The sequence below is a fragment of the Macaca nemestrina genome, chromosome 7 (assembly GCF_043159975.1).
Source record: "Macaca nemestrina isolate mMacNem1 chromosome 7, mMacNem.hap1, whole genome shotgun sequence".
Classification (NCBI taxonomy): Eukaryota; Metazoa; Chordata; class Mammalia; order Primates; family Cercopithecidae; genus Macaca; species Macaca nemestrina.
Window position 1 is genome coordinate 58,170,391 of NC_092131.1, and position 144,179 is coordinate 58,314,569.

Below are 144,179 nucleotides of genomic sequence, written 5' to 3' on the forward strand. Positions count from 1 at the left end.
GCTGGCTTGAGCCCCAAACACAAGGGGGCAAGGTAACCAGACTGGCCCGTGAGGGTTCCAGGAAGGAATGCACAGTTTCAGGAGAACAGTTTGGATCTTTATTCGAATTGTTTTGGTATAATGAAGAGAGTCAACTACAACTTGACAATAGAAATCTTCAGAAAAGGGACACAAATACGTTCGCCTCAAGGAATATTGGGTCTTCTGCGCGGCCGTAGATCTCCGCCAAGTGCGCCTGCGCGGAAGAGAAGCGGTGTCGAGTCCGGCCGGGCAGTAGAGGAAATTGCGGTAGTGACCCTCGGACCTCGCCATGAAGACCCGCTTTAGCACCATTGACCTCCGCGCCGTACTCGCGGAGCTGAACGCTAGGTACAGTCCCCTAAGTGACCAGGCTCGTGCGGGGATTGCAGGAGGCAGAGGCCGGGGTCCCGTGGCGCAAACAGACCAGCTTGATGTGTTTCCTTATTTCTTAGTGCGTCTGTGGACCTGTCTAGGCCTGAGTGGGCAGGCGTGTGGTGTATTTCCTTTGGCCCTTAGGATACCCTGGGAGTCCCAGGCACCTCGTGCCCCGTCCCCCGCGTCCTTCCAGCTCTCTGGCTTGCCCCACTAGCGCGACGTTCTTGCATTGTTGGCCTGGGTTGTCCGGGTCCGGCAGGAAACGTTTGGTAAAACGTGAGACGCCAGAGTGGTCGTTTGCTCCAGAGGTTTCCAGACTGGAGGCTTGGTTTCTTGAACACCTCCCGCCCCTCACCCAAAAGAGAGAGAACATCGCCGTTTTAGCTGGGTTGAGCAGATTTGGACTGAGATCTGGATTCTAGTCTGGATTCTATTATTCAGCCATGTGAGCTTTGTCATGTTTTCGAGGCCCTCTTATCTTTTTTTTCTCCTTTGTAATAAATTAATTGGATTATATTTCACTGTATTTCTCTCCCAAAATTGGGTCATTTGGAAGACGCAAGCTATAGTGTGGTGTTCCTAGAGCTGATAGACCACTTTTGTTTTAAAATCGTTACTCTTAAGCTTTGAGCTGAATGCCCAGATGGCTTTCAGACTCTGCTCCCCGGCTGACTCCGTATCCTTAGAGACTGAGATCCGCTCTTTGGAAGCTTTTATTAAATTATGTGTAGTTTTATGTTTCAAACAATAGTGTGGTATGTTACATGTTTCCTTTATCTTTGCAGCTTGCTAGGAATGAGAGTAAACAATGTTTATGATGTGGATAATAAGACATACCTTATTCGTCTTCAAAAGTAAGAACATTTTATAGGCTTATTTTCTCTTTGGCGATTAAGTATGAGATTACTGATTTTTTTTTTTTTTTTTTTTTTACCTACATTTTAAGTCTTGTTTCAGTTAGCTTTGGCGTATACCCTAAAGAAAAATTTGACTTTTTTCTTCTACAGGCCAGACTTTAAAGCTACACTTTTACTTGAATCTGGCATACGAATTCATACAACAGAATTTGAGTGGCCTAAGAATATGATGCCGTCTAGTTTTGCCATGAAGGTAAACTTGTTACACTTGAAGCTAAATTTTAAGATTGCTCACAGTTTTTAATTGGGGTTTCCTTCACTGTTACGAATAAAGTGCAGATGAAATGAAGGTAAAGGGAGTGGTTGACAGATAATGGGTTGAATAAAGTGAATATTTATTGGTTGACTTCTCCCCATTACCTTTCACATCCTGTTCTGCTCCAGATCTTGTTTCCACAGTCACTATTAGAGTTCAAACTTTTATCACATTCAGCCTTACAGTTCCTTAACTGTAGTCCACTTTTCCGCATCAAAACAATTCTAAATTAGACCAACGTTAATGTTTTGTTTTTGTTTGTTTGTTTTTTTGAGACGGAGTCTCGCTCTGTCACCCAGGCTGGAGTGCGGTGGCACAGTCTTGGCTCACTGCAACCTCTGCCTCCCAGGTTCAAGTGATTCTCCTGCCTCAGCCTCCTGAGTAGCTGGGATTACAGGCGCATGCCAGCAGGCCCGGCTAATTTCTGTATTTTTAGTAGAGATGGGGTTTCACCATGTTGGCCAGTCTGATCTGGAACTCCTGACCTCAGGTGATCCGCCCACCTCAGCCTCCTGAAGTGCTGGAATTACAGGCATGAGCCACCACGCCTGGCCCAACATTAATTTTTTTAAAGTATAATTTTCATTAGTTATCTCATCTTTTATGGTTTCCTAATTTCTAAATCCATATTCTATAGCCTAACATTCTTGGCTTTCTGTGTTCTTCCTCCTCCCTGCCGCACATTTTTTTCCTAGTCTTATCTTCCAGAGCTTACTTTTGTGAATCGTATTCCTCTACCCAGGGTTTTTGTTTTTTTTTTTTTTTTTGGAACACTCACTATCATTAATATGTTACTAAGTCTTTTTACTTTCCTCTTTTGTTTTTTCTATTAAAACAGATTTTTACATGTGTGGGCATGCTACCCATTCTTTTATTGATGATGTAACATATAGATTGAAAATTCATGTGGTACACAAGACTTTTGAGTCAGATATACTTAACTTTGAATTAATGGCTTTGTCAGAAAGTAATTTTATAACCTGGAAAAGTTAATTAACCTCTTGGAACTTGGTTTCTTTAAATGTAAAATGTGGATTGTAGCTCCCTCATGAAATTATTGGATTAATTGAAATGACATATAAAACACCTAAAACAGGCCGAGCACGGTGGCTCATGCCTGTAATCCCAACACTTTGGGAGGCTGAGGCAGGTGGATCACTTGAGGTCAGAAGTTCAAGGCCAGCCCAGCCAACATGTTGAAACCCTGTCTCTACTAAAAATACAACATTAGCCAGGCGTGGTGGCACACACCTGTAATTCCAGCTACTTGGGAGGCTGGGGCAGGAGAACCACTTGAACCTGGGAGGTAGAGGTTGCAGTGAGCCAAGGTCACACTGTTTCACTCCAGCCTGGGCGACAGAGTGAGACTCTGTCTCAAAAAAAAAAAAAAGACCTGAAACAATACCTGACGCATATTAGAATTCTATACTTGTTCATTTCCTTCTTGCTCTGCTCCTTACTTTGGAAATGTATCTGTTATGGCATTGAGTTATTTCATTAGAGGCTTTACAGAGAAGAGCTTTACCCCCCCAGCAATTTATAGAGTCTGTTTTGGATTACAAATTAGGTAAGTGTTCCCATATCACAAGGGCTTTCACAAAATTCTCAGATTATTAAAGTTTAATTTATTTAATAGTAACCCAAAATAGTTCTTTTGGGATCTGTCCTTAATAATAATGACAATAATAATGCTATGTGTTGTGTAGCACTTTTAAAGGCAGATGAATACTATGTATTTCATTTAAGTTGTTTAACAACTCAGTGGAATGTGAAGAACAAATACAATTTCAGTTTTGTGGTTGAGGTAACAGGCCAGTGAGATAGGACACTGGGATTGTGTAAACATCTCCAAATGAGGCTACACTAATAGGAGGTCAGTCATTTTAAAAAATATTTAGAATTCTATGGGTTAGGTGTACATGTCAATCTAAATGTATAAAAAGATTTCCTCAATGGAGCAGACAATGTTAAGCACTTTATAAATAAAACAAAGAGCTGTTACTGTTGCATGGCACAGGTAGAGTTATGTCCATTATATGGTAAATCCCAGTGGTTGTTCCAGTATTCACATTTGGGGATGACAGCTATAGCTTTGTGGCACACAGCAGAAGGTTGATTTCACCAAGCTGTTGATAGGGAAATGAAACAAGCTTTAAATATGTACTGTGTGTCCATCTGTACTCTCCATGATAAATAATCCCCTTTTTACTGTTCCTTTATGTGAACTTCTGTCCTGTCAATGATGTCTTTTATCTTTATTTTTCTTGAATAAAATTATTACTGAGGGACTCTGGAAGAACTGATTGTGATTTTCCTTTAGGGATTTAAAGATATCCCTACATGTAGGTTACTGTTTAATCAAATCAGTATAGGTCATTCTTAAAACTACTGAGTTAAGGAGGAGCAGATTGTTTATTCTAGGAAGTTATTCTGCCTAAGTATATAAGTACATAAAATGAGAATTTCAGTTAATTCTCATTTTATTGAACTATAAGGTCTGGAGAAGAACTCTTCTTAGTTATGAAAATGTTAGCATTTTAATAATGAATTTATGTGTTTCTTTTTTTTTCCCAACCTTTGTCAAAGAGTGGATTTTTCTTTTTTTTAAAGGTGGTTTTAGATTAACTTACATAAAATTTGTTTTGTAGTTAAGTCCTTTTTTCTTTTTTTCTTTTTTTTTTTTTTTTGTGATGGAGTCTTACTCAGTCGCCAGGCTGGAGTGCAGTGGCATGGTCTTGGTTCACTACAACCTCAGTCTCCTGGGTTCAAGTGATTCTCCTGCCTCAACTTCCCAAGTAGCTGAGATTACAGGCATGTGCCATCATGCCTGGCTAATTTTTGTATTTTTAGTAGAGATGGGGTTTCACCATGTTGGCCAGGCTGGTCTTGAACTCCTGGCCTCGTGATCCACCCGCCTTGGACTCCCAAAGTGCTGGAATTACAGGTGTGAGCCACCATGCCCAGACTGTATTTGAGTGTTGAAGAAAGCATTCTTTCTTACTGGTCTTGACTAAGGGGTCTTTTATATTAAAAAATTAGAAACAATTGTAAGATATTTTAGAGGCTACAGAGTAGTCTTGTTACCAGTCCATGTCATACTTAAATATTTGTACAAAAAGACGGTACATGTAATCTAAAAGAATCGGTATTGCCAAGTAAATTGTATTTGGGTTTGACATGCTGATATTATTTTAATTGTTAATAAGAAAAGAATCTTATGTCCAGGGATAGGAGGAAGGGGATTTAATAAAGAGTGAGAGTTATTACATTGGATTGAAATAGGTTAATCAAAAGCTTAGAGACGATACCAGGAAAATTCTCTTTGGGTTATATTAGTAAAGTTTGTAGGAATAAGCTGGGCACATTGGCAGGGCACTTGTAATCCTAGCTGCTTGGGAGGCTAAGGTGGGAGGATTGCTTGAGTCCAGGAGTTTGAACCCTGCCTGGGCAATAGAGCGAGACTCTGTCCTTTGTTTTTTTTTTGTTTTTTTTTTTTTTGTTTTTTTTTTTTTTTTGAGACAGAGTCTCGCTCTGTTGCACAGGCTAGAGTGCAATGGCGCCATCTCGGCTCACTGCAATCTCCGCCTCCTGAGTTCAAGCGATTCTTCTGCCTCAGCCTCCTGAGTAGCTGGGATTACAGGCATATGCCAGCATGCCCAGCTAATTTTTGTATTTTTAGTAGAAATGGGGTTTCACCATATTGGCCAGGCTAGTCTTGAACTCCTGACCTCAAGTGATCCACCCACCTCGGCCTCCCAGAGTGTTGGGATTACAGGCCTGAGCCACTGCTCCCGGCAAAGACTCTCTCTCTTAAAAAGAAAAAAGAAAAGAAAAAAAAAGGAAGAATTAGTAGGGGTAACTGGATATAAGGTAGTGGACTAATTTACAGGATACCATAAGGCATAAGCTCATGGTCCATAGTTGATATATATTGGAAGTAGAAGATTAGTGGAAACCATTATTTAATTTTGAACATAAATGAAGCACACAAAAGGGAAATTTGGCATACTTAGAAGTGTCATCAAAGAGACTTAAAAAAAGGGACCGGGCGTGGTGGCACACGCCTGTAATCCTAACAATTTGGGAGGCTGAGGCGAACAGCTTGCCTGAGCTCAGGAGTTCGAGACCAGCCTGGGCAACATGGTGAAACCCCATCTCTATTAAAATACAGAAAATTAGCCGGGTGTGGTAGTGGGTGCCTGTAGTCCCAACTACTCAGGAGGCTGAGGCAGGAGGATTGCTTGAACCCGGGAGGCAGAAGTTGCAGTGAGCCGAGATTGTGCCACTGTACTCCAGCCTGGGTGACAAAGTGAGACTCCGTCTCCAAAAATAAATAAATAAATAAAAATACATAAATAAAGGTTGGTGGGCGCAGTGGCTCACGCCTGTAATCCCAGCACTTTAGGAGGCTGAGGTGGGCAGATCACAAGGTCAGAAGTTGGAGCTTCAGCCTGAGCAACATGGTAAAACCCCGTCTTTACTGAAAATATAAAAATTAGCCAGGCGTGGTGGCACACACATGTCATTTCAGCTACTCGGGAGGCTGAGGCAGGAGAATTGTGTGAACTTGGGAGGCGGAGGTTGCAGTGAGCTGAGATTGTGCCACTGCATTCCAGCCTAGGTGACAGAGCGAGACACTGTCTCAAAATAAAATAAAATAAAGGTGGTGGCTTTGAGTGAGGTCATTAGGACAACAACAAGGGATTTAGCAGTGGTATAAAGCAACAAAACAAATTTTGCTATAGGCCTGTCATTCTCTACTTAAAAGTTGAAAATAAAGACCTGGCTCAGTGGCTTACCCTTGTAATCCCAGCACTTTGAGAGGCCGAGGCAGGAGGATTGCTTGTGCCCAGGAGTTTGAGATTAGCCTGGGCAACATAGTGAGACCCTGTCTGTGCAAATAATGAAAAAATTAGCTGGGGATAGTGGCATGTGCCTGTGGTCCCAATCCTTAGGAGGCTGATGCAGGAGGATCACCTGAGCCAGGGAAGTCAAGGCTGCAGTGAGCCATGATCACACCACTGGGTTCCAGTTTGGGTGACAGAGCAAGACCCTGTCTTAAAAAAATGCAAATAAAACATCGTTTTGGAGTTAGCAGTGTTTATAATGTTTTCCCTCTTTTGTTTGTTTTACTTTATGACTATACTATTATTTACAATGTTTTAAATATTCCTGATGATAATGAAAAGAAGCTTATTTATAAACCAATACCAAATGGTTAGGAATTTCTTTTACTAAATGAATGCCTTTTTCTTTCTCTTGCTAGTGCCGAAAACATTTGAAGAGTCGGAGATTAGTCAGTGCAAAACAGCTTGGTGTGGATAGAATTGTAGATTTTCAGTTTGGAAGTGATGAAGCTGCTTATCATTTAATCATTGAGCTCTATGATAGGGTAAGTTAAATTTGTGGGATTTGGTGAAGGAAAATTCATTATTAATCATTTTGCAATAGTGCTATATAACATGAGTGGGGAACATTTTTTTCTGTGTCAAAGGCTATTACTACTCTGGGAAATGGGTGCCACACAAATAAAATAAAATTTTCCGGTAATAACCTTCATTTTATCTGTAGGTCTGAGTTTAGGCAGACTTTAGCCATTTAGAAATAGCCTTGTGAAAATGTAGGAGATGAAGATCTGAGAAGTAAAGTATTTGGTACTTGACATTTCAGGACTAATACCATGCAACCAGAAAATAGTCAAATACAGTCATGCACTGATGCACTGTATGTATAATGATATTTCAGTCAACAACAGACTGCGTGTAAACGTTGGTCCCGTAAGATGCTAATGGATCTAATATACTCTTACTGCTTAGTGACATCTTGATCCTGACCCTGTGTAGGCCTAGGCTGGTATGTGTGTTTGTGTGTTAGTTTTTAACAAAAATATTAAAAGTAAAAACAAAACAAAATTTGAATGGAAAAAAGCTTATAGAATAAAGATATAAAGAAAGAAAATATTGTACAGCTGTACGATACGTGTTTTAAGCTAAGTGTTACCACAAGAGTCAAAAAGTTAGAAAGTTTAAAGTTTATAAAGTAAAAAAGTTCCAGTAAGCTAAGGTTAATTTATTATTGAAGAAAGAAAAACATCTTAAAAACAAATTTGGCTGAGCACAGTGGCTCAGGCCAGTCACACTGGCTCTCACTTGTAATCTAGCATTTTGGGAGGCTGAGGAGGGAGGATCACCTGAGGTCAGGAGTTCAAGACCAGCCTGGCCAACATGGCAAAACCCCGTCTCTACTGAAAAATACAAAAATTAGCCGGGCGTGGTGGCGGGTGCCTATAATCCCAGCTACTTGGGAGGCTGAGGCAGGAGAATCATTTGAACCTGGGAGGCGGAGGTTCCAGTGAGCTAAGATTGCGCCACTGTGCTCCAGCCTGGGCTACAGAGCAAGACTTCGTCTCATAAATAAATTAACTAACTAACTAACTTAATCTGGGCCAGGTGCGGTGGCTCACACCTGTAATCCCAGCACTTTGGGAGGCCGAGGCGAGTGGATCACCTGAGGTCAGGAGTTTGAGCCTAGCCTGCCCAACGTGGCAAAACCCCATCTCTACTGAAAATACAAAAATTAGCCTGGTGTGGTGGTGCGTGCCTGTAGTCCCAGCTACTCAGGAGGCTGAGGCAGGAGAATCACTTGAACCTGGGAGGCGGTGGTTGTAGTGAGCCGAGATCACGCCTTTGCACGCCAACCCAGGTGACAGAGTGAGATTCAGTCTCAAAAAACAAAAACAAAAACAATTTATATATAGAAATAAATACATAAATTTAATCTGGTCTGAAGTAAGCATAATTTTTTAAAAAATTAAAAAATTTTAAAAAAAGCAAATTTAGTGTAGCCCAAGTGTGCAGTATTTATCAAGTCTATAGTAGTATACAGTAATGTCCCAGGCCTTCATATTCACTCACCATCACTCACCCAGAGCAGTTTTCAGTCCTGCAAGCTGCATTCATGGTAAGTGCCCTGTACAGGTGTTCCATTTTTAATCTTTTATACCAGGGGTCTTCAACCCCTGTGCCGCAGACTGGAAACGGTCTGTGGAACTGGACCATGGAACCGGGCCACATGGCAGGAGGTGAGCAGTAGGCAAGTGAGCATTACTTGCCTGAGCTCTGCCTCCTGTCGGATCAGTGGTGGCATTAGATTCTTATAGGAGCGTGAACCCTATTGTGAACTGTGCATGCAAGGAATCTAGGTTGCGTGCTTCTTGTGAGAATCTGATTCCTGATGATCTGAGGTGAAACGATTTCATCCGGAAACCATACCCCTGTACCCTCCATCCATGGAAAAATCATCTTCCATGAAACTGGTCCCGGGTGCCAAAGGTTGGGGACTGCTGTTTTTGTTTGTTTGTTTGTTTTGGTTTTTTTTTTTTGAACCAGAGTCTCACTCTGTCGCCCAGGCTGCAGTGCAAGGGCGTGATCTCAGCTCACTGCAACCTCCGCCTCCTGGGTTCAAGCAATTCTTGTGCTTCTGCTTCCCGAGTAGCTGGGATTACTGACATGTACTACCATGCCCAGCTAATTTTTGTATTTTTAGTAGAGACGGGGTTTCACCATGTTGGCCAGACTGTTCTCAAACTCCTGACCTCAGGTGATCTGCTCGCCTCGGCCTCCCAAAGTGCTGGGATCACAGGTGTGAGCCACTGCGCCTGGCCTGGAACTGCTGTTGCAATACTATATTTTTACTGTACTTTTTCTGTATTTAGATATGCTTAGATACACAAATACTTGGCATTGTGTTACAATTGACTACAGTATTCAGTAACATGCTATACAGATTCCTAGCCTAGGAGCAATAGGTTATATTATATCCTTGGTGGATGTAGTAGGCTATACCGTCTAGGTTTGTGTAAGTATATTCTGTTATGTTCACACAACATGGAAGTTGCCTAAATGCATTTCTCGGAATGTATCCCCATTGTTAAGCAATGCATGACTGTACTGTTCATTTTTGGGTCTACCTTCTTTTATGCAATATTTTTTATTTTTTATTTTTTTGAGACAGAGTCTCGCTCTGTTGGCCAGGCCGGAATTCAGTGACATGATCAGGGCTTACTGCAAACTCGGCCTCCTGGGCTCAAGTGACCCTCTTGCCTTAGCCTTCCATGTAGCTGGTACCACAGATGTGCACCACCACGCCTGGCCAATTTTTTGATTTTTTGTAGAGACGGACTCTCACTTTGTTGCCCAGGCTGATCTTGGACCTCTGGCTCAAGCGATCTTCCCACCTAAACCTCCTAAAGTGTTGGGATTACGGGGGTGAGCCACCGCACCTGACTCTTTTATTCAATATATAATGTCTGTGAGATTCATTGATGTTGAGAATTCCCTTAGCTCCACATCCTTAGCAACCTTTGATAGGATCTCTTAGAGGTCGTTTATCTAATCTGATTATGAACCCTTTGCTGATTATTTGTGTTGTAAATGTCCTTTTCTACTCTGAGTTTTTACTCTTCTTTTCTTTTCTTTTTTTTTTTTTTTTTTAACTCTTTTTGAGAATAAGTCTTGCTCTGTCACCAGGCTAGAATGCAGTGGTGCGATCTCGGCTCACTGCAACCTCCGCCTCCTGGGTTCAAGTGATTCTCCTGCCTCAGCCTCCCGAGTAGCTGGGATTACAGGCGCCTGCCACCACGCCCAGCTAGTTTTTGTACTCTTAATAAGACGGTTTCACCATGTTGGCCAGGCTGGTCTTGAACTCCTGACCTCAGGTAATCTGCCCGCCTTGGCCTCCCAAAGTGCTGGGATTACAGGCGTGAGCCACTGCACCTGGCCTGGTACTATTTTTTCAACACTTAGTAATTTCTAGTTATCTATCTCTCTAATCAAGGTAAATGGTGGCTACATTTACTGAAGCCACTTATGTTGCAATCTATCATTTCAGATGAATTTGGGATTACTCCCACTGTATTCTATGACTATGTTGTAAGCAGTTGTAAGGCATTTTTGACTATTTTTGTGGATGCTTCTTTGTATTTTAATTACACCTGTAGAGTAACTCTTATCTTCACTGTCTGTAATAAATTTGGAAGGTGATATTCTTTCATTAGCTTTATTTTCATTATGTTCCCCCTTCTTTTTTATTGAAAAGGTTATCTAGCAGTATTAAATTTTAAAGTCTTTAATTCTAAATTTTTAAGAAGTAATTTCATTTTAACCTACATATGCCTTCCATTTTCTAGAATACAACTTTTTTGTGTGTCTTGCTATGTTTTACCTAACATTATTTATATTTTCCTTTTTTTTTTTTTAACATAGTTTCCATTAGGTAACCTCTTTTTACTGTTTTGTTGTGTTGATCTATCATAATTAAATTTCCCTAATTTTTACATCTAGGCTGTTTGGGTTTTTTTTTTTTTTTAAACTGTTGTAAATAAATTTCAGTGAACATCCTTAAGCATATTGCCTTTGGTTTTACTGGAGTGTTGGAGTTACTTCATTGGGCTACATTACCAAATGTGGAAATACGTGGGCAAAGGGTATATAACTAACTGTATTGCTCTTGCCACGTAACTATTACTATTAAAAGACAAATTGCAAGTGAAAGGATAATATGTTCCTTGCCTGGCTGGCTTCTGAAATTGACCACATTTTCTTTCTCAATTTTTTTTTTTTTTTTTTTTAAGACAGAGTTTCGCTCGTTTCCCAGGCTGGAGTGCAATGGCGGAATCTCAGCTCACTGCAATCCCCGCCTCCCAGGTTTAAGCGATTCTCCTGCCTCAGCCTCCTGAGTAGCTGGGATTACAGTCATGTGCCACCACACCTGGCTAATTTTGTATTTTCAGTAGAGACAGGGTTTCTCCATGTTGGTCAAGCTGGTTTTGAACTCCCAACCTCAGGTGATCCTCCCGCCTCAGCCTCCCAAAGTGCTGGGTTACAGGTGTGAGCCACCATGCCTGGCTTCTTTCTCAATTTTTAAGTAGTTTCAAAAATGATTTGATTTGTTTTTTTCTGTTTTGTTTGTTTTGTTATTTCCTTTTTTTTTTTTTTTTTTTTTTTGGAGACAGAGTTTGCTCTTGCTGCCCGAGCTGGAATGCAATGGTGCGATCTTGGCTCACTACAACCTTCATCTCCCAGGTTCAAGTGATTCTCCTGCCTCAGCCTCCCAAGTAGCTGGGATTACAGGCACCTGCCACCACACCCAGCTAACTTTTGTATTTTTAGTAGAGATGGAATTTCACCATGTTGGCCAGGCTGGTCTCAAAGTCCTGACCTCAAGTGATCTGCCCCCCCTGGCCTTCCACAGTGCTGGGGTTACAGGTGTGAGCCACCGTGCCCAGCCTCAAAAATGATTTGAAAGAGCACTAAATTATATTTTATTCTATTGCAGGGGAACATTGTTCTTACAGATTATGAGTACGTAATTTTAAATATTCTAAGGTTTCGAACTGATGAGGCAGATGATGTTAAATTTGCTGTTCGTGAACGCTATCCACTTGATCATGCTAGAGCTGCTGAACCTTTGCTTACTTTGGAAAGGTAAAGTATTTTGTTTTTAAACCCTTTTCATATTGTATTAAAATGTGCTGGGCAACATAATGAGACCCTGTCTCTTAAAAAAAAGGTAAAATGGGTCATATGTCAGAACATGAAATAAAATATTTTGTTTTACTTAGATAATGTAACTCAATTTCGACTATTTGAACTACGTAAATATGCATGTAAGCAATTAAGCCTTATTTGGGAGAGGCAAATGTATGTCTTTAGGTGCTGTTTTTTTTTTTTGAGACGGAGTCTTGCCTTGTTGCTCAGGCTGGAGTGCAGTGGCATGATCTCAGCTCACTGCAACCTCTGCATCCCAGGTTCAAGCGATTCTGCTGCCTCAGCCTCCCAAGTAGCTGGGACTACAGGTACGCGCCACCATGTGCAATTAATTTTTGTATTTTTAGTAGAGATAGGGTTTCACCATGTTAGCCAGGCTGGTCTTGATCTCCTGACCTCAGGCAATCTGCCTGCCTCGGCCTCCCAAAGTGCTGGGATTATAGGCATGAGCCACCACGCTCAGTTGTCTTTAGTTTTTTTAGAGGTGGTGTCTCACTCCTCCTTCCCTGAGACTACAGTGCAGTTGGCGTGATCATAGCTCACTGCAGTCTTGAACTCCTGGGCTCAAGCAATCCTCCTGCCTCAGCCTCCCAAGTAGGTGGGACTACAGGAGCACACCACAATGCCTGACTAATTTAAAAATGTTTTTTGTAGAGATGGGGTCTTGCTTTGTTGCCCAGACTGATCTCAAACTTGTGGCTTTAGCAATCCTTCCACTTCAGCCTTCTAAAGTGTTGGAGTTACAGGCATGAGTGATCGGGCCCAGCCAATGTCCTTCTTTTTCATTTTAATTTTTTTTAATTTTAAATTTTAAATTAAAAAATATGGAACACTTAAATTTCCTGTCATCCTTGTGCAGGGGTCGTGCTAATCTCTGTATCGTTCTAATTTTAGTATATATGCTGCTGAAGCAAGCCCAATGTGTTTTTTAGCTAAGTTTTGGGTTACTTCAAATGGTTATGATTTCTTGGTAAATTGGGGAGACTTACTAGCTACTCTGTGAGAAGACAGATGGATGTGCAGAGGACAAAGGGAGATAAATTCTGGTTTACATAAGAAAAAGGGAAGTAAGGTGAGGTAAAGTGATGATTGTACCTGTATTCATCACTTATTTTGTATTTCAGCTGTATTCCTGCTAGCTGGAAGGCCCTGCTGACTGATATTCTACAGCAGTCGTTCTTAAAGTTTAACATACATCATTTCTTTGTTCCTTCTTTACTCCCGCTGCTTCACTTAACTAGCCTACATTACATAAATAAATAAAGTTGGTCAGGCGCGGTGGCTCACGCCTGTAATCCCAGCACTTTGGGAGGCCGACGTGGGTGGATCATGAGGTCAGGAGATCGAGACCATCCTGGCTAACATGATGAAACCCCGTCTCTACTAAAAATACAAAAAATTAGCCAGGTGCCGGGCGCGGTGGCTCACGCCTGTAATCCCAGCACTTTGGGAGGCCGAGGCGGGCGGATCACAAGGTCAGGAGATCGAGACCACGGTGAAACCCCGTCTCTACTAAAAATACAAAAAATTAGCCGGGCGCGGTTGTGGGCGCCTGTAGTCCCAGCTACTCGGGAGGCTGAGGCAGGAGAATGGCGTGAACCCGGGAGGCGGAGCTTGCAGTGAGCCGAGATCGCGCCACTGCACTCCAGCCTGGGCGACAGAGCGAGACTCCGTCTCAAAAAAAAAAAAAAAAAAAAAAAAAAGCCAGGTATGGTGGTGTGCGCCTATAGTCCTAGCTACTCAGGAGGCCGATGCAGGAGAATGGCGTGAACCCGGGAGGCGGAGCTTGCAGTGAGCCGAAATCGCACCACTGCACTCCAGCCTGGGCGACAGAGGGAGACACCGTCACAAAAACAAAAACAGAAGCAAACAAAAAAGGTTATTAGATACTTAATTAGGTAAAGCCATTTTGAATATTAAGATATGGCATGAAAATTTACAAACTTTTAACTTTTATAGAAAAATGTCAGTTTTATGTCATTTATATGTGGGCACATTGCTGATGAACAATATGTCTTGGTCAAAAAAATACTGGCTGCTTTTAGAAAACTGCTGTTCAAGAACCTGGTAATCTTGGATAAATTACTTTTATGATCCATTTTCTCACAACAGAAGAACAAATTCCTGTTACATTTCAGATTATTGTAAAGATCAGGTGAACTGGTAAGATGAAAGTAGTGTGAATATGAAGATTGCTATAAGGTTTATTTAATATATGATAGTAAGAGATATGTCAATTTTGTTTCACAGGTTGACTGAAATAGTAGCCAGCGCACCTAAGGGTGAACTGCTGAAGAGAGTGCTTAACCCATTGCTTCGTGAGTATTCCTGCGAATAGCAGTGAACTGTTTGCAAGACAGTGTGGTTTTCAGGAATGTATTGAAATCTTTTATGCTTTTATTAGAAAATTTGAACAAGAAGCTTAAAGTGATTCTGGAGTAAGTAGGAGTTTATTGTCAAATAAAGAGAAGTTAAACCACATGAAGTCTGAGCTTTATCTATTAGATTTTATTTCAAAGCAACACAGATTGTGTTATCTGGTACTTCAGCGCTAATGGTAGTATTCTAAGACATCAGATTTTTTCATTGTGAGTCTTTGATTTAATAACCACTTAGCTTAGCTTTTTTTTTTTTTTTTTTTTTTAAATTGGTGGGCCTCAGGGCATCCCAGCATCTGACAGGTCCTTTTGATCCCAATAAGCATTTTTGATCCCAATATCCTTTATACTTAAGAAGATCATCACTTAGCCCTATATTAAGGAATCTAGAGAAGACATAGAGGGAGGCAGGTACCATTGATTACTGAGCACTAGAGAGTTACTCTTCCTCTCTTATGAAATTGGAATGCATTCAAAAGTTATCTTTAGAACTTTCCAACTGTTAGTATAGCATGTATAAAATTTGTGTGTTTCATTTAAGCCAATGTCTCCCTGGCAAATGCAGATTTCTTTTTTAATTTAATTTTTTTTATTTTAGAGGTAGGGTCTCATTATGTTGCCCAGGCTGGTCTCAAACTCCTGAGCTCAAGCAGTCCACCCACCTCGGCCACTCAGTTGCTGGGATTATAGGTGTGAGCCCCCACACTTGGCTTTCCCCTGGCAAATTTCTGTAATGTTTGAAATCAGATATTACAGGTTGAACATTCCTAATGTGAAAATCTTAAGCCTAAAATTATTATTTTTTTTGAGACAGAGTCTCTCTCTGTCACCAGGCTGGAGTGCAGTGGTGCAATCTCGGCTCACGGCAACCTCTGCCTCCCGGGTTCAAGCAATTCTCCTGCCTCAGCCTCCCGAGTAGCCGGGACTACAGGCGTGCGCCACTACGCTCAACTAATTTTTTTTGTATTTTTAGTAGAAACAGGGTTTCACCATGTTGGCCAGCATGGTCTCAATCTCTTGACCTCATGATCCACCCACCTTGGCCTCCCAAAGTGCTGGGATTACAGGCGTGAGCCACTGTGCCTGGCCTGAAGTCTGAAACTTTTTGAGCACAGACATGATGCCACAGGTGGAAAATTCCACACTGACCCTATGTGACAGCTATACAGAATTATTTAAAATATTGTATAAAATCACCTCCAGGCTATATTGTGTAAAGTCATAAATGAACTTTGTGTTTAGACTTGGGTTGCATCCCCAAGATACCTCATTATGTATATGCAGATATTCCAAAATGTGAAAAAATCTGAAATCTGGAACACTTCTATCCCAACACATCACATAAGGGATACTCAACTTATATGTCCTCTAACTGTTCACTGTTTTTTCAAAGGAGTTTTGGCATTTGGCATTTCAAAAGATCTTTTGCATTTCCCAAGTGTCTCACTCTGTTGCCCAGGCTGAAGTGCAGTGCCACAAACACTGCTCACTGCAGCTTCAACCTCCCAGGCTCAGGCCATCCTCCTGCCTCAGCCCCCCAAGTAGATGGGATTACAGGGATGCACTCCTGGCTAATTTTTCTATTTTTTGGTAGAGACAGAGTTTTGCCATGTTGTCCAGGTTGGTCTCGAACTCCTGAACTCAAGCAATCTGCCCGCCTCAGCCTCCCAAAGTGCTGGGATTACAGGCGTGAGCAACTGCGCCCAGCCTGCATTTCCTTATAAAATTTAGAGTTGACTTGTTACTTTCTACAAAAAAAGCCTCGTAGGATTTTGATAAGGATTACGTTATTACTATTATTTGAGACAATCTCATTCTGTTGCCCAGGCTGGAGTGCAGTGGCATGATCTCAGCTCACTGCAACCTCCACCTCCTGGGTTCAAGCGATTGTCTTGCCTCACCCTCCCATGTAGCTGGGATTACAAGTGTGTGCCACCACACCCACTAAGTTTTGTATTTTTAGTGGAGATGGGGTTTCACCTTCTTGGCCAGGCTGGTCTTAATTACAGCTGTGAGCCACTGCCTGGCCTGGTAAGGATTACACTAAGTCTGTGGATCAGTTTGGGGAGAATTGCCATTTTAACTACATTGAGTCTTCTATGAAGAAAGAATGTCTGACTGTTTATTTAGATCTTTAATTTCTCTCAGTTAGATTTATTCCTAAACATTCTATTCTTTTTGATGCTATTCTCAGTGGAATTGTTTTCTTAATTTCATTTTTGCATAGAAATACTATTGATTTCTATATATTGGTTTTTGTATCCTACAAACCTGATAAACTTGTTTATTCATTCTAGTAGGTTTTTTTTTTTGTGGGTTCCTTAGGATTTTTTAACATACAAGATCATGTCATCTGTGAATAAGGATGCTTTACTTCTTCCTTTAGAATCTGAATGCTGTTAATTAATTTGCCTTATTGTGCTAGCTATAGCCTCCAGTACAATGTTGAATAGCAGTGTGAGACTGAATATTCTTTCCTTGTTCCTGATCTTAGGGGGATAATATTCAGTCCTTCACCAATAATTATCATGTTAGGTATAGGTTTTTCATAGGTGTCCTTATAAGGTTGAGAATGCTCCTCTATTCCTAGTTTATTGAGAGTTTTTATTAGGAATTAGTGTTGAATTTTGTCAAATGCTTTTTCTGCATCTACTGAAATGATATATGGCCTTTTTCCTTTATTTATTAATATGGGATATTAACCAATTTTTGGTTGCTAAACCAACCTTGCATTCTGGGGATAAGTCCTCATTGTGGTTGAAGCCCATTAAATTCCTATAACTTGCACTGACTTTTATAAGTTAATTGTAGTCTCAAATTTCTTTAAGGACTAGAACTGTCATTTCTTTTTTTGGAGGGGGGGCGGGAGGGGCGGGGAATGGAATTTCACTCTTGTTGCCCAGGCTGCAGTGCAATGGCGTGATCTTGGCTCCCCACAACCTCCGCCTCCCAGGTTCAAACGATTCTCCTGCCTCAGCCTCCCTAGTAGCTGGGATTATAGGCATGCGCCACCACACCCGGCTAATTTATTATATTCTTAGTAGAAACGGGGTTTCTCCATGTTGGTCAGGCTGCTCTCGAGCTCCCGACCTCAGGTGATCCTCCTGCCTCAGCCTCCCAAAGTGCTGGGATTATAGGCGTGAGCCACCACACCCAGTCTGAGAACTAGAATTGTCATTACTAAATAACACTTCAAAATAAATAAACTTATTGTTGTTTTCGCCGGCTACTGTTATTGAGTGGATCATTGATATTGGGATATAAATTTGTGCTATATTTTGAATGTTAAATTTTAGGCTGGGTCATGGTGGCTCACACCTGTCATCTCAGCACTTTGGGAGGTCAGGGTGGGTGGATCACCTGAGGTTAGGAGTTTGAGACCAGCTTGGACAACATGGTGAAACCCCGTCCCTACTAAAAATACAAAAATTAGCTGGGCATGGTGGTAGGTGCCTGTGATCCCAGCTACTCGGGAGGCTGAGGCGGAAGGTGGGAGGCGGAGGTTGCAGTGAGCCAAGATTGTACCATTGCACTCCAGCCTGGGTGATGGGTAAAACTCCATCTCAAAAAACAAAAAAAGAAACAATTTATGGGAAAATACTAAAAGTAATATCCTCTGCATTTATAGCCTATGGACCAGCTCTCATTGAACACTGTCTTATAGAAAATGGATTCTCGGGTAATGTCAAAGTGGATGAAAAACTTGAAACTAAAGGTATGTCTGCATGGTACATTTTCATTTATTTCGTTTTTTTTTTAACGATTTTTTGTGGGAAAAATTTTTTATGGGAAAGTAATAAGGGAGCAGGTGGTTCTAGAATGAAAAACATTTGACCAAGCACAGTGGCTCATGCCTGCAATCCCAGCACTTTGGGAGGCTAAGACAGGAGGATCACTTAAGCCTGGGTGTTTCAGGCTGCAGTGGGTGGTCACTGCACCGCTGCACTCCAGCCTGAGCAACAGAGTGAGACCCCAATCTCAAAAAAAACCCACAAAAACAAATATCACCACCCTCAAAAAAAAAAAATTGAATGAGATTTTAGTGAATGTTTTAGTTTTGGCAGTATATGAAATCAGTGCAGCCATAAAATGACAACAGGTGCTGGTGGTGATGTTTTGTTTTTGTTTTTATAAAATGACTCTGATGTTTGTGTGGAGCAAAAGCATGTGAAAATGTTCAGGATAACTCTGGAAAATACTAGTAATGATTTCCTATTATTACTGTCTGTGTAACCCTTCACAGATTAAAATACGAAGCTATAGTAATTAAAACTGTAAGTTTTTGAAGAAGGAATGGCATAAAGAATCCAAAAATAGTTGGAAATAATTTGGGAATTTAGTTTATGAACAAAGTTCCTTTCAGGTCATGGAGGGAAGGGTGGATGATTCAATAAAAGCTGCTTGGACAATAGGCTGGTCAAAACGTAACCATATACCCACATCTACTGATTACAAACATGAAATCACTATCTCTAATTTTCTTGAACACTACATTATTTCATAAGCACTTTCCTGTTTTTCTGCATAGTTGTTTAGCCATGATTGATTGACACTTAATTGGCACTCCTTTATTCTTTTTTTCCCCCACCATTAGATATTGAAAAAGTACTTGTTTCTCTGCAGAAAGCGGAAGACTATATGAAAACAACATCCAACTTCAGTGGGAAGGTAGCACCATGTATACTTACTATATATTGTGATTTATTTGGGTTTTCAGAAATTAAATGTTCATTAAAGGATCATTATATATAAATTTTATTTTAATTTGGAAGATTGTTACCTGTAATATACTTATTCCAGGATTTGTTTTGTTTTGTTTTGTTTTGTTTTTTGAGACAGAGTCTGGCTCTGTAGCTCAGACTGGAGTGCAGTGGCCGGATCTCAGCTCACTGCAAGCTCCGCCTCCCGGGTTTACGCCATTCTCCTGCCTCAGCCTCCCGAGTAGCTGGGACTACAGGCTCCTGCCACCTCGCCTGGCTAGTTTTTTTTTGTATTTTTTTAGTAGAGACAGGGTTTCACCGTGTTAGCCAGGATGGTCTCGATCTCCTGACCTCTTGATCCGCCCGTCTCGGCCTCCCAAAGTGCTGGGATTACAGGCTTGAGCCACTGTGCCCTTGTTTTGTTTTGTTTTGAAACGGAGTCTCGCTGTGTCGCCCAGGCTGGAGTGCAGTGGCGTGATCTCGGCTCATTGCAAGCTCCGCCTCCCGGGTTCACGCCGTTTTCCTGCCTCAGCCTCCCGAGTAGCTGGGACTACAGGCGCCTGCCACCACGCCTGGCTAATTTTTTTTTTTTTGTATTTTTAGTAGAGACGGGGTTTCACCATGTTAGCCAGGATGGTCTCGATCTCCTGACCTTGTGACCCACCCACCTCAGCCTCCCAAAGTGCTAGGATTACAGGCGTGAGCCACCGCGCCCGGCCAGGATGTTTGTTTTGTTTTGTTTTGTTTTTTGAGACAGTCTTGCTCTGTTACCCAGGCTGGAGTGCAGTGGCACGATCTTGGCTCATTGCAACCTCTACCTCCCTGGTTGAAGTGATTCTCCTGTCTCAGCCTCCCGAGGAGCTGGGACTATAGGCACGTGCCACCATGCCTGGCCAGTTTTTATATTTTCAGTAGAGATGGGGTATCACCATGTTGGCCAGGCTGGTCTCGAACTCCTGACCTCAAGTGATCTGCCCACCTCAGCCTCCCAAAGTGCTGGGATCATAGACATGGGCCACTGCACCCGACCCAGGATAGTGTTTTAAAAATTTCTGTTGGTTTGTAAGTTTTTTTCTGTTCCCTTTTATAGAAAGTACAATGACAGGTTAGTATTGGCTCTTCAGAAAAGTTGAGGAATTTACAATTATTTCTTTAGTTGTTTTAGATAGAGAAGCACATTTTCATTTGTCAGCCCTTTTCAAAAATGTTGTGATTTACAGTTCCCAGCCATTAAGCATTTTCTGAATTACCTTGGAGCTTATGATTGTTTTTCTTCCCTTTTCAAAGTATAACTCTATTTATAGAAAATTAAAATTAATACCAGTCATAGAAAGTAAACCTTTGGGCTAGGTGCAAATTAATATCAGTCACAGAAACTAAATCTTTGGGCCAGGTGCAGTGGCTCACACCTGTGATCCCAGCACTTTTGGAGGCCAAGGTGGGCGGATCACTTGAGACCAAGAGTTCAAGACCACCCTGGCCATCATGGCAAAACCTGTGGCTCTACTAAAAATACAAAAATTAGCCAGGTATGGTGGTGCACACCTGTAATCCTAGCTCCTTGGGAGGCTGAGGCATGAGAATCGCTTGAACCAGGAGGCAGAGGTTGCAGTGAGCCAAGAATACACCACTGCACTCGAGCCTGGGTGACGGAGCAAGTGAGATTCTGTATTGAAAAATAAAAAGAAAGAAAGAAAGTAAATCTTTGTTAATTATGAATAGGAATGATTTTAATACTGGATTTTTGTAGGGATATATCATTCAGAAAAGAGAAATAAAACCAAGCTTGGAAGCAGATAAACCAGTTGAAGACATACTCACGTAAGCATATAGGCATGGGTCGATTTGCTTTGGATGTTTGTTAATGTTCTTGATTGTGATATAATAAATTTGTTTTACAGGTACGAGGAATTTCATCCTTTCCTGTTTTCTCAACATTCACAATGTCCATATATAGAATTTGAATCATTTGACAAGGTGGGTTTTCCATTCTGTTTCTTTACCAGTTAGTTAGCATGATATGAGCTGTTAATATCAACTTGCTTCTACTGAGGAATTGAAACTAGCTTTACATTCACTATGAATCTGGGCATTAAAGATCAGTGTAGTCACAGATACAGCTGTTGGAAATAATTGTTGCCACTTTATTTTAGGATGAAGGACCAGAGATTTGAACTTCGTTTGATTCTTTATACTGTTTAGCCAAATAATACATTTACTGGAAATCTGTTCAAGTTCTTTGAGTGGTGTTATGAAACACAATGGAATCTAAAATTCTGTGTATGCAGCTGGGCATGCTGGATCATGCCTATAATCTCAGCATTTTGGGAGGCCAAGGCAGGCAGATCACTTGAGGTCAGGAGTTCAAGACCAGACTGGCCAACACAGTGAAACCCTGTCTCAACGAAAAACTACAAAAATTAGTAGTATGTGGTGGGGTGTGCCTGTAGTCCCAGCTATTTGAGAGGCTGAGGCAGGAGAATCACTTGAACCTGGAAGGTGGAAGTTGCAGTGAGCCGAGATCGCGCCACTGCAATCCAGGCTGGGCAACAGAGCAAGACTCTGTCTCAAAAAAAAAGTAAAATAAAATTCTGTGAATGCAAGTTCAAGTAGAGATCGTGCTTTTTTTTTCAACTAGTTGTTTGTCTGTTTTTTTAATAAGGCCGTGGATGAATTTTATTCCAAGATAGAAGGCCAGAAAATTGACTTAAAAGCTTTACAACAGGTATGTATTATTAAAAACACATATTAAACCAGGTAATCTTTAGTGGTTTGATGGGTAGATGATATAGGAAAGGGTAGCCTTTCAGAAAGTGTAAGAAGTAGTACAGGAACTCTCTGACCTGCCTCTTTATTTGTGATAGAGGTTTATGAAGAAGGTCCATGGGGGATTTTATTGTTGAAAAGTATGTCCTCATTTGTTTCATGAGTATTTCAGATATTATGTAAAAAAAGGAAAATACAGTGGGAAGGTGAGGCTTGTTCTTTACACCTTAATGTGGTTTGCTCAGAACAACCCAAAGCTTCTCAAAACATTGCTGTTAAGGAGATACTGTTCTAGGGAGATTTTAAATAGGCCAGAGGAGGAGATATTGTTTATCATTATATTGTTTCTTTTTTAAATGGACTTTAAAGCTAGGTCTTAATATGTTTTCTGTGTATCATGACTCCAAAAGAAGTGACGTACAGTATTTTCCCAGCATATTTAGCCATGTTTTTAGAGCTTTGCTGCAGAACAGTTTCATAAATTGTTAATAGTCACTCTTGATTTGAAGGGGATTAGATTTTTTCAAAAGTAGTCTTAAAATATGTGTGCAAAAATTTCAAATTATTTGAGGCTGGGCGCGGTGGCGCACACCTGTAAATTCCAACACTTTGGCAGGCCGAGGCGGGCAGATCACTTGAGATCAGGAGTTCGAGAACAGCCTGGCCAACATGGTGAAACCCCATCTCTACTGGAAATACGAAAATTAGCGGGGTGTGGTATGGGTGTCTGTAGTCCAGCTACTCAGGAGCCTAAGGCATGAGAATTGTTTGACCCTGGGAGGCGGAGGTTGCAATGAGCTGAGACCGTGCTACTGCACTCCAGCCTGGGCGACAGAGTGATACTCTGTCTTAAAGAAAAAAAAAAAAAATCAAATTGTTTGAATCCCTGTACTACTTCTCCTTCAGTTTTAAAAAATTAGTTGATCATAAGCCGGGCGCGGTGGCTCACGCTTGTAATCCCAGCACTTTGGAAGGCCGGGGTGGGTGGATCACCTGAGGTTAGGAGTTAGAGACCAACTTACCAACATGCAGAAACCCCGTCTCCGCTAAAAATACAGAAAAATTGGGCAGGCATGGTGGTGCATTCCTGTAATCTCAGCTACTCGAAAGGCTGAGGCAGGAGAATTGCTTGAACCTGGGTGGCGGAGGTTGCGGTGAGCCGAGATCTCGCCATTGCACTCCAGCCTGGGCAACAAGAGCGAAACTCCGTCTCAAAAGAGAAAAAAAAAGTTAGTTAATCATAGCACAGTTTCAAAGCAGGTAGGCCAGTCAGATGAATTATATACATCATGTAATTACCACATGGTGTCAGCACTTTGGCTAGTAAACTGAACCCCATGTTTTTATGGGTGTCTTAATAGTCACCATCCTTACTATCTAAATTTTAAAAAATATTTCGTCTAGCATTTAAATACTTCATCTAGCATTTAAATACTCATTAATTGATGATTTTTTTTTTTTTTGAGACAGAGTCTTGCTCTGTCGCCCAGGCTGCAGTGCAGTGGCCGGATCTCGGCTCACTGCAAGCTCCGCCTCCCAGATTTACGCCATTCTCCTGCCTCAGCCTTCTGAGTAGCTGGGACTACAGGCACCCGCCACCTTGCCTGGCTAGTTTTTTTGTATTTTTTTTAGTAGAGACGGGGTTTCACTGTGTTAGGCAGGATGGTCTCGATCTCCTGACCTCGTGATCCGCCCATCTCGGCCTCCCAAAGTGCTGGGATTACAGGCTTTAGCCACCGCTCCTGGCCTAATTGATGATATTACTAGTGTTAGAAATTTTGCCCCCAAATTGATAACCTTGAAATGTAGATTATATGTGATAAAATGCCATATAGAAGGTCAAATAACTACCATGAGCCTTTGTCTTACTAATTTACGGGAAAAAGCTTCTGTAAAATACTGGAAATAGTTCTGAGAAAATCAAAAGCAGCAAAAAATAAAAGTTATTTAGTAGTTTATGCTCTTTAAGAATTCATTCCCTGCCAGGTGCAGTGGCTCAGGCCTGTAATCCCAGCACTCTGGGAGGCCGAGGTGGGAGGATTGAGCTCAGACGTTCAAGAGCAGCCTGGGCAACATAGCAGGACCTTGTCTCTGTTATTTAAAAAAAAATAAAGAATTTGTTCTCCAAAACTTTACTTTTGTGCCATAGGAAAAAATGTCTTGATTTCTGCCTGTTTGAATAATGCCAAGGGTATTAAGGGCATATCTTATATACACAGTAACCTGTAATCAAAGTACCTTTCTATATAGGGACTGGGAGTTAGGGAGACAGGAGAAGTAATTTTGGGGCATGGAACTCGTTGTAGTGGGATCGGCCGAGGGTGGTAGACTATGGGAACTTTAGCCAGCTAGATAACAGCATAGATGGGGTCAGGATAGTGAGTGTTGGGAAGTAAAGAGGAGTGTCATGAGGTAGGAGAAATCTAATTTTTAAAAAATCTGTTTTGCCAATAAAAGGAAAAACAAGCATTGAAGAAATTAGATAATGTTCGAAAGGATCACGAAAACAGATTGGAAGCTCTTCAGCAGGCTCAGGTATTATGTTTGGCTTTCTCAGTGCTTTTTCAAAAATGTTAACTTTAACTGACAATGTAGTAAATGTGTGTGGTTTGTTTCTTAAGGAAATAGACAAACTGAAAGGAGAGCTCATAGAAATGAACCTACAAATAGTTGACAGAGCCATTCAGGTAGTTCGAAGTGCTTTAGCTAACCAGATAGATTGGACAGAAATTGGGTTAATTGTGAAAGAAGCCCAGGCTCAAGGAGACCCTGTTGCAAGTGCAATCAAAGAATTAAAACTACAAACAAATCATGTTACAATGCTGCTAAGGTAAGTTTGACTCCTAGTCAAGCAGTTAATGCTTGTCTTTATTTTGTTAATTGTTCACTGTATTAAACATTTTTTCTTCATATTTTCAAATTCTCAGAGAAAGGGAAAAAACTAATTTAGATTAAATAATGAAACTTTCAGTACTGTAAACCATTTATAATTTTATCAGAGAAGAAAATTGAAAATAAAAAAAGTGATGTCATTGACATTAGTGAAATACTATTGAATATTTTTAATAGAAATCCATACTTGTTATCAGAGGAGGAAGATGATGATGTTGATGGTGACGTCAATGTTGAAAAAAATGAAACTGAACCACCAAAAGGAAAAAAGAAAAAACAAAAGAATAAACAGCTGCAGAAGCCTCAGAAAAATAAGCCCTTACTTGTAGATGTTGATCTCAGCTTGTCAGCATATGCCAATGCCAAAAAGTAAGTCATTTAACTTTAAATTTTAGGCCAAGTATTATCTGCAGTAAATTAAGGATGTTAAAAAAACTTTTACATTTCACCTGTATATGCATACTTTTTTTTGGGTGAAAATACTTTTTTAAACTTAGTTTTGTCAGTTATACAGTTTGTTCTGATTTGTTCTGTATAATTTGAGAATTTGTAAAGTTAGAACTAAGTAGAAAACTAAAGAATAAATATTTTACTTAAAATTTAAGAGAAATGTGCTTTTCTAGGTATTATGATCACAAGAGATATGCTGCTAAGAAGACACAAAAAACAGTTGAAGCTGCTGAGAAGGTACTGAGTATTTCTTAGAGTGAATGTTAGTTGTTTTTGCCTGCTTAATTTAATGGACAATATTGTTTCTTCTGTTTAAATGAGATTTTCTAATTCAGAAGTATATTTAAAATTTAACTTTGCTTTAAATGTATGTATTTCCAGTATTTTTCCCCCCACGCCTGCTCCTCCCCCATTCTTCATCTCAGTAAATAGCACCTTCATTTTTCTGTTCACTCAGGTTAAAAACGTTTGTGATATCCCGGACTCGTTTCCCATAAATCATGCAATCCATCAGTAGATCATTTTGGTTCTTCCTTTAAAGTATAGCCAGAATCTAGCTACTGCTCATTATTTCCACTGGTCAGTCCCCTATCATCTCTTTGTTCACATGGACTATGATAGTAGTGTCTTATTGGGTCTCTCTCCTTCTCCTCTTTTCCCACTACAATCTGTTCTCCACATAACCACCATTGTGATCCTCCCCTTTTTTTTTTGAGATGGAGTTTCACTCTTATTGCTCAGGCTGGAGTGCAATGGCTTGATCTCAGCTCACTGCAACTTCTGCCTCCCAGGTTCAAGCGATTCTCCCACCTCAGCCTCCTGAGTAGCTGGGTGCCCGCCACCACGCCCAGCTGCTTTTTGTAATTTTAGTAGAGACGGGGTTTCACCATGTTCGTCAGGCTGGTCTCAAACTGCTGGCCTCAGGTGATCTGACCGCTTCGGGCCTTGACCCTTGGTCTCCCAAAATGCTGGGATTACAGGTGTGAGCCACCACACGTAGGCCCGTTGTGATCCTTTCAACTGGATGTGATGGTTCACGCCTGTAATCCCAGCACTTTGAAAGGCCGAGGCCGGTGAATCACTTGAAGCCAGGAGTTTGAGACCATCCTGGCCAACATGGTGAGACCCCCATATGTATTGAAAATACAAAAATTAGCCCAACATGATGGCGGGTACCTGTAATCCCAGCTACTCAGGCGGCTGAGGTGGAAGAATCAAATGAACCCAGGAGGTGGAGGTTACAGTGAGCTGAGATCATGCCATTGCACTCTAGTCTGGGTGACAGAGCGAGACTCTGTCCCAAAAAATATATTAAAATAAATAAATCAAAAGTGAAGTCCTTTTTCTCTGGACAAAATCTTCCAGTTGCTCCCTGTCTTAATGCAATTCAGAGCCCTTCTCCTATCCTTCAAGGACGGGAGACCTGCTCCCCTCTGACCTCATCACCTGCATTCGTCCTCTCATATACTCTTTCTGGCTACACTGGGATCTTAGCTGTTCATAAAATAATGGCACATGCTCCACTCTCAGGGTCTTTGCCCTTGCTGTTCTCTCTACCTGGAATTTTCAGTTTGACGCCTCTCTTCATTTACATATCTACTTAAATGAAATTTAATCCGAGAATCCTTCCTTGACCACTCATTGCTAACAATAGTACCACCCTGAATCTCTGTCTTTATTTTGCCATATTTTTTTCTTGAAAAACACTCCCCCCAGCCCAACATATATTTATTTTTTCTGGATTCCCTCTAGAATATAGATTGCACGAAAGTAGAATCTTTGTGTGGTTCGTTGCTGCATCCCAATCCCTGGAATATTGCCTGGTACAGAATAGGCACTTTAATAGCTGTTAAATGAGTGGCCTTCATGACTTGGCCCTCTTTCTACTGCTTCAACCTCATTTCTTGACATCTTTCCCTTGATTACTGCTTGCTGGTCCTTTTTTTTTTTTTTTTTTTGCTTATAATACCCTTTTTCCTATTCTCTGCCTGATAACCCCATTAGTCATTGAGGATTCAGCTTAAATGTCATTTCCTCAGAGATACCTTCTTTGACCATAATCCAATATAAATCGGGTTTCCTTGTTACACTCGTATAGCATCTTTAGAAGCACTTACCATTATATGTTTATTTAAAGGATTATATGATTAATAGTTGTCTCTTCTAGACCTAGTGGGGTGGGAGTGGGGGCTTTGTCCATCTTGTTCACTCTTGTATCTCTAACGGCATCTAGCCTAGAACCTAGCACATGATAGGTACTCAGTATCTAGAAAATGGCAATGTATTTATTAATTTGTAGGTCTTGGGCAAATATTTTCATATAGTAATTCTTTGGTTTGGATTATTTTAATACTTAAGGCAAAAATATTTTCATTTATTACTTTCAAGTATGCATATTTGTGTGTGTGTGTGTATGTGTGTGTGTAGATTGTGCCATTTTGTGACATTTAAAAAATTTCTTGCCCCTTTATTTACTTTGGTGTTATTTAAATAAATTCTTAGCAAATTATTTTTAAAACTCTTTTCTATAAATAGGCATTCAAATCAGCAGAAAAGAAAACAAAGCAAACATTAAAAGAAGTTCAGACTGTTACTTCTATTCAAAAAGCAAGAAAAGTGTATTGGTAAGTGTTCTGTCTCTTTCAAATTTAGTTTTTGTTTTTATTAAAATTATCCGTGCACATTGTTTAGAAAAGTCAAACAGTTCTACAAAGCTTGTTACAAAACCAGTAGCTCTGCAATTTTTTGTTGGTTTGTTTGAGACAGGGTCTCTGTCACCCAGGGTGGAATACAGTGGCGTGAACATGGCTCACTGTAGCTTTGACCTCCTGGGCTCAAGCAGTTCTCCCACCTCAGCCTCCCAAGTAGCTGAGACTACAGGCACATGGCACCGTGCCCAGCTAATGTTTAAATTTTCTGTAGAGGCAGGGTCTCAGTTTGTTGCCCAGGCTGGTCTCACACTTCTAAGCTCAAGAGATTCTCCTGTCTCAGCCTCAGTGCTGGATTACAGGCATACGTTTCTGTACTCAGCTAGCTCTCTAGTTCCTCACCTTTACTCCTATTGCCTGCTCTCTGAAGGAAACTACTTTTAGCTCTTTTAGTTGATTGTTTTGATATTTGCCTTTATTTATCTTAGTAGTGTGCTTATATTGCTGCTTCTTAATTTTTCTGTTTTACACTCTTACTAACTTCCCGCTGGGAAAGATGAGGATTTCCCTCTTTCCACTTGTGTTCCATTACATACACACACAGTTACAGCATAGTTTTGTCAAGATTAATAGCATTGGCATCATTATAAATATTTAAATTAGTCATATAATTTATATGTTATAGCTGACCCACATAGAATTGTTTTCTTTTTCCTTCCTTGCTCAGTTTTAAAAATCTTCCCTGAAGTTACTAATTGTCATTTCATTTGCTCTTTATTTTTGTTCTTATCACTAATTTATCTAAATATTATCTTCCAAGTGTGTTCAGACACATTGGAATTCAATCAGTATTATCTTGCAGAGGTCAGAAGTCTCTCCTGTAGCTTTTTGACTTACTTAATTTTAGATTGGTTCTCTCTAAGCATCATACAATTTCCTTTTATTGTTATCTTAGAAGTTATCTTTACCTTCTCTGTTTTGGAAACTCTTTTCTGGATCTGTTTCTTGGTTGAAAGAGTGTGTGTTCCAGAAGCTTCACAAGAAATGGTGTATAGAAAGCAAAGTTTTTGAGGTCTCCAATGTATAAAACATTTTACTCTTATAGTTTGACTGGGCTGGGCATGGTGGCCCATTCCTGTAATGTCAGCACTCTGAGAGGCTGAGGTGAGTGGATCTCTTGACCTCTGGAGTTCGAGACTAGCCTGTGCAACATGCCAAACCCCATCTCTTAAAAAAAAAAAAAATTAAATATAGAATTCTACTATAAAAATACGTTTTCCTCAGACATTTTTTTTTTTTTTGAGATAGAGTTTCACTTTTATTGCGCAGGCTGGAGTACAGTGGCGCAGTCTTGGCTCCCTGCAACCTCTGCCTTCTGGTTTCAAGTGATTCTCATGCCTCAGCCTCCCAAGTAGCTGGGATTATAGGCACCCACCACCACACCCGGCTAATTTTTGTATTTTTAGTAGAGATGGGGTTTCACCTTACTGGCCAACCCTGGTCTCGAACTCCTGACCTCGTGATCCACCCGGCTCGGCCTCCCAAAGTGTTGGGATTATAGGCGTGAGCCACCACACCCTGCCTCCTCAGACTTTTAAAGGTATTGCTTCATTATAGTAACTTGAGAAATCTGGTATTATTTTGATAGTTGATATTTTATTTTATTTTTTATTTTGTTTTTTTGAGACAGAGTCTCACTTTGTTGCCCAGGCTGGAGTGCAGTGGCATGATCTTGGCTCACTGCAACCTCCGCCTCCCAGGTTCACGTGATTCTCCTGTCTCAACCTCCTGAGTAGCTGGGATTACAGGTGCCCGCCACCATGCCCAACTAATTTTTGTATGTTTAGTAGAGAAAGGTTTCTGCCATGTTGCCCAGGCTTGTCTCTAACTCCTGGCCTCAAGTGATCTGCCCGCCTCAGCCTCCCAAAGTGCTGGGATTACAGGCATGAGCCACCACACCTGGCTGATAGTTGATATTTTACATGAAACTTGTTTTTGCCTTTCTACAAGCTTGTTGATTTTCTCCCCTCCCAATTTTTTCTCCAAATTTTTCGAAATTTTACAATTGGGGTTGGTGGTGATGTTTTAATCCATTATGTTGGATACTTTGTGGGCTATTTTAATTCAGAAACTTTCAGTTCTGAGACATTTTCTGGAAATAGTTCTTGAAAAACTGCCTGACCTCTGCTTTCTTTTTTCTTTTCCTTCTGGAAATCTTGTTTTTAAGATATGGGACCCCCTAGACCAGTCCTCCAATTTTGTTGTATTTTCTCTTATCAAATCTATCATTTTGCTCTACATCCTGGGAGTTTCCTCAGCTTTATCTTTCACCAAATCCTTCCCCTGAATTTTTTATTACTTCCTATCATGTTTTTAATTTTAAGAACTCTCTCCTCAACATAGTGTTCCTGGCAAAAAAAGAGAGGACTTTTTTTGGTTCTTGGAATATACCTTTTTAAAAAAATAAATACGTTTCTGCTTTAGTTTCTTTTAGCTCTCTGAGAATAGTTTTGATGTATTAAATTTTTTTAGTATTCTTTTTTGCAAGTCTCTGTCTTCTCTAAGTTGTTTCTTTTTAAATTTTATTTAATTATATATATTTAGGCTGGGTGCGGTGGTGCTTATGCATGTAATCCTAGCACTTTGGGAGACCAAGACAGGTAGATCACTGGAGGTTAGGAGTTCGAGACCAACCTGGCCAACATGGTGAAAACCCATCTCTACTAAAAAAATTACAAAAAACATTAGCTGAGTGTGGTGGCGGATGCCTGTAATCCAAGCTACTAGGGAGGCTGAGGAATGAGAATCACTTGAACTTGGGAGGCAGAACTTCAGTAAGCCGAGATCCAGGCACTCTAGCCTGGGTGACAGAGCAAGACTCTGTCTCAAAAAAAAAAAAAAATTATCTAAGGGGACTCCAATAATGTAGACCTCTGAAAAACAAAAAGTTAAAGTCATGCAGTCCCCCTACCCCACCACACATACTGATTGGAGACCAGAAGTTAATCTGTTCAGCAGATGTACTCCCTTTCTTCACTTAACATGGAGGTAGTCTTTCCACAATCTATCACACACATAGACATTGTCATCCTTTTCATCCCTGGAGTGTGTTAATGAGAGGAAGGGAGCCACCATTACCTCTTTTTTTTTTTTTTTTGGTAGAGATGGGATCTTTCAGTATTGCCCAGGCTGATCTCGAACTCCTGGGCTCAAGCGATCCTCCCACCTCAGCCTCCCAAAGTGCTGGGATTACAGACAAAAGCCACCATGCCTGGCCCTGCCATTATTACTTTTTTTTCTTTGAGACAGAGTCCTAGCTCTGTTGCCCACACTGGAGTACAGTGGCGCAATCTCGGCTCACTGCAGCCCTCACCTCCTGGGCTCAAGGGATTCTCCTGCCTAAGCCTCCCAAGTAGCTGGGACTACAGGTGTGCACCCCCATGCCTGGCTAACTTTTGTATTTTCAGTAGAGATGGATTTCACCGTATTGGCCAGGCTAGTCTCAAACTCCTGACCTCAAGTGATCCACTCTACTTGGCCTTCCAAAGTGCCAGGCTTATAGGCATGAGCCACCACACCCAGCCCATTATTACCTCTTGATACAATACTTTCAGAATCTGAAACAGAGAGGGTAAGGAACTTAAGCAAAGTCATGTAGTCATGCATACCAGAGGACAGCGCATAAGTGCTGACAGCTTTGAGGAATGACTCTGTCGTGGCACCAAACTCAAAAGATATTCATTAACTTTTCTTCGAGCCTTAAAAAGGATCAAATGGGCCGGGTGCGGTGGCTCAAGCCTATAATCCCAGCACTTTGGGAGGCCAAGACGGGTGGATGACGAGATCAGGAGTTCGAGACCAGCCTGGCCAATAAGGTGAAACCCCGTTTCTACTAAAAATACAAAAATTAGCCAGGTGTGGTGGCTTGTGCCTGTAGACCAAACTACTCTGGAGGCTGAGGCAGAAGAATCGCTTGAACCTGGGAGGCGGAGGTTGCAGTGAGCCAAGATCGTGCCACTGCACTCCAGTCTGGGCAATAGAGCGAGACTTTGTCTCAAAAAAAGCAAATAGATGGCTGAAATAGCACTCTAATGCTCTGAAATCATTTCCCAAAGGTAATTAGCTAATGATTATCACAACATCCTATACCCTTGGAGCAAGTGAAGGGAGGGCACTGGACCAGATGCTCACAGACGAAAACACACAGATTTTGGGTACATGCAATTGCTCTGTCTCAGGGACATCAACATTCAGAACTCTCTGCTTTTCAAGATTTTTCTGTAAAGACAGGGTGCAGTGGCTCACTCCTGTAATCCCAGCACTTTGGGAGGCCATAGGCGGGCAGATAACCTGAGATGAGGAGTTCGAGACCAGCCTGGGCAACATGGCAAAACCCCGTCTCTACAGAAAGTACAAAAATTAGCTAGGTGTGGTTGCGCACACCTGTAGTCCCAGCTACTTGAGAGGCTAAGGTGGGAGGATCACTTGAGCCTGGGAGGCATACGTTGCAGTGACCCAAGACCGTGCCACTGCACTCCAGCCTAGACAACAGAGCGAGACTCCATCTCAAAAAAAGAAACATATATATATATATTTTTTTATATATATTTATATATATATCCATATATTTTTATATATATATATATTTAAGGTCTATAGTATGTTTTTATTATATACACATGCATAATGAAATGAAACAGTCAAGCACATTAACGTATCCATCATCTCACATACTCTGTCTATTTTTCATGTGTGTGGTAAGAACACTTAAAAAATCTACTCTCAGCAAATTTCCAATATATAATACAGTGTTATTAACTGTATTCCTTGTGCCATATATTGGATGTCTATAGTTACTCATGTTAGGTTACCGTAACTTGTTTTTGACATACCCACATCAGCCCTACCGCACCCTCTTTTTTTTTTCTTTTTTTTGGAGACAGAGCCTTGCTCTGTCGCACAGGCTGCTGAGTAGCTGGGAGTACAGGCACTTTTTAAAAAATGTTGCTTTTTATCTCCAGCTTTCACATTAGAGACTTTCATTAATGTCTGGTGCTCCTTGATTGTCTGTTCAATGTTTTACATTTTATGGTAGGGTATTAAAATGCTGACTGGAAGTTCCCTGGGTGGTTGGGCTTGTGAAATGATCTGTGTTGGCCATTTTGTGTAGAATCTTCATTGTCTTTAGCCCTTTTCCTCTTGAGCTAGTCTCATTTCCCGGAAAAGATTCTTTTTCTCTCCTGCTTGTAAGGTGAAGACCTGGCTGCTGCAGCATTTGGGGAGCCCAGTGAAAATAATAGACTGAGAGTCTCAGGATCCAGTAATTCATTTACTTACTTGCTGTGTTTTACATATATTACTCCTGGTTATATAGCTGTGCCACATTTACCCTTGTCCAGAGATGATCTTTATACCCTTTCTAGATAAATTAACCTCTGGCCTTCTGTTAGGAAATGGAACAGGAATTAACTGGAAAGAACGTATGTGGAACTAACTGCTTCTTGAACAGACTCTCAGCCAGTCCTCCTGCTTTCATTCCCATCTTAAACTTACTTCCTTGTTTGTGCTGCCATTTGTTTAGCCTTTTATGAGTTTTACATTGTAAATTTAGTTGTTGCTTTTTTCACCGTTAGCTTAGGATTCAGCTTCTTAAGTCTGATCACTTGTCCATTTGTTTTCCACCTTTCAAAATTTGGTTGTATTTGTCTCCTCTCTCTCTCTGTTTTGTTTGACATCTCTGTTGTTGAATAGGATCATCCTGTAATTATCATTTCTTGTAATGTTCTTGTTGGGTATTGGTATCAAGGTCATATTGCGTCATAAACAAGTTGGAAAGTGTTCCTTTTTCAGTTGTTCTTAAATATCTGATGAAATTCACTTGTGAAGCTGAGTAGTCCTGGAGTTTTCGTTGGGGAAGCTTTTCATTGCAGATTCAAATTATTTAGTAAATGCAAGGACTGTTCAAATTTCCTAGTTTTGGTAAGCAGTGTTTTTTTTAAAGACTTTGTCTAAAGTTTAAAATATATTGGCAGAAAGTTTATAATATTCTTCTGCGAATTTGTCCATTTCTCCTTTTACTTTTGCCAGTGTTTGCTTTTTTTATATGAGACAATGTAATTCGATGATACAACTATGTAACTGTTGTATCTTTCTAATGAATTGAGCCTTCTATCAACTTTAATGAAATGTCCTTCTAACTTGTAATTATTTTTTCCTTCTTTGTCAGGTGTAACTAGTTCAGCTTTCATTTGGTTAGTGTTTACATGGTATATCTTTTTTCTTTCTTTCTTTCTTTTTTTTGTTTTTTGTTTTTTGAGACATAGTCTTGCTCTGTCACCTAGGTTGAAGTGCAGTGGTGCAATCTTGGCTCACTGCAACTTCTGCCTCCTGGGTTCAAGCAATTCTGCCTCAGCCCTCTGAGTAGCAGAGATTACAGGCGTCCACCACCATGCCTGGCTAATTTTTCTATTTTTAGTAGAGATGAGGCGTCACCATGTTGGCCAGGCTGGTCTCAAACTCCTGACCTCAAGTGCTCCACCTGCCTTGGCCTCCCAAAGTGCTGGGATTACAGGTATAAGCCACTTTACCTGGCCTATCTTTTTTCATCATTATATTTCAGCCTTTCCATCCTTGTATTTTAAAGGAGCATCATATGTATCATTGTCATTGTTTTCCAGTCTGACAGTCTTTGCCATTTTCCTGGGCATTTAATGCATTTATATTTAATGTAATCTCTGATATATTTGGGTTTAAATCTACCCATCTTACTATTTGCTTTTTACTTGTCCCATTTATTCTGTGTCCTCTTTTGTCTTCATTATTGCCGCCTTTTGATTGACTACTTTTTATTAACTTGTTGGCTGTACATTCCTTTACTAGGATGATTACAAAATACATCTTTGATTTTTCTCTCCCATTATTTTTGTCCCTATATCTTTGTCTTTTTACAGACCTCATTACTATCAGTAGGGGAATGATTAAGTAAGTGTAGTGTGTCCATTCAGCAACGAAGAAAATGTACTTTTAGGTGAAAAAAGCAATATGCAGTACAGTTTGTGCTCTGTCTAAAAATGTATTGGGGGAACCCACCCCCAATATTTCAACATAGTTTCTTTCTATTTTCCATAAGTGCCGGCAGGCTGAGAAATAAAGAGAAAGAGTACAAAGAGAGGAATTTTACAGCTGGGCTGCCGGGGGTGACATCACATATCGGTAGGACCATGATGCCCACCTGAGCCTTAAAGCCAGCAAGTTTTATTAAGGATTTCAAAAGGGGAGGGGGTGCAAGCACAGGGAGTAGGTCACAAAGATCACATGCTTCAAAGGGCAAAACGGAGAACAAAGATCACATGCTTCTGAGGAAACAGGACAAGGGCAAAATCAAAAACTCCTGATAAGGGTCCAAGAAAGATCACAAGGCAAAGGACAAAAGCAGAATTACTGATAAGGGTCTATGTTCAGCAGTGCATGTATTGTCTTGATGAACATCTGAAATGACAGAAAACAGGGTTCAAGAGCAGAGAACCGGTCTGACCACAAATTTACCAGGGCAGAGTTTTTTCCCCACCCTAATAAGCCTGAGGGTACTGCAGGAGACCAGGGCGTATTGCAGTCTTTATCTCAACTGCATAAGACAGACACTCCCAGAGTGGCCATTTATAGACCTCCCCCCTGGAATGCATTCCTTCCCCAGGATATTAATTATTAATATTCCTTGCTAGGAAAGGAATTTAGCGATATCTTCCCTACTTGCATGTCCATTTATAGGCTCTCTGCAAGAAGGAAAATATGACTCTATTTTGCCCGACCCTGCAGGCAGTCAGACATTATGGTTGTCTTCCCTAGTTCCCTGAATATCGCTGTTATTTTGTTCTTTTTCAAGGTGCACTGATTTCGTATTGTTCAAACACACGTTTTACAATCAGTTTGTACAGTTAACACAATTATCACAGTGGTCCTGAGGTGATGTACGTCCTCAGCTTACGAAGATAACAGGATTAAGAGATTAAAGTAAGGGCTGGGTGCTGTGGCTCATGCCTGTAATCCCAGCACTTTGGGAGGCTGAGGCAGGGGGGTCACGAGGTCAGGAGATCGAGACCATCCTGGTTAACATGTCTCTACTAAAAAAAATACAAAAAATTAGCTGGGCATGGTGGCAGGTGCCTGTAGTCCCAGCTATTTGGGAGGCTGAGGCAGGAGAATGGTGTGAACCTGGGAGGTGGAGCTTGCAGTGAGCCAGGATTGCGCCACTGCACTCCAGCCTGGGTGACAGAGCGAGACTCTGTCTCAAAAAAAAAAAAAAAAGATATTAAAGTAAGACAGGTGTAAGAAATTATGAAAGTATTGTTTGGGAACTGGTAAATGTCCATGAAATCTTAACAATTTATGTTCCTCTGCCACAGCTCCAGCTGGTCCCTCCATTCTGGGTCCCTGACTTCCCGCAACAGAAAAGAGAAGATTAGGATAAATATTTTAACTTTTCTATGTGTAAAGAATCTCGAGAGGGATGCTCAGAAAACCAATCACAATGGCTCCCTCTTTGGTGTAGTGACAGGAACTGAAGGGATGCAGGATCTCTCACTACCTTTATTTTTTATTTTTATTTTTTATTGAGACGGAGTCTCACTCTGTCGCCTGGACTGGAGTGCAGGGGCGTGATATCGGCTCACTGTAAGCTCTGCCTCACAGGTTCACGCCATTCTCCTGCCTCTGCCTCTAGTGTAGCTGAGACTACAGGACCCCGCCACGATTTTTCGTATTTTCAGTAGAGACGGGGTTTCACCGTGTTAACCAGGGTGGTCTAGATCTCCTGACCTTGTGATCTGCCCGCCTCAGTCTCCTGAAGTGCTGGGATTACAGGTGTGAGCCACCGTGTCTGGCTGACCTTTTTTATATAAGTAAAAAATTTTATTCAACCGTGAGTATGTGTTACCCAATAAAAAAATCAGATTAGAAAATAGTAATAAAGTCCTTTCACTATTGTATTAGGGAGTTTAAGTTAAGTATCTGTGCTTAGTCTACCATTTTTTTTTTTTTTTGATTTATAAAGAAAAAGAGGTTTAATAGACTCACAGTTCCAAATGGCTGGGAAGGCATCACAATCATGGTGGAAGGTGAAAGGCACGTCTTACATGGCAGCAGGCGAGAGAGAGAATGAGAGAACCAAGCGAAAGGGGTTTCCCCTTATAAAACCGTCAGCTCTCATGAGACTTATTCACTACCACAAGAACAGTATGGGGGTAATCACCCTCCCTCCTCCTGTGATTCAGTTATCTCCCACCGGGACCCTCCCACAACATCTGGAAATTATGGAAGCTACAATTCAAGATGAGATTTGGGTGGAGACACAACCAAACCATGTCAATGCCTAATCCTGCTGCATGTTAATAGTTAGCCCTCAGGACATACCTGGGCCTCATTCAGAATTCCCTCTGACTAGTTGAGGGAAAAAAATGAAAAACAAACCTCAAGTCTGGCTTACAGATGGTTCTTCATGGCATCCTGGCACCACACAAAACTGGATCGTTACGGCTCTGCTTTTACCATTTTGAGTGGTCTGAAAGGTCAATGGGAATGGAAACACCTTCAAGTGGGAAGAACTTCAATTACCATATTCCTTATCTATTGTGTTATCTAGGGTAAATGATTCTTACTATCAAGGAGAGAGGTAGGATTGCTGACGTATGACTGGAGATAAGGAGGAGAATGTCTATCATTCAGGAAATCCTGCTAGTTCCTTCCTAGTCTGCCCACATGCAGTTGAAGGAGTGAAGGAAATAAGTCAGCATCTTATAAAGGCAGAATCCACAGTGCAAACTTCTCAGGGATAAATTTCAAATGAACTGTCAGCTCAAGAAACTTTCCAATAAAGGTGTTGGCTGAAAACAAAGGAAATATGAAATGAGTAGTTAAAACAGAAATTTAGTCTACCATTTTTAACCAAAAGTTTTAAAAACTGTGGATTAAAACATACGGAAGATAATCTCTGTAGTCATATATCATGTAGCAAGTATTTATTTTCATCTGTCTTGCATGTCATTTTCTAAATGTCCTACAAATAATATACTCTATACTTTTTATCTTGCAGGTATTAATCATGAAAACCCAAGTTACTTTGTCTTTTGAGAAAAGTTATAATTTTACCCTCCTAAAGACAATTTTTGGTCTTTTGTGTTTAAAACAATGTAAATAATATCATATATAAAGATTAATTACGTTCATTTATTGAGAACAGAGTGGGAAAACAACATTTCTTTCTTATCAGTGGTCTAAAGCCTATTCAGTACCTCACTAAAAGAAAGCTAAACTTAAGGACCATATGACATTTTATACTTTTGCTTTATGTAATTTATTGTTAGAAGTTACTAGTTTAAGAAGGCTATATGGAGTAAGAAGGTAACTTTTTTAAATATAGAATTTAATTTCTTTTTTCTAAGACTGTCTTAAGAATATCCTAGGGCAATTTGTATTATAGGTTTTTAGTCAAATTCAGCTTGATGCCTTAAAAAAAATTAAACCATCAACTTGTCTTAAACTACACAGGCAGGATAGCTTCCTGTTGTGTTTCGTTTGCAAAAAGGGTATGAATTCAGGCAGCTATAAAGAAAAATTAACTTTTTTTCTTTCATCTTGGTAGGTTTGAGAAATTTCTATGGTTCATTAGCTCAGAGAACTATCTAATTATAGGTGGACGAGATCAGCAACAGAATGAAATAATTGTGAAAAGATACTTGACACCAGGTAGGTAAGATTAAAATTTGGAAGAATTTTCTCTTAAATGATTGGATCAGTTATCTCAATATTAGGCATTCATTTTCTTGTTATACTCTTTTGTTTGATAGATTTAACAAGTAGAAAGATTTGATGCATGATGCTTCATGGTTTGTTGAATATGTGTTTTGATGCTTTTAGTTTTTAAGTGAATATTCCTAAAATGGTATTGCTGAGCTAATCTGCAGTGTTGGACTTTCAATACTCTATTACATTAGAGTATTGAATAACTTTCAGTCTTCAGAGTCATTGTAGGTCAAATTTTTAAAAGGTTACTGTTGCGGTGTTAAAGTTTGCAATCATTTTTCACACTTAGAGTTAGGACTTGGCCGGGTGTGGTGGCTCACGCCTGTAATCTCAGCCACTTTGGGAGGCTGAGGCAGGTGGATCACCTGAGGTCAGGAGTTCAAGAACAGCCTGGCCAACATGGTGAAACCCTGTCTCCACTAAAAATACCAAAAAAATTAGCTGGGCATGGTAGTGCGTGCCTGTAATCCCAGCTACTCGGGAGGCTGAGGTGGGAGAATTGCCTGAACCTCAGGGGCGGAGGTTGCAGTGAGCCGAAATTGCACCACTGCACTCCAGCCTGGGCGACAGAGTGAGACTCCATCTGAAAAAAAAAAAAAAGAAAAAGAAAAAGAGAATTAGAACTTAAAGTGTCTTTTTTTTTTTTTGTCTGTATTTAAGGAGACATTTATGTACACGCTGATCTTCATGGAGCTACTAGCTGTGTAATTAAGAATCCAACAGGTAACATATTTCTTTCTATTCAGAATTTTTATTCCTTTCTTTAAAATATTTTTAGTGTAAGACAAAAATTTAATAGAGGGCCAGATGTGGTGGCTCATGGCTGTAATCCCAGCACTTTGGGAGGCTGAAGTGTGAGGATTATTTGAGGCCAGGAGTTTGAGACCAGACTGGGCAAGACAGTGAAACCCCACCTCTAGAATAATTTTTAAAAATCTGGGTGCAGTGGCATGCACCTGTGGGCCCAGCTACAGAAAGTTGAGGTGGGAGGATCAGCTTGGGTGAGAGAATGAGACTTCATCTCTAAAACACAGACACACACATACACACACACACACACACGCGTGTAATAAAAAAAGATATAGTGATAAAAGGATCAGTCTATCAAGAAGATATAACAGTTATATGTGCTGCTAATAACAGAGCCCTAGAATACATGAAGCAGACCTGACAGAATTGAAGGGAGAAAGAGAGAATTCTACAATAATAATTGAGGACTTTAATACCCAACTTTCAGTCATGGAATAACTGGACGCAGAATCAGCAAGGAAATGGAAGACTTGAACAACACTATAAACTAAATCTAACAGACACCTCTAGAATACTCTACCTAACAACAGCACAATACAGGCTGAGTATCCTATCTGAAATGCTTGGGACCAGAAGTGTTTTTATATTTTGAAGTATTTGCATTATACTTACCAGTTTAGCATCCCAAATCCAAAAATCAGAGATTCAAAATGCTCCAAAACATTTCTAGCAAACGCCAGTGGGCATTTTCTTTAGTCGTCATGCTGCACTAGGAAAGTTTTAGATTTTGGAGCATTTTGGATTTTCAGATTTGGGGTGCTCACCCTGTATTCTTAGGTGCACATGAAATCTTCTCTGGGGTAAACCATAGGATAGTCTCTAAAACAGGCCTTGGCGATCTAGTGGCTCACGCCTGTAATCCCAGCACTTTGGGAGGCTGAGGCAGGCAGATTATGAAGTCAGGAGGTTGAGACCAACCTGGCTAACATGGTGAAACTCTATTTCTACTAAAAATACAAAAAATAAGCTAGGTGTGGTGGCACACGCCCGTAGTCCCAGCTACTTGGGAGGCTGAGGCAGGAGAATCGCTTGAACCCAGGAGGCAGAGGTTGCAGCGAGCTGAGACAGCGCCATTGCACTCCAGCCTGGGCGACAGGGTGAGACTCCCATCTCAAAAAAAGAAACAAAAACAAGCCTCAATACATTTAAAACTCTTGAAATTAGACAAAGTAAGTTTTCTGATTATAGTGGGGTGAAATTAGAAACCAGTAGTAGAAGAAAATGTTTTAAATTCATAAGTATGTGGAAATTAAATACCACAGTTACAAATAAGCAATGGAACAAAGAGGAAATCACAAAAGATGCCACAAAACACTTTGAGATGAATGAAATGAAAATACAGTATGTCAAAACTTATGAGATGCAAGAAGAGCAGCCCTTATGGGGTAATTTATAGCTGTAAATACTTATATTTAAAAAGGAAATTTCTATCTCAAATCAGTAACCTAACTTTGCACTTTAAGAACTACAAAAACAACCCAAAGCAAGGAGAAGGAAGAAAATAGTAAATATTAGAGTAGAAATGAATAAAACAGAGAATAGGAAAAAAATAGAGAAAATTAACAAAACCCAAGTTTGTTCTTTGAAAAGATAAACAAGGCCGGGCGCGGTGGCTCAAGCCTGTAATCCTAGCACTTTGGGAGGCCGAGACGGGCGGATCACGAGGTCAGGAGATCGAGACCATCCTGGCTAACACGGTGAAACCCCGTCTCTACTAAAAAAAATACAAAAAACTAGCCTGGCGAGGTGGCGGGCGCCTGTAGTCCCGGCTACTCGGGAGGCTGAGGCAGGAGAATGGCGTAAACCCGGAAGGCGGAGCTTGCAGTGAGCCGAGATCGCGCCACTGCACTCCAGCCAGGGTGACAGAGCCAGACTCCGTCTCAAAAAAAAAAAAAAAAAAAAAAAAGAAAAGATAAACAAAATTGATAAACCCTTGGCTAGACTGACCAAGAAAATAGAGGACTCAAATTCCTAAAATCAGGAATGAAATAGGGTACATTACTACTGACTTTACAGATATTGAAAAGATTATAAGGCAATACCATGAACAATTATATGCCAGCAGATTATGTAACCTAGATGAAATGGACAAATTCCTACAAAGATATAAATACTAAAACTGACTCAAGAAGAAATAGAGAATTGAAATAAACTTGTAAGTGCAGAGATTGGATTAATAATAAAGAAAAATATTTTAAAAATACTCATCAAAGAAAACCCTAGGCTAGATGGATTCACTGGTGAATTATAAGGAAGGTTGAATGCCAGTTCTTCACAAACTCTTCCAAAATATGGGATCAATGGGAACACTTCCTAACTCATTCTACAAGGCCAGTATTACAAAAACCAAAGATAACACAAGAAAACTATAGACCAATACCAGTTATAAATATAGACAAAAATATTTGACAAAATATTAGCAAACTGAATCTGGCAGCATATTAAAGTGACTATATACCATGACAAAGTGTGATTTATCTCAGGAATGAAAGGTTGGTTCAGTATATGGAAATTAATGTAATACAGTCTACTAATAAAGGACAAAAAACACATAGATTATCTCAACTTATGAAGAAAAACCATTTGACAAAATTCAACATTTGTATGTGATAAAAACACTTAGCGGCCGGGCGCGGTGGCTCAAGCCTGTAATCCCAGCACTTTGGGAGGCCGAGGCGGGCGGATCACGAGGTCAGGAGATCGAGACCATCCTGGCTGACACGGTGAAACCCCGTCTCTACTAAAAAATACAAAAAAAACTAGCTGGGCGAGGTGGCGGGCGCCTGTAGTCCCAGCTACTGGGGAGGCTGAGGCAGGAGAATTGCGTGAACCTGGGAGGCGGAGCCTGCAGTGAGCTGAGATCCGGCCACTGCACTCCAGCCTGGGTGGCAGAGCGAGACTCCGTCTCAAAAAAAAAAAAAAAAAAAAAACACTTAGCAAACTAGGAATAGAAGGGATATTCCTCAACTTGGTAAACAAGCACTTATGAAGAACCCGCAGCTAACAATCATACATACTGCTGAAAGATTGGGTACTTTCCTCCTCCCATCAGTAATAAGACAGATATGTTTGTTTCTTGCCATTTCTATTTAACATTATACTGATGGTTCTATATAGGTCATTAGGCAATAAAAAGAAATTAAAAAATTCAAATTAGGCAAAAGTAAAACTATGTTTACAGTTGATATGATCTCACACATTTAAAAAACCTAAAGAATCCACCAGAAATTATCATAGCTAATAAACAAGTTCAGCAATGTCCAGGATATGAGATCAATAAACAAAAATCAGTTGTATTTCTATACACTACCAATTAACAATCTGAAAAGGAAATTAATAAAACAAGTCAATTTATAATAGCATTAAAAAGAATAAAATACTTAGGAATCAATTTACCAAAAGACTTAACAACACTTACAGATAATAAACTATAAAATTACTTTAAGGAATTAAAGAGCTAAATTGGACATCCCATGTGCTTGTATTGAAAGTCTTAATATTGTTGTGATAGCAGTACTCCCCAGTAATCTATGGATTCAATGTAATCCCTCAAAATTGCAGCTGCTTTTTTTGTTTGTTTGTTTTGAGACAGGGTCTCCTGTCACCCAGGCTGTAATAAAGTGGTGTGATTGGCGCCCTGCAGCCTTGACCTTCCAGGTTCAAGCGATCCTCCCATCTCAGCCTCCTGAGTAGTTGCGACCGTAGACACATGCCACTGTGCCCAACTAATTTTTGTGTTTTTTGTAGAGATGAAGTTTTGCCATGTTGCCCAGACTGCTCTCGAGCTCCTGAGCTCAAGCAATCCACCCACTTTGACCTCCTCAAGTACTGGGATTACAGGCATGAGCCACTGCCCCTGGCCCAGCATTTTTTTTTTTTTTTTTTTTTAAGAGATGGAGAAGCTGATTCTAAAATTCATATGGTAATGCAAGGGGACTCAGATTAGCCAAAGCAGTATTGAAAATGAAGAGCAAATTTTGAAGCAAATAAAATCATATTTCCTGATTTTAAAGCTTTCTACAGAGTAACAGTAATCAGGACACTGTGGTACTGGCATGAAGATGGACAAATAGATCAAGGTATAGAATTGAGATTCCAGAAATAAACCTGTAGTTTATGATCAGTTAATTTTCAGCAGTGGTGCCAAGACCAATGGGGATAGAATTTCCTGTTTCTTTTTTCTTTCTTTCTTTTTTTTTTTGTTTTTGGTTTTTTGAGATGGAGTCTTGCAGTGTCGCCCAGGCTGGAGTGCAGTGGTGCGATCTCTGCTCACTGCAAGCTCTGCCTCCCAGGTTCACACCATTCTTCTGCCTCAGCCTCCTGAGTAGCTGGGACTACAGGTGCCTGCCACCACGCCCGGCTAATTTTTTGTATTTTTAGTAGAGACAGGGTTTCACCGTGTTAGCTAGGATGGTCTTGATCTCTTGACCTTCTGATCCGCCTGCCTTGGCCTCCCAAAGTGCTGGGATTACAGGCGTGAACAACTGCGTCCAGCCTCTGGCCTCTTTTTTTAAATAGACAATTTTTTCGACCAGTTTTAGGTTCACAACAAAATTGAGCAGAATGTATAGAGATTTCCCACATACCCCCGCTGCATACATGCGTAACCTCCCCTGTTATCAATATCCCCCACCAGAATGGTACATTTGTTACAACTAATGAATCTACATTGACACATCATTATGACCCAGAGTCGGTAGTTTGTATTAGGATCCACTCTTTTTTTTTTTTTTTTTTTTTTTTTGAGATGGAGTCTTGCTCTGTTGCCCAGCTGGAGTGCAGTGGCGTAATCTTGGCTCACTGCAACCTTGCCTCCCTGGTTCAAGCGATTCTCCTGCCTCAGCCTCCAAAGTATCTGCAATTACAGGCACACGCCACCACACCTGGCTAGTTTTTGTATTTTTAAAAGAAACAGGGTTTTATTGTGTTGGCCAGACTGGTCTCGAACTCCTGACCTCAAGTGATCTGCCCACCTCGGCCTCCCAAAGTGCTGGGATTACAGGCATGAGTCACCAAGCCCAGCCAGGGTTCACTCTTGATGATGTGTAGTCTTCAAGTTTGGACAAATGTATAAAACATGTATCTGCCATTATAGTATCATACAGATTTAGTTTGCTGTGCTAAAAAAAAATCCTCTGTGCCTTGCCTGTTCATCCCTCCCTTCCCCTAACCCCTGACAACCACTGATCTTTAAAGGCTGGCTTCTTCACTTAGTAGTATGCTTTTACCTTTCCTCCATGTCTCTTCATGGCTTGATAGCTCATTTCTTTTTATCCCTGAGTAATATTCAGTTGTCTGGATGAACCACAGTTTATCCATTAATCTACTGAATTTGGTTGCTTCCAAGTTTTGGCAATATGAATAAAGCTACTGTAAACATCTGCGTAGGTTTTTGTATGGATATAAGTTTTCAGTTCATTTTGATAAATACCGAACATCAAGATTGTTCAATCACATGGTAAGAGTATTTTTAGTTTTTTTTTTGAGACGGGGTCTCACTCTGTCGCCCAGGCTGGAGTGCAGTGGTGTGATCTCAGCTCACTGCAAGCTCTGCCTCCTGGGTTCATGCCATTCTCCTACTTCAGCCTTCTGAGTAGCTGGGGACTACAGGCGCCCGCCACCAGGCTGGCTAATTTTTTGTATTTTTAGTAGAGACAGGGTTTCACTGTGTTAGCCAGGATGCTCTCGATCTCCTTACCTTGTGATCCACCTGTCTCGGCCTCCCAAAATGCTGGGATTACACGCATGAGCCACTGCACCCAGCCATATTTTTAGTTTTGTAAGAAACCACCAGACTCTCTTCTAAAGTGGCTGTATCCTTTTACATCACCACCAGCAATGGGAGTTCCTGTTGTTCCACTGCCACCAGAATTTAGTGTTGTCAGTGTTTTGGATTTTGGCCGTTATCATTGATGCATAGTGTATTTCAGTGTTGTTGTAATTTGCATTTCCTTAATGACTTATTAGATATCCATATGTATATCTTTGATGTAGTGTCTGTTAAAAGTGGCCTAGTTTTTAATTGGGCTGTTTGTGTTTTTACTGTTGAGTTCTAAGAGTTTTTTGTATATTTTAGATAACAGTCTTTCATCTGCTATGTCTTTTGCAAATATTTTCTGCCAGTCTGTGGCTTAGCTTTTTAACGGTAGTGTGGACTACTAGATATCGACATGCAAAAGATTGAGGATAGACCTGTTCATCACACTATTTATAAAAATCAACTTAAAATGCATCCAAGACCTAAATTTAAAAGCCAGAAGTATAAAGCTGCTAGAAGAAAACAAGGCATAAATTTTCATGATCTTGTATCATGCAGTAATTTCTTAGATATGATACCAGAATCATAAGTAATCAAACAAAAAACAGATAAGTTAGACATGAAATTAAAAACCTTAATTCAGCCTGGACACGGTGGCTCACGCCTGTAATCCCAGCACTTTGGAAGGCCGAGGCAGGTGGATCACCTGAGGTCAAGAGTTCAAGACCAGCCTGGCCAACATGGTGAAACCCTGTCTCAACTAAAAAATATGAAAAATTAGCCTGGCATGGTGGCAGGCATCTGTAATCCAAGCTACTTGGGAGGCTGAGGCAGGAGAATCGCTTGAACCCAGGAGGCGGAGATTGCAGTGAGCTGAGATGGCATCATTGCATTCCAGCCTGGGCAATGAGCGAAATTCTGTCTCAAAAAATACAATAAATAAATAAAACCTTAATCCAAAGAACATTATCAAGAAAGTTAAACGACAACCCACAGAATAAGAGAACATATTTGCAAATCATTTATCTGATGAGACTAGTATCCAAATAATTCTTAAGTTTCAACAATAGAAAGGGAAGTAACCCAGCTGAAAAATGAGCAAGAGATTTGTATGGATATTTCTGCAAAGATATGTGAGTGGCCAACAATCACATGGAACAATTCTCAGTATCATCAGTCATTAGGAAAATTTAAATCAAAATCACAAGATACCAGTCAGGCGCTGTGGCTCATGCATGTAATCCCAGCACTTTGGGAGGCAGAGGCAGGTAGATCATTGAGGTCAGGAGTTTGAGACCAGCCTGGCCAGTATAGTGAAACCCATCTCTAGTTAAAAAAAAAAAAAAAAAAAAATATATATATATATATATATATAAATTTATATATATATATAAAAAAATTAGCCGGGTGTAGTGGCACACGCCTGTAATCCCAGCTACTCAGGAGGCTGAGGCAGGAGAATCACTTGAACCCAGGTGGCGGAGGTTGCAGTGAGCTGAGATCACGCCAGTGCACTCCAGCCAGGGCGAAAAGAGCACGACTCCGTCTCAAAAAAACACAAGATACCACTTTATACCCACTAACACGTGTTGGTGATGATGCTGGAGAAAATAGTAACACGTGTTGGTGATGATGGTGGAGAAAATAGAATACTGCTATGGGAAATGGTTTGGCAGTTGCAAAAAATGTAAAACATAATTGACCCTGCAATTCCTCTCTTAGGTATATACCCAAGATAAGCAAAGGTATGTGTCCATACAAAACTTGTTTGCAGATACTGATAGCAGCATTATTTATAATAGCCAAGAAATGGAAACAATTCATATGTCATTCAATTAATGAATAAACAAAATGTGGTATATCCATATAATGGAATATTATTCAGGCTTACAAAGAACAGAAGTACTTATATGTGCTTTTAACATGGAATGACCTTGAAAAACATTAAGCTAAGTGAAAGAAGCCAAACCTAAAATGCTATGTATGATTACATTTGTATAAAACATCCAAATTAGGCAAAACCGTAGAGACAGAAAATAGATTAGTAATTGCCAGGGACTGGGTACAGAGGAGAAAATGGGGAGTGGCTGCTAGTGAATATAGGGTTTCTTTTCTGGGATGATGAAAATGTTCTGGAATTAAATAGTGTTGATGGTCATGGTCACACAGCATTATGAATATACAAAAAGCCATTGAATTGTGCACTTTAAAGGGGTGAATTTTATGGCAGGTGAATTATACCCCAATTTAAAAATATTTGAAATCTAACCATAAGGGACATATTATTCATGTATGCTCTTCATGTTCATGATTCCGCCAATCTATTTTAATTTTGGAAGTCTTCAAACTTTAAATGGATTTCTCTAAATTATCTTTTCTGGAGTGAAGTTAGAATTATTGATGTGAGAGGATATTTCTTCTCTGACATGTTTTATTTACATAGGTCATTTAAAAGCTTGCTCTTTAAATAGCAATATTAAAAATATATTTTTAGTAACTTTTTATAATGATGAAGTAAAAATGTATTAGTATTTAAGATATATGATTGACTGGCCGGATGCGGTGGCTTATGCCTGTAATCCCAGCATTCTGGAAGGCTGAGGTGGGTGGATCATGAGGTCAGGAGTTCAAGACCAGCCTGGCCAAGATGGTGAAACCCCGTCTCTACTAAAGATACAAACATTTAGTGGGGAATGGTGGCGGGCGCCTGTAATTGCAGCTACTCAGTAGGCTGAGGCAGAGAATTGCTTGAACCCAGGAGGTGGAGGTTGCAGTGAGCTGAGATTGTGCCACTGCACTCCAGCCTGAGTGACAGAGCAAGACTCTGTCTCAAAAAAAAAAAAAAAAAAAAAATATGATTGACCCTGTCATGCAGCATGTAATTTTCATCTTTCTCTGGAGAAAGTCCATACTTTGGCATTGAAACATTATGCATTGTTATTCCAGGAGAACCCATCCCCCCACGGACCTTGACTGAAGCTGGCACAATGGCACTTTGCTACAGTGCTGCTTGGGATGCACGAGTTATCACTAGTGCTTGGTGGGTGTACCATCATCAGGTAATAAGGGCTCTTGTCCTTTTTCTTATTAAGAGCTACTGTGTGTCAAATTTTGAGAGTATAGAAGTAAATAAAGCAGACAAGGCTCTAATAGAGCTAACATTTTTTTGGTAGAGGAAAATATGTACATAATGTCAGGTAATAAGTGCCATAAAATATGTATTTTTTAAAGTATGAAAGGGGATAGAGAGTGATAGGGGATACCATTTTGGATGAAGTATTGGGGAAACCTTTCTAGGAAGGTAGGATTTGAGCAAAGAGGTAAATGAAGAGAGAGTGATCCATACAGTTATACAGGATAAAGAGTATTCCAGTTATTATTGATTATTATTGGCATACTGACCTAAAAGGCCTTTCTCCTGTTCATCTTTGTTGGAATATTCTGAATTCTCTTGGGCCCTTCCAGAAAAGTAGGCATATCCTCATTTGTTTTTAGTAATTGCCCTTCTTGGTGGTTAATGATGTTGTTGGGTTTTTTTTTTTTGCATTTTTTTTTTTCTTTGTAGAGATGGGGTTTCACCATGTTGGCCAGGCTGGTCTCGAATTCCTGACCTCAAGTGATCCTCTTGCCTCAGCCTCCCAAAGTGCTGGGATTACAGGTGTAAGCCATGGTGCCTGGCCAGTGCTGTTTAGTTTGGTGATACTTCATTCCATATTTGACCTCACATTGCTATTGATTTCTTATCATACTTTTGAGAATTATAATTGATGATGATGTACTTTTATAAGTTCATAAAGCTGTACAGTAGGATAAAAAGAGTTCAGTTTCGTTATACTCCCTTAGATTTAGTTTCATTTTTGTATCTTTTTATATTTATTATATGCTGTGCTGTGATATTGTCATTATAGGGGGATTATAAATTGCTACCTCAGTGCTGTTATAAAAGTGATTTTAATTCTTTTATTAAGAAATTTTTTAGAATGAAATTTAGTGTGTTTTTAATCCCTTGCTGGTTTTTTGTGTTTGTTTTGTTTGTTTTGAGATGGAGTCTTGCTCTGTTGCCCAGGCTCGAGTGCAGTGGTGCAATTTCAGCTCACTGCAGCCTCCGTCTCATGAGTTCAAGCGATTCTCCTGCCTCTGCCTCCTGAGTAGCTGGGACTACAGGAGTGTGCCACCACACCTGGCTACTTTTTCTGTTTTTGTAGAGATGGGGTTTGGCCATGTTGGCCAGGCCAGGTCTCAAACTCCTGGCCTCAAGTGAACTCCTTCCGCCTCCCGAAGTGCTGGGATTACAGGTGTGAGCTAGCACACTTGGCCCCTTGCTATTTTAATAACTATGACTAATAAAGATACTCTGAAGATTTGGGAGTTTCAAAGATTTATAATTATTTATTTATTTATATATATATTTTTGAGATGGAGTGTTGCTCTGTCACCCAGGCTAGAATGCAGTGGCATGATCTCGGCTCACTGCAACCTCCGCCTCCTGGGTTCAAGCAGTTCTCTGCCTCAGCCTCCTGAGTAACTGGGATTATAGGTACTTGCCACCATGCCTGGCTAATTTTTGTGTTTTTAATAGGGACAGGGTTTCACTGTCTTAGCCAGGCTGGTCTTGAACTCCTGACCTCATGATCCACCTGCCTTGGCTTCCCAGAGTGCTGGGATTACAGGCGTGAGCTACCACGCCTGGCCCCAAAATTTTTTTAAATTATGGGATAAGTTTACTCACTTTCTGTTTGCCGAAATAGGATATATTTTTAAAAATTTTCCTATAATCTTTATTTCATATAGTGAAAAGTTACTTTTGCCTCATGCCTGTAATCCCAGCACTTTGGGAGGCCAAGGTGGGCAGATCATAAAGTCAGGAGTTCGAGGCCAGCCTGGCCAGTATGGTGAAACCCCACCTCTACTAAAAAAATACAAAAATTAGCCGGGCGTGGTGGTGCGTGCCTGTAGTCCCAGCTACTTGGGAGGCTGAGGCAGGAGAATCGCTGGAACCTGGGAGGCTGAGATTGCAGTGAGCCAAGATTGGGCCACTGCACTCCAGCCTGGGTGACAGTGCGAGACTCCGTCTCAAAAAAAAGAGAAAAAAAAACTTTATTATCAAAAACAGTATCTTAGACAAGGATTTTATTTAATAAATAGAGCTTTATTTTAATAAACATAGCTTTATGATAAGCTCATTGACCTAGCATTAGTTTTCTCATTACATCTCATGCTGGAAGAGATGAGTGGACCAGTTCTGCTGTCGTCCATGGCATTTGAAAATTATTGCCGGGCATGGTGGCTCACGCCTGTAATCCCAGCACTTTGGGAAGCTGAGGCAGGTGGATCACGAGGTTAGGAGTTCAAGACCAGCCTGGCCAACATAGTGAAAGCCCGTCTCTACTAAAAATACACAAATCAGCCGGGCATGGTGGCGGGCGCCTGTAGTCCCAGCTACTCAGGAGGCTGAGGCAGGAGAATCGCTTGAACCCAGGAGGTAGGTAGAGGTTGCAGTGAGCTGAGATTGTGCCACTGCACTTCAGCTTGGGCAACAGAGTGAGACTTCGTCTCAAAAGAAAAAAGAAAGAAAATGATTGATGTTGTGGATTCTTTGTTTTTCTTTGTTACTTCCAGAGGCTTATCTGTCATGAAAGGGCTATCTTTCCCTTCAGTATTGAGAATTTATACGAAATTACAAACTTTTCAGGAGACAGTGTGGCTTACTTGACTCTGACTTTACTTTCTCAAGTGGAAAAAGAAAACCGGAGTATTTTTAAAATAAGAATACAATGTATTATTGTGTTCTTCAGGTATCTAAAACAGCACCAACTGGAGAATATTTGACAACAGGAAGCTTCATGATAAGAGGTAATGTCTTGACAGGAAAAATATCCCTAGACTTGTCAATAGATTATGGAGACAGGTTTGAGGACAGTTTACAGATACTCTTAGAACAGAAACTAATTACTCGGATTTCTTATATAAAGTCTGCTATGAAGTAAAGAAATTTTTGCCTTGGTGGGACAAGTTTAGTGTTTGTCATATCTTCATGTATATATTTTTTGAGGGCAGTGCACTTTCGTGTAGTTTAGTTATAAGGTTAAGAAAGTATAGCCTGAACTTATTTCTGAAAATAGAATATTCAGGGTCTGACTGACCCAGAATATCAGAGCAAGCATGTATTTTTTTTCTTCTTAATAACTGTTCCTATACATACTGCCCAGTTCTATAAATGGGAAATGTTATTCATGACATAGTAAAAGACAAAATGGATATGATCATTCCTGTCATCTGACACTAATTTTTTTTTGTTTTGTAAGCAAAAAGTGGAGAAACCTGATTTTTAAAGCATTAATGTACGTTATCTTTTGTAGGAAAAAAGAATTTTCTTCCTCCCTCATATCTAATGATGGGGTTTAGCTTCCTTTTTAAGGTACTCTTCAGCTTCTTGGTTATTTTTTTTTTTTTTTCCTGATTTTCATTAGTCTTGTTTAAAGCTCCGTCACTGACAAATAACTATTTCTTTAGGTAGATGAGTCTTGTGTTTGGAGACATCGGGGTGAACGAAAAGTCAGAGTACAGGATGAAGACATGGAGACACTGGCAAGTTGCACAAGCGAACTCATATCAGAAGAAATGGAACAATTAGGTAGTTTATAGATTTTAAGAAATTAGTTTGTGATGTTTTTTGTTACCAAGTTTTGCTTCTAAATCCTTAGAAGATCATGTCTCTTTTGGGATAATCTAAATTTCAAAAAAAAAAACCCAAAGTACTTGCTGTTTTACTGAATTTTGTTTTTGGAAATGCTAAATATACTTATTCTAGTGAATTTAAAAGTATTTATCAGGCCGGGCGTTGTGGCTCATGCTGTAATCCCAGCACTTTTGGGAGTCCGAGGCAGGTGGATTGCTTGAGCTCAGGAGTTTGAGACCAGCTCCTGGGCTGGGACAACCCAAGGACGAGTCTGGGCAACATGGCAAAACCCCATCTCTACCAAAAAAATCAGCGCCTCTAGTCCCAGCTACTGAAGAGGCTGAGGTGGGAGGCTTGAACCTGGGAGGCAAAATATTTGTTTCAAGTAGAGAGTAATTATAGTTGCTAGAATAAATTTACCTGCCTACCTAAAGGAACTGCGGAAAATATTTCCACTAAACTATTTTGTAGTTACTCTCTCTGCCAAGGTCATTCCTTTTTACAGGTAATATTGCATTGTTTCATTTACTATTACTGTTGTGCTGTAAGATTCTATTGATTGAGGCTCACCATTTCCCTGGGACTGTATAAAGTGCCTTATTTACATTCTTTTCTTTTTTTTTTTTAATCCCTGAGAGTTTCAGTCTGTTGCCAGACTAGAGTGTAGTGGCGCGATCTTGGCTCACTGCAACCTCTGCTGCCCAGGTTCAAACAATTCTTCTGCCTCAGCCTCCTGAGTAGCTGGGATTACAGGCACCTGCCACCACGCCTGGCTAATTTTTGTATTTTTAGTAGACGGGGTTTCACCATCTTGGCCAGGCTGGTCTTGAGCTTCTGACCTCGTGATCCACCCACCTCGGCCTCCCAAAGTGCTGGGATTACAGGCGTGAGCCACTGCACCTGGCCTATTTACATTATTTTCTATTCTTGTAACCATCCTTGTCAGATGAGTGGTGGCATGTCATTGCAGGTGAGGCAGTAGACCCTATTACTACTATTAGTTCCTTTGCAAAAGAATGAGCACCTGTTATGTGTGTTATATAATATGTATTTAAGTTTTATGTGCAAATTATAATAAAAGCAGCAAAAGTTATACAACTAATTTTGCTGTCTTGCTTTTTGGAAATACTCAACTAAGGCAAAGTTGTGGTTTTGTATGTTGAAAGGGTAGCAATGTCCAAGAAATTTATTGTGGTAAAGGATCTTGGAGATCATTTAGTTCAACCTATTCATGATACAGGTTATTCTTTTGTCTAAGAGTACCCTTTGGGAACGATCAGGCATTTTTCTGGTGATTTTTTGGAGAAATATGGGAGAAACAGTCAGTGGAATATTTTTATGACGTTTTCAGGAAATGACCTGGCATGGTTGGTAGTCCCACACTGACTTTCCTTATGGTAATTCTACAGATGGAGGTGACACTAGCAGTGATGAGGATAAAGAGGAACATGAAACTCCTCCTGTAGAAGTAGAACTCTTGACTCAGGTTAACCAAGAGGATATCACTGTTCAGAGTGGTAGAGATGAACTGAATGAGGAGCTCATTCAGGAAGAAAGCTCTGAAGATGAAGGAGAATATGAAGAGGTTAGAAAAGATCAGGATCCTGTTGGTGAAATGAAGGATGAAGGGGAAGAGACATTAAATTATCCTGATACTACCATTGACTTGTCCCACCTTCAACCCCAAAGGTAATTAAAAAATAAAATTTTACATATTATTGTGTAAGCCGAGAATGATGATGAGGTGTAATCCTTACCAAGAAAATACCAAGATTGACATCAGTACTTTTACCCTCCATTGTTTTCACCATTTGATTGGGTCTCTCTGCAAAGGAATTCCCAGGACCAGGGTAGAAAAATACAGTGCATTTAGAGTGGCCAAACTAGATCCAAAGAGAAACAACTAAATGGTTATAAATGCTAAAAACATAACAAAGGCAGTTCCATCAAAGAAATGTGTTTTAGTTTACATAATGTTTTACAGATCATCAGGTAAATAGTCCACAGTTATAAATGCACAATTAACGATGTAATTCAGAACAGTCTAGGAGTCAGACAGACCAGTGTTGGGTCTTAGGGTGTGTCCTTGGTAAAGTTACTTTGTGCTTAAGCTTCAGTTTCCTTCTTGGTGAAACAGAATGGTATCCCTTTCATGGGGATTTATGCATGTATACCACCTGGCAGTGCCTGACACACAGTAAGTTTTCAGTACACGTCACCTATTTTAAAATGTATATGGAAGTGTGGAGAGAGGAGCAATTTGGTTGTATGTTTTTCTCACTTTACCAAATGTGAAAATCTGTTGGATTGCCAGTACTTAAGAGTATGGTGTGGGAACATCTGGGGGCTTTGTAAATGAGTGTCTTTTACAGGCTGGTAGAGACTCCGTTCTGTTTATTTTCATAGGTCCCTCCAGAAATTGGCTTCAAAAGAGGAATCTTCTAATTCTGTAAGCTATTTTCAGTTTTATGAAGAACATCCTATTCTCAAGGAATCATTTTCTACTTTTTAATACTTTTCAAAAAAATTAATAATAGTGATGTTTGCATTTGCCTGTTTTTTTGTTTTAATAGAGTGACAGTAAATCACAGAGCCGGAGACATTTGTCAGCCAAGGAAAGAAGGTAAACACATCTGTGTTATCTAACTAAAAAGCATGATTTTCTTTTTTTTTTTAATTGATAGCTCAGCTACCACAGATTACTTAGCTGTTTAAAGACTTCCTTCATTAAATTGACCAAGATTTAGCAGAAATTTTTCGTTGTTAATATTAAGCTCTAATACATTTTTCTGTTTAAGGGCCCTAATCTGTCACTGTAATCAATGAAATAGACCTAGTAGGGTAAGTCCTCACTTAACATTTTCTTTTCTTTTTTTTTGTTTTTGTTTTTTTTTGAGACAGGGTCTCGCTTTGTTGCCCAGGCTTGAGTGCTAAGGTGCAGTTGTGGCTCACTACAGCCTCAAACTCCCAGGCTCAGGCAGTCTCCTGCTTCAGCCTCCCAAGTAGCTGTAGTGGCACATGCCACTACAAAAATGTTTATATTTTTTGTAGAGATGGGGTTTCATCATGTTGCCCAGGCTGGTCTTGAACTCCTGGGCTCAAGTGATCCTCCCACCGTGGCTGCCCAAAGTGCTGGGATTACAGGCATGAACCATTGATGCCCGGCCTTCACTTAACATTTTCTTTTTTTTTTTTTGAGATGGAGTCTCACTCTGTCGCCCAGGCTGGAGTGCAGTGGCGCGATCTTAGCTCACTACAAGCCCCATCTCCCGGGTTCATGCCATTCTCCTGCCTCAGCCTTCCAAGTTGCTGGGACTACAGGCACCGGCCACCATGCCCGGCTAATTTTTTGTAGTTTTAGTAGAGATGGGGTTTCACCGTGTTAGCCAGGATGGTCTCGATCTTCTGACCTCGTAATCCAACCACCTCGGCCTCCCAAAGTGCTGGAATTACAGGCGTGAGCCACTGCGCCCAGCCCACTTAACATTTTCAGTAGGTTCTTGGAAACTTGGACTTAAGAGAAACAATGTGTAATGAAACCAATTTTGCCATGGGCTAATTGATATAAACAGGAGTTAAGTTCCTCTGGCATATTTTTGGTCACAAAACTATCACAAAACTTCTAAATAAAGACTGAAAACACTTCTAATACTAAACATTAAAATAAATATAAACTGTACATATATTTAAGAAAGATTAATGAAAGCAAGCACGATAATTATTTACCCAATTTTTGGTAAATCAATGAGTGATGGTAGTTGTGGTAGTGGGTTAAATCAAGGACTATTTGCAAAGTGAAAATTGTAGAGTACCTCCTACTACCATGAGGTTCAAAAACAAAAATATGGCACGTTCTTTAAGCACTTTCATACTACATTGTTTATTGTACATTTGTATGACTATTGTTTAGTTTATGAATTTTTGACAATCATTTATATTGTCATTCATTCATTCATTCGTTTTTCAACCGCTTATTCCAGTTAAGGGTCATTGGTGGCAAGAGCCTATCCTGGCAAATCAGGGCAACAGGCCAGAACCAACCCAGAACAGGATGTCATTCCATTGCAGGGCACTCATTCATGCTAGGATAATTTAGACACGCCAGTTAACCTAACATGCGCATTTTGGGATGTGAGAGAAAACCTGAGTACCTGGTGAAAACCCACACAGACATGGGGAAAACATGTAGACTCTGCACAGATGGTGGCCATGGCCAGGAATCAATTTTGTTTTTCATTCTCATCAAAGTTATAACAATGATGTTGAATTAAATTATGTTATTTGAGGACTTGCTCTAATAAGACAGAGCTTTTACTACATAAACATGTACAATAATGATTTCAGTGTATTACATAGACTAGTTCTAGGGTAATATTGTCAGGAATAAATAGGAATACCTGAAATTAGGAAAGTTTTACATAAGGCAGAAGACTTGATTTTTTATTTTTTATTTTTTTTTGAGATGGAGTCTCGCTCTGTGGCCCAGGCTGGAGTGCAGTGGCGTGATCTTGGCTCACTGCAAGCTTTGCCTCCCAGGTTCACACTATTCTCCTGCCTCAGCCTCCCGAGTAGCTGGGACTACAGGCGCCTGCCACCACGCCTGGCTAATTTTGTTTTTGTATTTTTAGTAGAGATGGGGTTTCACCATGTTAGCCAGGATGGTCTCGATCTTCTGACCTCGTGATCTGCCCGCCTCAGCCTCCCAAAGTGCTGGATTACAGACGTGAGCCACCATGCCAGGCCAATTTTTTTTTTTTTTTTTTTTAGCAGGTCTCAGGAAGCAAGTAGAAGCAAGGCAAGGGCAGAAGGGAAGGAAACGACTACTGTAGGGTGGGAAAGACTAAGACAACTAAAGCATTCCAGGAAGAGGCCCTAAATCGGAATGGACAGTAAAGCCTTTTCATTTGAGAAAGATAATCATTAAACAATTACAGAGAATTCTGAGCATATAGCACTGTGCTAGATACTTACGGAGTATACAAAGAGGTAAAGTATAAAGCTCCTGCCTTAAAGAGGCTTTTGAGTCCTGGATTCAGGAAGTAGTCATAAATATGTAAATAGTATCTGAAAGTGATAAAGTAGTTCAAGAGTAAGAGATTGCTATGAGTTCAGATGTTTGGGGAAATAACATCAGAAGTACACCTTGAAAGATATGTTAGCGGTTAAGTAAGTGAAGGAGGGAGACTCCAAGGAGAATTAGCATTAACAAAGAGGAGTGCTTCTTTGGGGTAATATGCATAGTGCTTTGGGGAAATGATAAATAGACTCAGTGGGAAGGAAGAGAAAGTTTGTTTATTAAATGGTAGATGATATGATTGGAGAAGTAAATTTGAACTAAAAATGGAGTACTTAAAAGCTAAGGATTTTGGACTGTACCCTTTAAAGTGATACGAAGAGAATGTGACATAGGCAAATGATTAAGGAAGATTAAAACAGAAGTTAATGGCTGGATGTGGTGGCTCATGCCTGTAATCCCAGCACTTTGGGAGGCTGAGGCGAATAGATCACCTGAGGTCAGTTCAAGACCAGCCTGAGCAGCATGGTGAAACCCTGTATCTACTAAAAATACAAAGTTAACTGGGCGTGGTGGCACAAACTCTGTCTTAAAAAAAAAGTTCAGAATATGTAGACTCTGGAAGAAGTCTGGGTGGGATGTAATGAGGACCTGAACTAAGACGTTGGCATTGGGAACAGAAAGAAGAATACCACAGTAATAAAATTTACCCTTCCTTCTTAACCTGTGTATTTTTTAATCCATTTAGTCCACCAACCAGTCAAGAAATGTTTTATTAAATGCCTAAGACCTCCCAACGCTATGTTGATACAAAGAGTACAAATCCCAGTGCCTGGCCATTAAGGTGTTCAGGGGCTAAATGTGCCTAGTGAGTAAGGATGAGTCAGGGGTGACAATATGTTGAGCTTGGATGATGGAAAGAAAGATAAATCCATGAGAGATGAAAAATTTTCATCTTTTTCCTACGTGATGATTTTGAGCATCTTTGTATTTTCTAACTTGGTGATTAACAAGTGAAGCAGAAGGCATGACCATTTATATACTGTATATGTGCCCTTTCCCATGGAACTTTTTTAGGGCACTAAGAATTGAAATTCTAAGAATGAGATGTTTCCATGTCTTTTTTATTCAGGGAAATGAAAAAGAAAAAGCTTCCAAGTGACTCAGGAGATTTAGAAGTGATAGAGGGAAAGGATAAAGAAAAAGAAAGTACTGTACACATTGAAACTCATCAGAACACAAGCAAAAATGTTGCGGCTGTACAGCCAATGAAACGAGGACAAAAGGTAAACTTCAGGATGATCTATATGGTTCACAGTTAAGTTGTGAGGTTCCTTTTTAATTTTTTAAAGTTGAAGTGAAATAGAAAATGTAGGCCAAAAAATAATCCTTTGTGATATCCTTTGACTAAAAATTAGTTGAGTAGATACAGCATTTGGGGAACATAGAGATCACTACTAGAAGTTATTTAGACTTTCAAGATCATCTGCACAGAAGCTTTCATTTTATCTGGAAGAGTAATAGGAGATTATGGTTTGCCAAAGTCGCCCAGCTAGTTAAGTAGCAGAGCTGATATTTATTGAGAATTTAGCTCAGTAATTTTTCGATGTTGTTTAGAGTTCTTAGATATTTTGCTAAAAGTGGATGATGAAGAAGGAAGTACTTGTGATAGAACATACTCTTTCCACACCGCCCCCGCCAGCTCTCCCAAGATAGAGTCTTGCTCTGTCACCCATGCTGGAATGCAGTGGTGCAGTCAGGGCTCACTGCAGTAGCCTTAACTTCTAGGCTCAAGTGATCTTCCCATCTCAGTCTTCCAAGTAGCTGGGACCACACAGGTGCATGCCACCATACTCAGCTAATTCTTTTTATTTTTTGTAGTGATGGGGTCTAACTATATTGTCCAGACTGGTCTCAAACTCCCAGGCTCAAGTGATCTTCCTGCCTCACCCTCCCAAGGTGCTTGGAACTAGACGTGTGTTAGCCACCATGTCTGGTTACAATATAATACACTCTTCAAAACGCTGTAGCAGCCAGGTGCAGTGGCTCATGCCTGTAATCTCAGCACTTTGGGAGGCCGACGCAGGTCGATCACTTGAGGCCAGGAGTTCAAGACCAGCCTATCTAACATGGTGAACCCCATCTCTACTAAATATACAAAAATTAGCCAGGCATGGTGGTACATGCCTATAGTCGCAGCTACTCAAGAGGCTGAGGCAGGAGAATTGCTTGAACCCAGGAGGTGGAGGTTGCAGTGAGCCAAGATCACGCCACTGCACTCCAGCCTGGGTGACATGGCGAGACTCTGTCTCAAAAAAAAAAAATGCTGTAGCAGTATAAAAGTGAGGGGATTATGGACTAATTTATCAGTGTACTTTTAAATTTCTTTGCAATCTTTTTTTTTTTTTTTTTTTTTTTTTGAGACGGAGTCTCGGTCTGTCACCCAGGCTGGAGTGCAGTGGCCGGATCTCAGCTCACTGCAAGCTCCGCCTCCCGGGTTTACGCCATTCTCCTGCCTCAGCCTCCCGAGTAGCTGGAACTACAGGCGCCCGCCACCTTGCCAGGCTAGTTTTTTGTATTTTTTAGTAGAGACGGGGTTTCACTGTGTTAGCCAGGATGGTGTCGATCTCCTGACCTCATGATCCACCCACCTCGGCCTCCCAAAGTGCTGGGATTACAGGCTTGAGCCACCGCGCCCGGCCGCTATAATCTTTATAAATATGTTTTGTGATCTTTCCTTCATCCATAGAGGTCAGATTTTCCTATGCTTTTTTCCAGTGAGCTGCAAATAAATGAACATGTGCATAAGGAAGGGAAGACTCAACATAATAAAAATATAAATTCTCCTCATATATAATTTCAACATGACTTTAATCAGAATTGAGATTTTAATGCTTGATAAAATAATTCTAAATTTATTTTAAAAGGAGTAAATGCTTGAGAATAGCTAAGAAATTGAGGGATTTCCCTATGAGGTAGTAAAATAATTAACGCTAGAATTTTTACAACAGCATGTTATTAACATAGGAATAGCTAGACAGAAAAAAGTGAGACAGAATAAAATCTAGACACAGGACCACTACCTGATATTTAGCGTTTTAGTATGTGATAAAATAATATTGCAGATCATTTGAGAAGATATGAAATATTCAGAATGATGGCTAACCATGTGAAAACGGTACCACAGTGCATTGCAGGTGGAGAAAGTAAAGAACCACCAATAAAAAAACAAATGGCCAATCTGGGAAAAAAAAAAAAAAAGTGATGAAAGAAATGCTGTGTAAACCTGGGGAATTTTTTTTTTTTTTTTTTTTTTTTGAGACGGAGTCTCGCTGTGTCTCCCAGGCTGGAGTGCAGTGGCGTGATCTCGGCTCACTGCAAGCTCCGCCTCCCGGGTTCACGCCATTCTTCCGCCTCAGCCTCCCAAGTAGCTGAGACTACAGGCGCCCGCCACCACGCCCGGCTAGTTTTTTTTTGTATTTTTAGTAGAGACGGGGTTTCACCATGTTAGCCAGGATAGTCTCGATCTCCTGACCTCGTGATCCACCCGCCTCGGCCTCCCAAAGTGCTGGGATTACAGGCTTGAGCCACCGCGCCTGGCCAAACCTGGGGAATTTTTTTTACCCATCATTTTAATAGATGCTACATTGTCAGTCGTTCAGTAAATGTTTGAGTGTACAACATGGGAATTCCAGTCAAAAGTCTTAACAGTGCTTCTGCCCTTTGACTCAGCAATTCCTCTTATAGGAATTTATCCTAAAAAAAAAAAAATGATGGGTATGCACTGAGGACGTTGAAGTTTATATTTGTAGTAGCACAAAAACTGCAATTAATCTTAAGTGTACAACAATATGAAATAATAAATGATGCATTTTTACAATGAAATATTCTGCAGATAGGTTAAGTTTCAAGGCAAATCCTGATAGAATTTTTATTAAAATACATTAGATTTTTAGATTATTTTCTGGGGAATTGTCATTTTAACCACTTTGAGTCTTCTTATGGAAAACCATAATTGTGCAATTATAAAACCATAATTGAGCAATCTGCCCGCCTCAGCCTCCCAAAGTGTTGGGATTACAGACGTGAGCCACTGCGCCCTACCTATTTTTAAAACTTTCATTTCCTAGTTGTTATTTGCTGGTACATGGGAAGACACCATTCGTGTTGATCTAGTAATGAGCAATCTTACAGAGCACTTACTAATTTTAATACTTCATCTGTAGGCAGTCATATCGTCTGCAAATTATGGCTTTTCTTCTAGTCTTAATACCTTTTTATTTTCCCCATGTTTTTTGCAGTGACTGAAAAGCAAAAGTATTGTGTTTCATAGAAGTAGTAATTGTGTATATCTGTTAATGCCATTAAAGGAACTGTTTCTAAGATTTTATCATTGTGGGATGTTTCCTTTGGGTTGTTGGAGGATACCTTTTTGAAAGTTTTTTTTAGTAATGATGAGCTAAATGTCTCTGAATGGTTTTTCTGTATCTGTTGGATTGTTTTTGCTTGTTTTTTTGTTTTTGAGACAGGGTCTCACTCTGTCGCCCAGGCTGGAATGCAGTGGTATGGTTATGGCTCACTGCATCCTCAACCTTCTGGGCCCAAACCGTCTTTCTACCTCAGCTTCCCAAACAGCTGGGACCACAGGCGTGTGCCACTATGCCTGGCTAATTTTTCCTTTTATTATTTTTAGAGACAGGGTCTTCCTATTTGCCCAGGCTGGTCTCTAACTCCTAGGTTCAAGTTATCCTCCTGCTTGGTCTCTGAAAGTGCTAAAGTTACAGGCATGAGCCACCATGCCCAGCCTATTGCATTATTTTCTCTATTAATCAGTCAGTATGGTATATTACTTGAGCAGAATCTATTAATTGGCCTCTAATTTCTCATACTGTCTCTGCCTGGTTTTTGTGTTTACACATTATATCAGTTTCATAAAATAAGTTTAGGACCTCTCCCGCTTTTTCTGCTCTCTAGAACTTTGTATAAAATGGAGATTGTGGCCGAGCACGGTGGCTCATACCTGTAATCCCAGCACTTTGGGAGGCTGAGGTGGTTGGGTCACCTGAGGTCAGGAGTTTGGAACCAGCCTGGCTAACATGGTGAAACCCCGTCTGTATTAAAAATACAAAAATTAGCCGGGTGTGGCGGGACCTGTAAGGTCCCAGCTTCTTGGAGGCTGAGGCAAGAGAATTGCTTGAGCCTAGGAGGCAGTGGTTGCAGTGAGCCGAGGTCATGCACTGCACTCTAGCCTGGAGCAAGACTCTGTCACAAAATGGAGATTGTTCCTTGAAATTGGATAGCATTTGCTTATAAAACTAGACCTAATGTTTTGGGTTTTGTGAGGAGATTTTTTTTTTTTTTTTAGACTGAGTCTTGCTTTGTTGCCCAGGCTGGGATGTAGTGTTGCAATCTTGGCTCACTGCAGCCTTGACCCCCTGGGCTCAAGCAATCCTCCTACGTCAGCTTCCCTAGTAGCTGGGACCACAGATGTGTGCCACCATGCCCGGCTATTGTGAGGAGATTTTTAAGAACTATTTTCAGTTTATTTAATGACTTTAGGTTTATTCAGGTTTTCTGGGATTTTTTTTGAAGTTGGTTTTCCGAAGTTGTATTTTCTAAGAAACTCTGTTGTCATCAGGTTTTCCATTTCTCAGTCCAGTTTATTGGTAACAATAGTTTTTCTCAATTTTTTTGAGGTACAGTGTACATAATAGTAAAATGCACAAATCTTTGGCTCAGTGAATTTTTTTTTGAGACAGAGTCTCGCTCTGTTGCCCAGGCTGGAGTGCAATGGCCCGATCTCGGCTCACTGCAACCTCCACCTCCCGGGTTCAAGCAATTCTCCTGCCTCAGCCTCCCGAGTAGCTGGGACTACAGGCGTGCGCCACTATACCTGGCTACTTTTTGTATTTTTAGTAGAGACAGAGTTTCACCATGTTGGCCAGGATGGTCTTGATCTCTTGACCTCGTGATCCACTTGCCTTGGCTTCCCAAAGGGCTGGGATTACAGGCATGAGCCACCGTGTCCGGCCTCAGTGAATTTTTGTAAGCACACACATCTGTGAAACCACCACTCAGATCCAGATACTTTACTTGGAATGTTTCCAGCATCCCAGAAGGCTCATGCTTGTTTGCCAGTTTCTTTTTTTTTTTTTTTTTTTGAGACAGGGTCTTGCTATGTTGCCAGGCGGGAGTACAGTGGTGGTGTGATCTCAGCTCACTGGATCCTCCTCCTCCTGGGTTCAAGTGATTCTTCTGCTTCAGCCTCCTGAGTAGCTGGAACTACAGGCACACGCCACCACACCCAGCTAATTTTTGTATTTTTAATAGAGACGGGGTTTCACTTATGTTGGCCAGGATGGTCTTGCTCTTGACCTTGTGATCCACCCGCCTCGGCCTCCCAAAGTGCTGGGCTTACAGGCGTGAGCCACTGCGCCCAGCTGGAAGGCTCATGCTTGCCACTTTCTAAGAATATCCCCACATGACTTCTTGTTTTTTGAGACAGAGTTTTACTCTTGTTGCCCAGGCTGGAGTGCAATAGCATGGTCTTGACTCACTGCAACCTCTGTCTCCCAGGTGCAAGCGATTCTCCTGCCTCAGCCTTCCAAGTGTCTGGGATTACAGGCATGCACCACCACGCCTGGCTGTTTTTTTTTTTTTGTATTTTTAGTAGAGATGGTGTTTCACCATTTTGGTCAGGCTGGTCTTGAACTCCTGACCTCAGATGATCCACCCGCCCGGACCTCCCAAAGTGTTGAGATTACACGCGTGAACCACCGTGCCAGACCCTCACATGAGTTTTGGATCCATAAGTATGCATTTCTGTTCATATACATATGAGTGGAATTTTCTGGGTTGTGGCATACATGTTGTTTGGCTGTATTAGATACTGCCAGTCAGTTTTCCAGAGTACCTGTGTCAGTTTCCCACCAAGCAGTGTATGAGAGTCCAGTTACCCCCCATCCGTAGTAACACTTAGTATTGTCAGGTTTTCTTTTTTCAGTCATTTAAGTGTGTATATATGCTGATAGCTCATTTGGCTTTTATTTCATGTCCCTGATGACTAATGATATTGAGCACTTTCTCATGTTTTTTGGATCTCGAAGCACCTATTTTAAAAATTGGTTTGTCCTATCTTTCTAGTTGATGTATACGAGTTCTCTCTAATCCTGAATACAAGTCCTTTCTTGGATATATGTATTGCAAGTGCTTTTCACACTTTGGGGCTTGCTCTTTTTCACTTTTCTAATAGTCTTTTTTGATGAGTAGCATTTTAAAATTCTAATTAAGTCTGATTTATCAGTCTTCTTTTACGGCGTTTGTGTCCTGTTTAGGGAAGTCTTCACAATTTTCAAAATGTGTTATTTTGGTCCCAGCTAATACAATTAATCAAGACAAACATCTCTAGGGTGGGGCCTAGATGTTTATAGTTTAAAACCCCTAGAGTGATTTGGGGATGTAATCAGGGTAAAGAATAACTGGTTTATTTAATAAAATACAGAGTCTTGAAAGCCTCTAGAATAAGTGCCTAGCCTAGCTTTGCTGCTTTATTTCTTATTCTTCCTCCATGTGTACCCTGACTCCAACCAAATGTGATGACTTGCTATTACTATTCTCTTTCTTTTTAGACTTGCTTTTCCAATACTGTTTTACTTTATTTCTTCCTCGCAGTTCATTATGTTGTGTTAATTTATCCTTACTTCTCTGTGTATCTTCTTTCTACCCTATGGTACATTCCTTGAGGATGAGGACTTCGGTTATCCAACTTTGTAGACTTCATATTGTTTATTATAATAGTGCCTTATTCAGTAAGCATTTTTGACAGAGAATATAAAGTAACACCATTTCTTTGCAAGTATTTGTTGACATTTTTTTGCTGCTGAATATTTCCAACCAAAATCTTCTGATTTTGTAGAGTAAAATGAAAAAAATGAAAGAAAAATACAAAGACCAGGATGAAGAAGACCGTGAACTTATCATGAAATTGCTGGGGGTAAGTAACATCTAAAAACATTTTTTCTTTTGCTTTTCAAATGGGCATCTAGTCCACTGCCAGCATTCAATACATTCTTAACACTGACTAATGTTTCCTCTATGAATTAAAGTCTGCCGGTTCAAACAGAGAAGAAAAAGGGAAGAAGGGAAAGAAAGGAAAAACAAAGGATGAACCTGTGAAGAAACAGCCCCAGAAACCCAGAGGTGGACAAAGGATCTCTGACAACATTAAGAAAGAAACTCCGTTCCTTGAGGTTATAACTCATGAGTTACAAGACTTTGCTGTAGATGATCCACATGATGACAAGGTAAGGCTACTATACATGTGGGCTTCTGCTTCTTAATTAGGGTGATTAACCATCCTGGGGTTCCCAGGACATGGGACTTTCAGTGCTAAAACCAAGACAAGTGGGTAACCCTATTCTTAATGGAATGTCGTCTCAGAAATATAACCTGAAAGACTAAAATTGCAATATCTTATCTAAGCATGAAATGATAGTATTGATAGCTGATAAAAATTTTGTTACAAGCCTTTAGGAAGTAATCAGTTTTATGGAGAGGCTTTGATTCTGATGGGAACTGAGTTAAATTAAGACAGAGAGGCCGGGCGCCGTGGCTCACGCCTGTATTGCCAACACTTTAGGAGGCCAAGGCAGGCGGATCACAAGGTCAGGAGATCGAGACCATCCTGGCTAACATGGTGAAACCCTGTCTCTACTAAAAAAATACAAAAATATTAGCCAGGTGTGGTGGCAAGCGCCTGTAGTCCCAGCTACTCAGGAGGCTGAGGCAGGAGAATAGCATGAACCCAGGAGGCGGAGCTTGTAGTGAGCCGAGATCGCGCCACTGCACTCCAGCCTGGGCGACAGAGTGAGACTCCGTCTCAAAAAAAAAGGAAAGAGAATTGGGATTGTCTTGAAGATGAGTAGAAAATAAATTTTCACTTTCTCTAAGCTTTTCTGTAGGAATCTATGCTATATTGTCTCATATAATGTTGAAAATGGGTACACCATTTAAGAGCCAAGTACCCTGGTTACAAAACCAGTGAGAAGTTTGTATTTTTCCAGCTAAGATGATTGCCTAATTGTTCTATTAAAAGTACAGCAAGCTCAGCCTTCTGTATATCTTCTTACATGAATATGTACATCTTCTTGCTTTTTTTTTTTTTTTTTTTTTTTTGAGGCAGTCTTGCTCTGTTGCCCAGGCTGGAATGCAGTGGCACAATCTCGGCTCACTGCAACCTCCGCCTCCCAGATTCAAGCGATTATCCTGCCTCAGCCTTCCAAGTAGCTGGGATTACAGGCGTGCATCATCACACCTGGCTAATTTTTGCATTTTTAGTAGAGATGGGATTTCACCATGTTGGCCAGGCTGGTCTTTAACTCCTGATCTCAGGTGATCCGCCTGCCTTGGCCTCCCAAAGTGTTGGGATTACAGGCATGAGCCACATGCCCAGCCTGTTTATTTTTTAATAACTTGGTTTAAAACAGAGGCCAAATAAAAAAATTTTACTTTTGTCTCCAGCATTTTTATGTAAAGCTTGAGTTATAATTGTGTGCTCAGTTTAGTGCAGGTAATGCTTACAGGGATTCTATATTACTATTTTCTTTTTTTCCCTGATGAACAGTTGTTGTTTAGTAATACTAAAACTCATTTTGGCTCTTAAAATTTGTACATTATTCTTGTGTTCTGTAAATCCTAGACTCAAAACTGCTCACTAGAGGTGTTAATTATTAATGTTCTTTCATGAGTAGGTGCTGTGGTCTAAATGTTAGTACCCCCCACAATTCATATATGGGAACCTAAATTCCCAGTGTGATGGTATTAAGAGGTTGGGCCTTTAGGAAGTGAAGTCATGAGGGCTCTTCTGTCATGAATGAGTGCCCTTTTGCCATATGAGGACACTGCAATAAGGTGCCATCTTTTTTTAAGATTAGGTCTCCCTATGTTGCCCAGGCTGGTGTTGAACTCCTGGGCTCACGGGATCCCCCAACCTCAGGCTCTCAAAAGTACTCGGATTACAGGTATGAGCCACCACACCCAGCCTAAGGTGCCATCTTTGAGGCAAGCCCTTATCAGACATTGAATCTGCTGGTGCCTTGATGCTGGACTTCCCAGCCTCCAGAACTGTAAGAAGTAAAATTTCTGTTTATAAATTATACAGCCTAAGGTATTCTGTTACAGCAGCGAGACAGTCGGTTATCTCCAGATAGATTTTTCTTAAGTAAGCAAACAAAATTAAGCATATTTTATGGGATATGGGAAAAATTTATCCAAAACTGTTGAACAAATATTTAAAAATAAAAGTTATGTTTACCAGAATTCTCCATTTGCTTTTCTCCTGGCAAACTTATCAACCTTAGTTGTCATTTTAAATTCTCCCTGTAACTTTTGCTGCTTTAACATATACTTTATATGAAAGTTTCAGTTCCCACCTCCTCTACCTCAGAGAACTACCCTTCTTCTCTTGAATGACATTACTTTCTTAATACACACACACACACACACACACACACACCCACTTCAGAGTCTTAGGAAGAACACACACACACACACACACACACACACACACACACACACACACACACACACACACACACACACACACAACACACACACACACACACCCCCACTTCAGAGTCTTAGGAAGAATACAACCTTGAGGCCCCCTATCCTGGTTATATCACTGTTTCTTTCTCCTTATGGTTTAATGTGAGGCCCCCTATCCTGTGGGTCAGAAATGACAGTCTGGTTATATCACTGTTTCTTTCTCCTTATGGTTTAATGGCGTGGAATTTCATTTTACATTATAGCTGACATTTTTATTTTTATATGTTCGGAACAGGAGGAGCAAGATCTGGATCAACAGGGAAATGAGGTATGATTTTATGTTGGGGTTCCTACTGCAACACTGTGATTACAATTCAGTTCCCAGAATGTTTGAAACACAACTTATTAAAACTTAAAAACTTAAGACTGCAGGTCTGGCCGGGCGCGGTGGCTCAAGCCTGTAATCCCAGCACTTTGGGAGGCCGAGGTGGGTGGATCACGAGGTCAGGAAATCGAGACCATCCTGGCTAACATGGTGAAACCCCGTCTCTACTAAAAATACAAAAAACCGGATGTGGTGGCAGCACCTGTAGTCCCAGCTACTCGGGAGGCTGAGGCAGGGAATGGCGTGAACCCGGGAGGTGGAGCTTGTAGTGAGCCGAGATCGCGCCACTGCACTATGGCCTGGGTGACACAGCGACACTCCGTCTCAAAAAAAAAAGACTGCAGGTCAAGAAGTCAAACTTTCAGGGTCTTAATCCCACCTCTGCTGTATGTAACTGTACCAACTTGGAAACATTATTCTTTGTGCCTCAGTTTCCTTATCTGAAGAATGGGGATAATGTCCCTACCCAGGAGAGGGTTGTTTTGATAACTAATATATGTAAAGGGTATTTAGAAAAGTTTATGGCACATAGCAAACACTCAAATATCAGTTATACTTCAACACCAAGTATTCTGTCCTAAATCTATAAGTTTATTCATATTGTTAAATAAATGGGGGCAATCTCACAGGTAGCACAGCAAATAAGAACTCTAAGAAGCTCTGGGATTTCTCTTTAATAATGGGGAAGAGAGAAGGCTGTTCTAGCCTAGGGTTTCTCAGCTTTGGCACTATTAACATTAGGGGTTGGTTAATTATTTGTTGTGGGGTCTGTCCCATTCATTATAAAATGGTTAGCAACATCCTTGGCCTTTACCCACTAGATGCCAGTAGCAGCCCCTACCTCTTCCTTCTCACCCCTCATCGTGTCAACCAAAACTATCTCCAGACATTGCCCATTGTCTTCTGAGGGCAGAATCTCCACAGGTCGAGAAATAGTAGTGTAGCCAAGGTATTAGTCCCATTTCCATATGATGGGACTTAAATCTACTTGTGGTTATTACTGCATCATTTAAATCCATAACAGGTTTCTGCAACTCAGGTAATATACAATAGTTTTTTTCTTTTTTGAGACAGGGTCTCTGTCACCCAGGCTGGTGTCACTCAGTGCAGTGACAGGATCATGGCTCTCCACAACCTCTACTTCCTGGACTCAGGTGATCCGCCCCCCTCAGCCTCCCGAGTAGCTGGGACTACAGGCACCCACCACTATGCCCAGCTAATTTTTGTATTTTTTTAGAGATGGGGTTTCTCCATGTTGCCCAGGCTGGTCTTGAACTCCTGGGCTCAAGTGATCCACCCACCTCAGCCTCAGTCTTCCAGAGTCCTAGGATTACAGGTGTGAGCCACTGCTCCTGGGCCTTCTTTCTCTTAAATGGAACTGTAGGTGGTATTTTGAAAATTATTGTTCTCATTACTTATTATGCTAGGCAAAAATTAAGTAGTAAAGAATATATTTAAACATTGGTCTTCAACTCTTTGGAACTATGAAGCAGAGTTTAAGCACGACTGTTCCAGCTTAGATGGTATATGTATCAGAAAAAGATAAAAAATATGTTGAGATATTAATTCAAGTGTTTTTGCATTTTTTTTAAAGAGTGGTATAAATTGCTTTTGTAACTGTTATTTTCCCTTTTTAGGAAAACCTATTTGATTCTTTGACAGGCCAGCCACATCCTGAAGATGTACTACTGTTTGCCATTCCAATATGTGCCCCTTACACCACCATGACAAACTACAAGTAAGTTACCATTAGTTGACAGAATGGCTTTTGTGAATTGTTTTGTAATGTCTATTTAGTAACACATGTAATTCCTTTTTAAAGATATAAAGTGAAACTTACTCCTGGAGTGCAGAAAAAGGGAAAAGGTATTTAAATTTGTTTTTTTGAATTATGATTTTAAACAGTTCAGTGACTTAACAGGAGTAGATTATTCTTACTTTTTTTTTATTTACAGCTGCAAAAACAGCCTTGAATAATTTCATGCATTCCAAAGAAGCAACAGCAAGAGAAAAAGACTTATTCCGCAGCGTAAAGGTAAAGTTCTCCTTCAGAAAAGGAATGTGGAGACTGACAGTACAATTTAAAATGTTAGCAGTTTTTTGTTATTTTAGTAGAAAATGCTGTCTTATTAGAAGCAGTAATACCATTTCAGCTAAAAGTTTGGAAATGTTTTTCTTTTTTGTCATAAAAGAAACATGATTGACTATATAGGATGTGAAGATATTCAGCAATTTTCTTTTTTTAGGACACAGATTTATCAAGAAACATTCCTGGCAAAGTGAAAGTGTCTGCACCCAATCTTCTGAATGTAAAAAGGAAATAGCTGAAATGAAATTCTAAAATATTTGAGAAGAGCCAATTTTATAGCCTTTTGGAAGTTCAAAGATGAAAACACCATGTATCAGGACTTCTGCATTATAAAAATGAACTAAACATTGCCTTGCTCTATTCACCAAAAGGACTTAATTCTTGTTTTTTTCCCAGTTTTATATAGAGGAAACACTGTCTATGATAGGATTTCCTAAAGTATTTGTGGATAGTTAAATGCTAATTATATACATCTGTAATTATTCTACATTTTCTTGACATTTGGGAGGTTAATACCAAGTATTCATTTCATGATGTAAAGAAACTGAACAGTGAAGTGGCTTGATTGCTTAGACTACTGACTTGTTAAGTCTACTGTATATAACATCTAATATATATATTACGGGCCAGCCACAGGGGTGTATTTAGGATTGTGTCTTGAAAACTAAGTATTGGAGTGGATTTTCTTCTGCTTTCATCTATACTTGTCAAAAAATATATTAGACCAAAATGTAAAATGTAAGTAATAATTCTCATGACTCAGCTTAGTAAGTCCTAGAAGAAATTGGTGTTCATCATTTCTATTCATTTGTAGACCTTCAGGTTTGATCTTATTTTTTTCCTTGTAGTCTCATTCAGTTCTGTACCATTTTAATTTCCACCTTTACTAATTAATTACCAATATAGCACGTTACAGAGCATCTTAACCTATAATACCAGAAGTGCATTTTAAGGCTTACCACTAAAGACTCTGACCCACTTTTCCTGTCTCTTAACAGAATGGAAAATGAAATCATTATTTCCATTCCTTCATGAGCTACAAAACTTTTTAATTAAAAAAAAAACTTTGTAATTGACTGGAGAACACCTGCCTGTATTCAGCATGACCACCTGCTCCAGCCGCTGCGCTGGAGCGTTAAGGTCAAAGTACTACATAGTTGTTGGTCCCTCCACACTTTGTTTTCCCAGCCTCGTCATAATGTGAATATTAATGTTTAAAAAAAAAAAAAACCCTTTATTATGTTGTATTTACAACACTAGGTTACATGATTATAGACTACTCTTGCCATTAAAAAAAAATCTATAATTTTTTAAAAAATGACTTCAGCATTTTGATGATGGTAAGACTATTTAGTATAATGTTTCTACAGATATATATCCTGAAGTTACCGAAAAGGAAATGTAACAACCATTCACCAGGGTAAAAAGCCCAACCATTACTTTTCTTTTACTTTAATAGAGGACAGCTACTGGTGTTAAATACATTTATTGTAAACTTTATAGACACAAAAATAGGTTCTCTAGGCCATTCACATGCACATTAAAACCAAAAGCTGCAAACTACAACAATGCATATAATTATACAAATGATGCCACTCTGTGATGTTTACAGGATTGCTGTCCATGCAAGGTGATCATAGGCATTATTTATGAAGCGTTAAGATCCAGAAGTGTTGTTACTACCAAACCTCTGATTAACACTGTGAAGTAAGTGTTTTGGAAGGCAGTTCCATGAGTTGGCTAACATTTCTTTAAAGCAAATGACTGCTTCTAAGCTTAGCCTGAAAGTGGACAAGCAAAGAGAAAAGTAATTTCACTTTACTGTTTAGAAGTACATTCACTTGAAAAACTACATAAAACATCCCTCTTTCTTCAAAGATTTTCATAGGAACTGGTTATCGCAATGAAGTTTTATTATTGCCCTAAATAATCCATAAACCTGGTTTTTTGAGAGTGCTAAGTCTTAGGAAACAATTTTAAATAATCTAAGTGCCAAGTACAAAGTTAACTTACCGTACAAGAGATTTTGGTTGAACTGAAAATATTAGTATTTCATTACTGTGTGCCTGAAACATAGGAAGAACACATTTAAAAGCAAATGCTTTTTTTTGCAAGTAAGTTTCAGTAATAATATGAAGGTAGTATACTTACAGCTCTGTGATGGACAAGCAGGTTGTTGGCACATCCACCAAAAACAATTACTTCTCCTTCATCACTGGCACAAGCTGTGTGCCATAACCTGCATTTAAAACAAAAACTTGAGTTTGAAGTCACCCAGAACGCCAGCTGGTCATTTGAGCTATGAAATAAAGACTAGAGATCTTAAGGTAGTTCATACCAAAACATCATAGCGAGAAGTAAAATCTTTTTTTGTTTGTTTTAGAAGTAAAATCTTAAGGGAAAGTAGCAAAAGCAGATCAATATCTATTTTATCTGGATATTATTTTATCTCTCTGGTCAGTTCTCATTTATGCAATGAGGAGTTTGAACTGAACGATCTGTTCTCTAGGTCTTTGTTAGCAATAAAAGTCGTATGGGAGCTGAGTGGTATATGCCTTCTTCCATAGGTAGGGCCAACTGGCCTTACACAGAACATCTGAGGGATGGTGAAAGCCCTGCTTGAGTAAACTATAAAGTCTCAGAAGGCCTGGTAGTGTTATGGAGAGATCATTTGTGCAAATGAAGTCTTACTGGCATGACTATACTTGGTTTAGAGGCTTGGGGAAAAAATGCAGGCTTTGAACACTAATTCTGACTGTATCATTTCTTTTAGCATTTTGTTTTGAGATTAACAAGAGAAAATTATCGGTGTTTAATAAGCTTTTCTTTTTGGATGATTTGATTTCTTCATCTTTGTTATACAGTGCTACTGTAAATCGAATGGACAGTTCTTGTTTTTTCCCCATGTAGTGTTTTTTTTTGAGACAGTCTTTCTCTGTCACCCAGGCTGGAGTGCAGTGGTGCAATCTCAGCTCACTGCATCCTCTACCTCCTGAATAGCTGGGACTATAGGCATATACTACCACACCTAGCTAAATTTTTCTATTTTTTATAGAGATGGGGTTTTGCCATGTTGCCCAAGCTGGTTCAAGCAATCTGCCTGCCTCAGCCTCCAAAAGTGCTGGGATTACAGCTGTAATCCTGCAATCCCACTGCACCTGGCCTCCCATGTGATTAAGGTTTAAAAATTTTACCCATTCCAGCACCTCTACCCTTTTTATTTTTTTGAAGACAGAGTTTTGCTCTTGTTGCCCAAGCTGGAGTGCAATGGCACGATCTCAGCCCACTGCAACCTCTACCTCCCTGGTTCAGGCGATTCTCCTGCCTCAGCCTCTCAAGTAGTTGGGATTACAGGCATGTGCCACCACGCCCAGCTAATTTTGTATTTTTAGTAGAGATGGGGTTTCACCATGTTGGCCAGGCTGGAACTCCTGACCTCAGGTGATCTGCCTGCCTCGGCCTCCCCAAGTGCTAGGATTACCCGTGTGAGCCACCACACCTGGCTGACCCTCATTTTTAATAAACTTAGATGCAGTTCAACTCATTGAAGTGAAAAGCTTGATTGTATATTTTAACTATGTGTCAATTTTATAATGGAAGGAAGCAACAAAAATAAAATTCCACCCCTATTCTTCATACACAGATGATGGAAAGGAGAGCATTTAATACTAGGATAACATTGGTTTTCTTTTCATTAAGAAGTATTTCAAGCCTTAGTGAATGCTAAGATTTTTATAAATAAGAATGCTGGATATAATGCAGCCAAAACCTCAATTCTTACATCTTGTGCATATTCAGTATAAGAATTGCCTTTAAATACCTTGGTTTTTCAGTATATGGATGATTAAATTGTATCCATTCATTTTTACTGATGCAGTAAGTCCAGGCATCACCTGATTAAAGCAAAGAAAAAAGAGCTATGAAGTATATTAGTCTACCAATATGACATTGACATTTAAAGGGCACAGTTTTGGCAAGAAAGGTAATAAATCAGATCATGAGTAGATACAGAGCGTATATTTTCTTTTCTTTTTTTTTTTTTTTCCCTGCAATTAACAAAGTAAGCCCTTTGCATGTTATAGCCCTTCAGCAGGGCTCTTAAGTGCTCCAGGTTCTTTATTGAGCAGAAGTATGCCATATAGTACAATTATAGCTATGTTACAGGATCAAAGTTAATTTCACACCTTCCAACCAACCCTATAAGCCCTCTCGTAAGTCTCTAATAGACTCATTTTCAGCTATTATATATAGATGATATATGATGATTTTGTTATCATATTTTTCAAGGACTTACTTAGTGGCTGTTTATCAGTGGTAAATCCTCCAAAGAGAAAAAGATGATCTGAAGAAACTGGTGTTAGTGAGTGCCAAGATCGGCCAACTGGGCATATGCCTTGTGGAATTCTGAAAATAACAGCTAAGTTACAATATCTGCATTTAGAAGCAGCTACTGTATTTTTAAGTTTTCTTTTAAAATTTATATGTACATGTTACAGAAAAAGAGATCTTAAGTTTAAAAAGGCTTCTTGGTATAAACTACATGCTTTATACTGAAATATTTTCTTTGAAGATAGAATCGACTTCAGACCTTTTATTTTCAACAAACACTGAGCACATGCTATGTACTAGGCACACAGTTACGGGAACTGGAAACAGAAAACTAAAATTCATTCCTTAAGGACCTAGTAATTATGTTTATTTAATTTCATAGTTACAGAAAAGTTAAGCAAGGACATTATATATCAATAGTAGGGAATATAGGGTAAAAACAATCTGAATTTTGGAAAAACTTATCTAAAGCGATACCTACAATTCATTCCACTCCCATGTATCCAGATTAAGATAGTGAAGATCATTCATTCTAGCATCCTAGAAAAGGATAATTAAGTTATCATTTTGAAGAATTCAAAAGCAAGTCATTGAAGTTGTTTAAATACTTACTCGATATCTGCCTCCAAACACAAAGCCTCTATTTCCGACAGTTGCACAGGCATGGGCAGCACGAGGTGAAGGTGTTTTACCCTATTAGAGTCACATAAGCAAGTCAGTACATAAGTGAACTTTTTATAAACAGAGGGAAAATACCAGACTCTACTCTGGATATGGGATAAGAATATGTAAGGCATTGGCCGGGCGCGGTGGCTCAACCCTGTAATCCTAGCACTTTGGGAGGCCGAGACGGGTGGATCACGAGGTCAGGAGATCGAGACCATCCTGGCTAACACGGTGAAACCCCGTCTCTGCTAAAAATACAAAAAATTAGCCGGGCGTGGTGATGCATGCCTGTAATCCCAGCTACTCGGAGGCTGAGGCAGGAGAATAGCGTGAACCCAGGAGGCGGAGCTTGCAGTGAGCCAAGATGGTGCCACTGCACTCCAGCCTGGGCGACAAAGCGAGACTCCGTCTCAAAAAAAAAAAAAAAAAGAATATGTAAGGCACTTGAGCTTTTAAAAGTTGGAGTGTAGACTTAGAGACAACAGCAGTACTACAAGCTGACTACCAAAACTTGGCATTTTAATTTTCTATTTTTGAGATGTGCTACTGAATGGGCTGGCTAACATAACAGGCTGCTTTATTTTTTCTCTTTTAAAATAAAGGCTGGCATATTATATAATATCTGTGTCAGAGGGAAAAGAAATATAATATCTGTGTCAGAGGGAAAAGAAATCTAATATTTAAGTAATACAAGTTCCTATCTAGTGCAGAGTTATTTAATTACAGGTTGAGTATCTGTAATCAGAAAATCCAAAATCTGAAATGCTCCAAAATCTGAAAATTTGAGTGCCAACATGATACTGAAAGGAAATGCTCATTGGAGCATTTTGGATCTTTGGATTAGAGATAGCTGTTAAGTATATAATACAAATATCCCCAAATCTGAAAAAAAATCAAACACTTCTATCATGTAAAATGTATTAGATAGGTTGGGCATGGTGGTTCATGCCTGTAATCCCAGCACTTTGGGAGGCCGAGGCGGGCGGATCACGAGGTCAGGAGTTCGAGACCATCCTGGCAAACACGGTGAAACCCCGTCTCTACTGAAAACACAAAAAAATTTGCCGGGTGTGGTGGCAGGCGCCTGTAGTCCCAGCTACTCTGGAGGCTGAGGCAGGAGAATGGCGTTAACCCGGAAGGCGGCGGAGCTTGCAGTGAGCGGAGATCGCGCCACTGCACTCCAGCCTGGGCAACAGAGCAGGACTCCGTCTCACAAAAAAAAAAATTAGCTGGGCCTGGTGGCGGGCGCCTGTAATCCCAGGTACTGAGGAAGCTGAGGCACGAGAATTGCTTGAACCCGGGAGGCAGACGTGGCAGTGAGCGGAGATCCTGCCACTGCACTCCAGCCCAGGCAACAGTGTAAAACTGTCTCAAAAAAAAAGTATTAAATAATAGATACTGCATTAGTCATTTCATGCATTCATTAAACTTCTGTGTTCTAGATTCCTTGGAAATCATTAAAGTTACCGATCTTATCCCCAGAAAACAAGAATGAACTGTCACTTTTACAGTATCTTCCAACTCTGGTATACCTCTCTCCGCACCCCAACCCTCCCCGTTTTATTCTTTAGCAACTCACAGTAGTTATAGGCTGGCTCCAGGTAAATGTTTCAGTATCTAAAATATGTACATGATCATTCCATCCTCTTGGATGACTTGAATTCTACAGAAAATAAGAATCTGAGTTATTTTACAAATGACATTTATAAAATTAGATGGCCTGCCTGATTACCAAAGAAAAGTGCACAAAACTTATTAGCAAACATAAAATGTATTATTTCAATATACTAAGGAGGCCATATGCAAATACAGAACTTCACTTACCCAAAAAGATGTTTCATCAAATTCAAAAGTTCCCAATACTTTATCTTCAGGCAAATATCCATACCCTCCAAAAAATATTAACCTGTTTGATGAAAAACCAAGACACTAAAAATTCAAATACCCGTAGGATAGGATACAAGCACTTTATCTTAAGTGCTGTGTTAAATGCTTTCATGTATTTACTCAGTTAATCTTCATATGGGCCCTATGAGGTATGTTCTGTGCAAATGGTCACTGGTTAAGGATACTTGAATGGTAAAGCACTTTACACATAAAAACCCAAACCTGTAATGCTACCAACTCACTTGTTTTTATATACCCAGACTCCAAGTTTGTCCTTTGATGATGGAGGAATTCCTTGGCAATCAATTCTTTCCCATTGTAACACTCTGTCTGTAGACCTTGAATCCAGCATGTAGAACTGTCAGAAGCAATGGTTTCCGTTAGATTTGGTTATATGAAAGAAATTCAAGTTTAGCATTTAATTTTACTATGATTTATGGTAAGAGTACCATCTAATTCAGTGCTACTGGAATTGTGACTGCAGACTGGCTGCCAGACTGCTCAGAGTCCAGATTAGGACTCTGTGACTGAATACCAATCTCCTAAGTCACTAAGCACACAGTTAGCTCGACTAATTTTTTTTTCATAGCCGCACTTTATTTTTTTTTTAAGAGACAGGGTCTCTCTTGCCCAGGCTGGAGTGCAGTGGCACAATCATAGATTACTATAATCTCAACTCCTGGGCTTAGTTATCTTCCCACCTTAGCTTCCCAAGTAGATGGACCACAGGCATGGACCACCATACCTGGCTAAGACAGCCATATATTTTCTTTTCCCATTTTTATTTTTTTATTTTTTATCTCAATAGGTTTTTGGGGAACAGGTGGTGTTTGGTTACATGTCTAAGGTCTTTCGTGGTGATTTCTGCGATTTTGGTGCACTCATCACCCAAGCAGTGTACACTGTACCCAATGTGTAGTCTTTTATCCTTCATCCACCTATCACCCTTTCCCTCTGAGTCTCCAAAGTCCATTGTATCATTCTTATGCCTTTGCATCCTCATAGCTTAGCTCCCACTTACGACTGAGAACATACGGTGTTTGGTTTTCCATTCCTGAGTTACTTCACTTAGAATAACGGTCTCCATTTCCATCTAGGTTGCTGCAAATGCCATTATTTTGTTCCTTTTTATGGCAGAGTAGTATTCCTTGGTATATGTATGCACTACATTTTCTTTATCCACTTGTTGATTGGTGGGCATTGGGCTGGTTCCATATTTTTGCAAGTGCAAAACTGTGCTGATAGCCATATTTATTTTATTATTATTATTTTTGGTGGGGACAGAATCTCACTGTCACCCAGGCTGGAGTGCAGTGGCATGATCTTGGCTCACTGCAATTTCTGCCTCCTGTAGCTGGCATTACAGACATGCACCAACATGCCCAGCTAATTTTTGTATTTTTAGTAGAGACAGGTTTTTGTCATGTTGGCCAGGCTGGTCTCAAACTCCTGGCCTCAAGTGATGTGCCCACTTGGGCCTCCCAAAGTGCTGGATTGTAAGCATAAGCCACCACACCTGGCCCTGATATAGGGACTCTGAATTGTAGTTATTTAATTTATGGGTATCAGAATGGTATTACCCAAAAAAAATTAGGTTTAGTAATTTTACCTTTAAATTCAATTTAACAAATATGTACTCGGTGCCTCTTTAAGATTAAAGAGTTAATTGAGTTAATCTTTAAGATTAAAGAGATTAAGGATCAATACTTAAATTAATTAACTTAATTAAGGATCTTTCCTTTAAAGGGTTCACATCCAGGCAACTGAATATATCTGACCACAATATATGTATTTCTTCTCTGAGACACTCAAGCTTCCACTGAGTCAAACTTAAAACACACAGCCCTAGCCACTCGACATACTACCATTGTTTCTGTAACTACCTCCATAAAACCACAGCTTGTCTCCTTGTCCATAAAACCTTGTCCATAAAACCACAGTTTGTCCCAAGCTTTTAAGTTGTGTCAGTTATTGTTCTCCCCCTTGGCTCTGAAATATATATGGCTCAATGATAGCCTATAGATGTGCCTCACAATCTTTCAGGCATAGAACTCTTTCTTCAAGCAAAATACAAAGCAAAAGCCCAATGTATACAAACAAAAGTGGAGCTACACATGTTAAAACGGAGGAGGAAGGGGCAGCTTGGAGCCTACCTAACACCATATGCTCCTCCCACAGGTGTCCCAAGGCATCTGAAATCCCTAAAGTTTCTAAGAACATAGTTTGAAACCATCTCAGCCACATGTTCCATCCACTTGGAATTTCCATAATTAAGACATTTGCTGCCAGGCGCGGTGGCTCACGTCTGTAATCCCAGCACTTTGTGAGGCCGAAGCAGGTGGATCACCTGAGGTCAGGAGTTCAATACCAGCCTAGCTAGCATGGTGAAACCCTGTCTCTACTAACAATACAAAAAAATTAGCCGGGCATGGTGATGCATGCCGGTAATCCCAGCTACTCAGGAGGCTGAGGTACGAGAATCACTTGAACCTGGGAGGCGGAGGTTGCAGTGAGCCAAGATTGTGCCACTGCATTCCAGCCTGGGCGACAGAGCAAGACTCTGTCCCCACCCCGCCCCACCCCAAAAAAACGCATTTGCTTATATCTCTTTATCTTGGCTACTCCTTCCAGTTTTTTTATTCAGTTCAAGCATCACCTCTTCGGTCAAGATTTTTCTTGTTCTGTTCCCTCATCCCACCAAACACAATGTCAAAGACTTTTTCAGATTCAACAATACTTACTGAGTTATTTTCTATATGCCAGGTGCTGTGTATCTCTCTAGCAGATGCTACTGCAGTGATTTACTTACTATATGTGTCCCTTCTAGAATGAGTTCCAAGAGGTGAGAACTGTATCATTCTTCTGTCTCCAGTGTCCAGTCAAGTGCTCAGCATATAAAGTGCTTACTAAGTTGCCAACTTAGTAGACTCCTATCGATTCATTTATTTGGCAACTCAATAAGCACTAATACATGGCATATGTATCATTTCTGATTGACTTAATCTGTCTCTTATTGGTCTGAAAGAGAAGAAGTGATGTCTTTTTCCTACTTGGAACAAAATACGGCAAAGTCTGAACAGCAGTATCTTTGGCACCACTTTATAGGAATGTTAACATGTAGTTTTGTCAGTTTTAATTTATCCTTATGGCTTTCTGACTGGTTGGCCTGCTCATTTTTAACCTTCCCTCCATTACATCTTGTCTTTATTTTGTCTGCAATTTTATTACTAATGTTCATCTAACATTTAAGGGTTCTAAGAGAACAAGTAGCTGCAAAAAGCACAAAGAAAAACCACTCAGGAAGTTACTGCACACAAGTTACCAGCAAAAGTTGATTTTACATAATGCCTAGGTAAATATAGATTGACAAACAAAATACTAAAATGCACATTCATATCATAATCAAGTACAAATCATTTTTAACTGGGACACAAATAAGTCTTGGGCTAACCTTAGAAATTTGCAGTTGTTTGAAAGATAGTAAGAATAAAAATGCCTCCAGCCATAATCCTTGGAAACACTAACCTTATTGGTATTGCCTCTTGAATGGTGTCCTCCAAACAAGTACAGCACCCTGTCTACACACACAGCACAGCTTCCTGACATAGAAGGAGGAACATCACCTTCAGTGTTGATTTTTTTCCTAAGGGGGAATAAATTAAATGTATGTAAGTTAAAGGGAAAAAATGCAGAAGTCTATTTTTCTTCTACTTATATCCTCACAATAAAGGAATAAAACGAGAAGGCAGAGTAGACAGTGCCTCTAGGGTCTCTTCTAGGTCTAAACTTAGTTCAAGGAATGTGTTTTTCCCTCTTTACCTATTCCACAGACAGTGCCAGCTGGTCCCATTGTACAGGCATAATGAGAGATTCTGAAAGCCTAAGTCATATTTTACTATTCTAGGAGCATACCATTTTATGTTTCTCAGACTAAATTGTTTGCTATTTATTTACATGGCCATAAGTTGTTTTGTTTTTGAGTGGGCCAGGAGCCCAGAAGGAAAACCTCAACATTCCCAGTCCTGATAGATTAATTCAGTGTTTTTTCTTCAGTCACCTTTTAGCTGTTCATATGCATCAGATTCAGTCCTTTATGTAACACTACAAACAGGTAGTGCCATGTGCCAGGCATTCCTGAGTGCTTTGTATGTATTAACTCATTCTGAATCTAAAAATTGATCTGAATCAACCTAAGGAATCTAATATTTAAAATTCTAACAGTATACTCAAGGTCTTCTGCTAAAACTGTCAGATATAATATTTATCTTTGCTAAACTTAAAGTTTTAGAAGGCTCACTTTTTAAAAAGTTACTATTTTTGGCTGGGCACAGTGGCTCACGCCTGTTATTGCAGCACTTTGGGAGGCCGAGGCAGGTGGATCACAAGGTCAAGAAACCGAGACTATTCTGGTTAACATGGTGAAACCCCATCTCTACTAAAAATACAAAAAATTAGCCGGGCGTTGTGGCACATGCCTGTAGTCCCAGCTACTTGGGAGGCTGAGGCAGGAGAATGGCGTAAACCCGGGAGGCGGAGCTTGCAGTGAGCTGAGATCCGGCCACTGCACTCCAACCTGGGCGACAGAACTAGATTCTGTGGCAAAAAAAAAAAAAAGATTTGCATGCAAATTTTGAGAGCTCATTAAAATAGAATACCACCTTTATTTTTAGGAGATAAAATTCTATACAATCTAAAATCTAACAACCATTTAAAATCCTTTCCTTATTCAAGATAGAAGACTTAGTATCTTGAAAAAAATGGAACATTATCTTTCCATTCTAGATCTGAAGCCTCTACATCTATTTTAAATATTACTATGATACTTGGGATAGAAATTTATTCTAAGTTATCAGAAGTAGTAACAACAGAACAGGTGCTAAATTAAGATTAGCAGCTAAGCTAAAGTAGCAGAACAGTGTTTTTAGAATATATAAATAGCTTAAAATGGGTTTTACATTTTTTTCTTTGCAGCCACATCTGATTTTTTTGTTTGTTTGTTTTTGGAGACAGTTTTGTTCTGTTACCCAGGCTGGAGTGCAGTGGTGCAATCTTGGCTCACTGCCACCTCTGCCTCCCGGGTTCAAGAAATTCTCTCACCTCAGCCTCCCAAGTAGCTGCAATTACCTGTGCACGTCACCACACCTGGCTAATTTTTGTATTTTTAGTAGAGATGGGGTTTCACCATGTTGCCCAGGCTGGTGTTGAACTCCTGACCTCAAGTGATCCGCCCGCGTCGGCCTCCCAAAGTGCTGGGATTATAGGCATGAGCCAGCCACCATGCCCAGCCCTTATCTGAATTTTTTAGTCCCCCTTATAATATCCACATTTACCATCTTCCAGTCTCCATGTTGTAGATCCATAGTTCTTCTCTAGGCAGATAAAAGTCATATAATCCTCTGACTTGATTACTCTAAAAATAAAAAAAAATTATAAATATAAAAACTGATTTTAAAGAGGCACTACTGTATTTTTTAAATCGATCTTGACATACTAATTTGATGAAAAGTTAAATAGGTATTATAGTACACAATCCTCCCCCCAACCCATGCCACACACTCAAGGTAAAGCTCAATATAGATAGCTCTTGGCCGGGCGCGGTGGCTGAAGCCTGTAATCCCAGCACTTTGGGAGGCCGAGGCGGGCGGATCACAAGGTCAGGAGATCGAGACCACAGTGAAACCCCGTCTCTACTAAAAATACAAAAAATTAGCCGGGCGCGGTGGCGGGCGCCTGTAGTCCTAGCTACTCAGGAGGTTGAGGCAGGAGAATGGCGTGAACCCAGGAGGCGGAGCTTGCAGTGAGCCGAGATCGCGCCACTGCACTCCAGCCTGGGCAACAGCGTGAGACTCCGTCTCAAAAAAAAAAAAAAAAAAAAAAAAATATAGATAGCTCTTAATTCAGAATTTTGATACAGCAGTTACAATAGGGCAAGAAGAGATCTCTGGGAACTTTTTTTTTTTTTTTAATCCAAGTCTCTATCGCTCAGGATGGAGTGCAGTGGCGCGATCTCTGCTGGCTCACTGCAACGTCCACCTCCTGGGTTCAAGCAATTCTCATGCCTCAGCTCCTGAGTAGCTGGGACTACAGATAGCTTGCCATCACACCTGGCTAATTTTTGTATTTTTAGTAGAGACAGGGTTTCACCATGTTAGCCAGGCTGGTCTCAAACTCCCGACCTCTAGCAATCCACCCACCTCAGCCTCCCAAAGTGCTGGGATTACAGGCTGTGAGCCATTGTGCCCAGCCAAGAGATCTCTGGGAACTCTCTAAGGCAGCTTTATCCTGAACAGAACCATGCACCAAATTTCAGCTGCAAGACATCGGGAGACTACCTGTGCCATCGTCAGCAGGCTGTTACTGAAAGTGCCTGATCCACACTGATCCACACTAACACGATGCGTGGTTTTCTAGGCACGCCTTCCTTTCACCTATTCATTCTCTAAGCAGCAACAGAGAGGGCAGAACTGCAAATATGCAAAATATTAAATCCTCATGCAGAATTTTAAGTTCTTTGTTCTGCTCCATTTCCCTTCAGGTATTAATTCCTAACACAGACTGAGCCTACCATATGCTGCAGCTGAAAGCTATCCATGGATTGCTTTATGTAATCCTTACAACAACCCTAAAAAATAGCTGATTTTATGAGAAAATGAGTTTAGAGTTTAAGTAATTTGCCCAAGGTTATTTATGAAGTAATGGTGGCGCCAGGATTCTATCCTTTCCCTGAACTTTAACAACTGCTTGACATTCCCTGCCTTTGACCCTCCCTAGCCACTTTCCAAACAATGTTGATACAGTACACGACTGCGGCTAGCCAAAAATGGGTGTCAAAGTCCAGCAAGCTTGAATATTAAACATACAGAAACAGAACAGTTGACCATGTAAACACTTCTTTTTCCACCCCACCGGTGATGAAGGGAAAGGCTGGAAGTGGGCTGACCCAGAGGTGACCAGCCTGTCCTGGGGAGGAAAACTGCCTACTATGTAGGAAGCCAAGGTTTATTGCCTTTGAAACAGTCTCCAAGGGCTTCTGTGCCTACCCTCAGAGTTCCAGCCACCAGCCATAAATGGGGAGGGCAGTCTGTTTCAGAACCATCCAATTCAGTGATTGTGTGCTTCTCCCTGAATCAGTCCCAATCATCCAGGCCTTTTTAAATCCACCACAAGAAATACTCCACATTGAGAATCCTCCCCTGCCCCACTCCCAAAGTCTCATTCTTTCATGCTGTCATTTTAAAAATACAATTATGAATTAGGTAGCTTAGACAGAAGTGTAATTGACAGGTTTCTCCAGGGGAATTAATTTACATTTTTATAAGGGTGACTACATGCTTGCTCCCCTCCTTGCAATTCCCTACCCCTTTCTAAAGTATTTTTGAGACAGTTTCCTTCTTGTTGCCCGGGCTGGAGTGCAATGGCGCCGTCTCAGCTCACTGCAACCTCCGCCTCCCAAGTAGCCAGGATTAGGGCGCCCGTCACCACGCCCGGCTAATTTTTTTTGTATTTTTAGTAGACACGGAGTTTCACCATGTTGGCCAGACTGGTCTCCAGCTCCTGACTTCAGGTGATCCACCTACCTTGGCCTCCCAAAGTGCTAGGATTAGAGGAGTGAGCCACCGCGCCCAGCCCCCCTTTCTATTTTCTAACCACATTCACCGGAGACTGGGAAAAACACTGCAGATTAATTAGGATTGGCAAAAAATTACTTCTGCAGTTAAACCAAATTAAAGTATCAGGACAGCTATCTTTGAAAGCTGTCTCAAAAATGGTCAACTATGATCAAATCAACTGTACCATAAGCTAAAAGCAATCACAAGGCATGGGCATAGGGAGGGCGGAGAACATTTTCAAGACCAGAGAGGAATTTTGTGGTGGACTGGATCAGAGCCATCCCAGCAAATAAAATTCTAGATTTCCGAGGTAGCACGGTAAAGAAGGGCAACTGGCTTTAAACTGCTAACTAATCACGTTGTTTATAACCAGGGGATCGGAGAGTCAAAGAGCTGCACTCTGTGTTCATTTGATGCTGTGGATTTTTTGGTTACTGGTGGAGCTTTTCCATTATCTTTAATACGGGTGTCTGCTGAAAAACTTCACCCAGCTGAAGCCAGAAGGAAAATAGTCCTGAGAGGTTCAAACAATAGTATGATGGCCATTTGCACAGGCGAGAAGGCTGAATAAGGTGATTCCTGTAACCTTTTGGAATTCCAGTTTTCCTACACCTCGGACTCCCCGTTAAGTGGGCAGCGGTTTCTAGCTCCAGAGGGTAAAGTCCTCGTAGGCCGTCCTGATAACGCGTCTGAGTGATATCACACACCGTCACCTTACACACCCCAACCCTTCCGAATGCACCGCCCAAGCAACATTAACAGGGCCTTCCCCGGAATAACGCTCCAATGGCAACAACGGGGGTGGGAGTGAGTTGGCTTTGTGAGCACCAGGTTGACGTGCCAGCAGCCCTGGAGGTTCGAGACGGGTTGGGGGACTGGAGAGAAGGAAGATTCCCGCGCGCAAGAAAAACCAACCAACGGGCAGAGTCTGAGGTGGGGCGCGCGACGGAGGCGGGGAGCGCCCTTGGCGGGCCGCTCTGGCCTCCCCGCCTGGCCGCGAACCCAGACCCAAGTCACAGCCGAGCGACGTCTGCCGCGGCCCGGCCACTCACTGACCTTGTAGCCGCCCCAGACGAACATGTGGCGCCCGTCGCTGACGGCTACGTGGCCGCTGCGCTCGGCGGGGCAGGCGAGCTCCATGGACTCATAGCTCTCGAAGGCTGGCCCCGGCAAGTCGTCCGCCCGCATATCCTCGTTGCCATCAGCCATCTTGAGGCTGCACTTTTGCTCACCAGGAATGCCCACACCCGCGAGGGGCCAAAGAAACAAAGGAAAAGGAGAGAAATGCACAGTGGCGCGCGGCAAAAAGAAGGCGGCGGCAAAAGGGACGGCGTTAAGGCCCCTTTGCCGCCTGCGCTCGCGTTTACCAGCCTCCTCGGCCGAGGACGGCTCTCCGCCGCCGCCGGGGCACGCCTGCAGACAGCGGGGCCGCGAGCGGAGCCAGGCGGCGGCGGCGCGGGCCCGGGACCCGGAGCACGGCGGGGAAGAGATCCGGGTCTGGCCGGCTCCCTCTTGCAGCCCGTCCGCCCCGCCTCCTGCAGCCCACGGCCTTGTTTACGCCCCGACCGGAAGCCGCCCGTTCCTCTGACGCCGCCCGCCGAGCTCCGGAAGCGAGGCTGCCGCTCAGCGCCCCCAGCGCCGAGTCCTCCCGCTGCCGCTGCCGCTGCCGCAGCCGCCGCCGCCGCCGCCGCCTCCGCCCGCGCCACAGCCTACGGCCTGGGCACCGCAGCTCTGTGGGGCCCGGCGACTTCCAGTCGCGCTTCGAGTCTCCTTTCGCCGAGGGAACCACAGGGATAATGCCCTGAATCGGTCCCTGAAAGCTGCTGAATTTTAGCCGGATTCCTGCAATTTTTTTTTTTCTTCCCGAGAATTTCTATTCGTTTGATTGAGGGATGATCTCAGAGGGTTCACAGCCCTGGCAGGGGCACCAGAATTGCTCCACTAGCAAGTTTCTGGTCTCGCCTTAGAGTCGATGCAGGCCCTGCTGTCCTGCGGGCGCGAGGGCAGGCGCTTAGCTCTCACGCGGGGCCCCGCCCGATCCCCGGCGGCCTCTCCCGAGCTCCCGCCGCCCCTGCCGGGCGCCGCTTCTGCAGGAATCTGTCGTTGCCGCCGCCGCCGTTGCCGCCAGCCGGGCAGCAGTGTTGGGTTGAAAAGCGTTTCCGAAGCCGTAATCACCCTTTTCTTCAGAGAGGAAGGCGGATCCTTTTCACGCATACACAGCTTTCTTTTGTTTTATATGATACCTTTCGATTGGGCCAAAAGAAAATTACGAGTTACCGTACTTGATACCTCACCTGTAAAACAGGGTGGGACAAAAATACACCTTAAATTCCTGATCTCACAGTGCCTCTAGAATTTATCGTGTTTGGTAGGAGGGGCGTGCTTCATTATCTCCATTTCCCTCATCTTCTGGTTGGGAGCACTCCATAGAAAATGAATACTTTGACCAATTAAAGCCTTTTTTTTTTAAATTATTAAAATGTTTATAGCCTGACACTCCTCCCCTAGTGGACCAGTGTGTTTACTTGAACTCAAGAACTTGAAAGTTACTTAAGAGGATTAATTAAAGCCTTCAACAAGGAAGCAAATCACCTTGAGGCTGTTAAGACCTTATCTGCCACCCACCCTGGTTGGTGCCCTCATCTGTCTGGCTCACAGGATTCTTGCAGCAGTGCCTTCTCCCAGTGCAATTATGCTCACTAGACTTTGCGATTATCGAAGTTCCTTGTGAACCAACCTTGGGAATCTGATCAAGTCACTTGAAAACCTTGTGCTGGCTCCCGTCGTCCTTAGTAGAATCCAAATTTCAAATCTCGGCTGGGCGCGGTGACTCACGCCTGTAATCCCAACACTTTGGGAGGCTGAGACAGGAGGATCACCTGAGGTCAGGAGTTCGAGACCAGTCTGGCCAACATGGCGAAACCCCTTCTCTACTAAAAATACAAAAAAATTACGCAGGCGGGGTGGCCGGCGCCTGTAATCCCAGTTACTTGGGAGGCTGAGGCAGGAGAAACTCTTGAAGCCCGGAGGTGGAGGTCACAGTGAACCGAGAGGGCACGGTTGTACTCCAGACTGGGCAACAAGAATGAAACTCCGTCTCAATAATAATAATAATAATTATTCATATCACAGTGCTGTGCAAGAAGACTCAGCATGGTCCAGCCCCCGCTTGCCTTTCCAGCTTCAATTCCTGGCTGGGTCCTCCTTCCAGCTACAGCTACATTACCCTTCTATCACCTTTTTGTTTGTTTGTTTTTGTATTTGAGAGCAGTCTCGCTCTTGTCCCCCAGGCTTGAGTGCAATGGCTCGATCTCGCTCACTGCAACCTCCACCTCCCAGATCCGAATGATTCTCCTGCCTCTGCCTCCCGAGTAGCTGGGATTACAGGTGTCTGCCACCACTCCCGGCTAATTTTTGTATTTTTAGTAGAGATGGGGTTTGGCCGTGTTGGCCCGGCTGGTCTCGAACTCCTGACCTCAAGTGATCCTCCCACCTCGGCCTCCCAAAGTGCTGGAATTACAGGGCCACTGCACTCGGCCATAACTTATTCTTCACCTCTCAATTCAGTTGAAACTTCCTTGGGGAAACCTTTCTGGATGCCCCAGTCTACTTTTAGGTTCCCTATTAGATGCTGTTAGCATCCTTGGTACTTCTCCATACCACTTATTAAAACCATCATGTAATTAATTACTTGTCTATTATTAGTTTCCCCTGTTAAATTCTAAGCTTGAAGTATGAGCTTAACTTCAGTGGCCTCTTGCGCATGTTGCAAAACCACCTTCTGTCAAAGATATGAGAAGTTTGCTTTTCCTCTGAATACAGCTAATCAGCTAACACAGTCACCTTATCAGGTGAATCTAGGATGAACTGTGTGTGACAAGTGGTACTGTTAACTCCTCTTACTGGAAGACTAGTTATTGTTTTTCTTGAGACCGTGTATGTAATGCTTTGTATCTGCTTGGCTATATGAAAAGGTGAGATTTCTTTGTCCTTGCAATCTCTTAGCAGATTGCCTGTGATGGACATCACATTCTGGTTTAATGCTTATTCAACAAATGAAAGCGCTTTCTCAACTACCTTTGTGGAAAGGCTTTCTGGGTTGGGAAAATATTTTGTTTTTAATTCTGTTTCCCCAACAGAGGCACTCAGAAAATATTTGTCACAGGTATGAGTGGGTTACCATGGTAATGGAAGAGATTACCATTATCAGGATTAGACTGAGGAATATTTTCTAATATCATACATTCAAAATCCTTATAAAAGAGTCCCTCTTTGAATCAGATCATTGCTTCACTCCTGTGGCATTTTAAATATAATAATAATCACTAACATCCCCTAAGTTTCTACCCACTACATTCTATCCTTAGAACCATAGGGGCCACAGCTTCTAAGGGACTAAATATAGTACCATAAACATTTCTGGATGCATAAATCAATACATCTTTACCTAGAGTCAAAGATATGTTGAATATGTGTGTGTGTGTATTTATTTATTAATTTATTTTAGGTGCAGTCTCGCTCTGTCACCCAGGCTGGAGTGCAGTGGCACGATCTTGGCTCACTGCAACTTCTGCCCCCACCAGGTTTAAGTGAGTCTCCTGCCTCAGCCTCCCGAGTAGCTGAGACTACAGGCTAACGCCACCTTGCCTGGCTAATTTTTGTATTTTTAGGAGAGATGGGGTTTCAACATGTTGGCCAGGATGGGTCTCAATCTCCTGACTTCGTGATCTACCCACCTTGGCCTCCCAACATCCTGGGATTACAGGTGTGAGCCACCGTGCCCAGCCTATATTTCATATATAAATGCCATTTAATAAAATACTATAATATCCACTTTTACTATTTATGTTTCAAACCATACTTTTATCCTACTTAGAACAGTAACAACAAAAAGAGTCTCTGAAACACATTAATTAGTTTTATTATAAGCAGAGTTTCTCATTGTATCAAAGTATAGTTCCAAGCCCTGTGGGTACCTGGAGATCTTTTCAGGGGCTCCTTAAGGAACTCTCTTTTCTAACTATGTACCTGTGTGAGGCCAGATTTTCTTCACTTAAGTCGGCCTGGCGCACTGTCTCATGCCTATAATCCCAGGACTTTGGGAGGCCGAGGTGGGTGGATCACTTGAGGTCAGGAGTTCGAGACCAGCTGATTGACATGGTGAAACCCCATCACTACTAAAAAATACAAAAATTACCCGGGCGTGGTGGTGGGCGCCTGTAATCCCAGCTATTTGGGAGGCTGAGGCCGAAGAATTGCTTGAACCCGGGACATGGAGGTTGCAGTGAGCCGAGATAGTGCCACTGCACTCCAGCCTGGGTGACAGAGTGAGACTCCGTCTCAAAAAACAAACAAAAAAACCCTCTCCCTGAGACAGAGCACCTGGGGGAAAGGGCGGCTGTGGACACAGCTTCAGCAGACTTAAAGGTCCTTGCCTGATGGCTCTGAAGAGAGCAGCGGATCTCCCAGCACAGCATTTGAGCTCTGCTCGGGAACAGACTGCCTCCTCAAGTGAGTTCCTGACCCCCGTGTCTCCTGACTGGGAGACACCTCATACAGGAGAGCTCTGGCTGGCATATGGCGGGTGCCCGTCTGGGACGAAGTTTCCAGAGGAAGGAACAGGCAGCAATCTTTACTGTTCTGCAGCCTCTGCTGGTGACACCCAGGCAAACAGCATCTGGAGTGGACCTCCAGTAGACTTCAGTAGACCTGAAGCAGAGGGGTGTGACTGTCAGAAGGAAAACTAACAAACAGAAAGGAGTAGCATCAATATCAACAAAAAGGGTGTCCACTCAGAGACCCCATCCAAAGGTCCCCAACATCAAAGACCAAAGGTAGATAAATCCATGAAGATGGGGAGAAACAGCGCAAAAAGGCTGAAAATTCCAAAAACCAGAATGCCTCTTCTCCTCCAGAGGATCATAACTCCTCGCCAGAAAGGGAACAAAGCTGGATGGAGAATGAGTTTGACAAGTTGACACAAGTAGGCTTCAGAAGGTGGGTAATAACAAACTCCTTCCAGCTAAAGGAGCATGTTCTAACCCAATGCAAGGAAGCTAAGAACCTTGAAAAAGTGTTAGATGAATTGCTAACTAGAATAACCAGTTTAGAGAAGAACATAAACAACCTGATGGAGCTGAAAAACACAGCACAAGAACTTCATGAAGCATATACAAGTATCACTAGCAAAATCAATCAAGCAGAAGAAAGGATATCAGAGACTGAAGATCAACTTAATGAAATAAAGCATCAAGACAAGATTAGAGAAAAAATAATGAAAAGGAACGAACAAAGCCTCCAAGAAATATGGGACTATGTAAAAAGACCAAATCTATGTTTGATTGATGTACCTGAAAGTGACAGGGAGAATGGAATCAGTTGGAAAACACTCTTCAGGCTATTATCCAGGAGAACTTCCCCAACCTAGCAAGGCAGGCCAACATTAAAATTCAGGAAATATAGGGAATGCCACAAAGATACTCCTCGAGAAGAGCAACTCCAAGACACATAATTGTCAGATTCACCAAAGTTTAAATGAAGGAAAAAATGTTAAGAGCAGCCAGAGAGAAAGTTCGGGTTACCGACAAAGTGAAGCTCATCAGACTAACAGCAGATCTCTCTGCAGAAACCCTACAAGCCAGAAGAGAGTGGGGGCCAATATTTGACATTCTTAAAGAAAAGAATTTTCAACCCAGAATTTCATATCCAGCAAAACTAAGCTTAATAAGCAAAGGAGAAATAAAATCCTTTACAGACAAGCAAATGCTGAGAGATTTTGTCACCACCAGGCCTGCCTTACAAGAGCTCCTAAAGGAAGCACTAAATATGGAAAGGAAAAACTGGTACCAGCCACTGCAAAAACATACCAAATTGTAAAGGCCATTGATGCTATGAAGAAACTCTATCAACTAACGGGCAAAATAACCAGCTAGCATCATAATGATAGGATCAAATTCACACATGACAATATTAACCTTAAATGTAAATGGGATAAATGCCCCAATGAAAAGACACAGACTGGCAAATTGAATAGAGTCAAGACCCATCAGTGTGCTGTATTCAGGAGACCCATCTCATGTGCAAAGACGCACATAGGCTCAAAATAAAGGGATGGCGGAATATTACCAAGCAAATGGAAAGCAAAAAAAGCAGGGGTTGCAATCCTAGTTTCTGATAAAACAGACTTTAAACCAACAAAGATCGAAAGAGACAAAGAAGGGCATTATATAATGGTAAAGGGATCAATTCAACAAGAAGAGCCAACTATCCTAAATATATATGCACCCAATACAGGAGGAACCAGATCATAAAGCAAGTTCTTAGAGACCTACAAAGACACTTAGACTCCCACACAATAATAGTGGGAGACATTAACACCACACTGTCAATATCAGACAGATCAATGAGACAGAAAATTAACAAGAATATTCAGGACCTGAACTCAGTTCTGGACCAAGCAAACCTAACAGACACCCACAGAACTCTCCACCCCCAATCAACAGAATATACATTCTTCTCAGCACCACATCACACTTATTCTAAAATTGACCACATAACTGAAAGTAAAACACTCCTCAGCAAATGCAAAAGAATGGAAATCATAACGGTCTTTCAGACCACATTGCAATCAAATTAGAACTCAGGATTAAAAAAACTCACTCAAGGCTGGGTGCAGTGGCTCATGCCTGTAATCCCAGCACGTTGAGAGGCCGAGACGGGTGGATCATGAGGTTAGGAGTTTGAGACCATCCTGGCCAACATGGTGAAACCCTGTCTCTACTAAAAATACAAAATTAGCTGGGCGTGGTGGCGGGCACCTGTAATCTCAGTTACTTGGGAGGCTGAGGCAGGAGAATCACTTGAACCCGGGAGGTGGAGGTTGTAGTGAGCTGAGATCGTGCCACCGCACTCCAGCTGAGGTGACAGAGCAAGACTTTGTCTCAAAAACAAACAAAAAACAAACAAACAAACAAACAAAAAACCTCACTCAAAACCGCACAACTACATGGAAACTGAACAACTTGCTCCTGAATAACTACTGGGTAAATAATGAAATGAAGGGAGAAATAAAGATGTTCTTTGAAACTAATGAGAACAAAGACACAACATACCAGAATCTCTGAAACACATTTAAAGCAGTGTTTAGACAGAAATTTATAGCACTAAATGCCCACAAAAGAAAGGAGGAAAGATGTAAAATTGACACTCTAACGTCATAATTAAAAGAACTAGAGAAGCAAGGGCAAACAAATTCAGAACCTAGCAGAAGAGAAGAAATAACTAAGATCAGAGCAGAACTGAAGGAGACAGAGACACAAAAACACACAAAAAATCAATAAATCCAGGAGTTGGTTTTTTGAAAAGATCAACAAAACAGATAGACTGCTAGCCAGACGAATAAAGAAGAAAAGAGAGAAGAATCAAATAGATGCAATAAAAAATGATAAAGGGGATATCACCACTGATCCCACAGAAATACAAACTACCATCAGAGAATACTATAAACACCTCTAGGCAAATAAACTAGAAAACCTAGAAGAAATGGATAAATTTCTGGACACATACACCCTCCCAAGACTAAACCAGGAAAAAGTCAAATCCCTGAATAGACCAACAGCAAGTTCTAAAATTGAGGCTGTAATTAACAGCCTACCAACCAAAAAAAGTCCAGCATGAGATGGATTCACAGCTGAATTCTACTAGAGGTACAAAGAGGAGCTGGTACCATTCCTTCTGAAACTATTCCAAACAATACAAAAAGAGGGAATCCTCCCTAACTCATTTTAGGAGGCCAGCATCACCCTGATAGCAAAAACTGGCAGAGACACAACAAAAAAAAAGAAAATTTCAGGCCAATATCCCTGATGAATATCGATGCAAAAATCCTCAATAAAATACTGACAAACCGAATCCAGCAGCACATCTAAAAGCTTATCCACCATGACTAAGTTGGCTTCATCCCTGGGATGCAAGACTGGTTCAACATATGCAAATCAATAAACGTAATCCAGCATATAAACAGAACCAATGACAAAAACCACATGATTATCTCAGATACAGAAAAGTCTTTTGATAAAATTCAACACCCCTTCAAGGTAAAAACTCTCAATAAATTAGGGTTTTGTTTTTTTTTTTGAGACGGAGTCTCACTCTGTCGCCCAGGCTGGAGTGCAGTGGCCGGATCTCAGCTCACTGCAAGCTCCGCCTCCCGGGTTCACGCCATTCTCCTGCCTCAGCCTCCCGAGTGGCTGGGACTACAGGCGCCCGCCACCTCGCCCGGCTAGTTTTTTTTTTTTTTTTTTGTATTTTTTAGTAGAGACGGGGTTTCACTGTGTTAGCCAGGATGGTCTCGATCTCCTGACCTCGTGATCCACCCGTCTTGGCCTCCCAAAGTGCTGGGATTACAGGCTTGAATAAATTAGGTATTGATGGAACGTATCTCAAAATAATAAGAGCTATTTATGACAAACCCACAGCCAATATCATACGGAATGGACAAAAACTGGAAATATTCCCTTTGAAAACTGGCACAAGACAAGGATGCCCTCTCTCACCACTTCTATTGAACACAGTATTGGAAGTTCTGGCCAGGGCAATCAGGCAAGAGAAAGAAATAAAGGGCATTCAAATAGGAAAAGAGGAAGTCAAATTGTCTCTGTTTGCAGATGACATGATTGTATATTTAGAAAACCCCACCGTCAGCCAGGTGCGGTGGCTCACACCTGTAATCCCAGCACTTCGGGAAGCCGAGGCAGGTGGATCACCTGAGGTCGGGAGTTCAAGACCAGCCTGACCAACATGGAGATACCCCGTCTCTACTAAAAATACAAAATTAGCCGGACATGGAGGCACATGCCTGTAATCCCAGCTACTTGGGAGGCTGAAGCAGGAGAATAGCTTGAACCCAGGAGGTGGAGGTTGCAGTTGGCCGAGATTGCGCCATTGCACTCCAGCCTGGGCAACAAGAGCAAAAACTCTGTCTCAAAAAAAAAAAAAAAAGAAAAACAAAAGAAAAGAAAAGAAAGAAAACCCCATCGTCTCAGTCCAAAACCTCCTTAAGTCGATAAGCAACTTCAGCAAAGTCTCAGGATACAAAATTAATGTGCAAAAATCACAAGCATTCCTAGACACCAGTAACAGACAAACAGGGGGCCAAATTATGAGTGAATTCCCATTCACAATTGCTACAAAGAAAGTAAAATACCTAGGAATACAGCTTACAAGGGATGTGAAGGACCTCTTCAAGGAGAACTACAAACCACTGCTCAAGGAAATAATTGAGGACACAAATAAATAGAAAAACATTCCATGCTCATGGATAGGAAGAATTAATATTGTGAAAATGGCCATACTGCCCAAAGTAATTTACAGGTTCAATGCTATCCCCATCAAGCTATTATTGACTTTCTTCACAGAATTAGAAAAAACTACTTTAAATTTCATATGGAACCAAAAAAGAGCCCATATAGCCAAGACAATCCTAAGCAAAAAGAACAAAGCTGGAAGCATCATGCTACCTGACTTTAAAATATACTATAAGTCTACAGTAACCAAAACAGGATGGTACTGGTACCAAAACAGATATATAGACCAATGGAACAGAATAGAGGCCTCAGAAATAACACCACACATCTACAACCATCTGATCTTTGACAAACCTGACAAAAACAAGCAATGGGGAAAGGATGCCCTATTTAATAAATGGTGTTGGGAAAACTGGCTAGCCATATGGAGAAAACTGAAACTGGACCCCTTCCTTACTTATTATACAAAAACTAACTCAAGGTGGATTAAAGACTTAAATGTAAGACCTAAAACCATAAAAACCCTAGAAGAAAACCGAGGCAATTCAGGACATAGGCATGGGCAAAGACTTCATGACTAAAACACCAAAAGCAATGGCAACAAAAACCAAAATTGACAAATGGGATCTAATTAAACTAAAGAGCTTCTGCACAGCAAAGCAAACTATCATCACAGTGAACAGGCAACCTGTAGAATGGGAGAAAATTTTTGCAATCTATCCATCTGACAAAGGGCTAATATCCAGAATCTACAAAGAACTTAAACAAATTTACAAGAAGAAAACAAACCACCCCATCAAAAAGCGGGCCAAGAATATGAACAGACATTTCTCAAAAGAAGACATTTATGTGGCCAACAAACATATGAAAAAAAGCTCATCATCACTGGTCATTAGAGAAATGCAAATCAAAATCACAATGAGATACCATCTCACACCAGTTAGAATGGCGATCATTAAAAAGTCAGGAAACAACAGATGCTGGAGAGGATGTGGAGGAATAGAGACACTTTTACACTGTTGGTGGGAGTGTAAATTAGTTCAACCATTGTGGAAGACAAGTGTGGCAATTCCTCAAGGATCTAGAACTAGAAATACCATTTGACCCAGCAATTCCATTACTGGGTATATACCCAAAGGATTATAAATCATTCTACTATAAAGACACATGCGCATGTATGTTTATTGTGGCACTATTCACAATAGCAAAGACTTGGAACCAACCCAAATACCCATCAATGATAGACTGAATAAAGAAAATGTGGCACATATACACCATGGAATACTATGCAGCCATAAAAAAAGGATGAGTTCACGTCCTTTGCAGGGACATGGATGAAACTGGAAACCATCATTCTCAGCAAACTAACACAAGGACAGAAAACCAAACACCACCATGTTCTCACTCATAAGTGGGAGTTGAACAATGAGAACACATGGACACAGCGAGGGGAACATCACATACCAGGGCCTGTCGGGAGTGGGGGGCTGGGGGAGGATAGCATTAGAAATACCTTACATAGATGATGGGTTGATGGGTGCAGCAAACCACCATGGCACGTGTATACCTATGTAACAATCCTGCACGTTCTGCACATGTACCCCAGAACTTAAAAGTATAATAAAAAAAGAAAAAAATTAAATTCTGAAGGAAAAAAAACCCTTTTGCCCTAGAATAGTATGTCCAGTGAAAATATCCATCAAACATGAAGGAGAAATAAAGACTTTTCCAGACAAACAAGAGCTGAGGGATTTCATCAGTACCAGACCTGTCCTACAAGAAATGCTAAAGGGAGTACTTCAATTCAGAAAGAAAAGGATGTCAGTGAGCAGTAAGAAATCATCTGAAAGTACTAAACTCACTGGTAATAGTAAATACACAGAAAAACACAGACTATTATAACACTGTAACTGGTGTGCAAACTACTCTTAAGTAGAAAGACAAAAATGAACTAGTCAAAAATAATCACTACAACAAACTTTCAAGACATATATAGGACAATAATAAATAGATGAGATAAAAAGTTAAAAAGCTGGGGAATAAAGTTAAAATGTAGAGGTTTTATTAGTTTTCCTTTTGCTTGTTAGTTTATGCAAGCAGTGTTAAGTAGCTATCAGCTTAAAATAATAGGTTTTAAGACAGTATCTGCAAGCTTCACGGTAACCTCAAATCAAAAAACATATAACGGAAACACAAAGAATAAAAAGCAAGAAATTCAATCATACCACCAGAGAAAATCATCTTTACTAAAAGGAAGACAAGAAAGAAGAGAAACAAAAGAACCGGAGAACAAATAACAAAATGGCAGGAATAAGTCCTGACTTATCAATAATAACATTGAGTGTAAATGGACTAAAGTCTCCAATCAAAAGACATATAGTGGCTGAATGAATTAAAAAAAAAAAAAAACAGACTCAATGATCTGTTGCCTGGAAGAAATGCACTTCACCTATAAAGACACACAGTCTGAAAATAAAGGGATGGAAAAAGATGTTCCATGCCAATGGAAACAAACAAACAAAAGAGCAGGAGAAGCTATGCTTATTCAGACAAAATAAATTTCACGACAAAAACTGTAAGGGACAAAGTCATTATATAAATGATAAAGGGGTCAATTCAGCAAGAGGATATAACAATTTTATTTTGTTTTATTGAGATGGTCTCTTGCTCTCTTGCCAGGCTGGAGTGCAGTGGCACCATCTCGGCTCACTGCAACCTCTGCCTCCCGGGTTCAAGTGATTCTCCTGCCTCAGCCTTCCAAGTAGCTGGGACTACAGGCATGTGCTACCATGCCCGGCTAATTTTTGTATGTTTACTAGAGACAGGGTTTCACCATGTTGGCCAAGATGGTCTCAAACTCCTGACCTCAGGTGATCCACCTGCCTCAGCTTCCCAAAGTGCTGGGATTACAGGCATGAGCCACCATGCCCGGCCAACAATTAAATATCTATGCACTCAACACTGGAGCACCCAGATGTTTAAGATAAATATTAGTAGAGCTAAAGAGAGAGATAGACCCCAATACAATAATAGCTGGAGACTTTAACACCCCAATTCTCTATAATCTCTTTCAGAAGATTAGAGTCAGAGAAAACACTTCTTACTACTACTTCTTCTTTTTTTTTTTTTTTGAGATGTAGTTTCGCTCATCTCCCAGGCTGGAGCGCAGTGATACGATCCTGGCTCACTGCAACCTCTACCTCCCGGGTTCAAGCAATTCTTATGCTTCAGCCTCCTGAGTAGCTGGGATTACAGGTGTCTGCCACCACACCTGGCTAATTTTTTGTATTTTTTGTAGAGACGGGGCTTCACCATGTTGGCCAGGCTAGTCTCGAACTCCTGACCTCAAGTGATCCACCCATCTCGGCCTCCCAAAGTGCTGAGATTACAGGTGTGAGCCACTGTGCCTGGCCTGAGAAAATATTTCTTAACTAATTATATGAGGCCAGCATTACCCTAATATCAAAGCCAGGCAAAGACAGTGTAAGAAAGCTACAGACTAATATCCCTCATAAATATAGATACAAAAATTCTCAACAAAATACAAACAATCCCTAACTTACTATGGTTCTACTTAAAGATTTTTGACTTTATGATGGTGTGACTGTAATAACCATTAAGTAGAAATAGTACTTCAAACTTTGATTTTTGATCTTTTCCTGGGCAAGTTATATGCAATATCATACTTGCTTACACTGGGCAGCTGTGGTAACCTGCAGCTCCCAATCAGCCAATGCGATGATGAGGGTAAACAACGAATACTGTACTATACTGTATTCAATATATTCAATAATTTATTATAAAATAGGCTTTGTCTTAGATTATTTTGCCCAACAATAGGCTAATATAAGTATTCTCAGTTTTTTTTTTTTTTTTTTTTTTTTGAGACGGAGTCTTGCTCTGTCACCAGGCTGGAGTGCAGTGGCCCAATCTTGGCTCATTGCAACCTCCATTTCCCAGGTTCAAGTGATTGCCCTGCCTCAGCCTCCCAAGTAGCTGGGACTACAGGCGCATGCCACCACACCTGGCTAATTTTTTTGTATTTTAATAGAGACAGGTTTTCACCATGTTGGCCAGGATGGTCTCGATGTCCTGACTTTATGATCTGCAAACCTTGGCCTCCCAAAGTGCTGGGATTATGGATGTGATCCACCATGCCTGGCCAGTATTCTGAACGTGTTTAAGGTAGGCTAGGCTAAGCTATGATGTTTGGTAGGTTAGGTGTACTATGCATTTTTTGATTTATATTTTCAATTTACAATGGGTTTATTGGGACTTAACACCAACAAAAGTTGAGGAACATCTGTGTTAGTAAATCCTGTGCAAAAAGAATTATATACCACAGCTGAGTAGGATTTATCCCAGATATACAAGGCTGGTTTAACATTTGAAAATCAATTAACGGCCAGGTGCAGTGGCTCACACCTGTAATCCCAGCACTTTGGGAGGCCAAGGTGGGCGGATCACTTGAGCTCTGGAGTTCAAGACCAGCCTGGCCAAAGTAGTGAACTCCTGTCACTATTAAAAAGTACAAAAATTAGCCCAGCGTGGTGGCAGGAGCCTGTAATCCCAGCTACTTGGGAGGCTGAGGCAGGAGAATCACTTGAACCTGGAAGGTGGAGGATGCAGTGAGCCAAGATCGCATCACTGCACTCCAGCCTGGGCAACAGAGCGAGACTGGGTCTCAACAACAACAAAAAAAGAAAATCAATTTACATAATCAATCACATGAGCATATCAATAGATACAGGAAAAGCACTGGACAAAATCCAACACCCATTCATGATAAGAACTCTCAGCAAACGAGGAATAGACAGGAATCTCCTCAACTTAATGAAGAACATCTACAAAATACCTATGCTAACATAAGATATAATGGTGAGAAACTCAAAACTTTCCCTTAAGATCAGGAACAAAGTAAGGATGTCTGCTCTCACCACTGCTTTCCAACATCATATTGGAAGTCTCAGTTAATGCAGTAAGACAGGAAAAGGAAATTTTATACAGATTGGGATGGAAGAAATAAAACTGTCTTTGTTAGCAGATGACATGACCATCTATGTAGAAAATCTGACCAGAAAATCCCTCCTGGAACTAATAAGCAATTATAGCAAGGTTTCAGGATACAGAATTAATATATAAGAGCCAATCATTTTCCTATACCAGCAATGAGTAAGTGGAATTTGAAATTAAAAACACATTAGCATTATGTTAGCAACACCCAAAATGAAATACATAGGTATAAGTCTAACAAAATATGCACAAAACTTGGATGAAAATCTTCAAAGAACATCTAAATAATTGGAGATATATTCCATATTCATGGACAGGAGGTTTACTGTTATCAGTTCTGGCTGGGTGCGGTAGCTCATGCCTGTAATCCCAGCACTTTGGGAGGCCGAGGCAGGCAGATCAAGAGGTCAGGAGTTCGAGACCAGCCTGATCAACATGTAAACCCTGTCTCTACTAAAATACAAAAATTAGCCAGGTGTGGTGTTGTGCGCCTGTAATCCCAGCTTCTCAGGAGGCTGAGGCAGGAGAATCGCTTGAAACCAGGAGTCAGAGGTTGCAGTGAGCCAAGATTGCGCCATTGCACTCCAGCCTGGGTGACGAGCGAGACTCCATCTCTAAATAAATAAATAAATAAATAAATAAATAAATATCGGTACTTCCTCACTTGATCTACAGATTCAATGCAATCCCAATAACAATTCCAGCAAGTTATTTTGTACATATTGAAAAATTGATTCTAAAATTAATATGGAAATGCAAAATATCTAAAATATTGAAAGAGAACATCAGAGGACTGCCACTACCCAACTTCAAGACTTGCCACAAAGTGACAGTATTAAAGACAGCGTAGTACTGGCAAAAGAATAAGCAAACGCAGCAGAATGGAGATCTTAGGAATAGATCCACATGAATATAGTAAACTGATCTTTGACAAAGGAGCAAAGGCAATATTAATGAAGCAAAGATAGTCTTTTCAACAAGTGGTGCTGGAACAACTGGACAGTGACAAACAAAAATATGAATCTAGACAAACACCTTACATCCTTAAAAAAAAATTAACTCAAAATGGGCCACTGACCTAAATGTAAAACATAAAACTGTAACATTTGTAGAAGAGAAAACCTAGATAATCTTGGGTTTGGTGATGACTTCAGATACACCACCAAAGCACAGTCCATGAAATAAAGAACTGATGAGATGGACTTGCTCTGTGAAAGACAATGTTAAGAGAATTGGAAGTGAAGCCACAGACTGGGAGAAAATTTTGCAAGTCACTGCTGATAAAGGGCTGTTATCTACAATATACCAAGAATTCCTAAAACGTAACAATAAGAAAACGAATAACCTGATTGAAAAATGAGCAAAAGACCTGAACAGACACCTCGCCAAAGAAGATATATAGATGGCAAGTCAGCATATGAAAAATGTCAACATCCTATGTCATTAGGAAATTGCAAATTAAAACAATATGATACCACTACATATCTACTAGAACAAAGAACAAAGAAACCCAAAACACTGACAATACCAAATGCCGGCAAGGATGTGAAGCAACAGGAACTCTCATTCATTGAGTATAGAAACTTTGGAAGGCAGTCTGGTGGTTTCTTAATAAACTAAATATATTCTTACCATATGATTCAACCATCTTGATCCTTGGTATTGATCCAAATGAAATGAAAACTTATGTCTATACAAAACCTTGCACACAGATGTTTATAGCAGCTTTATTCCTAATTGCCAAAACTTGGAAGCAACCAAGATGGTTTTCAGTAGATGAATGGATAAACTGTGGTAATTCAGACAATGGAATATTATTCAACTCTAAAAAGAAATGAGCTATAAAGCTTTGAAGATAAATGGAAGAAATGTAAATGCATACTGCTAAGTGAAGAAGCCAGTATGACTATATGACATTCTGGAAAAGACAGAACTATGTAAACAGTAAAAAGGTCAGTGGTTTCCAGGGGTTAGAGAAGAGGGAGGAATGAACAGGCAGAGCACAGAGGATTTCTTAGGGCAGTGAAACTATTTTGTATGATACTACACTGGTGAATACATGTCCTTATATACATGTCAAAACCCATAGAATATACAATACCAAGAATGAGCCATAATGTAAACAACAGACATTGAATGATTTGAAAAAATCATGCTGTGCCCACATGCTGGACTGTATGGCAACTTCATCAAAGTGGAAATTCCAAAAGAATTAATACAATGGAAAGAAGCACCAAAAAACGTGGGTATGGGGATCATCTGCTCCTTAAAATTGCTTTTCCTCCCAGAAATTCTGAAATCTAAATTTTAATTCATCAATAGTATGCACTACCCTGACAATTATTCTATCACAGTGACTTTATTTCTCTCACATACATGTTTAAATAACACACTGGTGGCTGGGCATGGTGGCTCATGCCTGTAATCCCAGCACTTTGGAAGGCCAAGGCAGGCGGATCACTTGAGGTTAGGAGTTTGAGACCAGCCTGGCCAACACGGCAAAACCTCGTCTCTACTAAAAATACAAAAATTAGTGCTGGGCGTGGTGGCACGCACCTGTAATCCTAGCTACTTGGGTGACTGAGGCACGAGAATTGAACCTGGGAGGCGGAGGTTGCAGTGAGCTGAGACGGCACCACTGCATTCCAGCCTGGGTGACAGAGTGAGACTCTGTCTCCAAAAAAAGCAAAAAAAACCCCACATTGATGAAAACATCAGTGTGTGTGTCAGCTGACAGTACAAAGTTCCAAAGTATATACACATCTCATATATATATGATGGATATGTGTATATATATATGAGATATATATATGAGATATATTTTATATATATATATATATATATATATATATATATATATATATATATGTGCATGCACTATAGGTGCATGCCACTACACCCAGCTAATTTTTGTATTTTTGGTAGAGAAAGGGTTTTGCCATGTTGGCCAGGCTGGTCTCGAACTCCTGGCCTTAAGTGATCTGTCCACCACGGCCCCCCAAAGTGCTGGAATTACAGACATGAGCCACCATGCCCAGCCTCTAAAAAATATTTCTAAAGGTGTTTTTGCAAAAATACTATTTGGAAAAAAAGTACACTAATTTTGATGTGTTATTATATCACACTAAAAATAATAATAACCTTAAAAGAATCCTTTCTGACAACTGTAATATTCTGAGTTTTTGGTTTTTTGTTTTTTTAACAGACAGGTTGGTCTTGAATTTCTGGCCTCAAGCAAGCCTCCTGCCTCAGCCTCCCAGAATGCTGGGATTACAGTCGTTAGCCACTGCACCTGGCCAGATTTTCATTCTCTTAAAGCCCATCAGAGTGTGTATTTTGAGGGGGCTAATCCAACTTTTAATGTTCCAAATACACCATTTAAAAATAGAGGTGCTCTTCTAAGAGGCGGGCGAAGGCATTCACATAATCCAGAAGCCATTTTAAAACAGTGTTCCTTCTGCTCAATGTCATCTATCAATATCTAATCAGATTTTGATATATTTTTGCCTTAAATATAAAAGACTGATGCTAAAGTTCATCAGCATCGTAGCATAATAAGGTAATTATTTCCAAGATGTGAATTACTTGTGAGATTCATTTTCTAAATCTGTTATTCAGCCTAAAAATAGTGAGAAAAATGAAAACTGACAATGAAATATTTTTTGTACAATCAATTCTAATGACTGCTTTACACTGACAAAAACGAAGACAGTAATCACATATACTTTGTACAATAAATAAAATGTAAAAAAATATTTCAATACATAAATAGAAGCTTTACACATCCAAAATACAGTAAATATATATGAAATATCTCTCTAAAATTCAATGAAATACTACAAACTACTATAATTTCATTTATAAATTATATATATTTCAATATAGAAATATTTTTCTTTAACATTTTAAATTTCAGAGATAACTTACATGGTAATATTGTGGAGAATAATTTCATATACCAAGCTTTTTAGTAATTAATTGTAATTAGTAATTCAATGGAAGGGCATGATTGTGATAATATGAAGAAAAATTTCTTAATTATGCCAAAAGTACCATTTTTAGGAATATAAAGATACAGTGTTCTATTTCTGTAGAGATGGTAATGCTGAAAATAAAACGGAAGGTATGAGATTTTTTCAGTGTCTGTCTTGAGCACAACTCTGTGGAATGGTGTGGGCCAAACTGAGGGGTTTCTATAAAGTCAAATTACTAGATTACCATCCCATCTCATTACTTACAAAAATTACTTTAGAAGCAGTCTTCTAAGGCAAAATGTATTTTAATATGTCTCAAAAAGTTAATAAAAATACTGCTTCTCAATGTTTCAAAGCCTGTATGATAAATAAACCTCCACTTTATGTACTTTAAAGCATGGTCTTTATATATAAACTAGACAAACTAATAACTTAGGGGTAATGGAGAGACAATTGAAGACATTTATTCCTCTATTCGAATAAAGGTGAGGAAAAGTTATGATGATGCCTAAGAATACTTTACTAGGTAAGTGTCGAAAAGGGCAGGAGTTCAATATTTAATACCATTCTGGTGTTTGCCTATTTTATAATATTTGGCCCACTGCATTAGTTATTCAAGGAGAACCTTAGGTAACTTCAAAATGACTTGAGAAAGTTTATTCTTTCTGAAAGTGTATATGTAGTGTTTTCGCATACATACATGTATTTATATATTTATGAAATTACGTTGGGGATTTCTGAAGTTCTTGAGAGTAATTTCTTATTCTCAAATGTATGTAATCTTTCCAGTAAAGAATACATATTTGAGTTAAAATCTGTTATAACTGTACTTACTTTCAGAAAGAATAATTGTTCTGTAGCTTGTAAGGAAATTTGTTTACAAATATAAATTAATCTGCATTAACATCTTTTTTTCATATATCCCATGGCATATAGTCACTTAACAGAGTATTTGTATTCCAAATTTTATCCTTTAAATAGAGCCTGCAATTTGGGAGTGTAAATGTACAGTCTGATTAAAATGTTAAGACATACTAAATATGTAGAGTATGTAACAATTTAATTGCTACTGATCCACTGATACTTCTTTTCTGTTTCTTCTTTTTGGACTCTTTGTTCTTCTCGGTGATTAGCTGCAGCCCAAAATGTTATTTTTTTGAGTACTTGTTGCAGAAGTTTAGGAGGTAACAAAGATATCTGACTTTCTAACATGATAGAATTTTTACCAATGCAGTCAAGGCATGACCTGTAAATAAGACATAACAGAATTATTAGTCTTGAACCTGAGGTTATAATATAAAAGATTTATAGTTAAGAATTCTTTCTTTTTTAACATTGTAGTACGGGACTTCCACCTTTTTTCAGTTTTAATTTTTGTCAGTACATAGTAGGTATATATATTTATGCAGTACATGAGATGTTTTGACACAGATACGCAATGCATAATAATCATGACATGGAAAATGGGGTATCCATCCCCTCAAACATTTATCCTTTGTTATAGTTAAGTATTCCTAAAATTTAAAATCATCATAAAAATTTTATATGGCAATGCATTCATTTGTCTTGTTTGGAACATGATAGGATTTTTTTCTCCAGAGCACCACAATAATCATGTATTTTTATAGCATAGAGACTAAATCTGACCAAAATACAACGGAAACAGAATATACGGCTTACCATGCATAATGTTCTTTAAGTAAAAATGATTCAGACTTAATTTCAAACCAGATGAGTCTACAGCAGCTCCTGTTTATGTTATCCTTTCAATCAGCCCAGTAACCATATACCCTTCTCTCAGAACTGCCCTTTGCTTCTGTCACCTCAAGATGAAACATCTAACATCTATTTTTATATCTGCTCCATGTTTTCTCCATAAACAACTGCACGGGGGTTACACACTTGACTTATGTGACCCAGAGAGAGCAGGTTGAAAGACAGGAATGGAGCAATACAGAAAGTGCCAAGAGACCACTTGGGTTTCTACTCTTCTGGGGGCCTGGGTGTTCATTTCTTTTCCCTTTGATTCCATTAGACTAGAGGGCAGTATCCTTCCAAGTACAATGCCCTTTTAAATCTTATGCTATTTTGAAGAGGATTTTGTACTTTAAAACCAAAAGAAACTTAAGAACTATCAAAAAAGCATCTGTTTCAATTAATAAACTTTAATTCAAAAAATAAGTGTTAAAAAAATTTTTTAACAGACTCATTTGATTCTGCTGTGGTTTAGTTGTCATTGTTACAAGCACTTAGACTCTTAGAGATTTAGATGTTCTTCCATACTCTTATGAAGCTTTTTCCCTCCACTCTGGAACAACTCTAAACAAGAAGTGAGTTAAAATGTCCTGGGAGGTCGAAGTACAGGTACAGGGTTCTGTGGGAATCAGAGGAAAAGAATAACTAAGACAACCTTAGCAAGCCCAGGGAAACTCTCCCGATGGGAGGTCCAAGCTGAGACCTTGAGGTCCTCAACAAATTAAAGAAACAAAGGTATTCCAGCTAGAAGAACCACACTGGCAAAGCCCTAGAGATGAGAAATAAGATTACAGAAACTGCACTTCTATTGTCTAAATACAGCTGGAGGGCAGAGCATTAGAGTGGGGCATGGCCAGAAGTGAGACAGATAAATGGAGGCCCTGAGTACCACTCGAAGGAATCTGCAGTTTGTCTCTGGCAGTGGGAGCCAAGCAGGAATCATCACAATACAACAGGTGATATGTCAGCCTTCCATAGGAATATATAAGAATATTTCATGACTAATTTTTTTTTCCCCTGAGATGGAGTCTTTCTCTGTTACCCAGGCTGGAGTGCAGTGGCCTGATCTCAGCTTACTGCAACCTCCCACTCCTGGGTTCAAGCGATTCTCCTGCCACAGCCTCCCGAGTAGCTGCTATTACAGGTGTGCGCCATACCACGCCCGGCTAATTTTTGTATTTTTAATAGAAATGGGGTTTCGCCATGTGGGCCAGGCTGGTTTTGAACGCTTGCCTCAAGTGATCCGCCCACCTTGGCCTCCCAAAGTGTTGGGATTACAGGCATGAGTCACTGTGCCCGGCCTCATGCCTAATTTTTATAATAGCCCCAAATTGCAGATATCCTAAATATCTATTAATAGACTAGTTAATAAATGGGTTTTTTTTTGTTTGTTTTTGGGACAGAGTCTCACTCTGTTGCCCAGGCTGGAGTGTAGTAATGTGATCTTGGCTCACTGCAGCCTCCGCTTCCCAGTTTCAAGCAATTCTCCCACCTCATCCTCCCAAGTAGCTGGGACTACAGGCGTATGCCACCACACTCAGCTAATTTTTTTGTATTTTTAGTGGAGATGGGGTTTCACCACTTTGGCCAGGCTAGTCTCGAACTTCAAACTCCTGCCCTTGGGTGATCCACCTGCCTCGACCTCCCAAAGTGCTGGGATTACAGGCTTGAGCCATTGTACCTAGCCAATAAATTGTATTTCCACAAGATAGAACCTATATAGCCATCACTAACAAGTATAGATTTATTACATTGAATGATTATTTACATGAAAGATATTACAAAACAGCCTGCATAATTTGATCCTTTATACACACTCACATATACATATATGTGTGCTGTTCTTGCTGAGGTTTCCAATGACCTCTTAGCATGATTAAGTCCACTCTAATCATTTAATAAAATCATTAAAATCATGTTTATATGGTTATACATTGATCATTATATAAATGATTTATATATAAAATCTCTCTCTGCTGGGCGGTGTGGCTCACGCCTGTAATCCCAGCACTTTGGGAGGCCGAGGCGGGCAGATCATGAGGTCAGGAGTTCGAGACCAGCCTGGAAAATATGGTGAAACCCCGTCCCTACTAAAAATACAAAAATTAGCTGGGTGTGGTGGTGCGTGCCTGTAATTCCAGTTGCTCGGGAGGCTGAGGCAGAAGAATAGCTTGAACCCGGGAGGCGGAGGCTGCAGAGAGCCAAGATTGCACCACTGCACTCCAGCCTTGGCAAAAGAAAAAAAAAAGCAAAAAAAAAAAAAAAAAAAACTCTCTCTCTCTCTATATATATATATATATATATTTACACACACACATATATACACACACATATATATATATACATGTACAATTTTTATAATTTTACTAATACATGTATATATATATGTCCCCTACGATAGTTCATAGGTGATTTTTTTTTTACCATATACTTTTCATATTGTATGAATTTTCTTGGTAAATACATCTTTTTACAATCAGAATAATATAGCTATTTCTTTTAATTTCTTATAATATCCGTTTATATCCAAAGGTATGATGAACATGATCCCACAAATCTACGAGACAATATAAGCCACTTTCTATCATTTCTACATTTCTTCATCTGCCGCATTACTGCTTATCTTCCCTCCCAAACCTGGGTTTTCTGCTTTTTGGAACACCAGTTGTATGTTCTGTAAGCACCCCTGCTTCCTCTGACTTTCTGAAATCTAAGAAAATTGTTGTGTGTGCAGCTTTCTTGAGAAAATAGTACACATTTTCCCTCGTCTCCATTTTCACAGTCAAGGATCCAGTGTCTGTAGTCTCACTCCTCACCACTGCTTCCAGGTTATATCATTTCACATGCAGGTGTTGCCATCCACTAACCTCTGGCTCATTTTCTCCCAGTCACTGAAGACTTTGGCCCTGGCTCACTACAGTCCCTTTTCGTGACTGATTTTAGCATCTGTGTGGAGAACCCTTTTCATTCTTTATGATCTCGCTCAGGACAGTTCCACCTGTGAAATCTTAAACTCCCATCCTCCTCTTGGACCAGAAACCTCTTATCCTTTTAATTCTTACACTCCCTTACTGCTTGGACTCTTCTGGGTTCTCCAAATAATAAGACTCTTCCAGTTTTAACTTTCTTTCGTATCCAGCCTAGTTCCCTGCACTTCCTTCTCTTGCCAGCAATTTTAATCCCCTTCTCCACCATTTCTGTTACCCATCCCAGTCAAACTGCAATGATGGATAAATTCAGCCGGTCATCTCCTTTCTGCACCTGCAACCCGGCTGCTTAGTGCTACTGGGGAAAGCCATGTTTCTCAGCTATGGTGCCACTACATATTGATGATATTCTACCACAGCTGCGTGCTCCTTTGTTATATATCCCACAGACAGAAGTCAGCATCTTCTTGCAGTCACCTAGGCAGCTACTTCAAATCTTCACCATTCATCTTAAGTTCTTATCCTCACTTCTCTTTTCTCTTATCAGATGACCTCACTATCAAGTGGAACTTCTCAACGTCCTGCCCCAACCAAAAAAGTTTTCTATCTATATATCCATACTTCCTTCTTTCTCCACTATTTTAAGGAAAAGAATCCTTTCTCCAGTCAAGAACTAATTTAAAAATCTTTTTGCTAAAATCACCTTCTCAAGACACTGCTCTACCCACTTTTCCTACATTTTCTTGTTTCTAACAACCTACTCTCCATTGGCTTCTCTTGCCCGACCAGGATATAAACAAACATACTCATCCTCCCTTGGTCTTGGTGCTCTTCCCCAGAAGTCATCCTGGCTTCCACCTTCACCAACAGAGAAACGGTGGAGAAAGGGATTAAAATTGCTGGCAAGGGAAGGAAGTGCAGGGAACTAGGCTGGATACGAAAGAAAGTTAAAACTGGAAGGGTCTTATTATTTGGAGAACCCAGAAGAGTCCAAGCAGTAAGGGAGTGTAAGAATTAAAAGGATAAGAGGTTTCTGGTCCAAGAGGAGGATGGAAGTTTAAGATTTCACAGGTGGAACTGTCCTGAGCGAGATCATAAAGAATGAAAAGAGTTCTCCACACAGATGCTAAAACCAGTCACGAAAAGGGACTGTAGTGAGCCAGGGCCAAAGTCTTCAGTGACTGGGGGAAAATGAGCCAGAGGTTAGTGGATGGTAACACCTGCATGTGAAATGATATAACCTGGAAGCAGTGGTGAGGAGTGAGACTACAGACACTGGATCCTTGACTGTGAAAATGGAGACGAGGGAAAATGTGTACTATCCACAGTGCTTTTCAATCCAAATATTCTGGGATCTCTTTACAGTAGTCTTTCCTTGTTCAGATCTCCCTTCTCTTGGTTTTTGTGCTACCATTATCTCCTGGCTAGCCTTCAACTTCTCTGGTCACTCTCTTGCTGCCTCCTTTTCTTCTCCCTACCTCTCAAATGTAGTAAGTTCCTAATGCTGAGTTGTTGGCTTCCTCCTTACTCCTAAAACTCCTCCTGGCCAGAGCTAATCCACACTTATTAATTCTCCAATGATTCTGAAATTTTATGTCTGGCCCAGACCTTTTTCCATATATTTAAGCATTTAATGGATAGCTCCACTGGAGTTCCCATAAACACTTAGCACATCCAAAACCAAACTCATCATTTCTACCCTTATCCCATCTTCAGACCACTGCCTTTCTCCATATTCCTATCATTAATTCTTCCCACTCCTTTTCCTTGGCATCTATTTAACTACCAAGTCCATTCTCTCTCCTAAATGTCTCCATCTCCCTTCCTTCTCCAGCCCCATTGATACTCTCCAAATCAGACATTCACTCTGTACCTGACCATTGTAATAGTCTCTTTACCGATTTTCTTTACCCAGTCACATATCCCTTCAATTTTTCATCCACTCTGTTGCCAGAGGAATTGTCTAACTTGTAATATGATCATCTTATTCTCTTGCTCCAAATTTTTGAATGGCTCTTGATCTCTTTTACACCAGATACTGTAAAAGAGAGATAAAGTTCTAGATGACATATGATTTCTGATTTCTTGTCCAACATCATTTCTTGCAACTCTCTGCCTCATACTACATTCCAGGGATGCTGAAGAATTCAGTTTCCAGAACACACTATGCTTTTTTATATATCTTTACACTAACACCCTTTCATTGTTTGTTCATGGCAAATTCTTAGCTCAAACCCTTCTTCTGTGAAGACTTCCCTAACCTCTGCCATCTTAATCATAGACAGACAAAATGCCTTCTTCTCCAGTATTCTCATAAACTTTGTATATGTTTCTTTTAAGGCAATTTCCTTTTTCTATTGTAGAAAAAGTCTGAAAGCTTGACAGTCTACCTTCTATATTATTTGCAATTTTAGGGAAAGGCTATGCCTTTTTATTTCATGGCACAGCGCCTTCCCAAGTAGGCACTCAAGTGTTTCTTGATCCCTGCATATGAGGAACTTGCAATCCAAAGTGCGGGCCACACCCTGGACTAATTAAATCACCACCTGTGGGGGCAGAACACAGGCATTAATTTTTTTGAAGTCCCTCATGAGAGTTTAGTTAGAGAACTACTGTGCGAAGAGAAGGGGTAGTTAAGAAAGATATTAGAAAGGTCCAGTTTGAGCTAGTCTAATGGTTTTCAAGTGGTTCATGTTATAGAACATCTAAATGTTACAGTATACTCCTTGAAATATAGCGTGTCCTCTCTCTTTCTCATATGTCTTCGCTTATGTTATTCCCTCTGCATAAAATTCCCACACATGTTCACTGGGCAACTTCTACATCTCTCAAATCCTTTCTCCCAACTCTCACAGAGAGAAATAGGGGTTTCTTCCATACTCCTCCCACTAAACTTTGTATGGATTCCTTTTAGAGCAAGAATGTATGAGCTAAGACACTGTAAGTCATATCACCAACTTAATACTAGCTTTGGGGTTAAAAAAGAAATTCTTCGATATTAAATGTCTGTGTATGTGTATATATACAGTCAGCCCCCTGTATCTGTAAGTTCCTCCTCTGTGGATTCAACCAACTGCAGATTGAAAATGTAGTTAGGCTTATGAAGGTTGTATCTGTACTGAACATGTACAGACATTTTTTTCTTGTAATTACACCCAAAACAATACAGTGTAACAATTACTTTCATAGTGTTTAAATTGTATTAGGAATTATGAGTAAAGTAGAGATTATTTAAAGTATATAGTAGGATGGGCATAGGTTTATATGCAAATATTACATCACCCTATATAAGAGACTTGAGCACTCATGAATTTTGGTATCCAAGTGGGGGTTTTCCTGGAACCGATTCCCACAAATACCAAGGAATGACTGTATATAACATATATATGATATATATTTTTAGGCACATTCTAATTTCCAAAAAGTTAAAATGTGAAAAATGTCAGGCTTAGAATTAAGGAAATATAGTATGTTTAATATTACCATATAAACTAAAGGCAATTTTACAAACAAAACAGTGACTGTATTGTATGTATACATACACACACACACACACATATACACACAAAATACACATACACACATGTATGTATATATGTGTGTATAATAAATATTTATTTATTTATTTATTTTTGAGACAGGCTTTCAGTCTATTTCCAGGCTGGAGTGCAGGAAACATGATCATAACTCACTGCAGCCTCAAACTCCTGGGCTCAAGCCATCCTCCCACTTCAGCCTCCCTAGTAGCCACAGTAGCCAGGACTACACACGTGAGCAACCATGCCAGCTACTTTTTTTTTTTTTGTAGAGATGTGGGTTTCATGATGTTACCCACGCTGGTCTTGAACTCCTGACCTCAAGTGATCCTCCTGCTTTGGCCTCTCAGAGCACTCGGATTACAGGTGTGAGCCATCACACCAAGCCAGTATATTTTAATTTTTAAAACTCACATTGGTGTATAGTTCGCCATTATAAATTTGATTATACTATTAAGAAGATGTGAACATATTCTTGAATTCATGTCATAAACAACCTGAAAACTATTTCAACTCTTCTCAAAAATGAGAAATAAATTATCATATATTCATAGCAAATATATAGAAAATATTAAATTTGCTTACCTGAGTAGCGAATAAGGCTGTGTTTGAAAGATCAATAAATCATTACAGTGACCCTAATCAACATAAAAAAGGCATTATTGAGTTTTTGATAAAAATAACAATAAGTGAATGTTTTTTAATTTTATAAATGTAAAAGATTGTATAAGGCAGCAAATAAATCTTTCTAGCTGTTGATACATAAATTCATGCACACACATAAACATACACGTAGATACACATACCTGCTACCTACAAACTTTGAGTTTGTGGTTTCCAATTTTCAGTGACCACATTTTTACCTAACCAATAGCCTACATAATTGCAAATTTGAAAATAAGAAATACATTCTTCACCAAGAAGTGAGTTAAAAAATAACAGTAGTGGTTTTCCTTTTTTTTTTTTTTTTGAGATGGAGGCCCACTCTGTCGCCCAGACTAGAGTACAGTGGTACAATCTCCGCTCACTGCAACCTCCAACTTCCAACTCCCAGGTTCAAGCGATTCTCTTGCTTCAGCCTCCTGAGTAGCTGGGATTACAGGTGCCCACCACCATGGTTGGCTAATTTTTTTTTGTATTTTTAGTAGAGACTAGGTTTCGCCATATTGGCCAGGCTGGTTTCAAACTCCTGACCTCAGGTGATCCACTTGCCTCAGTCTCCCAAAGTGTTGTGATTACAGATGTGAGCCACCACACCCAGCCCAGTAGTGTTTTCAAAACCTTTTTTTTTTTTTTTTTGGAGACAGGGTCTGGCTCTCTTTCCCAGGCTGGAGTGCAGTGGCACAATCAGAGCTCACTGCAACCTCTTGTCTTCTTGGCTCAAGCCATCCTCCAACCTCAGCCCCGCAAGTAGCTGGGACCACAGGAACAGGCTACCACGTCCAGCTGTTGTACAGACAGGGTTTCACCAGGTTGCCTTGAGTTCAAGCAATCTACTGGCCTCAGCCTTCCAAAGTGCTGGGATTAGAGGTGTGAGCCACCATGCCTGGCGCTTTTTTTGTTTTTAAGCTGAACTTTTTCTTTCAAATAACTCATATGTTAAAATTTCCTCTTTACCTTGTCCTCCTTTTCCAGGTGGTCTCAGGATTCCCGGGAATCCTTTTTTTTTTTTTTTTTTTTTTTTTTTTTTTAGTTCGGAGTCTCACTCTATTGCCCAGGCTAGAGTGCGGTAGTGCGATCTCGGCTCACTGCAACCTCTGCCTCTCAGGTTCAAGTGATTCTCCTGCCTCAGCCTCCTGAGTAGCTGGGATTACAGGTGCACGCCACCACACCCTGGCTAATTTTTGTAATTTTTAGTAGAGATGGGGTTTTGCCATGTTGGCCAGGCTAGTCTCAAACTCCTGACCTCAGGGTGATCCGCCCACCTCGGCTTCCCAAAGTGCTGGGATTACAGGCGTGAGTCACCACGCCCAGTCCTCCCCGGGAATTCTTAATTTGAAAGTCAAGATCTCAAGATTATTTGAATAATGACTCTCTCATCTAAAAGTTAATGTGGTAGAAAAGTCACAGAAAATTTATCTAATCCTTTCAAATAGGTCTTTAGAATTTCATAATTTATGATCATACTTTTAATCAGAATTCCTATTTTCATGATAAACTTTGCATCCTAAATGAAGATTTCTAGTGCCAAGAAAGAGAAGACAAACCACAAAATTTGCTTTTTTAATAAATGCAAAGTTGTAGTTTTAATCTTTTAGTGAAGCACTGAATTCTCAGCCAAAGAAAGCTCTAAAACTTTCAATATACAAAACATTTAAGTTAGGGGCTTCATAACTACAAAATAAAGCAAATTCCCTGGAGAGAAGCCATCCTATTTTGGAGTTTGCCACTCCATAGGAGAAGCTCTGGAGATAACTGCGCCTCAAGAGATGAAAGAGAGCTATTGCCCTCTGGGTTAGGCTCTGGCTCGCAGTACCCCATCCCTGATGGCTCAGAATGCTCTATTTTTGAGTGCACTACACGAAACCAGACAAATCGTTCCTGAACTGTCCCATTGTGTATAGTATATAAATATGGCCGCCCTGCTCTGAATTTCCCAGGGTGCTAGGAGTGAAAGAACCATACTCTCCAAATGCTATTCATTTATACCTTTGACCTTAGTTTTATCAAATTTTAAAATTGCAATGCTTTAAACTAAATGTAAAACAGCTGAGTAAAGCAGTGGTAAAAGATACACAGTAAAAAAGAGAATAGGCCAGGCACGGTGCTGATGCCTGTAATCCCTGCACTTTGGGAGGCTGAGGTGAGTGGATCACTTGAGGTCACGAGTTCAAGACCAGCCTGACCAACATGGTGAAACCTCATCTCTACTAAAAATACAAAAAATTATCCAGGCATGGTGGCACACACCTGTAATCCCAGCTACTTGGGAGGCTGAGGCAGGTGAATTGCTTGAACTCAGGAGGTAGATGCTGCAGTGAACCGAGATCATGCCACTGCACTCCAGCCTGGGCAACAGCAAAACCCTGGCTCAAAAAAATAAAAAAGAATATACTTGAAATATTTCAACAAAGTAGTTTCCTCTTGAGGGAAGAAGCTAGGAGGTAAGATTCAGAAGGAATAATCAAGTGGCTTCAACAGTACTGATGATGTTCTAACTCTAAAATTAGCTAACAAAATTCATGGGTATTTATTATACTTAGAATCTACATGATTAATATTCTTTTTATGTATCAAATATTAGATACAAATATGTATTTCTTTGAGACAGGGTCTCGCTCTGTCACCCAGACTGGAGTGCAATGGCATGATCTTGGTTTGCTGCAACCTCCACCTCCTGGGTTCAAGCGATTCTCATGCCTCAGCCTCCCAAGTAGCTGGGACTACAGGCATGCGTCTCCGCACCTGGGTCATTTTTGTATTTTTAGTGGAGATGGGTTTTTGCTATGTTGACCAGGCTGGTCTCGAACTCCTGGCCTCAAGTGATTTGCCTGCCTTGGCCTCCCAAAGTGCTGGGATTAGAGGCGTAGGCAACTACACCTGGCCTACATACAAATATTTTAATTCAATAATATTAGAGAAACCCATGTAAGAGAAAAGAGAAAGAGGAGTTATCCTTTAAAAGGTCTTCTTAATAATTTGGCTAATCAAACTAATAGACCTATTTTGATTTGTAAATCCAAAATATCCAGAAAGGCTTCATAAAAGCCAGTCATTCTTGCTGGGCGCGGTGGTTCACACCTGCAATCCCAGCACTTTGGGAGGCCGAGGCGGGTGGATCATGAGGTCAGGAGATTGAGACTGTCCTGGCTAACATGGTGAAACCCCATCTCTACTGAAAATACAAAAAATTAGCTGGGCATGGTGGCGGGCACCTGTAGTCCCAGCTTCTCAGGAGGCTGAGGCAGGAGAATGGCATGAACCCGGGAGGTGAAGCTTGCAGTGAGCCGAGATCGTGCCACTGCACTCCAGCCTGGGCGACAGAGCAAGACTCCATCTCAAAAAAAAAAAAAAAAAAAAAAAAAAAAAGCCAGTCATCCTGAAGATCATTTAAACCACAGAGTAACATTTCATGCCCTTCATATTTTGCAATGTTAGAATATCAACATTCTTGCTGAATAGCCATTTAGGCTGAATAACACAACTACTCAGAGGACATATTTAGATATAAAATTTTCTTACTGTATCCAAGGCAAGTAAGTCATCTTTGCTCCCACCAAATACCATTATTTCATTTTCTTTTCCCAAACAGGCTGTGTGCCATAACCTGTGATTGAAAATTATAAACAGAGTGAAACACTGTCATGGAAGAAACTGTATATTATATATAAATCAATTCTAAATTTCATACTCTAAAATGTAATCTATTTAAAAGAGACATGATTGAATTTGAACGTCTGGAATATCCTAAAAGGGGTCATAAAGATTCCTCTAGAGTTCATTAAATCACACCATTAAGGAGATGACGCTCTCTGTTTTTTGTTTTTGTTTTTTAAAGAGATGAGGCTAGTTTTGAACTCCTGGGATCAGGTAATCGTCCTGCCTCGGTCTCCCGAAGTTCTGGGATTATAGGCATGAGCCACCACACGCAGCCAGAGATGACTCTTAATAACCCTATTATATCCTTCAATATTTTTATAACCTTTTTCTCTCATACATATTATTCCTACAGTGAAATAAATTAAAAAGGAACTGATCACCTTATTGCTGAAACAGGCACTTTCCCAGTTTTCTTATTACTATCTGCCATGTTACTGTTCTTATAATTTTTGCCTCTTTTTTTTCCTACTCTATGCTCCCCATCACCCAACAAATCCAGTTTGGCACTCCTTCACATTTCCATTGTCACACTACTCTTGACTCGGAGTACAGAACACCATAATACGTTCCTAGTTTTTCAGTCTCTCATCTCCCCCAGCTACACATGGCTAATAACAAATATTTTTCAAATATTGTTTCTAACCATGGAAATTTCCTGATGAGGAAGTATCTGTGCTACCAATGGCTGTTTTTCCTAGCCTAATATTTGTGATCAACCACTGTTTCTTTTTCCCACAAATCTAAATTCTTGGCTTCTTCCTAAATGAGCCCTCTACTTAGCTAAATTCATTTCCTTGCTTCCCCTATGAGAAAAGCTTATTATCTATCTCTAGGCTTTTGTTCACTCTGTTTCTCATGCTTAGAATAATAAGCCATTCTTACTGGGCCTTAAAAACAGGCTCCAAACACCCAGGAAGTATTCCAAATACCTACCCAAAACTGGTTCTGTTACCATCTCTATTCAGCACCCTTTAATGTTTATGTGCTCATTTTATACTCGCCTCACTTACATTTGAAGATGAACTGCTCTGTATGCTACTTTAGCTGTTTGACTAGCTACCTAAGATTACGAGGTCCTTGAGGTAAGAAATTGTCACAGTGGTGTGCTGGAATCAGCTTACTGGCTAGCAGAAGCTGATTGTGCATATCTGCATCCAACCCCACGTGCAGTGACATCACATTGGAAGCTTGAAATTGGCCAGGGTAGGAGTATTTACACCTTGGAAATCAGCAAATGCTACAAATTAGGGCATCCTCACACTCTAGAGAGTGGTTGTTGGCCATTACCAGCACACCATGGGAACTTGGGGAATCTAATTTTATGGTTTCTTAAAAATGCCTCATGTGGTGTTCTGTACCCAGTTTTCTGCTCGAAAACTTGTGAATAACAAAAGCAAACATGAGGCTGGGCGCGGTGGCTCAAGCCTGTAATCCCAGCACTTTGGGAGGCTGAGATGGGCAGATCACAAGGACAGGAGTTCAAGATCAGCCTGACCAACATGGTGAAACTCCATCTCTACTAAAAATAAAAAAAAAATTAGCTGAGCGTATTGGCACATGCCTGTAATCCCAGCTACTTAGAAGGCTGAGGCAGGAGAACTGCTTGAACCCAGGAGGTGGAGGTTGTAGTGAGCCGAGATCACACCACTGCACCCCAGCCTGGGCGACAGAGCGAGACTCCAACTCAAAAAAAAAACCGAACAAATAAAAAAACAACCAAACAAAAGCAAACATGAAAAAAAAACATAATATATTCAGTGATTAGATACACAAATTATTTCTCCATGCACTCCAGCCTGGGCGATAGAGTGAGCCTCCGATTCAAAAAAACAAACAAACAAACAAAACAACAACAACCAACCAAACAAACAAAAATAAATATCAAGAAAACAACATAATATATTCAGTCATCATATATACAAATTATTTCACAAAGGAGTAGAGCATCTAATGCTCTTTTGGAAGTGGTCTGATAGCTCACGTCTATTTCCAGTATCACATTATTAACAAACAATAATTTTCTCCTGTAGTCCCAGCTACTCAGGAGGCTGAGGCAGGAGGATCGCTTGAACCCGGGAGGCAGAGGTCGCAGTGAGCCAAGATCATGCCACTGCACTCCAGCCTGATGACAGACTGAGACTCCATCTCAAAAAACAAAAAAAAAAAAACAAATACTAATTTTATGGTTTTACAAAGTTGAATATTTCCAGAGTATGAGAACTCTCAAAAAACTTTCCCAATTTTAGAGGGTAAATTAGGGATTTTTACATAGTTATTGCTTTGACTTTTAGAGTACTTTGATTCCTTTTCTTTTCTTTTTTTTTTTTTGAGACAGGATCTGGCTCTGTCACCCAGGCTGGAGTGCAGTGGCACAATCTCCGCTTCCTCCATCCTCTGTCTCCCGGGCTCAAGCAATCCTTCCACCTCAGCCTCCTGAGTAGCTGGGACTATAGGCACACGCCACCACACCTAGCTAATTTGTTTTTTGTTTTTTTTTCTTCAGAGATGGGGTTTCACTGTATTATCCAGGCTGGTCTTGAACTCCTGGACTCAAGCAATCCTCTCACCTTGGCCTCCCAAAGTGCTGGGATTACAGGCGTGAGCCACCACACCTGGCCTTGATTACTTTTCTTAATATACCAACTGTTAAAGCAGCAGATTCCTAAAACAATTATAAATCATAACTTATTTTATTACCACACAACTTATTTTATTTTTTCTACTTCCCAGGAACTGGGACACATAACTAATTTTTAGTACGTTAATCCCTTTTACTTAAATTTCACAAGTGCAAACAGTGGAATTATGCACAATTCGTTAAACCAAATACTTTCCTCAGACAATCATGTACACATTTAATGACAAATGCACTTGTGGCCCAAAATGGAACCAAGTCATTAGAGATGTTGTTTGGGAAATACTCTGCCCAATTCTCCAACTCTTATCTTAGATGATACATTGATATAAATCTTCAACAAGAACCCAGACTATGTGGTGGGGTTGAGGATGGGGACTGGAAGAGGGTTAGGTAAAGGAGAGAGAATACAAAAAATGCTCTCATACATGGGAAGGAACAGAATAATTTCCTGGAGAGAAGGTTATGTGTAACCTTGGCGATACTCACCAGATCCAACAGTACTTGGGGCTCTATATACTAATATTTTCTCCAACATCTTTTTCAGACACATAAAAAAGGGTCCTTGCTGATAGCCAACTCTACAGGCTATCAGGTCTGGCTATATATATGGCTTTTCAGCCATAGGTTTATTGAAGGTGAGACCCAGAGAATAGGAGTGCTACACTGTAGAACAGTTGTTCTCAACCAGGGGCAATTTGTCCCCTAAAGAGGCATTTCACAGTATATGGAGATATTTTTAGTCGTCACAACTTGGGAGAGAAAAGGTAGTACAACTGGCATCTACTGGGTAAAGGACAGGGATACTGCTAAACATACTACAATGCACAGGACACCCTCATGACAAAGAATTATGTGGTCTAAAATGTCAGCAATGCCAAGGTTGAGAAACCTTGCTGTAGAGTTCTAAGAGGAGAATTGGGCAGCTTACATTTCAAATTACAACTTGAAAAGTTTGTACAAATTGCTTAAAGATCTTAGCTAAATTGTCACTTTTATAAAAATTAGTATATATATATACACACACACACACACACACATATATATGTTCTCCTTACACTCAACTGTATCCCACCTGTTCTCCTCCTCACCTCATACCTGTAGATCTGCCTCTGTCTTATCTGCCTTAGGGAAACTCTGGCCTGGATTTCATCATCGAAGAACACTGGAAAGCCTTTCCTGCCTTGATTTTGGTGACATCTAGCTTGCAACCTGATGTTTTTTCTACAGACTGATAGTTTATGTCCTTTCACAGCTGCTCTAAACTTATCACCTAAACATTCTAATAAAGCATATTATTTACATGACACATCAGCTGAATTAAAAGAAATCTCTTTACATAGCTCTAGTTCTAACTAATAGTATATTATAGATAATAGTTGTGTTGCTCTAATTACTCATTAAGGGTTGAAATATAAAATAGGAGCAACTTTAAAATTAAACATTTTTACTAATACTTTGGTCTATAATTAATGCATTCATACAATCAAACAACTGGAATAAACTAAGAGATTATCTAGTCCAACTCTCTTATTTCAGAGATGAAGAAATCGATGCTCAGTTTCTTTCTTTCTTTCTTTTTTTGAGACAGGGTCTGTGTTACCCAGGCTGGAGTGCAGTGGCACATCTCAGCTCACTACAACCTCAACCTCCTGGAATCAAGTGATCCTCCCACCTCAGCCTCCCGAGTAGCTGGGACTACAGGTGTGCACCACCACACCCGGCCTTTAAAAAAAAACAAAACTGTAGAGATGGGGTCTCACTATGTTGCCCAGGCTGGTCTCAAACTCCTGGACTCAAGTGATCCTCCTGCCTCGGCCTCCCAAAGTGCTGGGATTAATAGGTGTGAGCCACCACACCTGGCCAATGCTCAGTTTCTTTAAGTGACTTTTCAAAGCCAAAAAAGTAGGTAGTAGCTGAGCAAGGACTGGAACTCTGGGCTCCCATGTCTTAGTACAAAACTCTTTACATTAAAAAAAAAAAATTTCAAAAGAGCCAGAATTGTTAAAGTAATACATTCCAATGAATGTTTTTACATGAAAACATAAGAATCACAATTGCAATTATGAATTCTAAATATATTGTGAATATTAATATAGACACATATACCAAAATAAATATAAATATTTTCAGGTCTGTTTCTCAAGTAAGCTATCATTTATTAAATAACAAAAATACATATCATTAAATTGATTTCACACTAGCATAAATAATCTGTATTTTTAAAATTCTAAAATATATAGCGTAAAAAAGAATTACCAATTATAATGATCATAATGTGCTGAATCTGAATTTCCTATGAAGATATTATTATACTATTCAATAAAATTAGAAAACAATAAGAATTATAGTACAAATGTAGTTTTCTTTGTAGTCTAATAATAGTATATAACTTCTAAAATTTTTAATCCTATGATACACCATAAATAACATTTTCATTTTCAAAAAATTTCCATCAATGAATACATCATGCAGCTAATAAAAGATTAATAATAACCTGCCATCCACTGAATCAACATGGAAGTAAATTTCCTGATTAATTTGCTTTAAACCTCTTCCAAAAACAAATAACTACTATTAAAGCCAACCCCATTTTTGTCTGCTTATTAAAAATATTAATATTAAAAACATTAATCTCATATGATGATTTTAATTATCTTAATTTTCACAGTTATCAGGCAAGATTATGCATTTACCTAAAAGAACAACATTTTCAAATATGCAAATATGAGTGAAAACTGGATAGATCATTTCTAACAATCAGATATAATTAAAATAATAAATTATTTAGGTAACATCAAGCTCATTTGAAAGATATCCTTCTTAATGGCTTATGGTTTCAATGGCAAACACTATAAATTTGGTACTATATTTTAATACTTTAAAAATTCTTAACGATTTTACTATTTGTGAATTTCTAGACTTACCTAGGTCTTGTTTTAGGTAAATGTGTAAGTTGTTTCCAACAATTTGTTGTGACATTATGAATCCAACCATCACCTGCAATATCATGACAGTTCAGAAAATAAGAATAGGTCTTTGAGATACAATTTTAATTTTCCCCCAAATGTATCATGCTACATTTAAATGACTATCTTTTCTGAGTGCGCCTATTTTACCATACAAATTTTCAAACATTTACAAAAGTAGAGTGATCATGACAATGAACTTCCATATACTGCAGATTCAACAACCATCAAGACTTTGCTATATGTGCTCCACTTATCTTTTTGTTATTCTTATTGCTTAATTTTTCTAAATGAAATCCTAGATCTCCTATCATTTTCCCCATACATACTTCAGTATGCATTACTGAAAATAAAAGGACATTTTTTACATAACTACAATGCCATTATGACAGTCAACCAAACAAAAAAATTTCTTGGGATCATCGAATATCCATATGAACAAATCTTATACTGAAACGGAATCTTTAAGGGAGGAAATAGACTAGCTTATGAGTTAGGACATTTAATTTCCCATAGGTCAATGACCAAAAACAGAAAACAGAACCTAAAAACACTAGAGATCATGAAGATATGATATTAAACAGCCCCAGTGAAATGTACAGATGTTAGTTTTTTGTTAGATTCCCAATCTCTTTTAATTAAATATCTCACAAATTGGAGAAGTATAATAATATGCAAGAATAACTAACATCTCCTACTAGGAACTGTTGTTTCTCCAACTAACCTCTGGAATTTGTTTGGTGGCCAGCTGACTGCCAGACACACAGCTGATGCTCAATAAACTTTTGTCGGAAAATAGTTGTTTCCAGACCCTAATATATAATTATATAAATGTTTTAATAGTATATAATGTTTCTGAATGAAAACATCTCTAGCCATAGAAAACTTCTGGGTTAAGAAAACAGAAAACGGCTGGGTTTGGTGGCTGACACCTGTAGTCCCAGCACTTTGGGAAGCTGAGGCGAGTGGATCACGAGGTCAGGAATTCGAGACCAGCCTGGCCAACATGGAAAAACCCTACCTCTACTAAAAATACAAAAATTAGCTGGGCATGGTGGTGGGCACCTGTAATCCCAGCTACTCAGGAGCCTGAGGAAGGAGAATCGCTTGAACCCGGGAGATGGAGGTTGCAGTGAGCCGAGATTGCGCCATTGCACTCTAGCCTGGGCCACAGAGCAAGACTCCATCTCAAAAAAAAAAAAAAAAAAGAGGAAAAAAAAGAAAAGAAAATAGAAAACACAAAACATCTAACATGCCAATTAAGAAGTCGATATTCTTGGTCATCTGTCTATCCTGATGCCACTATTTTACTGCTGAAAGAAAAACTGCATTCCAAAACCCACAGCCACTGGGACCAGCAATGATAGGAGTTTAAAAAATCTAGCTAAACACTTTCCTCTACAGCTCTGGAACAAAAAGAGAAGCAACTGGGCTTCCCACTTTGTCTTTCCAGGGCCTTTTAAGAAAACCCCCCAGCCTGGAGTATAGCACAAGCGAACAGTGCAAGCATCCTACCCTACAGTACAAGCATCTGGATCAAAAATCAGTGGACACAGAATCACAGAATATAGTAGTAGAAAGGGGCTTTATTTAATCTAGCTTCAATCACCCTTCCTCTTCTCCTTCCCTAGAAAACAGGTGAATGTGGAGAGCCAAGGGTACAAAACCAAAGAGGTCACAATTCATGCAAGAAAACAGTTGAAGATAAAGGCAAACCAGAAAAACAGGAAAAAAGAAAGATTTACTTCACTGTAACTATGAAATACAATTAAGAAAAAAGAATGAGATAATAATTATAGCCAAACTAATCAACTTACTTAATGGGATATTATCTGCACTTAGTCCACCACATAGGAAAAGTTTATCATCAGCTATAGGTGTTAAAGTATGCCATGACCGATGTTTTGGGCTTTCTCCATTAATAGTAATCCTGTGGCAAGGGGGGAAAAAAAGTCTAGGTACTATGTTAATCAAAAGAAAAGATTTTTTAATCATCTTAGATCTTAAAAAAATCTGCCCTCACTGCTCCAAAAAACTTTTACTAGTCCCACCTACATGAATATTTGAAAAACATTATTAAATTCTTAGATGAATTTTAAAAATCTTTCCATTTAATGACCATTCCACCTGGCTATGGAGTGAAAATAAAAGTCAATTCTCAGCCCAACATGGTGGCTCACGCCTGTAATCCCAACACTTTGGGAGGCCAAGGCGGGTGGATTGCCTGAGCTCAGGAGTTCGAGACCAGACCGGGCAGCACGGTGAAACCCTGTCTCTACTAAAATACAAAAAATCAGCCGGGCATGGCAGCATGCGCCTATAGTCCCAGCTACTCGGGAGGCTGAGGCAGGAGAACTGCTTGAACCCGGGAGGTGGAGGTTGCAGTGAGCCAAGTTTGTGCCACTACACTTCAGCCTGGGTGACAGAGTGAGACTGCTTCTCCAAGAAAAAAAAAGTCAATTCTCCGTTAATTCACAATGCATACTCAGCATCATTCTTATCGGCTAATCAGCTGCTCCCTCAGTTTTTCAACACAATTTTTTATTCATGTCTGTAACTTTTTACTGTTGTTTCATGGTTAATTTTGTGTTTTTAGTTGATTTCCCCAAGGATATTATGGGTTTTTATACTGTTGTTTTTACTTTGATCTACTTCTAGAATTTCCCAAAACATTATCTTCCTATGAAAAACGCTAGCTATTCTAACTTCAGAGTAAAAGCATGAAAGTCATTCCAGATCCAGGGTAAACCTCTAAGGATTTCTCAAAAAAATAAAAATAAAAACAAGGCCAGGCACAGTGGCTCACTACTGTAATCCCAGCACTTTGGGAAGCCAAGGCAGGAGGATTGCTCGAGCCCAGGAGCTAGACAGACCATCCTGAGCAAAATAGAGACATTGTCTCTTAAAACAAAAGAAAACAGAACAACAAGAATAATCATAATAATAAGGGGGACATTTAAAAGAGATGGGGCATGAAAAATAAAAACATAAGCATAACTTATAGCTGGACCTGGTGGCATGCGCCTGTAATCCCAGCTACTCGGGAGGCTGAGGCAGGAGAATCGCTTGAACCTGGGAAGTGGAGGTTGCAGTGAGCCAAGGTCGCGCCATTGCATTCCAGCCAGGGCAACAAGAGCGAAACTCCCTCTCCAAAAATAATAATAATAATAATAATAAAATTAAAAAGCGTAAGTTAGAAGCAAAATAATTTAATTTAGGAGGTGAAAAGATACCATTCTTCCACAGTCTGGAATGTTCCAGAATAACACAGGCCATTTTTGGAAGATATAATTTGTTTTTTACAAAACGGAAATATTTTTACTGTTTGTGTTAATTATAAGAAACTTTTTTTTTGAGGCGGAGTTTCACTCTTGTTTCCCACGCTGGAGTGCAATAGCGTGATCTCAGCTCACTGCAACCTCCGCCTCCCAGGTACAAGCAATTCTCCTGTCTCAGCTTCCTGAGTAGCTCAGTTTACAAGCATGCGCCAACACACCTGGCTAATTGTTTTGTATTTAGTAGAGACCAGGTTTCACTATGTTAGTCAGGCTGGTGAAGAACTCCTGACTTCAGGTGATCCATCTGTCTCGGCCTCCCAAAGTACTGGGATTACAGGTGTGTACCACTGCGCCTGCCACATTTTATTTTTATTATTATTATTATTTTTTGAGACTGAGTTTCACTCTTATTGGCCAGGCTGGAGTGCAGTGGCATGATCTTGGCTCACTACACCCTCTACCTCCTGGGTTCAAGTGATTCTCCTGCCTCAGCCTCCCGAGTGGCTGGGATTACAGGCATCCGCCACCATACCTTACTTTTTTTGTATTTTTAGTAGAGCCGGGGTTTCACCATGTTGGCCAGGCTGTTCTCAAACTCCTGACCTCAGGTGATCCACCCGCCTCGGCCTCCCAACGTGCTGGGATTACACGTATGAGCCACCACATCCAGCCTAGGTTGAACACCTTTTAAACATAATTTTTACCTATTATTATTTCTTCTGTCAGTTGTTCATGCATGTTCTTTGTCCACCTTCTATTAGATTGTCTTTTTTTTTATTGATTTACTGAGTTCTTGTGGATCTTTGCCCTGACATCTCTCTGTTAAAAATACTGCAGATATCAGCTGGGTGCAGTGGCTCATGCCTGTAATCCCAGCAGTTTGGGAGGCTGAGGCGGGCAGATCACAAGGTCAAGAGATCGAGACCATCCTGTCTAACATGGTGAAACCCTGTCTTTACTAAAAATACAAAAAGTAGCTAGGCATGGTGGTGCGTGCCTGTAGACCCAGCTACTCGGGAGGCTGAGGCAGGAGAAGAGCTTGAACCAGGGAGTCAGAGGTTGCAGTGAGCCGAGATCATGCTACTACACTCCAGTCTGGTGACAGAGCGAGACTCTGTCTCAAAAAAAAAAAAAAATTCCAAATATTGCTTCCAGTTTTTTTGTTTCTATTTTACAATTTGCCATTTAATTTTTTGTGGTACATTTTTCTGTAGAGAAATATTTAATTTTTAAGTGGTCTTATCGATCAGTCTTTTCATTTATGAATTTTGAGTTCATATCGTCTTTACAAAGCTTTCTCCATGCCAAGATATTTTTTTTTTAGGATATTTTTTTCTTTTTTTTTTTTTTGAGACGGAGTCTTGCTCTGTCGCCCAGGCTGGAGTGCAGTGGCCGGATCTCAGCTCACTGCAAGCTCCGCCTCCCGGGTTCACGCCATTCTCCTGCCTCAGCCTCCCGAGTAGCTGGGACTATAGGCGCCTGCCACCTCGCCCAGCTAGTTTTTTGTATTTTTTGGTAGAGATGGGGTTTCACCGGATTAGCCAGGATGGTCTCGATCTCCCGACCTTGTGATCCGCCCGTCTCGGCCTCCCAAAGTGCTGGGATTACAGGCTTGAGCCACCGCGCCCGGCCTTTTTTCTTTTCATTTATTTTTTATTATTATACTTTAAGTTCTAGGATACATGCGCACAATGTGCAGGTTTGTTACATATGTATACTTGTGCCATGTTGGTGTGCATCCATGCCAAGATTTTAAAGATAATATGCTATATTTTCTTCTGAAACTTTCACGGTTTTATGGTATTTAATGGTATTTATACTTTGGAATAATATATAGCTCTGATTCCATCTCATTATATAAATTGCTAAGTTGATAGCTAAATATATTTGTTCTATTATTAAATACATTTTATGAGCTACAAATAAAATCTGACTTTACTCCATTACTTGTTTACCTGAGATGACCCCATTCAACCACTTCTTCATTTCTTCTACTGATCAATCCTCAAAAAATACTTAGTATAAAACCAGTACTTTTATATAATCTAATTTCAACTGTTAGTATTTTCATGTTTTATCTTGTTTGGTTAAGGAACAAACTCTATTTAAATCTATAAGTCCTTGCTTAAACATACAATCTGAAGGAAAAAAATGACAGTTCAGTGTTAAAGACCCACATTTGGATTATGGACACATACAGACACACACACATGCCTATAGATTAAAATGTACTTAGACTTCAAACTTACCTTCCAGACCAAGTCCAGTTGTCTAGGTTTAGATAGTGCAAATCATTCATCCTAGTTTGCTAAAAGAAAAGTGTGTTACACTGGTCAGTATTTCACATCTTTTATCAGCTAAAATTTTTCTTTTAAAGTAAGTTCAGATTAAAAATAGACTATTTCTATTTTACTTCACATGAGAAGTTTAAATATTGGAAAACAATAATTAATAAGACTGACACAGAGCTCCCAAATCAACGTGTCAAAGGGGACAGGAAGAAATAGGTTTAAATTCACAGGCTTTAGATGACAAGAAATTAATTTTTTCTGATACTGCACCGAAAGATTCTCATTAAAATATGATTTATAATCATCTATGATTGTTCATGTATTGTCTGTTTACGAATTAGAAGATAAATAAAAGTTAGTATTGAATGCCATTTTAATCTCTAGATTACATGAATGTTCAATTATTCCACGAAATCAGAGGATAAATTTTTATAAGGAGCACTGCACATTTCCATTAAAAACACTCACCAAAACACGTCCGCCAAAGATATAACCCTTATTTCCAAGAACTGCACACGTATGCGCGGCTCGTGGCTGTGGTGGAACTCCACCCTGCAAGTAGAAATCAGAACAGATTGCAAAGACTTGAAATATCTGTAATAAAGTTACATTCCTATGCTCAGTATGAGAAAGTCTTAATCACTAAGTTATCATTACCTATGTAATTCAATTAAAAATGCTAATGCAAAAGTTTATTCTAAATAGTACTAATTGCAGACAAATACTATTTGTCAGAATAAATTTTATTCTCCCTGATCTTTACTTTTGAAAATGTTTTTCTTGTATGTCTGACACTATTTAGCAAAATAAGGTTTCATGTAAATTTTTGTTTGAAATACTGTATAAAGATTTTTAAATCAAATTTTGAAATTTTCTCTCTCTCCCTCTCTCCTCTGTCTCCCTCTCACACACAGAGTTCCTATTAGAAGTGAGCGGTGCATATTGCGATTATCTCAGAAACTCTGTAAAATTAAAAATGGCTCCAAAACTCTTGATGCCTCAAATTTACAATAAGTTCACTCTTGGCTTAAGCCAGACAGTGCTCTCTCTCTTACTAAAACTCTTAACATTGGTAATACTTCTCTACACTTTATTTTGAATAAATATAGCAGATCTTTTCTTTAGAGAAGTTTTGTTTTTTGTTTTGAGGCAGTCTTGCTCTGTTACCAAGGCTTGAGTGCAACGGTGCGATCTTGGCTCACTGCCACCTCCCAGGTTTACGCAGTTCTCCTGCCTCAGCCTCCTGAGTAGCTGGGATTACAGGCGCGTAACACCAGGCCTAGCTAATTTTTGTATTTTTAGTAGAGATGGTGTTTTGCTTTGTTGTCCAGGCTGGTCTCAAACTCCCAGCCTCAAGTAATCTGCCTGCCTCGACCTCCCAAAGTGCTGGGATTACAGGTGTGAGCCACCGCGCCACCCTAGAGAGGTTTTTAATTGGTGGCAAAAGCAAGTATCATGGGTAGATGAATGAATAAGATTTAAGGGAAGAATCATCTGCATAATTTCCATGTTTTCATGGTGAGTGCCTTTATGTATGTATTTTAATTCCAAGTTCTGAAAGAACCTGACATTTTCAGCTCACTGGCTACTCAAAGTGGGTATAGGAAATTAAAGCCTGCATCCAATATCATAACTTCCTAAACTTTTCAGGCTTATTTGAATAACTGTGCTGAGGTCAACTTGGTAAGACATAATTCAGATACTAACTATATAACACTTAAATGAGAACCATTTAAGAATTTTGGTTCCCAGCCCTTCCAGCAGAACAAAATTTTTATTATTACCCCAGGCTTGATCTGAAATTTTGGAAGAATTCTTCTACTATATAGAAGAGAACAGAAGAGCACTGAAAATCTGAAATTTACTGCCTGGAAAAGAGGATCCAGAGAATGGTCAGACTCTAACACTTACTATTTTGCATAGACCTTCCCATCATTTCCATGAACAGAAGCTGGACTGTAAGGAATTCTGGTCATACATGTGTATTAGTAGACACATATGTAACTGCGCATATACGACCTGCTTAGCATTCCACTCTGTTCAATTCTGGTAAGCTTTTCAGTCACAATACCCTGCTGTCACTAGCAATGAACATGTGACTCAAGACTGGCCAGTCATCCCTTTGGCATCAGGAATTGCTGTAAAGAGTAGGAACATGCCGAAGTAGAGGCCAAGTCCTTTTCTTTCTTTCTTTCTTTTTTTTTTTTTTTTGTAGAGACGGAGTCTCATTCTGTTGCCCAGGCTGGAGTGCAGTGGCGCAATCTCGTCTCACTGCAACCTCGGCCACCCAGGTTCAAGCAATTCTCCTGCCGCAGCCTCCTGAGTAGCTGGGACTACAGGCGCATGCCGCCACGCCCAGCTAATTTATTTTGTATTTTTAGTAGAGACGGGGTTTCAAGGTGTTGCCCAGGATGGTCTCAAACTTCTGAACTCAGGCAATCCGCCCGCCTCTGGCTCCCAAAGTGCTAGGATTACAGGCATGAGCCACCAAGCCCGGCCCTTTTCTAAGACTAATATATAGACGTTGAGAGAGTACAATACAAATAACTGTGTGTGTAACCAGGACCATATTCCCTCCTAAATGAGCCAATGTGTCTGCCATAGACGGAATGAAACAAGCACACAAAGAGAAGCAGAGAAAAGCAGACAGAAAGACAGAATGTATTGTAAGGATGCTGAGTAACCTGCTCCGGTTCCTGAGGCTGTGGTCCCTGCGGCTCTTCCTTCTACTTTGTGAGCCATTCCAATATGCTTTCCAGCTATGTGAGAATTCATTATTGCTTAATCTAATTTGAATTTGTTTTTGGTCACTAACAAATGAAAGAATACTGATAACGTACTTTTTGTCATGCCATAATTGCATCTACCTCTGAATTCAAGGGTATAAAAAACATGGGCTTTGTTATAAAAGGATTTTTAAAAATAGGCCTTTATTAAATCAGGGCATGACACTTGTGGTAAAGAATGATGATGGCACCTCATTAAAAGATTTTTTTCTAGAAAACCTTAGCTGACATGGAGAAGAATATGCATTTTTTTTTGTTTTATTTATTTATTTTGAGCGATGGGGCTTCGCTATGTTGCCCAGGCTAGAATGCAGTGGAGTGCAGTGGCTATTCACAGGTGTGACTGTAGCACACTACAGCCTCAAACTCCTGGACTAAAGTGATCCTCCTGCCTCAGCCTCCTGAGTAGTTGGGACTACAGGTGCCATCTACGGCTCTGATATTTTTCTTAATGCTATTAATGAAAGTACTCTAGAGAACTACTTGGTATGTGATTACAAACCTAATTACAAAAATCCAAATAACAGGTTGGGTGTGGTGACCTATAATGCCTGTAATCTGAGCACTTTGCAAGGCTGAGGTGGGCAGATCGCTTGAGGTCAGGAGTTCGAGACCACTGTGGCCAACATGGTGAAACTCCGTGTCTACTAAAAATACAAAAATTAGCCAGGCATGGTGGCCCGCGCCTGTAGTCCCAGCGGAGGCTGAGGCAGGAGAACCACTTGAACCCGGGAGGCGGAGGTTGCAGTGAGCTGAGATTGTGCCACTGTACTCCAGCCTGGGCAACAAAGCAAGACCCTGTCTCAAAAACACAAAACAAACAAACAAACAAACAAAAAAACCCCAAAATCCACAGTAAAAAATTGAGTTTTAAATACAAATATATAAAGATAACTTTTTACAACACTTACTTTAATTTCTGGTTGAAACCAAGTCTGTGTCTTTGTGTCAAATATATGGACATCATTATGCCATCCCCAGAATATCTGCTCTTCCTAAAAGAGAAATTTTTTAAATATCTAAAAGCTTTAATAATTTTTACATTATTATTACAGTTTTATCACATATTTACTGGTAAAATAATAGACACCTTACAAAAATAGAGTTAAGTGTTACCATAGTCACAAAGCCAATGGATACATGGGTTCCTCCCAAAGCATGGTCCCCAGACCAGTAGCAGCACCACCTGGCAACTTTTCTTCTCACAGTAATGTTTGCAGTGAATCATAATTTTACTTGTTGACAATCTTCCAATTTTCTCAAAGGATGATCATTTTTAAAATTGCAGAGGGTAGAATAATGTTTACATTTTTAAATCTGTTTTCCTAAAGTACATGCTCAGAACTCATTTTTGCCATAATAAACTTTAGGGGGTGGACATGGTTCCTGTTTCCAAAAACTTCTAATCACTTCTACTTCACCAAGCAACTGGTTCTTATAGATTAAACTTATGACCACTCTCTTCTTTTTTTTTAAGATTTCTTTCTTTCTTTTTTTGAGACAGAGTCTCTCTCTGTTGCCCAGGCTGAAGTGCAGTGGCGCGATCTCGGCTCACTGCAACCTCCGTCTCCCAGTTCAAGCGATTCTCCTGCCTCAGCTTCCCGAGTAGCTGGGACTACAGGTGCCTGCCACCGCGCACGGCTAATTTTGTTTTTGTATTTTTAGTAGATACTGGGTTTCACCATGTTAGTCAGGATGGTCTTGATCTCCTGACCGCGTAATCTGCCCACCTCCACCTCCCAAAGTGTTAGGATTACAGGCGTGAGCCACCATGCCCAGCCAAACACTCTCTTCTTTATATCCTAAGATATAAAATTCTTTGTCAGCAAGGTAAAGACTTAGCAGCTATACTGTATTTAGCATCTCCCAGAGTGCTGAAATCCTCTATCACTACTCTAGATGATCTCTGTGCCAGTTATATATTGTGTGTCAGAAATACATCATTTATTTTTGTCAGGCCTTGTCAAGCAAGACAAATAAGCTAAACAATTTACTTAGTTTAGAATCTATTTTTAAATTTTATTTAAATTGAAACGGTCTCACCATGTTACCCAGGCTGGTCTCAAACTCCTTGGTACAAGTGATCCTTCTGCCTCAGCCTCCCTAGTAGGTGGGATTATAGAAATGTGCCACCACACCCAGCTCATTTAGAGTCTAAATGAAAAAAACCCATTTGTGTTCCAGAAACTTCAGGACATGATATTTAGCTTAGTAACTGTATTGTAGGAGAAAAAAATTGAGTTATTTCACTGATGAATAAAAATAACTAGATATAAATAGAAGTTATATTCCTGAAAATTCTCAGCAATACTTTAAGTAGCAAAGCTTTAATGATATATCATTTTTAAAACTCAAAAACGACATAGAAACATGGGGAATTTTCAAAAATACCCATATACAAAGCAATATACATGAAATGTGTGTGTGTATAAACATATATACACATACACATATATACATGTATATATTTATTTACATTAATAATATAGAATAATACATACTAGTAGAAGGTAAAACTAATAAGACTGCATCTTGGTGAGAGGATCAATGGTTTTTTAAATTATCTGTTTAAAAATTTCATTTTTGTAATTCATAACTTCTTTCATTAATAATGATTTACTGTCTAATCAGTAAGAATAGGTAGAAAAATTAATATCACTACCCATGGACTCTTACCTAGAGGCCAGTCTGACCTATGAATAATTCTAGTGGACATATCTAAAAAGAGATGTATGTCAACAAGAGCTATTTTTTTTTTTTTTTTTTTTTTGAGACGAAGTCTCGCTCTGCCGCCCGTTCTGGAGTGCAGTGGCCGGATCTCAGCTCACTGCAAGCTCCGCCTCCCGGGTTCCCGCCATTCTCCTGCCTCAGCCTCCCGAGTAGCTGGGACTACAGGCGCTGCCACCTCGCCCGGCTAGTTTTTTTTTTTGTATTTTTTAATAGAGACGGGGTTTCACCGTGTTAGCCAGGATGGTCTCGATCTCCTGACCTCGTGATCCGCCCGTCTCGGCCTCCCAAAGTGCTGGGATTACAGGCTTGAGCCACCGCGCCCGGCCAACAAGAGCTATTGTGGTTAAATATGAACATAATTTTTCTAAGTTGCACTAAAGTCGCTACCTAACAGAAGCAGGTATCTGTGATTAATGATATAAGAAAAGAAATTACTATGCCAATAGCCATGAAGGCTAATACCACTAGATGAGATACCTCTTGCCAAATGGATACAAATGTTAAAGAGAGAAAACACATTTTTTCATAGTGTCAATTATGACAAATTGGTAGCTCCAAAAATGAGAAAGACCAGGCTCATTATTTCTAAGATGTTGAGGCTACACACTTAATTGGAGGGAAATGTAAACAGTGATTACTATCTTACCCAAGATGCATCATGAACATCAAAACAGTCTTGGAGTTCACTGTGTCTCCTACACCCATAACCACCAAAATATATTAGTCTGAAAAACAAACACAAAAGGACACACTTTAGGAATTCTGTTTCCAGTTTGTTCATAGAAAGCTGAAAAAGATCCTCTCACCTTAACAACCCAAACACAAAATCACAGTTTAAAAAGAATAATTTCAGAGCTGAGGGAACAAAGAGACCTAAATAAACCAATTCCAGAAAGTGATGAGCTCTCAATGGGAAAGAAGAGACCCATAGCTGCTTTCATCCCTTGTGTAACAGCAAGAGGAAGAATCCAGCACACACAGGGTTTGTAAGAAGAAGCTACTCAAATTTTTAACAGCTACATTTATATTGGCATGGCAAATTAGACTTATTTATTTATTCTTTTTGAGACACAGTTTCCCTCTGTCACCCAGGCTTCAGTGCAGTAGCATGAACATGATCTCGGCTCACTGCAATCTCCACCTCCCGGGTTCAAGCAGTCCTCCTGCCTCAGACCCCTGAGTAGCTGTGACTACAGGTGTGTGCCACCATGCCTGGCTAATTTTTGTATTGTTGTAGAGATGGGGTTTCACCATATTGCCCAGGCTGGTCTTGAACTCTTGGGGTCAGGTAATCCTCCCACCCTGGCGTCTCAAAGTGCTGGGATTTACAGGCGTGATATGGTTTGGCTGTGTCCCTACCCAAATTTCATCTTGAATTCCCATGTGCTGTGGGAGGGACCCAATGGGAGGCAACTGAATCATGGGGACAGATCTTTCCCAGGCTGTTCTCGTGATAGTGAATAAGTGTCATGAGATCTGATGGTTTTTTGTTTGTTTGTTTTGTTTTTTTTTGTTTTTTGAGACAGAGTCTCACTCTTGTCTCCCAGGCTGGAGTGCAGTGGCGTGATCTCTGCTCATGGCAACCTCTGCCTCCCGGAGTGAATCTCCTTCCTCAGCCTCCCGAGTAGCTGGGATTACAGACGCCTGTCACCATGCCTGGCTCATTTTTGTATTCTTAGTAGAGATACGATTTCATCATGTTGGCCAGACTGGTCTCGAACTCCTGACCTCAAGTGATCTGCCCACCTCGGCCTCCCAAAGTGCTGGGATTACAGGCATGAGCCACTGCGCCCACTGATCTGATGGTTTTCAAAAGGGGAGTTTCCCTCCACAAGCTCTCTTCTCTTATCTGCCGCCATGTGAGACTTGCCTTTCACTTTGAGCCATAATTGTGAGGCCTCCCCAGCCACATGGAACTGTAAGTCCAATAAACCTCTTTCTCTTGTAAATTGCCCAGTCTTGGGTATGTCATCATCAGCAGTGTGAAAAACGCCTAATACAAGGCTTGAGCCATGGCGCCCGGCCCCAAATTAGCATCTGAAGAAACCCAGCCGCTCTCTTCCACAGGAGGCCTACAGGCTGCTGCTTGTGCTGCCGCCATGTCTCTAGTGATCCCTGAAAAGTTTCAGCATATTTTGCGAGTACTCAACACCAACATCGACAGGCGGTGGAAAATAGCCTTTGCCATTACTGCCATTAAGGGTGTGGGCCGAAGATATGCTCATGTGGTGTTGAGGAAAGCAGACACTGACCTCACCAAGAGGGCGGGAGAACTCACTGAGGACGAGGTGGAACGTGTGATCAACATTATGCAGAATCCACGCCAGTACAAGATCCCAGACAGGTTCTTGAATAGACAGAAGGATGTAAAGGATGGAAAATATAGCCAGGTCCTAGCCAATGGTCTGGACAACAACCTCCGTAAAGACCTGGAGCGACTGAAGAAGATTCAGGCCCATAGAGGGCTGCGCCACTTCTGGGGTCTTTGTGTCCAAGGCCAGCACACCAAGACCACTGGCCGCCGGGGCCGCACCATGGGTGTGTCCAAGAAGAAATAAGTCTGTAGGCCTTGTCTGTTAATAAATAGTTTATACATCTTAAAAAAAGAAAAGAAAAGAAAAGAAAAAGAAACCCAGCCATAGAGGGAATTTAACCTACTCCTTAACTCTTTCACATAATCTTCAGGGAGGGATGAGGGTCAGTCACCAACAGCTGGAGGCAGAGGAGAGCTGAGAAAATCCCCTTTAGGCAATCTAAGCTTTGGACTACTAAAGTTTGGGATGCAAACAGGAGATCTGAAAGAAACACCTCAGGGGCATGCCAAACATTTACACCCTATAGAGTACCTGGCCTCCAAAGGCCAGGGGAGGAAATGCAAGGCTGAAAGAGGTCTTCCAGGGTGCAGAAAGCATAAAGTGGGATCAGAGAGCAAAGAGAATTGCCTCGTGGCCCAATGACCTACCAACTGGACTATAAAACATGGAGAGATCTCCCACAGTTCTGAGAGGCAGGAATGCAGCTGTGAAGCACAGCAGAAAATCATAGTGCTCAAATAGGGATCCCTAGTATAGGAAAGTACTGTTCTAAAACATTTGAAGCCAGAGGTAAAACTCAGTCAAACTAAAGCTACAACAAAGCCCAAATACAAATTACCTACAAATTAGACTGACTCAGCTCTTACTCTAGCAACCTAAAAAAGAAGAAAGGGCATGTCCCTTTCTGAAGATAAATATAATTTATTCCAATCTTTACTGTTCTTTCAGACAGAAGATCTGGCATATAATTTAAAAACTACAGGGAGGTTGAGGCAGGCGGATTGCTTGAGGGCAGGAGTTTGAGATCAGCCTAGGCAACATAAGGAGACCTGTCTCCACAAGAAATTAAAAAAAAAAAAAAAGGAAAGAAAGGTGTGGCAGTGCATACCTGTAGTCTCAGCTACCCAGGTGGCTGAGGTGGGAAGACTGCTTGAACTCAGAGTTCAAGGTTGTACTGAGTTATGATCACACCACTGCACTCCAGCCTGAGTGAGATGAGACCTTGTCTCAGTTGTACCCAGTTATGATCACATCACTGCACTCCAGCCTGGGTAAGAGTGAGACCTTGTCTCAGTTGTACCGAGTCACCACTGCACTCCAGCCTGAGTGAGGTGAGACCTTGTCTCAGTTGTATCGAGTTACGATCACACCACTGCACTCCAGCCTGAGTGAGGTGAGACCTTGTCTCAGTTGTATCGAGTTACGATCACACCACTGCACTCCAGCCTGAGTGAGGTGAGACCTTGTCTCAGTTGTACCGAGCCACCACTGCACTACAGCCTGAGTGAGAGTGAGACCTTGTCTCAAAAAAATAAAAATTACAAAATACACAAAAAGGCACAAAAAAGCGGCCCATGATGATGAAAGAAAAGACTCAATATAAATAGACTCAGAAAGAGGTGGTCTAGATAATGGAATTATCAGAAAGGGCCTTTAAAAAAACTATGATGAGGATACTAATAGTGGAAAAATGTGGACAACATGCAGGAATAAATGGTTAATTTGAGCAAAGAGATAGAAACATAAAAAAGAACTAAATGGAAATGCTAAAAATAGAAAATAAGATGTCAGAACTAAAGAATTCATTATATAGGTTAAACAGCAAACTTTTAAAAAAAATTTCCTTTCTGGAACTTGATAATTAATAAACTTGGCACAGCAATGGAAAACATCAGTAAACTTGAAGACAAGTCAATAGATTCATAAAAAATATCCAAGTTAAAACACAAAGAAAAGGAAAGAATGGGAGGAAAAGAAACAGGTAGCCAAAGCTTTGTGGAACAGTATCAAAATGGTCTAACATACATGTAATGGGAGTCCCAGAAGGGGAGACAAAGAAATATGGCAAAGAAATATTTGATAATTTAATTACTAAGAAACTGATGGAAGCTATCAACCTCCAAACCCAAGAAGCTCAGCACACTCCAAGTAAGATAAATACAAAGGAACTACACCAAGGCATAATTAATCAAATTATTTAAGGGCAAAAATACAGAAAAGATAAAGACAAAAAAAAAGACATATACAGAGAAACAAAAACACAAATGAGGGTAAATTTGTCACAAAAAAGATGGAAGCCAGACTGGGCACAGTGGGTCACACCTGCAATACCAGCAATGTGGTGGGCTGAGGCAGGAGGACTGCTTGAACCCAGGAGTTTCAGGTCTGCCTGGGCAACATAGTGAGATCCCCATCTCTACAAAAAATAAAAAAAGGCTGAGTGCTGTGGCTTATGCCTGTAATCTCAGCACTTTGGGAGGCCAAGGCAGGCGGATCACCTGAGGTCAGGAGTTTGAGATGAGCCTGACCAACATGGAGAAACCCCATCGCTACTAAAAATACAAAATTAGCTGGGTTTGGTGGCGCATGCCTGTAATCCCAGCTACCCAGGAGGCTGAGACAGGAGAATTGCTTGAACCCGGGAGACAGAGGTTGCGGTAAGCCAAGATTGCGCCATTGCACTTCAGCCTGGGCAACAACGGCAAAGCTCCGTCTCAAAAAAAAAAAAAAAAATTAGCTGAGTGTGGTGGCATGCACTTGTAGTCCTAGCTACTTGAGAGGAGGAAGGAGGAATACTTGAGCCCAGGAGTCTGAGGCTGCAGTGAGCCATGATTACATCACTGCACTTCAGCCTGGGTGAGTGATGGAGTGAGACCAACCCTATAACACAAAAATAATAATAATAAATAAAGGAAATAAATAAAAGTAAGAAAGGAAGGGAAGAAAAAAGAGAAAGAAAAATGGGGGCCAAAAAGCAATGTAATAAAACCTGTAAAGTGCTGAGAGAAAAAAAATCCTGTTAACCCAAATGGTCAAAGAAGAAATCATAAGGGAAATTAGAAATTACCTTGAGATAAATGAAAACAAAAACAACAAAACTTATGAGATGCAGCGAAGGCAGGGCTCAGAGGGAAATGTATCACTATAAATGCCTACATTAAAAATAAAATCTCAAATCCATAACGTAACTGTACAAGTTAAGGAACTAGACAAGAACAAACTAAACTTACAGAGAGCAGAAGGAAGAAAATGATAAAGGTTGGAGGCGAGATAAAATAGTGAATAGAAAAACAATCAAGAAAAACAACAGACCAGACAGGGTGGCTCATGGCTGTAATCCCAGCACTTTTGAGAGGCCAAGGCAGGCTGATCACTTCAGGTCAGGAGTTCGAGACCAGCTTGGCCAACATGGTGAAACCCCGTCTCTACTAAAAATATAAAAAAATTAGGTGGGTGTGGTGGCAGGCGGCTGTAATCCCAGCTACTTGGGAGGCTGAGGCAGGAGAATCGCTTGAACCCAGGAGGTGGGGGTTGCAGTGAGCCACGATCATGTCACTGCACTCCAACCTGGGCAACAGAGTGAACAGAGTGAGACTACGACTCAAAAAAAAGAAAGAAAGAAAGGAAAAGAAAAGAAAAGAAAAGAAAAGAAAAGAAAAGAAAAGAAAAGAAAGAAAAGCAACAAAACAAAAGTTGATTCTTTGAAAAGATCAACAAAATTGACAAATGCTTAGACAGCTGTACTAAGAAAAAAGTGAGCAGATTCAAATTACTAAAATCAGAAGTGAAGATACTACAGAATAAAAAGGATGACAAAAGAATACTATGCTGGGCATGCTGGTTCACATCTTTAATCCCAGCACTTTGGGAGGCCGAGGTTGGCAGATTGCCTGAGTCCAGGAGTTCAAGACCAGCCTGGCCAACATGGTGAAACCTTGTCTCTAAAAGTACAAAAAACTCAGCTGTGCGTGATCGCGTGCAACTGTAGTCCTGCCTGTTTGGGAGGCTGAGGTGGGAGAATCACCTGAGCTTAGGAGGTAGAGGCTGCAGCAAACCAAGACAGTACCACTACACTCCTGCCTGGGCAACCAGAGTGAGACCCTGTTTCAAAAACAAACAAACAACAACAACAACAAAAAAAAACAGAATACCATGAAGAAGGGTATATCAACAAGTTGGATAACTTAGATGAAATGGAAAACTTCCCGGAAAAACGCAAACCCTCAATGCCGGGCACAGTGGTTCATGCCTGTAATCCTAGCAATTTGGGAGGCTGTGGTGAAAGGATCATTTGAAGCCAAGAGTCTGAGACCAGCCTGGCAACATAATGAGACCCTATCCCTACAAATAATAAAAATCTTAGTCAGGGATGGTGGCACGTGCCTGTAGTCCCAGCTATTCAGGAGGCTGAGGTGGAAGGACTGCTTGAGGGTTCAAGGAGTTCAAAGCTGCAGTAAGCCATGATAGCACCACTGCACTCCAGTCTGGGTAACAGAGAAAGACCCTGACTCTTATAAAAACAAAAACAAAATATATCTCAAGAAGAAATAGAAAATCTGAATAAACCTATAACAAGTAAGACGATTGAATCAGTAATCAAAACCCTCCCAAGAAAGAAAAGCCCAAGACCAAATGGCTTCACTGGCGAATTCTACCATATATTTTAAAAAGAATTAACACCAATCCCACTCAAACTCTTCCAAAAAAAAAAAAGAAAAAAAGTGAGGAGGGAATACTTCCTAACTTAGTTTGAGACTAGCATTACCATGATACCAAAGCAAGACAAATAAAATACAACTAAATATATCTGATAAGGGATCAACACCCAGAATACATAAAGTACTACTGTAACGTAACATCAAAAAGACAGACAACTCGTTTTTTAAAATGGGTAAACGATTTGAATAGACATTTCTCCAAAGAAGATGTACAAATGTCCAATAAGCTAACATCATTAGTCATTAGGAAAATACAAATCAAAATCACAATGAAATGCTATTTCACATCTGCTAGTATAGCTATTATTAAACACATACACACACACACACACACACACACACACCCAAAATAAGCATAGGTGAGGATGTGGGGAAACTGGAAACCTTGTTTCTTGCTGGTGGGAGTGTAAAATGGTATAATCACTAAGGAAGATAGTTGGTGGTTCCTCAAAAACTGAAACATAGATTCATCAAATGACCCAGCAGTTCTATTCTTAACATATATACTCAAAAGAATTGAAAATTGAATCAAACAAAGTTATATGCCAACACTGACAGCAGCATTATTCACAAATAGCCAAAAGGTAGAAACAACCCAAGCATCTATCAACATATAAATGGCTAAACAACATGCGGTATATATATACAGTGGAATATTACTCAGCAATAAAAAGGAATAATATATGCTACAACATAATGCACCTTGAAAACATCATGTTAAGTGAAATAAGGCAGACAAAAAGAACAAACATTTTATAATTCAATTTTTATGACATACCTATTATCTGCTTATTCGTAAATTATTATAGACGGAAAGATTAGAGGTCACCAGGGGTTGGAAAGAAGGGAGAATGGGGAGATATTGCTTAATGGGTACAGAGTTTCTGTTTGGAGTAATTAAAAAGTTTGGAAGTAGGTACTGGTGATGGTTGCACAACATTATGAAGGTAATTAATGCCACTGGATTGTATACTTAATATAGTTAAAATGAAAAATTTTATGTTTTATGTATTTACCACAACCTTTCAAAAAGGTGTAGCAAGCCAGGTGTGGTATCTCATGGCTGTAATCCCAGCACTTTGGGAGGCTGAGGTGGGCGGATCACCTGAGGTCTGGAGTTTGAGACCAGCCTGGCCAACATGGTGAAACCCTGTCTCAACCAAAAATACAAAAATTATCTGGGCATGGTGGCAGGCACCTGTAACCCCAGCTATTTGGGAGGCTGAAGCAGGAGAATCCCTTGAACCAGGAGGCAGAGGTTGCAGTGAGTAGAGATCACGTCACTGCACTCCAGCCTGGGTGACAAGAGCTAGACTGTCTCAAAAAAAAAAAAAAAAAAAAAAAAAAATGCATAGCATAAGGCAAGTCTCCCTCCTACTCTGTCACTTAATTCCCTTGCCTAGGGCAATCACTGTTACTGGTTTCTTTTACATATTAACAACAACAAAAAAACCTTTAAAGGTCCAAAAATATAGGGTAGATTAACCTGGAAAAACAAAGGCAGAAAACCATAGTGGCTTACAGAAACACACGTCATTGTCATAAGCATTCAAAGATATTCCCTTTATATAAGCCTATGTAAGGTTCAGTGATAGAGTTCAGTCCTATGTTTGCCTCTAGCCCTTAAAATGCTTTCTGCAAACGAAAATGACAAAAAGTTAAGCATAACCAGGAAGCAAATCAACAAAGCTATCAATTACTCCTCCTAAAAAATTATGTATATACCTGTGAATAAAATTCAACGATATGTTGAAATACTTGTTACAACCAAGTAAGATTTATATCAGAAACACGAGTATATCATAGTAGAAAATATTTAATGACATCAGTACTTAAATGAGAAAAAAACCTCAAACGACTTTAAAAGAAAAAGTATTTAATAAAAATCAATACTCATTGCTCATAAACATCTAGGTTTAAAAGGTAAGGTTATGTTTTATCTTTTATTTTTTATATACATATCTTTTTTTGTTTTGTTTTGTTTTGTTTTTTGAGACGGAGTCTCGCTCTGTCGCCCAGGCTGGAGTGCAGTGGCGCGATCTCGGCTCACTGCAAGCTCCGCCTCCTGGGTTTACGCCATTCTCCTGCCTCAGCCTCCTGAGTAGCTGGGACTACAGGCGCCCGCCACCGCGCCCGGCTAATTTTTTGTATTTTTAGTAGAGACGGGGTTTCACCGTGGTCTCGATCTCCTGACCTTGTGATCCGCCCGCCTCGGCCTCCCAAAGTGCTGGGATTACAGGCGTGAGCCACCGCGCCCGGCCTTTTTTTTTTTTTTTTAAAAGACAGAGTCTTGCTCTGTCGCCCAGGCTGGAGTGCAGTGGCGCAATCTCAGCTCACTGCAAGCTCCTGAGTAGCTGGGACTACAGGCGCCCGCCACCGCGCCCGGTTAAGTTTTTGTATTTTTAGTAGAGACGGGGTTTCACCATGGTCTCGATCTCCTGACCTCGTGTCACCCGCCTCGGCCTCCCAAAGTGCTGGGATTACAGGCGTGAGCCACCGCGCCTGGACTATTTTTTTTTTTTTTTTAGACAGAGTTTCACTCTTGTCACCCAGGCTGGAGTGTAATGGTACAAGGTACAACCTTAGGTCACTGAAACCTCCGCCTCCCAGGTTCAAGCAATTCTCTTGCCTCAGCCTCCTGAGTAGCTGGGACTACAAGTGACTGCCACCACGCAAAAAAATAATCTTTGTATTTTTAATAGAGATGGGGTTTCACCATGTTGGCCAGGCTGGTCTCGAACTCCTGACCTCAAGTGATCTGCCTGCCTCGGCCTCCTAAAGTGCTGGGCTTACAGGCGTGAGCCACTGCATCTGGTCTGTATTTTATATTTTATATATACTTTTATATATACTTAATATACTTAATATAATAAAGTAGGCTGGGCGTGGTGGCTCACGCCTGTAATCCCAGCACTTTGGGAGGCTGAGGCGGTCAGATCATGAGGTCAAGAGATCAAAACCATCCTTGCCAACATGGTGAAACCCCGTCTCTACTAAAAATACAAATATTAGCTGGGCGTGGTGGTGCATGCCTGTAATCCCAGCTACTTGGGAGGCTGAGGCAGGAGAATAGCTTGAACCAGGGAGTCGGAGGTTGCAGTGAGCCAAGATCATGCCACTGCACTTCAGCCTGGGTGACAGAATGAGACTCTGTCTCATAAAAAAAAAATAATAAAGTAAAAAATATATAAATACATATACACTTAATATAATAAATATACATAGTATAAAATATATAATATATATTAAGTATGCATTATATATAAAATATAAAATATATAAAAATGTCTCCATATATATGGAAATAAAGTATATATATATTTTCCATATATATGGAAATAAAGTGTACATGTAATTTCCATATATATGGAAATAAAGTATATACAAATATATATTAAGTATATATGTAAAAGTATATATAATATATAGACATATTTTATATTGTATATACTATGTGTTAAGTATATGTTAAAGTATATATTAAATAACATATACTATACATGCATAGTGTATGAGTCAGGGTATTTGAGTCAAATACTATACTATACATGAGTATATGAGTCAAATACTATACTATTCATATCCTCCTGCCTCAGCCTCCCAAGTAGCTGGGACCACAGGTGCATAGCATGCCACCATACCTGGCTATTTTTTTTCTAAATTTAGTAAAGATGGGGTTTTGCCATGTTGGCCAGGCTGGTCTCCAACTCCTGGCCCCAAGTGATCCTCCTACCGCAGCCCCCCAAAATGCTGGGATTATAGGCGAGAGCCACTAGGGAAGGTCGACATCAAATATTTCAAATCTCTGATTTTAAAATGGTAATTTAAAACCTTACTGACCACTTTGAAGGATACTAGAGAAATGACTCCTGAACACTGATCCAAAAGGGGAAAGAATCAAGCATTTATCCTGATTTTCCTATACAGTACCTTAGGGTTAATAAACAGTTAAAGAAAGCTTCTTTTTATAGAAGTATTCCACTAACAAATTAAGAACAAATAATAGAATTAGAATATCATCACTTTGCATATTCTTGTACAAAAATGGATCTAGGCAACAATCATCGGTGCTTGCTAACATACAGAGACAACCAAACATGTGCCTACTA

At 40.3% G+C, this 144,179-nt stretch overlaps 4 protein-coding genes and 1 pseudogene across 5 annotated transcripts in view; 2 read left to right on the plus strand and 3 right to left on the minus strand.

Annotated features, from left to right (window-relative positions):
- The first annotated feature begins 213 nt into the window (after window positions 1–213).
- LOC105481854 (nuclear export mediator factor) lies at window positions 214–85,238 on the plus strand. Its single transcript, XM_011741649.3, has 33 exons — window positions 214–369; window positions 1,182–1,250; window positions 1,404–1,506; window positions 6,836–6,961; window positions 11,905–12,053; window positions 14,367–14,434; window positions 18,123–18,209; window positions 19,089–19,162; window positions 20,945–21,015; window positions 21,096–21,171; window positions 21,857–21,919; window positions 24,418–24,495; window positions 24,582–24,790; window positions 25,030–25,221; window positions 25,476–25,539; window positions 27,838–27,926; window positions 38,587–38,690; window positions 39,408–39,470; window positions 48,262–48,374; window positions 51,111–51,168; window positions 51,675–51,733; window positions 51,829–51,949; window positions 53,404–53,683; window positions 54,401–54,443; window positions 54,568–54,617; window positions 58,141–58,294; window positions 64,924–65,001; window positions 65,114–65,311; window positions 67,849–67,881; window positions 69,576–69,676; window positions 69,761–69,804; window positions 69,894–69,973; window positions 70,185–85,238. The coding sequence occupies exons 1-33, from the start codon at window positions 311–313 to the stop codon at window positions 70,260–70,262; spliced, it is 3,234 nt and encodes a 1,077-aa protein (XP_011739951.2). The 5' UTR covers window positions 214–310; the 3' UTR covers window positions 70,263–85,238.
- Window positions 12,935–13,030, minus strand: LOC112426681 (U6 spliceosomal RNA; annotated as a pseudogene).
- Window positions 71,498–86,142, minus strand: LOC105481855 (kelch domain containing 2). The gene is made up of 13 exons (XM_011741651.3): window positions 85,576–86,142; window positions 82,240–82,319; window positions 80,435–80,552; window positions 77,152–77,267; window positions 76,847–76,928; window positions 76,602–76,685; window positions 74,969–75,049; window positions 74,838–74,896; window positions 74,322–74,431; window positions 73,848–73,920; window positions 72,179–72,266; window positions 72,041–72,093; window positions 71,498–71,808 (listed from the first exon to the last, which is right to left on the minus strand). The coding sequence occupies exons 1-13, from the start codon at window positions 85,726–85,728 to the stop codon at window positions 71,685–71,687; spliced, it is 1,221 nt and encodes a 406-aa protein (XP_011739953.1). The 5' UTR covers window positions 85,729–86,142; the 3' UTR covers window positions 71,498–71,684.
- A 16,644-nt stretch (window positions 86,143–102,786) lies between these two features.
- LOC105481857 (kelch domain containing 1) overlaps window positions 102,787–144,179 on the minus strand; it is a 61,730-nt gene continuing 20,337 nt past the window's right edge. The window contains exons 5-13 of one of the 2 annotated variants that reach the window (XM_011741655.3): window positions 133,684–133,762; window positions 131,219–131,302; window positions 127,990–128,073; window positions 127,480–127,538; window positions 123,770–123,882; window positions 121,911–121,983; window positions 116,211–116,295; window positions 112,614–112,666; window positions 102,787–105,056 (exon numbers count right to left, since the gene is read on the minus strand). In XM_011741655.3, coding sequence (XP_011739957.1) covers window positions 104,870–105,056; window positions 112,614–112,666; window positions 116,211–116,295; window positions 121,911–121,983; window positions 123,770–123,882; window positions 127,480–127,538; window positions 127,990–128,073; window positions 131,219–131,302; window positions 133,684–133,762 — 817 coding nt within the window. In that variant the 3' untranslated portion in view covers window positions 102,787–104,869. Of the gene's footprint in view, window positions 105,057–112,613; window positions 112,667–116,210; window positions 116,296–121,910; window positions 121,984–123,769; window positions 123,907–127,479; window positions 127,539–127,989; window positions 128,074–131,218; window positions 131,303–133,683; window positions 133,763–144,179 lie in introns of both variants that reach the window. The other variant, XM_011741654.3, reaches the window with a different exon arrangement.
- On the plus strand, window positions 135,137–135,616 carry LOC105481856 (small ribosomal subunit protein uS13-like). Its single transcript, XM_071100220.1, has one exon. It carries the CDS (start codon window positions 135,137–135,139, stop codon window positions 135,593–135,595), a length of 459 nt encoding a protein of 152 aa, XP_070956321.1. The 3' UTR covers window positions 135,596–135,616.

Bases quoted from the DNA above. Each gene is read 5' to 3' on its own strand.
- LOC105481854 (XM_011741649.3), top strand. From the start codon at position 311: ATGAAGACCCGCTTTAGCACCATTGACCTCCGCGCCGTACTCGCGGAG. The intron at 1,507-6,835 runs GTAAACTTGTTA...TTCTCTTGCTAG, and splicing joins CGTCTAGTTTTGCCATGAAG to TGCCGAAAACATTTGAAGAG. The intron at 25,540-27,837 runs GTACTGAGTATT...TTCTATAAATAG, and splicing joins CAGTTGAAGCTGCTGAGAAG to GCATTCAAATCAGCAGAAAA.
- LOC105481855 (XM_011741651.3), bottom strand. From the start codon at position 85,728: ATGGCTGATGGCAACGAGGATATGCGGGCGGACGACTTGCCGGGGCCA. The intron at 80,553-82,239 runs GTAAATGTGGAT...ATTCCCCCTTAG, and splicing joins AACATGGAGACTGGAAGATG to GAAAAAAATCAACACTGAAG. The intron at 76,686-76,846 runs GTAAGTGAAGTT...TATTTTCTGTAG, and splicing joins TTGATGAAACATCTTTTTGG to AATTCAAGTCATCCAAGAGG.
- LOC105481856 (XM_071100220.1), top strand. From the start codon at position 135,137: ATGTCTCTAGTGATCCCTGAAAAGTTTCAGCATATTTTGCGAGTACTC.